At 42.8% G+C, this 144,179-nt stretch overlaps 6 protein-coding genes, 1 long non-coding RNA gene and 2 pseudogenes across 13 annotated transcripts; 2 read left to right on the top strand and 7 right to left on the bottom strand.

Moving 5' to 3' along the window:
- Nucleotides 1–1,442: 1,442 nt before the first annotated feature.
- LOC135518597 (uncharacterized) lies at nt 1,443–2,811 on the top strand. The gene is made up of 4 exons (XR_010452182.1): nt 1,443–1,619; nt 2,024–2,112; nt 2,203–2,435; nt 2,554–2,811. It is a non-coding gene; the product is annotated as an uncharacterized LOC135518597 (long non-coding RNA).
- Nucleotides 2,812–32,173: 29,362 nt separating this feature from the next.
- On the bottom strand, nt 32,174–40,138 carry LOC135517719 (uncharacterized). 3 transcript variants are annotated; one of them, XM_064942271.1, is made up of 7 exons: nt 37,280–40,138; nt 36,939–37,155; nt 36,472–36,713; nt 35,980–36,249; nt 35,620–35,690; nt 34,325–34,360; nt 32,174–33,171 (listed from the first exon to the last, which is right to left on the bottom strand). In XM_064942271.1, exons 1-7 carry the CDS (start codon nt 38,296–38,298, stop codon nt 32,954–32,956), a joined length of 2,073 nt encoding a protein of 690 aa, XP_064798343.1. In that variant the 5' UTR covers nt 38,299–40,138; the 3' UTR covers nt 32,174–32,953. The 3 variants fall into 3 exon arrangements, with proteins under 3 accessions (XP_064798343.1, XP_064798344.1, XP_064798342.1); XM_064942272.1 differs by lacking the exons at nt 34,325–34,360; nt 35,620–35,690 and having other exon boundaries at nt 33,084–33,171; XM_064942270.1 differs by lacking the exons at nt 32,174–33,171; nt 34,325–34,360 and having other exon boundaries at nt 34,726–35,690; nt 37,280–38,298.
- A 201-nt stretch (nt 40,139–40,339) lies between these two features.
- LOC135517720 (uncharacterized) lies at nt 40,340–48,291 on the bottom strand. Of its 3 annotated transcripts, XM_064942273.1 has the most exons (6): nt 48,218–48,291; nt 44,219–44,361; nt 43,924–43,999; nt 43,074–43,323; nt 42,599–42,954; nt 40,340–42,325 (listed from the first exon to the last, which is right to left on the bottom strand). In XM_064942273.1, exons 5-6 carry the CDS (start codon nt 42,899–42,901, stop codon nt 40,340–40,342), a joined length of 2,289 nt encoding a protein of 762 aa, XP_064798345.1. In that variant the 5' UTR covers nt 42,902–42,954; nt 43,074–43,323; nt 43,924–43,999; nt 44,219–44,361; nt 48,218–48,291. The 3 variants fall into 3 exon arrangements, with proteins under 3 accessions (XP_064798345.1, XP_064798346.1, XP_064798347.1); XM_064942274.1 differs by having other exon boundaries at nt 42,599–43,323; XM_064942275.1 differs by lacking the exon at nt 44,219–44,361 and having other exon boundaries at nt 48,218–48,290.
- Nucleotides 48,292–53,055: 4,764 nt separating this feature from the next.
- LOC135517718 (B-cell CLL/lymphoma 7 protein family member A-like) lies at nt 53,056–60,782 on the top strand. The gene is made up of 6 exons (XM_064942269.1): nt 53,056–53,245; nt 56,373–56,457; nt 56,624–56,723; nt 57,292–57,441; nt 58,176–58,306; nt 58,735–60,782. The coding sequence occupies exons 1-6, from the start codon at nt 53,154–53,156 to the stop codon at nt 58,807–58,809; spliced, it is 633 nt and encodes a 210-aa protein (XP_064798341.1). The 5' UTR covers nt 53,056–53,153; the 3' UTR covers nt 58,810–60,782.
- Nucleotides 60,783–63,233: 2,451 nt separating this feature from the next.
- On the bottom strand, nt 63,234–93,215 carry clip1b (CAP-GLY domain containing linker protein 1b). Of its 3 annotated transcripts, none has more exons than XM_064942264.1 (20): nt 93,110–93,215; nt 90,669–90,888; nt 90,099–90,586; nt 89,875–89,999; nt 89,415–89,616; nt 89,065–89,262; nt 88,818–88,921; nt 88,521–88,581; nt 81,495–81,599; nt 80,863–81,024; nt 80,517–80,612; nt 80,251–80,308; nt 80,023–80,120; nt 79,396–79,470; nt 71,435–71,541; nt 69,136–69,192; nt 64,643–64,730; nt 64,273–64,491; nt 63,985–64,097; nt 63,234–63,852 (listed from the first exon to the last, which is right to left on the bottom strand). In XM_064942264.1, the coding sequence occupies exons 2-20, from the start codon at nt 90,754–90,756 to the stop codon at nt 63,618–63,620; spliced, it is 2,679 nt and encodes an 892-aa protein (XP_064798336.1). In that variant the 5' UTR covers nt 90,757–90,888; nt 93,110–93,215; the 3' UTR covers nt 63,234–63,617. The 3 variants fall into 3 exon arrangements, with proteins under 3 accessions (XP_064798336.1, XP_064798339.1, XP_064798340.1); XM_064942267.1 differs by having other exon boundaries at nt 89,077–89,262; XM_064942268.1 differs by lacking the exon at nt 81,495–81,599.
- A 9,835-nt stretch (nt 93,216–103,050) lies between these two features.
- On the bottom strand, nt 103,051–104,314 carry LOC135517001 (hydroxycarboxylic acid receptor 2-like). Its single transcript, XM_064941044.1, has one exon. It carries the CDS (start codon nt 104,131–104,133, stop codon nt 103,051–103,053), a length of 1,083 nt encoding a protein of 360 aa, XP_064797116.1. The 5' UTR covers nt 104,134–104,314.
- A 7,994-nt stretch (nt 104,315–112,308) lies between these two features.
- LOC135518596 (hydroxycarboxylic acid receptor 2-like) lies at nt 112,309–113,559 on the bottom strand (annotated as a pseudogene).
- Nucleotides 113,560–127,767: 14,208 nt separating this feature from the next.
- Nucleotides 127,768–128,849, bottom strand: LOC135517000 (hydroxycarboxylic acid receptor 2-like; annotated as a pseudogene).
- A 12,704-nt stretch (nt 128,850–141,553) lies between these two features.
- Nucleotides 141,554–142,636, bottom strand: LOC135516999 (hydroxycarboxylic acid receptor 2-like). Its single transcript, XM_064941042.1, has one exon. It carries the CDS (start codon nt 142,634–142,636, stop codon nt 141,554–141,556), a length of 1,083 nt encoding a protein of 360 aa, XP_064797114.1.
- Between the last annotated feature and the right edge of the window lie 1,543 nt (nt 142,637–144,179).

Here is a 144,179-nt window from a genome sequence, read left to right as displayed (position 1 = left end):
AAAGGATGGTGGAGCGATGGAACTCGCATTTCTCTGCTTATACAAACTGCTGGTTCTCCAGGAGGTGTTGGAGAACCTGTCATACGTGGAGCACATGTTCTTGAGCGGGAGAAGATCAGGATGTCATCGATGTAGACAAAGACGAACCGGTTCAACATATCGCAGAGAACATCATTGTCCGGAGCCTGGAACACAGCAGGGGTCGTTGGTGAGGACAAATGGTATGAATAGATAATCGTAGTGACCGCTGGCCGTGTTGAAGGCGGTCTTCCACTTGTCCATTTCCCATCTCCTCACCAGGTGGAAGGCATTCCGTAGATCCAGCTTGAAAAACACGGTGGCCCCCTGGAGCGGCTCTATCCCGAGGAGATGAGGGGTAGGAGGTAGCTGGTCTTCATCATTATGTCGTTGAGACCCCGGTAGTCGATGCACAGGCAGGTTCTTGTCCTCCTCCACAAAGAATAACCCTGCGCCAGCGGGTGAAGAAGAAGGAAAGATGAATCCTGCAGCTAGGTAGACCCCAATGTAGGTCTCCATCGTCTTGGTCTCTGGTCCCGACAGAGAGTACCGTCGTCCTCGGGAGAGTCGTACTTGGGAGAAGGTCAATTCCGCAGTCTTAAGGTCAGTGTGGCGAAAGCCCGGGCCTTGTTGAACACCTCCCAGAGGTCCTGGTGCTCCGTGGGGATGGCGGAGTGGTCCGGGGGCGACTTCCGAGCCCCCAGGAAGACGTCCCAGGGCAGGTTATGCTGACTTCAGGCAATGGGCGTGGCAGAACGGGCTCCAGCCCATGATGGCACCAGTAGACCAGTTAATGAGAGGATTGTGCCGCTGGAGCCAGGAGAATCCCAATACCACGGAAATCTGAGGAGAACTGGATAGCTTCGCTGTGATTCCCTGACACACGTAGGTTGATGGGAGTGGTGTTGTGGGTGACCCAGCCTATAGATCGCCCGTCCAGCGCTCCACAATAGGTTCCTCTCAATGGTATTGTCATGACCCTCAAGGGTGTGGAAGTGTGTGTGTGTGTGTATGGGTTAGGACTGCAGCCAGGTGGTTTTCGGGTTGGGCCTCTATGTCCCCCCGCCCAGCAGTGTCTTCTCTCTTCAACTGCTGACCTTATATGGAGTTGAGTTCCACATTCCTCATTGTCCTAGTTCCTCAGCAACTTGCCTGCCTTATCAGGAACTGAAACCAAACCGCTACCCTTTGCCTCTTTCCTTATAAATATTGAGCAATAACATGTTTGACCAGAATATCCAATTTTGGCACTTCCCCTTGTCTCACTCAGTACTTTTCCATACCCAAAGTTCCTATTCACCCTTTATTGATCCTTAACATATACATTTCTTATACATGTAAAGTTATCAATACGTTCTAATATGATGACAGGAATATGTATATTTCAAGCCAGATTCCAACAGGTGGAAAAGTGAATGTTTCTCTGTCTCCCAACTTCATAATTGCATTGATGTCAGTGGAGTCATGTTTGTAACTTTCCCTATGTTTGACAGCCACACTTCAGGATAGTCAGACAGGGCAGACGGAGAATCTTCAGAAGAAGATTGAGGGTCTTTACCTCAGTGTGAAACAGAGGAAACACTACCTCTACCGTTTGATAGGTAAGCCCCAACAACAATATGACCTCAAACACAGTATTAATCAAGCAGTAAAACTGATATGTGAAAGAAAATGCATTTGTCATACATATCAGACCATGTTTATGATCAAATGTAGGCATGACGTATGTTATTCATTCATCTAATGTAAAATATTTAATTAAACTGAGAAATTACGTGACCATAAACAACAGATTATCTTGTGAGCCACAACTCTGCATGCCTTGTACAGTATATCATAATTCTATGACATATCTGTCAGAGTGGATTCTCATCTCGTCACACAATAGACACAGTTATACTAAGTCATTCTTAAGTTCCCCACAATTGTTAATGCATCAGTATTTACACTCCAATATATTAAACAATTTATTTGTGATTCTTTGGCGTCACATTTTGGTTTCTAGTTACTTTTGTCCATAGCTGTGCCACAGCTGTGTGGTTGCGCCCCGACAGTGACAAGTGGCAAGCAGAACATCCTGATTGGAATAAAAAAGTAAATATGTGTTTTTTAAGGACTTTACTTCTATTTGCATGTTTTTAAAGAATATAATTTATTACTTCCTAATAATTACTCCTGACTCAGGCTGCCACAACCTGTCCGTTCCTGCTCTGAACTGCTCCGGGTGTCTGAGACATTGGACAATGGGGCTGTGCGAACCTGTAAAGAGTGGCTACTGGCCAGCCACCGTGACTCACCACACCATCTTCACAGTGGACCTCTTCAAGTCCTTTGAAGACATGAAGGTGTTGGCCCCAGGATTCTCCCGTCAAGCCTTTGTGGGAATTATTCATCGAAGAACAAAGCACTTTGGCAGGGTAAGTGTGTATATACTGTTCTAATAATATGATAATTTGAATGAATTAGCTGTTAATATTTGTCCCTAATATATAAATTGCCCCTACTTATACCTCTGTATGTTTAACATGTTATTAGAGTGGAAAGATATGTGGTGACACATTCCAGAAGGCATTCTTTGAGTGGACTTACGGCACAGCTTGAAACAGACAAGTTTTGTGTAAGCGATCTCCTCCATTGTCCTGCCTGGATAGGATGGGAATCACAAGCAATAATGCCTCCATAAAGCCTCAAGGTTTGTACTACCTTCTTATGTGTTGGATGTTGTGTTCAGGGAATAATTATACCTTCTTAAAGTGCATGCTGTTCTTCTTTTTGTAATAAAGTATATGTTTGTGGTGATTGTGGTGGTTAATTTCTGTATTACCAAATGAGGAGAGAGACAAACTTCACACACCAGTCAGAGTTATACTTTAATAATAAGAGCTTTGCAATAGCACTGACTTTCAACTATTACCCATTTCTAATGAACCGTTGAGTGTCAACACAATGGCTACTGAGATTTTTTATAGCAACGATCCACCCCCCTCGTCGACATGACAAACCACAGATATTAGGAACAGTTCACAAAGGAAGACTTTTACTTGAGAGAGGAGAATCCCATAGCCAGATAGCATTCGCTATAAATTATCATTCAGTTTGGTCCCTAAGACGAGGTCCTAATCTCATTCCTGGTACTTCATAGCACAAAAACACCAACTCATCTAATGGCATAAATCAATTGTCAACTCTAGATACTCCCATCTCAAGTAAACCCCTCTTAACCCACTCCTGGACAAGCTCACTGAGGGGTAAGTGCAACATCAGAGAGGACTTACAAGGGTTCCAGACACTTCCATACACACCTGCCCCCAATAGAAAAGGAGGGAATGACTTGCGCACAGACATTGTGGAGACAAGTAATTGGATCCCCATTAATCATGCCATCCCTTCACATGGGTTAAGAATAGGCAAAGACACATTCACATATGAAAACAATGTTCTATCCTGTCCTCTTCCCTTTCTGATATTCTGCGTAGCGAAAAGAACATGTGAAAGACAAGCCTGACCTCTACCATCTCTGGGCCCCAAGTAACTGAGCCCCAGCTGAGGGAAGAAGTGCAACTGCCAACACCATAGGCCAAATGGATATATTCTAAAAACAAGTATATCACATAAGCATATTATGCAGATAAGACATCTTAATTATCTATGTTACCCAAGTAATTCTGATTCATCCGCCTCATGATATATTCCAGTTGGTGTACATTTCAGAATATTAATTGTCAACTAAAAATTCATTTTCCATTAAGAAAATTTGTGGGACAGTGATTTGTCATTTTGCTTTTTCCAAATCCCTTCGAGACACACACAGACACATACACAGAGAGGTTGGAGCAACACGATCAGATGACTGGGATTTGAGCCAACAACCCACCACTCTAGGCTACTTAACACATCTTGGCGGTTTGGTGTATTCATTTGTGATGTAATCTTGCAGTCTGACTCTCTATTTAGTGTTGAGAAGGGCTTCTATGATGGTGTCTTCCGAGGAAAAGTTGATGATGTGATCCATCGTCAAACATGTCCATACAAAGACCAATCATTTATCCATTCTCACAGTTTCTATAACAGCTTAATGTCACCCAGTTTAGAACTTGTTTCTTTTAAGTTAATCTCTGAACATCACTGTGATGTTCATGTTGTAGACACCAGGCAAAGGAGTGTGTGTCACTTCAGAGTGGACAGCGGCCAAAGAGACGTCAGGAAATGAATCTGCCAAAGTAGAGGAGGGCCTTGTGATAGCATTTTGCCGACACGACGTGCTCCTCAAGGCCCTCAACATGGACAGAGGCGAGATATACTGTATGCATCTGCAATGTACTTGCAGACAGAGCTGTCTTCTGCTGGAACTGTGGGCTTTTTATGCTGCTGTGTTGCATGCAAATACTAGCCATATTTGCAGAAAGTTGTGCAGGTGTGTCCAGAGTTGGAGGAGCTTCTAAAAATACACCCTCTCCTTTCCGTTATGCGCTTGCCTATTTAAATAAAGGTTAAATAAAATACAAAATAAACACAACCAGAGAGGAAGTCGAACAGGTGAAAAGTTTTATGTCCATAGTTGCTGTCATGACAAAGTGTTATGGCAAATGAGTGAGGAGGTGTGGAGTCAGGCGCAGAGAGCAAAAGATGTGGGAAAAAACACGCTTTAATGTCCAGGAAAAATGACAAGAACAAAAGTAGGAAAACAAATTATCAGAAATAATAACGGACAGCGCGAAACCCAAAATACAAACAAAATAACACTCAAACACAGAACAGACGAACAAGCCCACACGAAACAGAAGCGGGCTGAACAAACTATATATAACCCCACCCTAACAACCAAACAAGAAACAGGTGATACCAATCAGACAAAACCAAAGGAACACAGAACAACGGATCGGTGATAGCTAGTAGACCGGCGACGACGACCGCCGAGCGCCACCCAAACAAGAAGGGGAGTCACTTTCGGTAATATTCGTGACAGTACCCCCCCTGACGCGCAGCTCCCGCAGCGCGCCGACGCTGGCCTCGGGGACGACCCGGGGGCCGAGGCGCTGGGCGATCCGGACGGAGGCGATGGAACTCTCTCAACATAGATGGATCTAGAATATCCCTCACCGGAACCCAGCACCTCTCCTCCGGACCGTACCCCTCCCAGTCAACGAGGTACTGCAAGCCCCTCACCCGGCGTCTGGAGTCCAGAATAGCTCGTATCTTGTACGCCGGGGACCCCTCGATGTCCAGAGGAGGCGGAGGAACCTCCGGAACCTCACCTTCCTGCATGGGACCAGCTACCACCGGCCTGAGAAGAGACACATGAAACGAGGGGTTAATACGATAATACAAAGGAAGTAATAATCGATAACAAACCTAGTTTATTCTCCTCAGGACTTTAAATGGCCCTATACACTGCGGACCCAGCGTCCGGCAGGGCAAGCGGAGGGGCAGGTTTCGGGTCGAGAGCCAGACCCTGTCCCCAGGTGCAAACACGGGGGCCTCACTGCGGTGACGGTCAGCGCTCTTCTTCTGCCTTACACTCGCTTGGCGTAATGACTCTTGGACAGCCCTCCAGGTCTCCTTAGAGCGCTGCACCCACTCCTCCACCGCAGGAGCCTCAGTCTGGCTCTGATGCCACGGTGCCAGGACTGGCTGGTACCCCAACACGCACTCAAATGGTGACATGTTGGTAGAGGAGTGGCTTAGTGAGTTCTGGGCTATTTCTGCCCAGGGAATATATCTCGCCCACTCCCCTGGCCGGTCCTGGCAATACGACCGCAGAAACCTACCCACCTCCTGGTTCACTCTCTCCACCTGCCCATTACTCTCCGGGTGATACCCTGAGGTAAGGCTGACCGAGACCCCCAGACGTTCCAAACCGCATTAGCCCACTCCAGGGCTCTACCCGTAAGGCATGTGATGAGGACCCACACTCTCTCCTCGTCCGAGGGAGCCGGCCGAACGGTGGCCAGGTAGAGGTCTAGTTGAAGCAGGAATCCCTGGCACCCCATCGCTGCTCCATCGTACTCCCTCGGAGGCGTAATGCGCAGAGCGCTGGAACCGGATCCAGATGGGGGAGATGGTAGAGTTGCTGGTGGGAGGGTCGGTGGGGTAGTAGGGAGACCATTCCTCTCCCAACGATCCATCCTCTCCATCATTTGATCCATCGCTGATCCTAAGCGATGGAGGATGGACGTGTGATGAAGGACTCTTTCCTCCATTGTGGGAAGAGGAGTGGTCGCTGCTCCTGCTGACTCCATATCGTGGTGCGGGCTTCTGTTATGGCAAATGAGTGAGGAGGTGTGGAGTCAGGCGCAGAGAGCAAAAGATGTGGGAAAAAACACGCTTTAATGTCCAGGGAAAATGACAAGAACAAAAGTAGGAAAACAAATGATCAGAAATAATAACGGACAGCGCGAAACCCAAAATACAAACAAAATAACACTCAAACACAGAACAGACGAACAAGCCCGCACGAAACAGAAGCGGGCTGAACAAACTATATATAACCCCACCCTAACAACCAAACAAGAAACAGGTGATACCAATCAGACAAAACCAAAGGAACACAGAACAACGGATCGGTGATAGCTAGTAGACCGACGACGACGACCGCCGAGCGCCACCCGAACAAGAAGGGGAGTCACCTTCGGTAATATTCGTGACACAAAGTACATGTCCAAGGCTGTAAGTGTATTATAATAACATAACAAATGCTGAAGAAGGTTTAGGATTAAAACATAATTCCCTTAAAATGTTGACCTACTAAATGGTCCTTTATATTTCAGCTCTAACACACTTCAATTAATATGATAAACCTAATTGCCCCTCTCCTGGACTGTCACCTTGCCATGTTGGAGAGGCTTACGTACTCCAATGACCCTGTGCGTTAAGCCAGAGGCGGTTAATAGTCCCGGCAGGTGCAACCAAGCCGGCCAGGTCGAAGGGTAGGAGGCAGACAAAGCAGTCCATGGTCCTCCATGTTGGGCGTGGGGCTAACTACCCCACCCGGAAAGAAACAGAAACATTGATGAATGGAAAATAAATTGCCCCATAGCAGGAACATTTTTCGTTTCTGCTAAAGGGAGAAGCTGACAGATTTTCTTTTTTTGGGATTAACTGATGATGATACAATGATGTTACGTAATGTTCCTGTAATTGCAATCTTTAAGTTGAATGGTTAGGCACACATTAGTAAATTATTATAATAGCAGACTGAGGACAGACATTATCACAATACTGGCAATAGACTGGAATAAGAGGAAGTTGATGAGGTCCAGCAGTGGCCTGAAGGTATTTTAGGGTCTGAACAAATAGAGCAAAAACTGAAACGTACAACCAGAAAAAGTTCAAACCAAGTTTATTCTACCCACAAGCATATATGTATACCTTCTGACGAGGCGGAGATGGCACCTTGCATGTCTAGGAGATGGCACCTTGCATGTCTAGGAGATGGCACCTTGCATGTCTAGGAGATGGCATCTTGCATGTCTAGGAGATGGCACCTTGATTGTCTAGGAGATGGCACCTTGCATGTCTAGGAGATGGCACCTTGCATGTCTAGGAGATGGCACCTTGCATGTCTAGGAGATGGCACCTTGCATGTCTAGGAGATGGCACCTTGCATGTCTGGGAGATGGCACCTTGATTGTCTAGGAGATGGCACCTTGCATGTCTAGGAGATGGCACCTTGCATGTCTAGGAGATGGCACCTTGCATGTCTAGGAGATGGCACCTTGCATGTCTAGGAGATGGCACCTTGCATGTCTAGGAGATGACACCTTGCATGTCTAGGAGATGGCACCTTGCATGTCTAAGATAAACACTCCTTCTCTGTTAGGCAGAAACACAATAGGTTCCTCTCACTGGTACTGTCACGACCCTCGTGTGTGTGTGTGTGTGTGTGTGTGTGTGTGTGTGTGTGTGTGTGTGTGTGTGTGTGTGTGTGTGTGTGTGTGTGTGTGTGTGTGTGTGTGTGTGTGTGTGTGTGTGTGTGTGTGTGTGTGTGTGTGTGTGTGTGTGTGTGTGTATGGGATAGGACTGTAGTCAGGTGGTTTTCGGGGTGGGCCTCTATGGCCCCCCTCCCAGCAGTGTCTTCTGTCTTCAACTGCTGACCGTATATTGATTTCAGTTCCACATTCCTCATTGTCTTAGTTCCTCAGCATCTGGCCTGCCTTACCATGACCTGAAACCAAACCGCTACCCTTTGCCTCCTTCCTTATAAATATTGAGCAATAAAATTTTTGATCAGAATATCAACTTTTGGCACTTACCCTTGTCTCACTCAGTACTTTTCCATACCCAAAGTTCCAATCGCCCTTCATTGACCCTTAACATATAATGTTCTTATACATGTAAAGTAATCAATACGTTCTAATATGATGACAGGAATATGTATATTTCAAGCCAGATTCCAACAGGTGGAAAAGTGAATGTTTCTCTGTCTCCCAACTTCATAATTGCATTGATGTCAGTGGAGTCATGTTTGTAACTTTCCCTATGTTTGACAGCCACACTTCAGGATAGTCAGACAGGGCAGACGGGGAATCTCCAGCAGAAGATTGAGGGTTTTTATCTCAGTGTGAAACAGAGGAAACACTACCTCTACCGTTTGATAGGTAAGCCCCAACGACAATATGACCTCAAACACAGTATTAATCAAGCAGTAAAACTGATATGTGAAAGAAAATGCATTTGTCATACATATCAGACCATGTTTATGATCAAATGTAGGCATGGCGTATGTTATTCATTGATCTAATGTAAAACATTTCATTAAACTGAGAAATTACGTGACCATAAACAACAGATTATCTTGTGAGCCACAACTCTGCATGCCTTGTACAGTATATCATAATTCTATGACATATCTGTCAGAGTGGATTCTCATCTCTTCACCCAATAGACACAGTTATACTAAGTCATACTTAAGTTCCCCACAATTTTTAATGCATCAGTATTTACAGTCCAATATATTAAACAATTTATTTGTGATTCTTTGGAGTCACATTTTGATTTCTAGTTTCTTTTGTCCATGGCTGTGCCACAGCTGTGTGGTTGCGCCCCGACAGTGACAGGTTGCAAACAGGACATCCTGATTGGAATAAAAAGTAAATATGTTTAACATTATTCGTCGTCGGATGAAGAGGAAGTGGAATCATCGGACCAAAGCGCAGCGTGGTAAGTGTTCATACTTTTATTTTAAACTGAACACAATAAGAAAAATAACAAAGAGAATATCCGAAACAGTCCTGTAAGGTGCAGAACACTAAACAGAAATTAACTACCCACAAAAACCCTGTGGGAAAAAGCTACCTAAGTATGGTTCCCAATCAGAGACAACGAAAGACAGCTGCTGATTGAGAACCATACCCGGCCGAAACAAAGAAATACAAAAACATAGAAAAAGGAACATAGAATTCCCACCCAAATCACACCCTGACAAAACCAAAATAGAGACATAAAAGCTCTAAGGTCAGGGAGTGACAGTACCCCCCCCCCCCCCTCCCAAAGGTGCGGACTCTGGCCGCAACACCTGAACATACAGGGGAGGGTCTGGGTGGGCATTTCTCCACGGTGGCGGCTCTGGTGAGGGACGTAGATCGCCGACTCCGGACTGGGCACCCTCGTAGAGAGCCCCGGACTGAAGGGCGCCTCTGGAAGCTCCGGACTGAAGGGCGCCTCTGGAAGCTCCGAACTGAAGGGCGCCTCTGGAAGCTCCGGACTGAAGGGCGCCTCTGGAAGCTCCGGACTGAAGGGCGCCTCTGGAAGCTCCGGACTGAAGGGTGCCCCTGGAAGCTCCGGACTGAAGGGCGCCCCTGGAAGCTCTGGACTGTAGGGCGTTGCTGGAGGACCCGGACTGGAGGGCGACTCTAGAGGGAGGAGACGCAGAGACAGCCTGGTGCGTGGGGCTGCCACAGGGCCCACCAGGCTGGGGAGACCTACAGGAGGCCTGGTGCGTAGAGGAGGTACCAGATGAACCGGGCAGTGGAGCATAGGGTTCAGTGGAAAGATATGTGGTGACACATTCCAGAAGGCATTCCTTGAGTGGACTTAAAACACGGCTTGAAATAGACAAGTTTTATGGAAGCGATCTCATCCATTGTCCTGCTTGGATGCGATGGGAACAGTAAGCAATAACGTTTCCATAAATCCTCAAGGTTTGTACTACCTTCTTATGTGTTGGATATTTTATTCAGGGTATAATTATACCTTCTTAAAGTGCATGCTGTTCTTCTTTTTGTAATGAAGTATATGTTTGTGGTGATATATTCCAGTTGGTGTTCTTTTCAGAAGAAGATTAATTGTCAATTAAAATTCATTTTCCATGAAGAAAATTTGTGGGACATTGATTTGTCATTTTTCTTTTTCCAAATCCCCCCGAGACACACACAGACACATACACAGAGAGGTTGGAGCAACACGATCAGATGACTGGGATTTGAGACAGCATCCCACTTCTTTAGGCTACTTAACCTCTTGAAGCAAGTGGGCACTATTTTTATGTTTGGAAAAATAACATTCCCAAAGTAAACGGCTTATTTCTCAGGACCAGATGCTAGAGTATGCATATAATTGACAGATTATGATAGAAAAGACTAAAGTTTCCAAAACTGTCCAAATATTGTCTGTGAGTATAACAGAACTGATACTGCAGGCGAAACCCTGAGGAAAATCAAACCAGGCTTCTATTTTGAAAAATCCATTTTCCATAGCCTGCCTTTGCTCCATTTAAAGGGATATTAAAGGGATATCAGGATCGGATCCAAGATGGCGTAGCAGTAAGACGTATCGTGTCCCTTGTCCCGTGTATATTTCGTCTTTTTTCGTTTTTACATTTTTTCTTCGCATATCTTTTATTGACTTGTTAATTGTTTACTCCATGTGTAACTCTGTGTTGTCTGTTCACACTGCTATGCTTTATCTTGGCCAGGTCGCAGTTGTAAATGAGAACTTGTTCTCAACTAGCCTACCTGGTTAAATAAAGGTAAAATAAAAAAAGGGATATCAACCAGATTCCTTTTCCTATCGCTTCCTCAAGGTGTCAACAGTCTTCAGACATAGTTTCAGGCGTTTATTTTGAAAATAAGCGAGAAAGATAACATCGCATCAGGTGTTCGCTTGAGTTTTGCTCACGCAACAGTTTGGGCAGCCATTGCCTCTCCCTCTCCTACTGATAAAGACAGTTGCGGTTGATATATTATCGATTATATATTTTAAAAACAACCTGAGGATAGATTATCAATCATGTTTGACATGTTTCTGTGGACATTACGGATATTATTTGGAATTTTCGTCTGTGTTTTCGTGACCGCCCTTTCCTGTGGATTTCTGAACATAACTCGCCAAACAAACGGAGGTATTTTGGATATAAAAATAATCTTTATGGAACAAGAGGAACATTTATTGTGTAACTGGGAGTCTCGTGAGTGAAAACATCCGAAGAGCATCAAAGGTAAACGATTAATTTGATTGCTTTTCTGATTTTCGTGACCAAGCTACTTGATGCTAAGTGTACATAATGTTTTGTCAAGCGATCGATAAACTAACAAACGCTTGGATTGCTTTCGCTGTAAAGCATATTTTCAAAATCTGAGACGAGAGGTGGATTAACAAAAGGCTAAACTGTGTTTTGCAATATTGCACTTGTGATTTCATGAATTTAAATATTTTTAGTAATATTATTTGAATGTGGCGCTATGCAATTCAGCGTTTTTTGATGACAATTATCCCGCTAAAGGGATGGGTAGCATCAGAAGTTAACACATCTTGGCGGTTTGGTTTGATGTATTCATTTGTGATGTAATCTTGCAGTCTGACTCTCTATTTAGTGTTGAGAAGGGCTTCTATGATGGTGTCTTACGAGGAAAAGTTGATGATGTCATCCTTCGTCAAACATGTCCATACAAAGACCAATCATTTATCCATTCTCACAGTTTCTATAACAGCTTAATGTCACCCAGTTTAGAACTTGTTTCTTTTAAGTTAATCTCTGAACATCACTGTGATGTTCATGTTGTAGACACCAGGCAAAGGAGTGTGTGTCACTTCAGAGTGGACAGCGGCCAAAGAGACGTCAGGAAATTAATCTGCCAAAGTAGAGGAGGGCCTTGAGATAGCAGTTTGCCAACACGACGTGCTCCTCAAGGCCCTTAACATGGACAGAGGTGAGATATACTGTATGCATCTGCAATGTACTTGCAGAAAGAGCTGTCTTCTGCTGGAACTGTGGGCTTTTTATGCTGCTGTGTTGCATGCAAATACTAGCCATATTTGCAGAAAGTTGTGCAGGCGTGTCCAGAGTTGAAGGAGCTTCTAAAAATACACCCTCTCCTTTCCGTTATGCGCTTGCCTATTTAAATAAAGGTTAAATAAAATACAAAATAAACACAACCAGAGAGGAAGTCGAACAGGTGAAGAGTTTTAAGTCCATAGCTGCTGTCATGACAAAGTACATGTCCAAGGCTGTAAGTGTATTATAATAACGTAAGTAATGCTGAAGAAGGTTTAGGATTGAAACATAATTCCCTTAAAAATGTTGAACTCCTAAATGGTCCTTTATATTTCAGCTATTAACATGATAAACCTAATTGCCCCTCTCCTGGACTGTCACCTTGCCACTTTGGAGAGGCTTGCGTACTCCGATGACCCTGAGCGCTAATCCGGAGGCGGATAATAGTCGCTGCAAACCTTCTTCAGCATTAGTTAGATATGCAAGGTGTCAACTCTGCCAAGTCAGAAGGAATAAATATAAGCCCATGGGTAGAATAAACTTGGTTTGAGCTTTTTCTGGTTGTACGTTTTAGGTTCAGAACCTAAAATACCTTCAGGCCACTGCAGGACAGCATCAACTTCCTCTTTTTCCAGTTCATTGCCAGTAGTGTGATAATGTCTGTCTGTACTGTTTGGAAAACATCTTCAGTCAGCTATTCTAATCATTTACTACTGTGTGCCTAACCAATCAACGTAAAGATTGCCATTACAGGAACATTACGTAACATCAAATACAACTGTATTTTCTTGGACTATTATCAATGTCCATGATTGGGATTTTTGTGTAATTGTGAGTTACAAAAGAGTCCTTGGTCTCAGTGGGACTGCTAAAATAAATAAATGTTTTAATAAATACACTACCGTTCAAAAGTTTGGCGTCACTTCTAAATTAATTTTGTACTCGTTTCATGTATGTTTTCATGGAAAACATACATGAAATTAGTTCAAAAGTAATAGGAAACATATTCAAGACTTTGAAAAGGTTATAATTAAGGATTGTTAATTAAAAAAGTAATTGTGCTCTTCAAAGTTTGCTTTGTCAAAGAATCCTCCATTTGCAGCAATTACAGCCTTGCAGACCTTTGGCATTCTAGTTGCCAATTTGTTGAGGTAATCTGAAGAGATTTCACCCCATGCTTCCTGAAGCACCTCCAACAAATTGGATTGGCTTGATGGGCACTTCTTTAGTACCATATGGTTAAGCTGCACCCACAACAGCTCAATAGGGTTGAGATCCGGTGACTGTGCTTGCCACTTCATTATAGACAGAATACCACCTAACTGCTTCTTCCCTAAATAGTTATTGCATAGTTTGGAGCTATGCTTTGGGTCATTGTCTTGTTGTAGGAGGAAATTGGCTCCTATTATTCACTCTGCTTTTCCTTTGCTTGATTTTCCATCATTCTTCTTCAGTGTTTCTCTTTCTGTTTTCATGCTCTTCAACAATCAAACTCCTCCTTCTTTAACCTGTTGAGTGTAGGGGGCAGTATTTTGACGTTTGGATGAAAAACATACCCAAATGAAACTGATTTCTCAGGCCCAGAAGCTAGAATATGCATATATTTATCAAATTATCAGATTAGGATAGAAAATACTCTAAAGTTTCCAAAACTGTCAAAATATTGTCTGTGAGTATAACAGAACTGATATTGCAGGCTAAAACCTGAGGAAAATCCAACCAGGACACTCCAGGTGGATTAACAACAAGCTAAGCTGTGTTTTGCTATATTGCACTTGTGATTTCATGAAAATGAAATATTTTTAGTAATTTAATTTGAATTAGGCGCTCTGCAATTCAGCGGGTGTTAATAAAAATTATCCCGCTAACCGGATGGGTGCGCCAAGAAGTTAACCTCTCTGGGATATGTGGGACCTGGCCAAAAGCCAGGGAAAATGCAGAGCTCCAAATTCAAATAAATTACTATAAAAATCTAACTTTCATTAAATTACACATGTAAGATGCCAAATTAAAGCTACACGTGTTGTGAATCCAGCCAACATGTCAAATTTCAAAAGGGCTTTTCGGCGAAAGAAAACGATGCTATTATCTGAGGATAGCACCTCCGTAAACAAAAGAGATAAAGCAAATTTCAACCCTGCAGTTTGACACAAAACGCAGAAATAAAAATATAATTTATGCCTTACCTTTGACGAGCTTCTTTTGTTGGCACTCCAATATGTCCCATAAACATCACAAATTATTCTTTTATTCGATTAATTCTGTCGATATATATCCAAAACGTCAATTTATTTGGCGTGTTTGATCCAGAAAAACACTGGTTCCAACTTGAGCAACGTGACTACAAAATATCTCAAATGTTACCGGTAAAACTTTGCCAAAACATTTCAAACTACTTTTGAAATACAACTTTAGGTATTGTTTTACGTAAATAATTGGAAAAAATGAAGACGGGATGATCTGTGTTCAATACAGGAAGAAAACAAACTGAAGCATGCTTTCTGGTCACGCGCCTCTATCGAACAGTACACTTCAAGTGACCCTCGTTCAAGATGGCCGTACTTCTTCATTACACAAAGGAATAACCTCAACCAATGTCTCAAGACTGTTGACATTCAGTGGAAGCGATAGGAACTGCAAGAAGGTCCCTTAGAAATCTGGATTCCCAATGAAACCCATTGAAAAGAGAGCGTCCTCTGGGTTTTGCCTGCTAAATAAGTTCTGTTATACTCACAGACATGATTCAAACAGTTTTAGAAACTTCAGAATATTTACGGAAAAATATTTCAATTTTGGAGAATCACTGATAAAATGGGTTAAAGTTATGTATTGTAGCCCTAGGTGTAAAATAGTAAATAATGGCTACATCTCAAAGTTTTTGTCATAACTTCTGCCGAAGTCGATGCCTCTCCTTGTTCAGGCGGTGTTCGGCGGTCGACGTCGCCGGTCTTCTAGCCATCGCCAATCCATTTTTCATTTTCCATTTGTTTTGTCTCTTTTTCCCACACACCTGGTTCTCATTTCCCTCATTATGTGTTGTGTATTTAACCCTCTGTTCCCCCCATGTCTTTGTGTGGTATTGTTTATTGTAAGTTCTTGTGCACATTTTGTCTGACTGGTGCGCGTTGGGTTATTGTGCCCATATTTTGTATTTCTTATGCTGTTGGTTTTATCATTAAACTGCTCCGGCTATTACGAAGTTCTGCTTCCCTGCGTCTGACTTCCCTGCTACCAGTTATGCACGCCTTACAGTTTTAAACTGTCAAGAGAAGTATTACAAGGTTGTCAACTATCGGCACATCTATTTATTATTGCCATCGAAATGTTAGCTGTTAAAATTAGACCCAACAATAATATTAAGGGATTACAAATCCGTGGCTTAAAAACAAAGGTGTCATTCTACGCTGATGATTCATGTTTTCTTTTAAATCCACAATTAGAATCCCTCCACAGCCGCAGAGGATCTAGATACTTTTGCTAACATATATGGATTAAAACCAAATTACGTACTGGATCACAAAAAAATTCAACTTTTACAATACCGTGTAGTTTACCAATAAAATGGTTTGGCGGGGATGTGGACATACTCGGTATACAAATCCCAAAAGAAAGAAATTCTCACTCCAATACATTATTACAGAAAGTTGGCAAAAATTAATAAGGTCTTGCTACCATGGAAAGGAAAATACCTGTCTATTTATGGAAAAATCACCCTGATTAACTCTTTAGTCATATCACAGTTTACCTATTTGCTTATGTTTTTTTTGCCTACACCTCAAATATACTCATTGATTTAAAATGTTTATTTTTCGATGAAATGTTATTAAAATATCATAAATAGGACTGGTGGAGTTGTCACACATGCAGCTAACACAGACATATGGAAATGTCTGCTCTACCCAAAATTACAACCAACTAATTGCGGCATTACCACAAAAATGGAAGAGGCTAGAAGAAAGGGGAAAAAGTAAGGAACTTGTGGTTAAATAAATGGTTAAAGAAAAGTGTGATAAATAAAAACATACCAATTTCATTTAAGGACCAAACAATTGACAGTTGTGCCATATAAATGGCAAAATAGTTGGGAAGAGATTTGCGATATACGTATTCCATGGTTTATGAATTGAGACACAAAACACCAGATTCAAAACTTTAATTAAAATGTTTATATTTAAATTATTATAGTAAATTCTTAAAACCAATACTGTTATATTAACTCAGCAAAAAATAAATGTTCTCTCATTATCAACTGCGTTTATTTTCAGCAAAAGTAACAGTCAATGCAGCTGGTGGCAACACCAGATACTAAGTACTGCAGTGCATCACCTCCTCATGGACTGGACCAGATTTGCCAGTTCGTTTCTTTTCTTCTTAAGGGGTGGATCAGCTTAATATTGCGGAAAGAATGTTGCTTCCATCAATGTAATTGTCTGCATCATTTCCAATCCCCCATATCTTATTTTGGTAAATACATATATCCACATACATACACACTTTTTTTTAGAATATACCTTTACTATTCCCCGCAAACCCTACCACCCTTCTCCCAATTGCAGTAAACTAATAAACACTTAGGCTTCTACCTTCAGTTTATACATCTTATACACATTTTACAGACACAATCTATTTTACGTTTAGTTATATTTTGTTTGTTTTTAGTCCTTCCTCTATTTCTGATGTCCATCCAGTTTGATTTCTGTTTGTAACTGTGCTATTTCACAAAAGTTCTGAACCTATATACATTTTACTGACCCTGTATGTTTTACATTGGTTCTTGTTATTAGTCCCACCCTTCAGCTCCATTCAACCCCTTCCATCAATCTCTGAACATCATCCATTTTGGATTTCTATTTGCCATATATTTTTCAACTGTGCAGTGATGCTTCACAAAAGTAATGAACCTTTCTATTCTCATAGCTTCTACAGATGGTAAATTAAAAATAATCATTTTTGCTAAAATAACAATTTTATTATTGATTGACCATGGCTTTTCAAATCACCCAGTATTGCTATCTGCAGCGTTAGTTCTAGGCAAATGTTGCAAATCGTCAGCCATTCCTGGACCTGTGGCCAAAAACGAGCTACATATGGACAATACCAAAATAAATGACTCTGCCTCCTCACAGCAGAATCTGCAGAGCTGGAAAGATTGTATCCCTCATATATATATAACATTATATTGGTTTTCAAGAATTTTGTATAGTAATTTAAATTGAAAAATTCAAAGTTTTGAATCCGACGTTGTTTTGCGTATCAATTCATACACCATGGAATGAGTACATCAAATCTCTTCCCAACTATTTTGCAATGTATTTTTTTTAACCTTTATTTAACTAGGCAAGTCAGTTAAGAACAAATTCTTATTTCCAATGACGGCCGAGGAACAGTGGGTTAATTGCCTGTTCAGGGGCAGAACGACAGATTTGTACCTCCTACTCGCCTCTTCCATTTTTGTGATAATGCTGCAATTAATTGGTTGTAATTTTGGGTAGAGCAGACATTTCCATATGTCTGTGTTAGCTGTATGCGGACATAACTCCACCAGTCCCATTGATGATATCATTCACTAAAATTATACCTTTTTTAAAAATTGCATCAAAATATCGTTTTTTATCAATTAGTAATTTTGAGTTTAACCACGATATTTGTTGTATTATTTGTTCTGTCTTTTCAGGTGGATTAAACTTTCTAAGGCTTGTTAAAAAGAAATGATATTTTGGAGATTATTTACTTTTCAAACAACCGAAAGTGAGCAGGTGTAATCTGAATAAAGGGAAACGGCCCTTCTTGAACACAGGATGAGACATTCTTACCAATTTACTAGAGAACCAGTTTGGATTTAAGTATAACTTTTGTATAACTCATTCCTTTAGTGACAGGTTTTATGCTTTAATATTCAATCATTTCTGCCCTCTGAATTCATATTCGTTATATAAATAGGCCCTTTTAATTTTGTCTGGCTTGCCGTTCCAAATAAAATTGAATATATTTTTGTTCATATAATTTAAAAAGCAGGTCACTAGGTGTAAATTATATATAGTTTATTTTTTTAAATGTAGTTCCACATGATAGGACAATTAATAAATTAAATGTATAATTTATTTGAAAACTGTTCCACCGTGATAGGACAATAAATAAATAAACGTATAATTCATTATAAAAAGTATATCCATCATCTGAACAACATTGAAAGCTCTCTCACACCCCCGCTCATAGCAATACATTGGTTCTGGGATATGCAACCATTTAATTTCTCACTCAACGCCACACTTTCCCAAACATAACAAATAAAATAAAAATTAAACACACCACACCATCCACACATACTGTGCCTTCTACTTACTGAGTTTTTATCTTCACCATGTGGAATTAGTGCTTGTGTGTTCCAATTAGTTATATTTGAAGATATATAGAAAGCTATATTTTTTATTGTATTGTTTACAATCCATAACCAACATAAAATTGTGTTTCATTATTTTCCTCGTCTACGAGAACGTTGTAATTTTTAAAGTAGTAATGGAGTAGTCTTTTTGTCTCTGAACAACTGGTTGTCAATATATAGTTTATCGCTGCGACGACGAGAGCTACTCGTTTCCCTTTTAATCTATTTTCTTTGATTCCAAACAAAGCTATTTCGTCGATAGCTTCGCTTGGAATCTGAAGCGCTGTAAGGAGGAACTCTCTAACTACAGATTCAGGAACTTCTCATTTCTCTTGGATACCTGTAAGTACCAGATTCTCTCTCATGGGTCTAGTCTGTATGTCAAGTAAGGTTTCTCTCAGAACGGTGTTCTCCTTTTTAAATTCATTAACTTCGGTTTCAATCTTATTGACTGTCCCTTTTAGCTTGTGTGTTTCATTCTCCAATGTAGCCTTCAACTCTTTTACATCCTTACTGACTAATTCAAGTATACCCAGTTTGTCATTTATTGATTTTAACAGATCGGGTTCGACCTTAACCATTCCCGGTGGTGAAAATATGTCATCGTCTGTCTGTAGAAGAGTCATGTTTTCGTTTAGAAATCGGTTCCACTGTCTTGCTCTCCGTCATGTTTGGGTGTGGCTTGTTTTTGTAATATTTGGCGATACATGTCTCTAGTCTTAAGATCTGTTTTGCGTTATTATCCAGATTGAAGGTTATCACCCACCAGTTTGTGTAGTGCTAATATTTAGTCTAACTTGCCGATATTGAATATTATGTTATTATCTTGAGGTGCTCTACATAACTTTGTTCAGTCCTCCATTACCCGTCTCAGTCCCGCCTGTTGTTTTCCCCAATTTGTGGCTAGATTTGCCAGTTCTTGCTGTGAGATTTTACCCCACTCTTCCACCAAGGCACCTGCAAGTTCCAGGACATTTCTGGGGGGAATGGCCATAGCCCTCACCCTCCAATCCAACAGGTCCCAGATGTGCTCAATGGGATTGAGATCCGGGCTCTTCGCTGGCCATGGCAGAACACTGACATTCCTGTCTTGCAGGAAATCACGCACAGAACGAGCAGTATGGCTGGTGGCATTGTCATGCTGGAGGGTCATGTCAGGATGAGCCTGCAGGAAGGGTATCACATGAGGGACGCACAGCTTTGAGATTGCCTGCAAAGACAAGATCAGTCAGATGATGCTGTGACACACCACCCCAGACCATGATGGACCCTCCCGCTCCAGAGTACAGGCCTCTGTGTAATGCTCATTCCAGCGACGATAACCGCAAATCCGACCATCACCCCTGGTGAGACAAAACCACAACTCGTCAGTGAAGAGCAAAGTCCTGTCTGGTCCAGCGACGGTGGGATTGTGCCCATAGGCGACATTGTTGCTAGTGATGAGAACCTGCCTTACAACAGGCCTACAAGCCCTCAGTCCAGCCTCTCTCAGCCTATTGTGGACAGTCTGAGCACTGATGGAGGGATTGTGCATTCCTGGTATAACTCAAGCAGTTGTTGCCATCCTGTACCTGTCCCGCAGGTGTGATGTTCGGATGTAACGATCCTGTGTAGGTGTTGTTACACATGGTCTGCCACTGTGTGGATGATCAGCTGTCCGTCCTGTCTCCCTGTAGTGCTTGTTTAGGCGGCTCTCAGATCAGACATTGCAATTTATTGCCATGGCCACATCTGCAGTCCTCATGCCTCCTTGCAGCATACCCAAGGCATGCTCACACAGATGAGCAGGGACCATGGGCATCTTTCTTGGTGTTTTTCAGAGTCTATAGAAAGGCCTCTTTAGTGTCCTAAGTTTTCATAACTGTGACCTTAATTGCCTAACATCTGTAAGCTGTTAGTGTCTTAACGACTGTTCCACAGGTGCATGTTCATTATTTGTTTATGGTTCATTGAACAAGAATGGGAACAGTGTTTAAACCATTTACAATGAAGATCTGTGAAGTTATTTGGATTTTTACGAATTGTCTTTGAAAGACATGGTCCTGAAAAAGGGGCATTTCTTCAGTTTGCTGAGTTTGTATCCCCCATATATAATCTTCCCAGCTCTGCAGATTTTGCTGTGAGGAGGCAGAGTCATTAGATCATTTATTTTGGTACTGTCCATATATAGCTTGTTTTTGGTCACAGGTCCAGGAATGGCTGAAGAATGGCAAATAGAAATCCAAAATGGATGATGTTCAGAGATTGATGGAAGGGGTTGAATGGAGCTGAAGTGTGGGACTAATAACAAGAACCAATGTAAAACATACAGGGTCAGTAAAATGTATATAGGTTCAGAACTTTTGTGAAATAGCACAGTTACAAATAGAAATCAAACTGGATGGACATCAGAAATAGAGGAAGGACTAAAACAAATAATATAACTATTGTAAAATGTGTATAAACTGAAGCCTAAGTGTTATTGTTTATTAGTTTACTCTAATTGGGGGAGGGGTGTTAGGATTTGCAGGGAGTAATATACAGTATATATTTTTTAAACACACACTTACCCCAAAAATATATGGGGATAGGAAATGATGCAGACAATTACATTGATGGAAGCAACAACCTTTCCACAATATTAAAACTGATCCACCCCTTAAAGAAATAAAAATAAAAAAGAACTGCCAAGACAAGATGAACTGGCAACAGAAACAGAACACAGGTATAAATGCACAGGAGATAAAGGGAAGATGGGTGACACCTGGTGGGGGGGTGGAGACAAGCACAAAGACCGGTGAAACAGATGGATGTGACAGTACAGTCATCTTCCTGTCGCAATCAGATGACATAAATTACAGTGGCTTCAGAAAGTTTTCATACCCCTCCACTTATTCTACATTTTGCTGTGTTACAGCCCGAATTCAAAATGGATTGGGGAAAAAAGATGATCGCACCCATCTACACACAATACCGAAAGTTACTCATGTAACCATGGTGCAATTAGCTAGGCACTATGCTAATCACCCAATGGTATATCCTCCCACCTGGCGGCAGGATGAGTCGAGATTAATTCGGTGCTACGGGTGTGATTCACTTGCCCCCCACCCTCCCTATAAATACCTGGGCACGTAGCATCACTTCCCCAAGACTCTTCCTGAAGCTTCAAAGGGAACCCGCCAACTGGACTAGCATAGTCACTAGCTCATAGAACCGTTACCTGACTAACCTTTTTCTCTTTCGCTTGAGGGACTGTGCCAGTCACTGTGCCAGTCACTAAAGGGGATGACCATGCCAAAGTAAGTCAGTTCCCGTAGGACACAGCCCCGCCACGCACAGTCCCCATTTCTGTGGGCACAAGCACTGTTCATGACAAACTGTTCACACCCCTCGAGGTGGAGAGAATATTGCAATTTTAAAGCTTATTTCCTGCAATACTACACATTTTGCCATGGGGTGCAAAGAACATTTAGTAGTTTTAGAGGAAATCTTATTGCAATTCTATACATTTTGCCATGTCTAATATGTATTCATGTGATATTTGAGTGACAAAAACTTACAACAATATCTATGGGCTAAAAAAATAAATATATACTGAACAAAAATATAAATGCAGCATGCAACAATTTACAAGATTTTACTGAGTTAAAGTTCGTATGAGAAAATCAGTCAATTGAAATACATTCGTTAGGTCCTAATCTATGGATTTCGCATGACTGGGAATACAGATACAGTATGTATCTGTTGATTACAGATACCTTAAAAGAAATGGGCCTCAGGTACTCGTCACAGTATTTCTGTGCAGCCAAATTGCCATCAATAAAATGCAATTGTGTTCATTGTCCGTATCTTATGCCTGCCCATACCATAACCCCACTGCCACTATGGGGCACTGTTCACAATGTTGACATCAGCAAACTGCTTGCCCACACGCAGTTGTGAGGCCAGTTGGATGTACTGCCAAATTCTCTAAAACGACGTTGGATGCGGCTTATGGTAGAGAAATGAACATTAAATTCTCTGGGAACTGCTCTGGTGGACATTCCTGAGTAAGTACGCCAATTGCACGCTCCCTCAACTTGAGACATCTGTGGCATTGTATTATGTGAGAAAACTGCACATTTTACATTGGCCTTTCATTGTCCCCAGAACAAAGTGCACCTGTGTAATGATCATGACGTTTAAATCAGCTTATTGATATGCCACACCTGTCAAGTGGATGGATTATCTTGGTAAAGGAGAAATGCTCACTAACAGGGATGTAAACAAGTTTGTGCACACAATTTGAGGGCAAAAAGCTTTTTGTGCATATGGAACATTTCTGGTATATTTTATTTCAGCTCATGAAACATGGTATCAATACTTAACATGTTGCGTTGATATTTTTGTTCAGTATATAAAAACGGTTGCTGACATGGGCTAGTTGATCTGGACATTTCTGAGAAGTTATAAATAGCACCTTGTGCATTCTACTATTACACCTTTCAAGTGTAAAAGCCGGACTGAGTTCCACAGGACACAGACTGTGTACATCAACATCATGAGCCCCAGGGGGCATGGAGGTGGATAAGGCTGTTAGCACCATTTCCCTGTTCATGTGACCTGGGGGCAGGACCTTAGGTAGGAAAGCAGGATTAGGCCGTAGAGAAACGCTTGCCTTACCTGGGCCTAGACGATAACACTCATCACTAACAAACAAAGTTTGGAGTTCGCCAAAACTCTTGGTAGAGTATAGCCTCTTCCTCGACCACTCATGGGCCACGGCATCTAGGGGGGGGGTGTTATATATATTGAGAACCAAAGGGGGCACTGTGTGTTCTCTCTGAGGCAAACAGATCCACCTCCGCTTCCCCAAAGAATCTCCACATGCAACTCTTTATTCGGGGATGTAGTCGCCACTCCTCGTCCGGAGGGCCTTCCCCGGACATCATGTCTGCCACAGTGTTCAAGAGCCCTCGGAGCTGTGCAGCTCTTAGTGAGGCCAGATTCGTCTGTGACCACAGCAGAAGGATATTTTCCATCTTGTGGAGGGGGAAAGAACCCAAACCGCCTTGGTGGTTATGTACGCTACCACTATGGTGCTGTCGGTCTGTTCCCAGCACATGTTTGTCCTGCAGTTGTGGGAGAAATTTGAGCAGTCTGCTCTCAACTCCGGCATGTTGATGTGGAGCTTGGACTAGCTGGAACTCCATGCCCACTGGCTGCCCTCCCCCTGAATACCTCTCCCCAGCCTGTGAAGAAGGCGTCTGTTTGAACCAGTTCCCTCCAATAGACTCTGCCCAGGCGTATCCCACCTGAAAGGAATTTCAGGGATTGTGTGCATTCCTTGGACACAGTCATGCGACAATACTTGTGTTCCTTGGTATGTAAACCTTGAGTATTGAACCGCCTCTGCAGGGGTCTCAAGTGAAGAAGGCCCAATGGGGTCAAAAGAGAGGCTGTGGAGAGGAGTCCCATCGGTCTCTAACACTGAAGAACAACAGGATTGAGATCTACAATTTTCTGGACTCACTCTGCTGTGAGGCGAGTTGATACGCAAGTTGATACGCAAACCCACATTTTGTGAGGTGGCCAGTTGGACTTTTTCCATGTTCATCCTGAGCATCTGGGAGTCCAAGCTCCCAGATGCTCATGACTGAGCGTGACAATCGTGTAGGTAAATTAGAACCATCATCCCTTGTGATATTAGGGGTGCTAAAGTGTCATCAATGCATTTTGTGAATGTTCTTGGTGTCAGAGAGAAGCCGAAATGTAATACTTGGTAGTTGTATGCAATGCCATTGAATGCAAAGTGTAGGAACGTCCTGTGAGCCGGGTGTATCGGTATGTGGAAGTAGGCTTCTTTTAGGTCAACAGTGGTGAACTGCTGGCCTGGGCTGATAGCATCTTGAAGGGGAGGGTTTTCAAGCACTGATTGAGAGGCCTCAAGTCCAGGATGGGAGCCAACGCTGTCTGCGTGATGAGATGACTGTAGACATGGCTTTGCCATTAGTACTTGTGACATCTCTGTGTCTAAGAGGGAGAGGAATGTGGACACCGGAGTCATTTCAGCTGTCAGCTCAGGGTCACAATCCGTGGACAGACGAGCTATCAGACCGTGCAAGTATGCCTGCAGCAGAGTGATCGCTTTCATGAGGCGAGCCACTGTGGCTAAAGTGAGGAAGGTGTCCTTTAAGTGGTCGTCAGCAGCCCAATGAGGTCCCGGAGGATAGCAGATAGACCTACCATTGATCTCCTTGTCTGGGAGGACCATAGCTGCAACAATGGGGTCCATGACTGGGTACTGGTCCTGTCCCAACTCTTTGGAAGAATCCATGAAGGTCCAAGGCTTGTACTGGCTTGAGACATGGAACTGTGAATTCACCTTAGCCAAAGTTTGACGCAGTTTATTGGAGAACCTGGGGCACTGAGGAATGTACACTCTTCTCCGGCTGCTTTTAGGGTCTGGATTAATAATCAGAGTATTCAGAACCCTAGAGAGGAGCTCCTGCATATCAACTGATGAAGAGTGAGCTTCACTCTCAGCCCTCTCTGAGCCATGATTTGATGATCGAGAACCAGCCTGAGAGGTCTCTTCGTCAAATAAAATAGAATACAATTTTATTGGTCACATACACATGGTTAGCAGATATGAATGCGAGTGTAGCGAAATGCTTGTGCTTCTAGTTTCGACAGTACAGTAATATCTAACAATTATCCAACAACTACTTAATACACACCAATCTAAAAAGGTGAATAAGAATATGTACATAAAAATATATGGATGAGCGGCATGAGCAAGGTGCAATAGATGTTATAAGGTACAGTATATACACATATATGAGATGAGTAGTGTAAGATATGTTAACATTATTAACTTCTCTAGGCTAGTGGGCGGTATTTTCATATCCGGATGAAAAGTGTGCCCAAAGTAAACTGCCTGCTACTCAGGCCCAGAAAACACTCTGAAGTTTCTAAAGCTGTTTGAATGATGTCTGAGTATAACAGAACTTACACTGAACTTACACAAAGGGAACACTTAAACAACACAATGTAACTCCAAGTCAATCACACTTCTGTGAAATCAAACTGTCCACTTAGGAAGCAACACTGATTGACAATAAAGTTCACATGCTGTTGTGCAAATGGAATATAGACAACAGGTGGAAATTATAGGCAATTAGCAAGACACCCTCAATAAAGGAGTGGTTCTGCAGGTGGTGACCACAGACCACTTCTAAGTTCCTATGCTGCCTGGCTGATCTTTTGGTCACTTTTGAATGCTGGCAGTGCTTTCACTCTAGTGGTAGCATGAGACGGAGACTACAACCCACACAAGTGGCTCAGATAGTGCAGCTCATCCAGGATGGCACATCAATGTGAGCTGTGGCAAGAAGGTTTGCTGTGTCTGTCAGCGTAGTGTCCAGAGCATGGAGGCGCTACCAGGAGACAGGCCAGTACATCAGGAGACATGGAGGAGGCCGTAGGAGGGCAACAACCCAGCAGCAGGACCGCTACCTCCGCGTTTGTGCAAGGAGGAGCAGGAGGAGCACTGCCAGAGCCCTGCAAAATGGCCTCCAGCAGGCCACAAATGTGCATGTGTCTGCTTAACCTCTTACACCTATGGTGGCGCTATTTCATTTTTGGAAGAAAAACGTTCCCGTTTTAAACAAGATATTTTGTCACAAAAAGATGCTCGACTATGCATATAATTGCTACTGTTCGAAAGAAAACACTCTGACGTGTCCAGAAATACAAATATCTTCTCTGTGCGTGCCCTTTAACGTGAGCTTCAGGCAAAACCAAGATGACTTGGCATCCAGGAAATGACAAGGATTTTTGAGGCTCTGTCTTTCATGATCTCCTTATATGGCTGTGAACGCAAGAGGAATGAGTCTGCCCTTTCTGTCGTTTCCCCAAGGTGTCTGCAGCATTGTGACGTATTTGTAGGCAGATCATTGGAAGATTGACCATAAGAGACCACATTTACCACGTGTCCGCCCGGTGTCCTGCGCCGAAATTGGTGCGCAAAAGTCACCTGCCAGTATTTTTCCATGGGGCACAGAGAGAGAAGCAAGCTTCCACGAACTGCATGTCAATGAAGAGATATGTGAAAAAACACCTTGAGGATTGATTCCAAACAACGTTTGCCATGTTTCGGTCGATATTATGTAGTTAATCCGGAAAAAGTTTCACGTTGTAGGTGACTGCATTTTCGGTTCGTTTCGGTAGCCAGGCGCAATGTAGAAAACGGAACGATTTCTCCTACACACAGACGCTTTCAGGAAACACTGCGCATCTGGTATGTGGCTGGGAGTCTCCTCATTGAAAACATCAGAAGCTCTTCAAAGGTAAATGATTTTATTTATTTGGTTATCTGGCTTTTGTGAAAATGTTGCGTGCTACATGCTACACAAAATGCTATGCTAGCTTAGCATACTCTTACACAAATTAGTCAATTTCTATGGTTCAAAAGCATATTTTGAAAATCTGAGATGACAGTGTTGTTAAGAAAAGGCTAAGCTTGAGAGCAAACGCATTATTTTAATTTTATTTGCGATTTTCAGAAATCGTTAACGTTGCGTTATGCTAATGAGCCTGAGGCTTAGTCACAATCCCGGATCCGGGATGGGGAGTTTCAAGAGGTTAAACAGTCAGAAACAGACTCCATGAGGGTGGTATGAGGGCCCGACGTCCACAGGTGGGGGTTGTGCTTACAGCCCAACACCGTGCAGGACATTTGGCATTTGCCAGAGAACACCAAGATTGGCAAATTCGCCACTGGCACCCTATGCTCTTCACAGATGGAAGCAGGTTCACACTGAGCACATGTGACAAACGAGACATAGTCTGGAGACGCCGTGGAGAACGTTCTGCTGCCTGCAACATCCTCCAGCATGACTGGTTTTGCGGTGGGTCAGTCATGGTGTGGGGTGGCCTTTCGTTGGGGGGCCGCACAGCCCTCCATGTGCTCGCCAGAGGTAGCGTGACTGCCATTAGGTACCGAGATGAGATCCTCAGACCCCTTGTGAGACCATATTCTGGTGCGGTTGGCCCTGGGTTCCTCCTAATGCAAAAACAATGCTAGACCTCATGTGGCTGGAGTGTGTCAGCAGTTCCTGCAAGAGGAAGGCATTGATGCTATGGACTGGCCCGCCCGTTCCCCAGACCTGAATCCAATTGAGCACATCTGGGACATCATGTCTCCAGGAGTTGGCGGATGCTTTAGTCCAGGTCTGGGAGGAGATTCCTCAGGAGACCATCCGCCACCTCATCAGGAGCATGCCCAGGTGTTGTAAGGAGGTCATACAGACATGTGGTGGCCACACACACTACTGAGCCTCATTTTGACTTGTTTTAAGGACATTACATCAAAGTTGGATCAGCCTGTAGTGTGGTTTTCCACTTCTTATTTCCACGTAAATAATCGATCTCTGGGCGCTGACGATGTTGATGTCGATTATTGCAGCCCCCCACACCTCTCTGATTCAGAGGGGTTGGGTTAAATGCAGAATACACATTTCAGTTAAAGTAAAGATGCATCAGGATTTGGTCTTAAGTCTTCAACGGAGCCTGTCGGGCTGAGAGAGAGGAGCTGTTTAGACCAAGAGGCTGCCTGGGCCTCCAATTCATCCAGAGTAGGTCCCCTGTCCTTCTTGGACTACTTGATGGGAGAGCCCGCCAAGGGTTGTCTACACTAAAGTCTGCTCCCGGAGCCTCTAGCATTGTCTCCATCATAGCTAATTGTGCTTCACATAGGTAGGGCCCAAGAATAGCACAATACATGCAGCTGAAGGGGGAATTCATAGGCTTAGAGCATGCCATTCAGGCTAGGCACATCATACATGTGGAATGGGCATCAGCCGAAGCAAAGCCAGCATTGCATTTATTGCATGTGTCACGCCCTGGCCTTAGTATTTTCTTTATAATTGTGGTTAGGCCAGGGTGTGACATGGGTGATTATGTGTTTGTCCTGTCTAGGGGTTTTGTAGATTAATGGGGTTGTGTTTAGTATAGTATTCTAGGTAAGTCTATGGTTGCCTAGAGTGGTTCTCAATCAAAGGCAGGTGTTTATCATTGTCTCTGATTGGGAACCATAACTAGGCAGCCATATTCTTTGAGTATTTTGTGGGTGATTGTTCCTGTCTCTGTGTTTGTTGCACCAGATAGGGCTGGTTCGGTTTTTCACGGTTCTTGTTTTTGTATATTTTTCATCTTTCATTAAAGATGTATAAAGATAACCACGCTGCATTTTGATCCTCCTCTCTTTCACCAGAAGAAAACCGTAACAGCATGGATAATTTTCTCGCTTTCTGGACAGATGTAGAAATACAAATGTCTTATAGAACCGATAATCTGTATAACACCCCTTTAATACTATACCAGGTGCAAGTAGAAAGTAGTTCTGTTCTCAGGGCAATATGTGAATTAAGTAATAATATATTATTTAGATACCAGAAAATATTAGGGAAATTCCACTTACAATCCCCAAAAGGTATGGATGTGCAGAGCCAAACTCAGCTGACACAGTAACCGACTGTGTGAGGAGAGGTCCTGAGAACAGACTGACCATCTCTCGAGAGATTAGTGAGGCAAGCGCCTTGAATCTCACTCTGGCAACTGCTGCAGCTCGTGCCAGTAAGGGAGTATGCTAGCTAGGATAACTACTTAATTGCATCCACCGTGGAGCCCAGTTTCATAATTGCACCATATGTCCCAGCTTCTTGCCGTAGTTTAGAAGTTTTGAAAACAGGACTTATTTTAGGGCAATTTTTACTCTGCCAGCTCCTGTTAGTTCTATTGAGTACCGTGGCACCAACTAGCCTTCCAAACGTTCTATTCCCAGCTTATTGTTCTACGTAACAATGCCTGTTTTGCTATTGTTGGCAATGAGGCCTGCCCACGTTGCTGGTAGATAAGATGTAAACAACAGAAAAAAATACTTGAGGAATTCTGAGGTTGTCCCGTGGTTTACTATAGGGAAATATAGGTATGTCTGTCTATTTTGCCAAATATTTTGCAATGTGTATATTTAGATTTTTTCAAATTGCACATTTTAAACATCAGAATCTCCTCTTTCTAATTATGTAAGGCTGGGCAGCGTACTCCGTTGTCATCAAATGCTAGCCCCGAAATACATTTCCCCCTTGGAACGCTCCCCCATTGTTTTCCTATGGATAGGAATGCTGGTATATTTCGCAAAATATCTCGCAATGTGTGTATTTAGATTTTTTTCAAGTCGGACACCATTTTAATCAGGATAATCTCCTCTTTCTAATTACATAAGGTTAGGCAGCATACTCTGCTGTCATTGATCGTAGACCAGAAATAGTCAAAAGTTGCAATTTCTTCCCTGCTTCCTCATTATGCAGACATAAGGGTAGGCGCAGTACCAGGCCTCAGTCTCCAGAGAAAAGAGACTAGCGTCCAGCCGAAGCTAACAAGCAACAGGTAACGCAATTAGCTGGGAGGCTAACAGGAGGACAGACACAGACGAAACAACTAAGCCTTGCGTTGTGAACAGGTTGGCCCAACCTGTTCACACTACTTCATAGCACGGTGTCGACCTGTAAGGAAAAATCTTAACAGACGTCAAAACACTGCAGCGCACTCCTGGGAGGAGCAAGTTTCGCCCAGAATGGAGTATACTATACCAACGACAAACTCACCTACGGAGTCTTCTTCTACTTCTCACTCACCTGCGTAGCCGAGGGAAGAAAAGAGGACTTGATGCGACGCGCCCAGGTATTTATTGGAGGGGGTGGGCATGCGCATCACACACGTGGCATGGAATTATGCTGATATTAATATCTCGATTCATCCTACCCCCAGGCGAAAGGATATCCCACGTTCATATCTTTGACACATGTTTTTGCATTTTTACTTTAATGCCTTATTGCAAACAGGATGCATGTTTTGGTAATGTTTTTGTTCTCTACAGCGTTTCTTCTTTTCACTCTGTCATTTAGGTTAGTATTGTGGAGTAACTACATTGTTGTCAATCCATCCTCAGTTTTCTCCTAACACAGCCATTAAACTCTGTAACTGTTTTAGAATCACCATTAGCCTCATGGTGAAATCCCTGTGCGGTTTCCTTCCTCTCTGGCAACTGAGTTAGGAAGGACATCGTATATTTGTACTGCAAAATGTTTACTCCTGAACGTATTTAGGCTTGCCATAACAAAATGGTTGTTGGCGTGGGCAGTGTTCATGTTATCTGGAATTCCTTGGGAAGTCCCTACCCTTTCCTTAACCATAGACTGCAGTGGGGCATTTGAAGATCAGGAAGTGTCTTTTCAGCATGTCCCTATCTTGCTACATAGAGTTTTTGGAAACATCGTACGTGAAGTTTGAGCTTTTCTAGAATGTGACGTTGAGGGCTAGCTCAGTGCTGCCCCCCTTAATTGAGTATCTCAAGTTGAAGGCCGATGAGGTACTGCAGGCTGCCATTAGCACCTACATTATCCTTTTAACTTCGGCTGCATTTAATTTTAAAGTAATCAGTTCAAGGACATTGTTTTGTGTGCTGTTCATTCTACAGTACAAGAGCAAGGTAATGTTGATTAGAAAGTCTTTACTTAATACTTGTTACTTTTATTTATTTTCATTGTTGGTTAGGGGCTCGTAAGTAAGCATTTTACTGTTGTATTCGGCGCATGTGACTAATAAAATTTGATTTTATTTAAACTGGTCATCTCTGTATAGACCCACTGGTTGATGCTTATTTATAAAACCCTCTTAGGTCTCACTCCCACCTATCTGAGATATATCCTGCAGCCGTTATCCTTCACATACAACACCCATTCTGCCAGTCACATTCTGTTATAGGACCCCAAAGCACACAGTTTGTTGCAGCTAACGACTGGAACGAGCTACAACAAACACTCAAACTGGACAGTTTTATCTCAATCTCTTCATTCAAAGACTCAATCATGGACACTCTGACTGACAGTTGTGACTCCTTTGCGTGATATATTGTTGTCTCTACCTTCTTGCCCTTTGTGCTGTTGTCTGTGCCCAATAATGACTGTACCCTGTTTTGTGCTGCTACCATGTTGTGTTGATGCCATGTTGTGTTGCTACCATGTTGTTGTCATGTTGTGCTACCTTGCTGTGTTGTCATGTGTTGGTGCCATGCTATGTTGTGGTCTTAGGTCTCTCTTTATGTAGTGTTGTGTTGTCTCTCTTGTGATATGTGTTTTGTCCTATATATTTTTTACATTTATTTTAATTTTAATCCCAGCCCCCACCCCCGCAAGAGGCATTTTGCCTTTTGATAGGCCGTCATTGTAAATAAGAATTTGTTATTAACTGATTTGCCAAGTTAAATAAATGTTAAATTTAAAAAATCTAAATACCAAACTTAAATCACACACTCATAAACTGAAAACATAACATGTGCACAATTAATTGGTTAGAGAGATGGCGCTGTCAGATAGGGCAGCTCTGCTTCTAACTCTTAAGATTACAAGCATTTAGCTACACCTGCAATAACATCTGCTCAACGTGATTGTGACAAATACAATTTGATTTGAAAGACAAAATTGATCCACTCGAAGGTACCCATTGCTAGTAGTCTTGCAAATTAAATCAATTTATCAATAGTTTCAAACACAGATAATATTTTTGAGAATGCAAACATTTATTCAAATGGATTACAACACCACCTTGGATTGAGTAAATACAAAATCATCCATAATCCAATAGTAAAGAAATCCAGTACATGATAAACACTTCCAATGAGATAGTGATTTGACTGTGAAACCCCTGATGATGAGCATAAAATACATAGCCTCGCTACTGTTATTTTATTGTTGCTCCTTAATTATTTGTTATATTTCTTTATTTTTATTTTTTTCTTAAAACGGCATTGTTTGTTAAGGGCTTGTGGGTAAGCATTTCACTGTATTCTGCACAAGCGACAAATACATTCTGATTTGATTTTAAAAGGTTATCATGATCATTACACTAAAATGAAAAGTAGGCTATATAATTCAACACTAAGAAACTACAAACATTAAATATTATGACATTGAGAAATTAACTTTGGCACCCAGTATAGTATACAGTATTGAATGAAACAAAATCAAAAGTCAATTTACAGTTTACTGTAAAGAACCTATAGTTGTTTTAGCAAGCTTATATCTCATGCATCTTGCACATAAGTTACTGTATCTATTTTGAAAAGCCATAGGCTACCTTGTGGAAGCACAAACAAAAAGAGTATAGTAATTATGCAGCAGTAGAAAGGTCAAATTGTCATTCACCTAAGGTTCAACAAGAAATGATTCACCTTATGATTATACTGAATTCATGATATTCATTTGCTGAATATAAAAGTATGACTTTATCCCTTTCCTAACATGTCTCCAGTGGAGGTTGTGTTACTGGATGGCTGCAAGGATGTCGTTGTACTCTGGGGTGTCTGGGTCCATGTACTTCTTATCGGACACCCAGGACTTCAGCCTCGCCTGCTGATTCTGGTCGATGATCCCCTCTTTACTATGGTGATTCAGCATCTGATTGAAGCCAGCTTTATAGTAGAACACCGTTCCTTCAGGAGATAAATCAATGGATCCCAGGGTAAGTTTATTGGGCTTTCCTAGAATAAAAACACAAACAAATTAATATTAAAACATTCTGTGAAAATTTGAAAAATCTAGTGAAGAATTTCCCATATAAGAAGGACAGACTTAAGGGATAATGCCCGGGAAGCCGGTGATTGGAGGGAGGATACATTGGCACGGGTGTTGTTTAGACCGGCAAACCGTTCAAAATGTTCCATTGCAATACTGGCTGGCAACATTCTTATCATTGCTTGCTAGCTAAACAACTAATGCTAAGTTACAGTCACTTCAAAAAGTGCAGCCAGAATAACAGCAAAGTAGCCGCATTTGCATTTGTTTAAGCTGTTTTCTAGTGATATTAATTCGGATACATCCATAACAATGAGATAATGAGGCACGATTTCGCCTGGCATAGAATATGTGCTCACTCGTCAGGACACTGTTGTTCAGAGGAGCTAGCCAACAACACAGCTAACACAATCACTTCAAACGGAAGCTGGAATGACTGCAAACTAGCTGCACTTCATTTCGTTTGACTTTTTTAAATTGACATTTCATTGTATACATCCATAAAAAAAGATGCTGATTCATTATTTTGACTGGCTGAGAAACACTGCCTGCCTGTCTGTCTCGTCCCAACTCCCGACACGTTCATTACCATGGGACAGCTGGAGATTTGAATATTGAAACAACGTTGCAAATGTGGGAGAGACAGACAGCAAGGCCTATACAAATCTTCGCTGTTCAAAACTAAATGTTAGTCTAAAAGAAATGTGAGATAATGTCTAGATGCTTTTATAGTGGAGATCAAGTTTAGAAATGGCCTGGATTGGCCAGTGGATTGCGCAGTCAGATGGAACAGAGTAAATAGGCATTTTAACATCATAGATTTCACCGGTGGTAACTTGTGGAATAGACACCAGCTGGAATGTGGTTTTAATCAATTAGCATTTTACCTTTATTTTACTAGGCAAGTCAGTTAAGAACAAATTCTTATTTTCAATGACGGCCGAGGAACAGTGGGTTAACTGCCTGTTCAGGGGCAGAACGACAGATTTGTACCTCAGGGATTCGGGGATTTGAACTTGCAACCTTTCGGTTACTAGTCCAACGCTCTAACCGCTAGGCTACCCTGCCACCCCAGCATTCAGGATTAGACCCACCAATTGTGTAAAGGACAATAATCACCTGCTTTGTCTCTGAGCTGGTCGGAAGCAATAGGATTTATTTTTTTATTTTTTTTATTTTTTTATTTCACCTTTATTTAACCAGGTAGGCTAGTTGAGAACAAGTTCTCATTTACAACTGCGACCTGGCCAAGATAAAGCATAGCAGTGTGAACAGACAACACAAAGTTACACATGGAGTAAACAATTAACAAGTCAATAACACAGTAGAAAAAAAGGGGAGTCTATATACAATGTGTGCAAAAGGCATGAGGAGGTAGGCGAATAATTACAATATTGCAGATTAACACTGGATTGATAAATGGTCATGTACAGGTAGAGATATTGGTGTGCAAAAGAGCAGAAAAGTAAATAAATAAAAACTGTGGGGATGAGGTAGGTGAAAATGGGTGGGCTATTTACCAATAGATTATGTACAGCTGCAGCGATCGGTTAGCTGCTCAGATAGCTGATGTTTGAAGTTGGTGAGGGAGATAAAGGTCTCCAACTTCAGCGATTTTTGCAATTCGTTCCAGTCACAGGCAGCAGAGTACTGGAACGAAAGGCGGCCGAATGAGGTGTTGGCTTTAGGGATGATCAGTGAGATACACCTGCTGGAGCGCGTGCTACGGATGGGTGTTGCCATCGTAACCAGTGAACTGAGATAAGGCGGAGCTTTACCTAGCATGGCCTTGTAGACGACCTGGAGCCAGTGGGTCTTGCGACGAATATGTAGCGAGGGCCAGCCGACTAGAGCATACAAGTCGCAGTGGTGGGTAGTATAAGGTGCTTTAGTGACAAAACGGATGGCACTGTGATAAACTGCATCCAGTTTGCTGAGAAGAGTGTTGGAAGCAATTTTGTAGATGACATCGCCGAAGTCGAGGATCGGTAGGATAGTCAGTTTTACTAGGGTAAGCTTGGCAGCGTGAGTGAAGGAGGCTTTGTTACGGAATAGAAAGCCGACTCTTGATTTGATTTTCGATTGGAGATGTTTGGTATGGGTCTGGAAGGAGAGTTTGCAGTCTAGCCAGACACCTAGGTACTTATAGGTGTCCACATATTCAAGGTCGGAACCATCCAGTGTGGTGATGCTAGTCGGGCAAGCGGGTGCAGGCAGCGATCGGTTGAAAAGCATGCATTTGGTTTTACTAGCGTTTAAGAGCAGTTGGAGGCCACGGAAGGAGTGTTGTATGGCATTGAAGCTCGTTTGGAGGTTAGATAGCACAGTGTCCAATGACGGGCCGAAAGTATATAGAATGGTGTCGTCTGCGTAGAGGTGGATCAGGGGGTTAACTGCCTGTTCAGGGGCAGAATGAGCCATGATGAAAGATAACTTCAGTGATTTCTCCACATCTCCGCTTGCAAGTGTATCCGCCAGCAGCTTCCTATGAGTTGGAAGGCCATGCACAGTGTTGTTAGGAGATTGAGAACATTACGAATAGGGAAGCAGCATAGATAGTAAGTATTCAATTCCTTAAACACCACAAGAATGGAACTTTTTACATTGTAGCTAAATTAAAGGGCTGAAAGGTCTAAGAAGAAGAGGACCAGGCAGAAACCTTGCTTCAATTATATCAAATTAAGTTTGTTTCTGTGTTTTTATTTCACCCTCTGTTGTGTATCACAGGGAGAAAGGGAAGGGATGGATTGTATCTATATTAATAGATAATTCACCTGCAGATGACAGATGTCTTACTCCTTCCAGTGGTTAGAGCATTCCTGTGATGCTGTTTGAGAACCCGCATTGTGAGCAGGTTCCCTCCATTCTGATCTGATTCAATGCTGTTTATCATATCATAAAACTTCAGATTATTCTGTTGAAGATTTTTCATCTGAGATTTTTGGTCTCTCGCCAGCTTCACGGAATTCTTTGGTGGGATATGGTCTGCCTCCACAATGCCTCTTTCCCCCATGTTGTCAGAGAAAAGTTTGGTGGTTCTGACGCTGATGAGGGAATAGAAGAGAAAGGGTTGTACTATGGAAGTACAATTCAAGTAAACACATCTATTTACACAATTTGTATGTCAATGCTTTGTGAATTATTATATACATTTCTGGTCTTAATAATATATTCAAGTATAAAAACAATGCAGGGTCATTATTATAACATTGGTAGATTTGAATAATGCCCATATAAAAATGTAAAAAATTATTATGCTAAAATACCTTTTGTAAGGACCAACTAATCCAAGGTGGTACGTAAAGGCTATGTCATACTCATTTATCCCTGAGGAACTATAAGGACAATTCTTCATGGGCCTGATATCCTGTTCATATTCCCCATCATTCGTCCGTTTTCTATTCCTGGCCCCTCCAACTATAGCATATTTTCCATGATTTTTCTCGAGTGCATCATAGGCCTTCTGGGTTTTAACCATTTCACTATAAGCCTGAAGGCTCCCTTTAATCTATGGGAAGACATAACAGGTATCAATAACTCTAATTACTCCACAACCAAGGTTAAAGATGCAATATGTTATATTCATTTATTTTATTCATACAGTTGGTATCTACCAATCATCTTAATTTCCTAGTGTTCTTTCGTCGGATTTGATGAAAATGACATATTTCAGAAAGTTACTTAGTTTAAGAACTATTTAAACTATACGTAGACATGAGTAGGCGTACAGTACCTGGTCTTTAACATTGTTTCGTAGATTCACAGCTTGACTCGTGATCTCATCCTCAGACCTGTTAGATGTTGCCTGTGCTAGGGCATGGTACAGGCAGTTCTTGTTCTCTGAGCGCACAGGGATTACTTTGCCATCTTGGATGATGTCAAAGTGACCACTGTATGGACTTTCCACTCCTTGGATTCTGTCTTTTGCTTTAGAGAGGATTCCTTTCTCACTGAAAGAGGAGAAATAAAGAGCACCATTGGTTCTCATTAATGTAGTTCTAATGGAGAGATCCTAATTTTGGGAGATTTGCAGTATTGTTGATGAAGGTCTACCAAACAGTTTAGGACAAATACCTGTGTATTTTCTCAGGCTCTTTGGTCAGCCGTAGAGTGATTTGGCCGGCTGAGCTGTTTGTTCCCGGGTAGGACTCCTCTGAGAGCGTTTTCCCATCTTGATCCACCACTTTGAACTGGATGCCTTTACCATGGAGCAGGTCACTGTTTGTGAGGACATAAATGTCCAGGGCCCAGGCTGGTCGATTAACATCACCAATCTTCTCTGCATAGTCCAGAAGGTCTTTTGTTTCAGTCTCTGACAGAGCTTTCCCAGTCTTCTGACTGGCTGACTTCATATCATGTTTATGCTGCCGGTCCTGGAAAAAGGCCTCAGTTTTGTGTCTGCCAAGTACATTGTCAACAACTTTTCCAGTAACTCCATTGAGCTTCTTCTTGAATGTTCCCGTCACAAAAGAGGACATATGACCAGCACAAGCATCTATGAACGCTTCGGAGACACTTTCCGAAATGGAGCTTAGCAACTCATCCTTCAGGCGAATCACATCTGGTAAATCATGTCTGCCATCTTGGTCATACTGCTCCACATTTCTTTGCTGCTCTTCAATTTCTTTTTTTAAGTCGAGGACAAATATGTCATTGATAACATGTTCTGTAGGAATAGACTGAATCATTTTGACCAAGGTTGTGGTGTGTTTAGCTATTTCTACACTCATTTTAACTCCTTTTGCAATAAAATGTGTTCCACTTTTTGCCACAAGGTCAGTTGCATTATTGCACACCTCAGAGAGTCTGCTGATAACATCACTGACTTGGGATGTGGTGGCATCAGTCATGAGGCCAGGAATAAGTTCTTTTGTCATAACTTGAACTAAATCTTTTGTTTGTTGTTCAAGCTTTGAGTCAATCTTATAGTTGCTGCGGTTCTGAAAAGCTCCTTTAGGTACTGCAGAGCTAATGTATTCAGTGAGACTGAGATCTAGTTCGGCATTCTTTTTGACTGTTGAATTGACCATGTTTTTTGAAAGCTTTTTATAAAATTGTTTTAAAGATGGCCCCAATTCCAGCATCAATGGCATAGTTAATTGCTGTGTTTACACCCTGCATCCCTACCTCCTGAAATGCATACTTGGTTATGTGTTTTAGAGCCATCTGCATGTTTGTAGGGGATGCCAGTTTCTTCATTGCAGTCTTAATTGTATACTTTGCTGCTTTCTGTGCGGACTTGAAAACATATTTTCCTGTGCCAATGATATCCTTTGCAACAGATGAGAGTTTCTTAGTACCATTGAGGACTTTACATGCTGTGATGGCAATTTTTTTAATGGCGCTGAACCCTGCGGAGAGCAGAGACATCCCAATGCTGATGCTTTTGGAGATGGCCCATTGCGTCCAATCGAATGTGCCCGATATCATGCCAGATATCCCTTCAATCATGTCAGAGACTCCTTCACAGATGAGAAATAAGCCAATCTGGGTTGCAGAGCCAAACGACAGGGAACAAACCAGAATTCCAAGGATGACCTGACACATACCGATGAAGAAACAGATCAAAGCGTCAAAGCAGAACTCTGGCTTCTTTTTCACCTCAAACACAATGCTCAGGCCATTGTCATACAAGGCCGTGAGTTCATTTCCTGTGATGTAGTCTTGATTTTCTGAGAGGCTGTACATTGAGGATACCTCTGTTATGGCTGTGCCTTCACCCTCAAGCTCTTTAAGTTTATTTACTGCAAGGTCAATGTTACGTATCCAAGCTTGGTGAATGCTCATCCTGGAATCTATTTGCTTTAGAAAGTTGCGTTCTCCTTCATGATGTGGTTCAAAGTTCCCTCTTCAAAGTTCCCTCTTGTGGCAATCTGAAAAGTGTGGTTTCTGACAAGTAAACATCCACAGATGTCTTTGCCCTTTCCAGTAATTCCCGTGCCTCTGTTTTGTAGCCATCTTTGCCCATGTTGATTGTGATGAAAGCTTGGTTGTACATTGCCACGGCACTGTAAAAAGGGTCACATTCTTCAACATCTTTCCAGTAGGACTTTGCTTCATAGTCAAACTTACTTTTGTTGCGGAGGTGCAAGTCTGTTCTGCCGGTAGCCTGCTTAATGTGGTCATAGAAGTTTTTACTTTTTCCATTCAGCAGCATGTTGCCCCTATTTGTGATATGCTCAAGAAGGTCTGCTTTAAGAACACTGATATCTTCGTGCTGACGGATGTGCTCCTCGTAAAGGGTAAGCCACAACGCCCATGTTTCTTTCAAAGCATTGAGTGCAGGCTGGTAATCAAACTTAGGGCCTTTTTCTTTAAAACACTCAGGGACATCATTCGGCCCCATTCCTGACAGGTCATCTCTCTCCTGTTTTGTGAAGTTGCCATGAAACTTGTCAAGAAATTCACAAAACGTGCCAAACAGGTCCTCTTTAATTTTTATTTCGAGAAGCTCATCTGTCTCCATATCTTTGATGCGTTGGACTTCGTACTCCTCTCTCAATTGTCTCATGATCTCCACAGGCTGGCCCTGGTATGCTGGGGCAAGGTTAACCCCACAGAGGATCATCTGTGCCATGCCCGGGTTTCCCTTCCGACCAGTTCTTCCAAACACCTGTTTCTCCACTCTGCGACTCCCAGGGTAATGTGTCAGGAGGACGAAGAGGCCACCATGTATGTTGACATCCTGATCAACCTTGATATCAGTTCCACGACCTCCTAGATTTGTGGCTATGATTACATGTCCCCCTCTGAATTTGGTTCTCTCAATGTTGTGTTTCTCACTGATTGTGTATAATGTGATGGGGGGATGTGGATTCTCGCTCTCTATTTTCTTCAGAAGCTCGTTTGCGGTCTTGACATCTTCATATACGACCAAGACAACCTGACCACTTTCTGCCACCCTCCTTGCTGTCTTACAGAGGATCTCCATCCACTGGGCTTGCCCACTGACCTGAATTGCTGGAAGCTCAACAACCTTCTTATGGCGACGAGCTGGTATTATGTAGCTGTCTGTTTCGTAATGCCTTGCAAGGAAATCTTTGTCGGCATCATCCCCTAATGTCCCAGACACACCAAATATCCCATTCCCTTTGAGGTACTTTTGAAAGTAATGGAAGTTTGAAAGGTAATTAGTCACATTGGACAAAGGAGTGGTTGCCAGCTGGCTCGTCCATTCTCGAGGAGAAGCATTTTGATTTCCAGGATATCAGGGTTGTTGTGCAACTTTTTCTCCTCAACCAGCACGGCTTTATTGTTTGTCACAGAGTGACAGTCAATGGCCACATCATTCTCCAGTGCTTTCTCCATGATGGTGAGCAGATCACACTGTTGAGTAATTCCAACTTTGGCCATGAATGTATCAACAGTTCTCCTGTTCTCCGTTGTATCGTCTTTCTCTGTGTTCTCTAGAGCATGCATGAACATATCAAAATCTTCATCTGAATAGATACCCAACTCCACTCCGGCTTCCAAAATGTGAAATTCAGAGAATTCTTTAGATGTCGCTGGACCGATAACAGCTAACTTAGCAGCCTTGTGAAAATGCTGGATTCCAGTTGCCCACTCAATCTCTCCAGTATCTTCCATCTCAATTGGCTGACACATAGATACCATGGCCCATATGCTAGCAAGGACTTGTCCGAGGTGCCTCAGGCCACTTGCCTCGTGGGATAGAAACGTCACCTGAACTCCATTGTCCAAGGTCATGTAGTCCACTTCATCCACAATCACCATGTCGAACCTCCTCTCCCCACGTGTGGTGTCCTTCTCGAATTCCTGCCTCAAAGCGTCTGCTGCAAAGCTGCCAACGGTTCCGTAAACTAATTGTTTCCTGTAAGCCTCCTGTAGCATACTATCCCTGCTTTCAGGGGAGCTTCCCTGTATCTGTGGTGGTGGCACAACAGAAGAAGTGACACCAAACATGTCATACAGTTTCTTCCACTCCTCTTGGTCTCGGCGAGCAAGGACTGGAGAACTGGTCACAACGTCAACCTTAGTGCCACGGATGGCCTGGATGGTGGCAAACATAGCCAAGATGCAAGATTTTCCTTCACCTGTGCCGATTTCCAGAAGGATACCTTTTTTCCCTGTTAACTTTGGTAGAAGGAGCATGAGCAGTGATGCCAACTGAGTGAGTCGGGGAAAGTAGCCTTCTATTTTCTCAGCAGTGAGCAGTGATTCCAGCGGAGTGATGCTAGGAAAGTAGCCTTCTATGTTCTTACCGTTTTGAGTGTAAATGGTTGAGCAGTCTTGCACAGCAATAGACATCCTTATTAGGACCTCCTTGAGAACAGCAAGGTCATGGTTAGTAAAATCCAGTAACTTGATCATCTGCTTTGCTTCCTCTATCTTTACCTGATCCAAGTCCTCCTTTGCATGTTTTGGAAGTTCCTCTGTCATATATCCTAGAATTTCCTTCATTATGGACAATATTTTCTCTGGGTACATTTCATTTTGCATTTCATTCACAATGGTGTCGGCATCCTTGTCCCCTTCTGCCTCAGCATACCATTGTAGAGAGTTGACAGGGTCTTTATCTTTCAGGGCAGAGAGAGTAGAGAGAAGATCCAGCTTGTTTGTCCTCACAGTATGAAGGATTGTGGTTGCTAACTCTTGGTTTATGCCTGAAACACCTCGCAAAAAGAGCAGAATTTCTGATGGTGTCCAGATCATGTTGAAGAGAATTTGACTAAGGAGACCCTTATTTATCTCTGACACCTCTGAGAACACATCAAGAATGCTCAGAACAAGTTGTTGGGCCACTGTGGGATTTGTGCTGTACAGCTGTTCAAGAAGACGGATGAGAAAGTCATACTTCTGGTCCCAGTCAAGTAGTTGGTCCTCTTTACTGTCTGTGTCCGAGCCGTTGGTCAACGTTAGCTCTGTCACAGCCGTGAGGATGCTAAACTGCTCAGTGAGCGATTGCTCTCCTTGGCTGATAGCACGATCTATGGTCAACTGACACCAGATCGACAGTTGAGGCTCTCCAAAGTATTTAAGGGTTAGTTCATTCTGAAGATTTTTCATTCGGTTTTCAAGTTTGTCCTCCTGCCTGCCTTTGTCTTCAGTGATCTCGTATTTCTTCAGAAGATCTTCAAAGTTATTTTTCAAGTCCCCTGGCTAGAATGAAATGGTCCCAACACAAAAAAAAGTGCAAAGAAAAGGAATATTTTAGTACAGATGCACTAAAAGATGTATGTGTCATACTAGAAACACTTTTTCTATTAGTGGTGGTTCCATGTAAATTGGCAACTGTATGTAAATATGAAGAAACTGTATTTTCAGAAATATATAATATGTTTATCATTAAGTTAACACAACATTTATGTGAAACACAAAATCATTCATGCGAAATAAAACCTATTCTACAACCATTTTTGAAATATCTCTTACCTCATCCCTTCTGATTGCTGCAGCGTCATCTTCTATCATCTGGTGTAGTACCTGTGTACGCTGGTGATGGCGCTGTTGTCCTTTTAGTCTCAGCTTCTGTCTCAGCTTTTTTCGTCCCTTTGACACCTTCTTACCCGAAAGTTCGCTCTCCCTTTCGATTTCTTGCTGGATCGTCCTCTCCCTCTCCAGTTGCTCCTGGTGCCTCCTCTCCTCCTGCTGTTGTCTTCGTTGCTCCTCCTGTCTTCGCCGCTCCATCTCCTCCTGCTGTCGCCTTCGTTGCTCCTCCTGTCTTCGCCGCTCCATCTCCTCCTGCTGTCGCCTTCGTTGCTCCTCCTGTCTTCATCCATCTCCTCCTGCTGTCAGTTGCAAATACTAGTTGCTGATATACGATTTATTGAGGGTATATGGTTTATTTCCAAAAGGAACATTTTGAACATGATAATGTAGCTCAGCAGATTTGTAAGAATTTACTTACCATAGTTTGGACAAGTTGGACTATTAGACTCTGTGTCGCACAACAGCTGAATGAGTGAACGGCCACTGGTTTCTATAATAGTGAATGTTTGACTCCCGTTCTGCTTGTGACTGTTGAACTCATATGAGAAGGAGTTCTAACTGTGATTGTCATATCTTAACTTTAGGTAGCAATGAATCCTCCTAGAGTTGAGGTTTTCTTTTACACTACTACCCCTGCCATGCAACATTCCACTGCCACTGACACCTCCCTGGAAAACAGAAAATCATTACCAGATATATTTTTTAAATTCATAAATGTGTAAAGATTCATCTTCAGCGATCCAACTTAATGCTCAACCATTTTTTAGATTTGATCTCAAAATAAAATGTCCAGGTCTGATATTACACCGGTTTTCATTTTGAAACAGGGACAATATTGATAAGCGCTCTGGCTTTTACTGCCAACAGCCACTTTCAGGTAGTCCACAATACTTAAAGGTAGTCTATACTCATCAAAATGGCATTATCATACACAATGGGCGGACTTTATTCATTTTAACAACATCAACAGAATTCAACTCTAACAACACTGCCATTATTAGTTCAGCTCTTCATAATGTTTACCTTCCTTTGTGGCATGCTAGCATTGGGAAGAGACAATTATATTGGTTTATAAATATCATGATCAGGTATTTCACAGAGCACCTTACACTCAGAAAATTTACATTACTGCCGTTATCAATTACCTTGCCATATTTAAATTCTATTGATTTTGTTCTCTGTAAGAGAGTTTCCTCGTTAGCAGCAGAAGTGTCACAACATTACACTGTTTATAACTATCATGATTTTACATTGACTCAGATACTTACGTCTCCGACAAGTTCGTAGTGCCAAGTGTAAGGGGTTTGGTTCCTTATAGGCACTGAAGCCCCCATTATTCAGAATCTGTTGGGAAAAAACAGCCTTTATACACCAGTCTTACACCGAATAATTTAAAATGTAATGTGTTCATTTATCTACTGGACCTTTTCTCAAGTTATCATACTAGCAGAGAATATGAAGTAACACTTTAAAATACACAATGCAGACCTATTACTATTCCTACTTATTCATTGTTTATTCATTCTTATTAATAAAAGTTCTATTCATTTATTCATAACTTACCGTGGTTATCGACGGGATTATTTTGAATTTGCAGAGAACAAAACAAAAACAAAAATTCTCTTATAGGAAACATGAACTATCTAAATTTGTGTAGCTCCCCGCAGTCTCCGCACGCATCATTTTTGGGACATAAACATGTCAAACTGTAACACAAACATAAAGTAGCAATAAATGTTGTTGTTTTTATTCTGTTTTTAGATAACTATGATGTGTAATAATGATATACAGTATATCTAATAGCATGAAATTTAATATTGCTAATAGTTGTTAACATTTGAACAAACATGACAAGTATGTGTATGTATTGGCCTATTTGATAACTTGTGGTGAAGTTGGCATTAGTGGGACATCAGATGTAGTGGGACATTTGTGTTTGAGGGTGCTGTTCTATAGTAACTTTGCATGCCAATCACAACAAATATTATTGGGTTGGTTCTGCTTGTGTCCTGTGCATAAAACATTTTTGGTGTCAGCGTTACCTCACTTTAGCTTGTGTGGTCAGGTTTCTTAGATCAGGTGACCCGTTGAAAACAAAAAAAACTGCCATACTATGATACCTTGCGCTAGAATTATAAGTTTGTCATTCTGTCAATTGTTATCATTGAACAATCTAGCTTTTGGTGTTAAAATGAATAATGATTTGAAACATAACAACCAGTCATGTAAACAGCTTTTATATTTTATGAAAATGAGATTTATATTACTGTCCCACTTCCCGTGAATGGAGTTTGAGTAGTGGAACAGGTACCTTTTTTAACTATGCACAAAATAAACCTTTAATCATTTAAAATGTAAATTCCTTCATTAGATATTCTAAAGTACATTGGAATATGTTGTAGTTGTTCATAATATCTCAAAATCTAGTCTAACTGCTAAATAGACCAAGCACATAAATCGCATAGGATGAGTGGAAGGAATTAAAGGGAAATAAAAAGGGGAGGGAAAGGAAGGACAATGGGGAAATGTATTTGCACCGTAATAATTCGATATTAGGCTAAACTGGTTATTGCAGACGGCAGATTATGCAGTAGTCATGTAGGCCTAAACACCTTACTCTGTTTATCTTAATCAGGGTTAGGGTGAAGGGTTAGTTAAAAGTGTTAGGATTAGGTGTAGGGTTAGCTAACATGCTAGTAGTTGCAAAGTAGCTAAAAAGTAGTAAGTAGGCTAGTTGAAAAGTTGCATATTAGCTAAATGTTGTCGGGATGAAATTCGAACTTGCAACCTTTGGATTGCAATAACTTTTGTTTTGACCTTAAGTTAAACCATCTGTCTTATGTAACCAGACTAAACATAACATATCATACTAATATCAGTGTCCCGGATTTTACATTGACTATGTTAGGAAAGTCTATGAGACCAGGCTGCCTGTAGAGGTGCTATCTTTATCAGCATCATACAAGCTGATAGTATTTCAACCACATTAAATTAGCCTCCAAGTCGAACTGAAATATTATCAGAACCATGTTGAGTCGTATCTATTTCCATAAGACCGGTCCAACTGATAAAAGTTGCATATTAGCTAAAATGCTCAAGTTGTTCAGGATGAAATTCAAACAACTTTTGTTTTTACCTTAAGTAAAACCATCTGTCTTATGTAACCAGACTATTTCCATAAGACTGGTCCAACAGATAACTTTTTTAGATGTATTGCATTTTTTCCCGATCCCTAAACGTCTTTGATCCGCGAAAGTAGCAGCAATGACAGAGAACTTTACCGATAGAATAGATTGAAGCAAGTATTCTATCGATTTGTGACATTATTCTGGTGAGCAAGGGTTTATATAGTCTTCTAGGTTAATACATATTGACAAAAGAGAAGCTGCATGTATCTAATTATAGACAAGTTAACTAACAAATAGTCTACCAAGATGTAGGAAATTATAGAGAGAAACATATAAATTAGGCATAGAATCGTTCTGCCATCTGACTTTAGCCTACGGGCATTTTCTATATTAGTGGGTTAGGGTCGGGCCTCAGATTGTCACTTTATCACATAGAGTCAGGCGGTTGCGGATGTGTACAGTTTGCTCACCTGCGCTCCACCAATGTAAGCACCTTATGCGGCGTGCTAGTGGTGTTTAATCTGCGCATGCGCTAGCACCAGCAGAAATGCCTCCCTCCTTCGTGCAAGTGACGAGTTCGTCACAACTGAATTAGTTTCCACATGCAAACTTTATATGTCCGAACTCAGAATCAAATATGCTTCCCAAAAATAACATGTTTTCGGTGGTAGAACGTTTATTTTGATTGGTAATTTTCGGCTATTATCTGAGCGCCATCAGTTTGCCTGATTTCAGATGTGTCCATGTAAATCGTTCTTCTAGCAATGCATCTAAACGTTTTAACCGAACTACTATATTAATCTGACTATCCCACAATAATCGCATTATTGTGTGCATGTAACTGTAGCCTACTCACTGACATGTACACTGAACAAAAATATAAATGCAACATGCCACAATTTTAATAATTACAGTTCAGCAAATCAGGAAATTTTAAATCAATTCATTAGGCCCTAATCTATGGATTTCACATGACTGGGAATACAGAGTAAGCAGGCCGTGGAAGAACTGGGACATTTTCAGCTTCCAGGAATTGTGTACAGATTCTTGCGACATGGGGCCATGCATTATCATACTGAAACATGAGGTGATGTCAACTGATGAATGGCATGACAATGGGCCTCAGGATCTTGTCACGGTATCTTGCTGCATTCAAATTACCATTGAGTGTACTTGTTGTCCATAGTTTAATTGCAACCATTGGGCACTCTGTTCACAATGTTGACATCAGCAAACCGCTTGCCCACACGGCTCCATACATGTGGTCTGCGGTTGTGAGGCTGGTTGGAGGCGGCTTATGGTAGAGAAATTAACATTAAAGTTTCTGGCAACAGCTCTGGTGGATGTTCCTGCAGTCAGCATGCCAGTTACACACTCCCTCAACTTGAGACCTCTGTGGCATTGTGTTGTGTGACAAAACAGCACACTTTAGAGTGACCTTTTAATGTCCCCAGCAAAAGGTGCACCTGTGTAATGATCATGCTGTTTAATCAGGTTCTTGATACGCCACACTTATCTGGTGGATGGATTATCTCGGCAAAGTAGAAATGCTCACTAACAGGGATGTAAACAAACTTGTGGACCAAATCTCTTAGAGAAATAAGCTTTTTGTGCATGTGGAACATTTCTGGAATATTGCATTTCACACTTTACATGTTGTGTTCATATTTTTGTTCAGTGTAAGAAACTGAGGAAAGAAAGGAGGCTGAATATATGAAAGGGGCATTTGGGAAATAATAGGGGTGTTTCAGGGTCAAGTAAAAGCTGTGCAGACTCCTTTCGATAGGTTTTCACCCAGACCTTGGAATGTCCCCAAATACATTTCCCAATAGCATGGAGATGGTCTAGTAGAAGGTCATTGACACAAAATGGTAAAAACAGTGTGTTATCTACAAGCGTCGACAAGGTTACAAGTGCCAGGTGAAGTGGGACACTAATGTATTTCTAATGAGAAAATAGTGCCCCACTTCATCTACTTAAGTGTCCCACTACAACTTAAAGCCATGCTTTAGCAAAAATATGGGTCTGATGTTGTTTTAGTGGTTGTACATAATACATGATCAACTTGTTTCATCATAAAAATGCCCAAATGCCCCTTTTTTAAAACTGCATTGTTGGTTAGTTTCTCTGAAGTAAGCATTTCCCTGTAAGGTCTACACCAGTTGTATTCGGCGCATGTGACTATTAACATTTGATTTGAGATAAGACCTTCATTAATGAAATAAACATCACTTCAGTAGGGGTAGACTGATTTTGATTGTGTACATAATCATCTACCAAAAAGTGTCCCACTCATGCATATATCACCCTACACATAAATAGCCCATTGAAAACAATCCCGTTTCATCCAGTTAGTTTTCAACATAAATCAAAGCCTAAAAAATGAGTTGAACTATGTAGAATAGCCTACACAGTGAACAAGATTTGAACTAACCTTTTCCTCTGCCTTCCCTCTTCTCTGTGTTCAGTCAGCGCTCTGAGAAGGTGACAATAAGGACTAAAAACACCTCTAACACGGTGAACTTTGAGACACTGCACAGCTTTTTATGTACTTTTCTCTGAAGCTTATCTTTACCTGACACAGCCAATAGCCACAGTGGTTTCACTTTCACATTTCAAAGACCAGCCTCCTTGTTTTACATTACCCATATACTTGAAGAGGAGAGATTACTGTATTTTTTACAGCTGTTTATGCCCTCTTGCTCTCACCATATATAAGTTTAAAGGATAACGTTTTATTAGAGGTTGTAAAAGGTATTGTAAATCATACACTTTGCTCAACTGAGACATTCCAACATGGCGTGTGTTGGTGATGAAAGAAAGAGTTAGGAAAAAGTGTGATGAGAGTCTGGTGTAATCAATATGATTTTTAAACAATTGGAGAACCTGTATATCTCACTTTTTTTATTCCTAAAGATACTACATTCAAGTCTGCATTTCACTTCTGTGAAAGGGCCTCTTAAACACACGACGTGCTGAAAGTAAACAGAAGTAAACGGTCCAGAAAGACACTTTAGCACTGTGGTGTACCTTTGTGGTGTAAAACACAGGTGACATGTGACCGTGAACATGTGATGTGATGAGGCCTCAAATAAAAAGCTGTTTAAAATAACCCACTCTGTTCAAATAAATGAGTTGTCAGCAGTTGAACTAATAAGAAAGCTCTCTCCCTGCCACTGTTCAATTAAAAAGTTAAGGGATAGGGCTTGATAAATGTAGTCACTCAAACTCAAAGACAAAACTATGGATGCAAAAGGCCATATCTAGCTTTTTGGGGGCCCTAAGCAAGATTTGGTTGCCCACATCTCGTAGGCAAAACGTTTTAGTGGCCCCCCTCTTAGCGGCAGAGAGTAAATTGTGCAGTAATAAAGTTTATGCCCGCCAATTCTACACATTTTGCCATGGGGTGTAGAGAAAATGTTGCAGTTTTAAAGCACATCTTTTGCAATTCTACATATTTTTTCATGGGGCAGAGAGAACACGTCACAGTTTTAAAACTAATTTCATACGATTCTTCTCATTTTGCCATGACTTATGCCATGTTCATATGATATCTGAGTGACTAACAAGATCAATGTGGGCCCTGTAGAGGTCAGGACCCATGCCTTGTGTGCCCGGTCAGTAATTTGGCTGTGATTACTACAAGGTTTAGATAACCGGCTAGACTAACTTACCTATGTTGAAGGAATTTAATTCCTCTGTTTTAATTCCCAATTAAAATTAAACACTCTGTCAATTCATAAGAATTTGTAAGACCCTTATTTTATAGGAATGGACAGAGCCCGGTCTTAAAGTCAAGTAACAGCCTTTATTCAAGAGAGTACTCCCACAATACAGGTTTACCACAGGTTATAAACTGAAAATGACGTCCTTAGTTCCAGCCCCAATCCGTGCCATCTCCGTTCCAGTACAAAGGCAGTCTCTTCAGCCTTCCCACATCCGCCGCCCTACCAATTTAATATAATTTATGACTCAAGGCCTTCTCAAGTAGATAAGCATTCAAATAGCAGTCTGAAGATTTGTACCAAGGAACAGACAGTCTTTGTTCTAACTTTTGACCACATTCACACACACATTATTTTCAGTACTGGGATCAAGAAAGAAAACTCATACAGAATAGTATTCTGATCAGTACATATACAGTAACATAATAGTATTTGTATTAGTACATATTCAGTAACACACTAGTATTCTGATTAGTCAGTCCTAATTGAAATGTATACATAATTAGTCATCATTGATAAAAAAAATTCCCTTAACAACCTTGCAAATAGCAATCTGTAAAATGTTACCTGACAAGGGCTAATTGAGTTACTGTCAGTGACTGACTTAATAGGAAAACTGCTGATGCACTACCAAATGTTGAAATTACAAGTTGTGTATTCTACTATTCCCCCCAAACAGTAAGCTGAGACCCTGACTGACTTCCCGGAGAGAAGAAATATATATGTTTAGGTTGGCACTGGATGCAAGGACTGACCATCCATGATGTCAGTTATAGTTATCCCTTTAAAGCCTAATGTTACATAATGTGTATGCAAATTTTGTTTAAACACCTAGTAAAGTGTCTGTACATGATCAATACATAAAAGGAAACCACTCTTCAAGAAGAGATTGGCACTGAAAATATTTTTTAAAGAATCTTCTCCTCCGAATGCATTTGTATGCTGTCAAAAAGGTGAGTTTCTGAACTTCAATGCATACAAAATGCTCATAAGTGATGCAAACCACACATTTGCATTGATTTTTTTTGTCCCAACATGTTGAGCTTTTTATATATATATATATATATATACAGTGCATTCAGAAAGTATTCAAACACCTTGACTTTTTCCGCATTTTATTCTAAAATTGATTAAGTTGTTTTTGTTCCACTCATCAACCATTTTATCAAATGTATAAATCACTGAAATATCAAATTTACACAAGTATTCAGACCCTTTACTCAGTGATTTGTTGAAACACCTTTGGCAGTGATTACAGCCTCGAGTCTTCTTGGGTATGACACTACAAGCTTGGCACACCTGTACTTGGGGAGTTTTTCCCATTCTTCTCTGCAGATCCTCTCAAGCTCTGTCAGGTTGGACGGGGTGCGTCGCTGCACAGTTATTTTGAGGTCTCTCCAGAGATGTTTGATTGGGTTTAAGTCCGGGCTCTGGCTGTTCAAGAGTTCAATCTTGGTTTCATCAGACAAGATAATCATGTTTCCCATGTTCTGAGAGTCCTTTAGGTGCCTTTTGGCAAACTCCAAGCGGGCTGTCATGTGCCTTTTACTGGGGAGTGGCTTCCGCATGGCCACTCTACCTTAAAGGTCTGATTGGTGGAGTGCTGCAGAGATGGTTGTCCTTCTGGAAGGTTCCCCCATCTCCACAGAGGGACTCTGGAGCTCTGCCAGAGTGACCATTGGGTTCTTGGTCACCTCCCTGACCAAGGCCCTTCTCCCCCGATTGCTCAGTTTGGCTTGGCAGCCAGCTCTAGGAAGAGTATTGGTGGTTCCAAAGTTCTACCATTTAGGAATGATGGCGGCCACTGTGTTGTTGGGAATCTTCAATGCTGCAGAATTGTTTTTGTACACTTCCCCAGATCTGTGCCTCGAAACAATCTTGTCTCCACACTCTACAGACAATTCCTTTGGTTTTTGCTCTGACATGCATTGTCAACAGGTGTGTGCCTTTCCAAATCATGTCCAATCAATTGAATTGACCACCGGTGGACTCCAATCAAGTTGTAGAAACATCTCAAGGATGATCAATGGAAACAGGATGCACCTGAGCTTCATTTCTAGTCTCATAACAAAGGGTCTGAATACTTATGTAAATAAGGTATTTCTGTTTTTGCTTTGTCATTATGGGGTATTGTGTGTAGATTAATGAGAAGATTTTTGAACAAGGCTGTAACGTTTAAAACAATGTCGAAAAAGGGAAGGGGTCTGAATACTTTCCGAATGCACTTTTATGCGTTTTATTTTCCATAAATAAAATAAACAGTAAAGTATTTTTTTGTAGATTGTTGACAAAAAACATGGCAATTAAATCAATTTTAATCCCACGTTGTCACACAAAAAAAAATATGGAATAAGTGTGAATACTTTCTGAAGGCACTGTATACGTTGTATTCTTCAAGATGCAATGGGTACATATCATTAGTTTATAGGTCCAAACATTTTTGTAGCAACTGCAGATTGCCCCTTTAAACAGTGAGAACCTGCTGAAGTTGACAGCTGTGGTTGTTTGTGTGCTAATGATGCTGAGGGGAAGTGAGAGGTGAAAAAGAAACACTTCAGCTTTGGGGTGTATGTTGTCATGGAGGTTATGAAAATGAAGAAGCGTAGGACCTTCACATTTGTATGTGCTGTAGACCTGTAGTTGACAGGAGGGTCATTTGTGTTATTATGACCTTATAAGGGAAGTAACAGGAACTTCAGCTGTGTGGTCTTAATGATACTTTGAAGTAAACATGATTGTTTTTCACTTCATGATCTTGATCTCATCTCTGACTTTATTCATTCCTCCATAAAATTATGGAAATTCTAGCCATAAAGAGACATATGACATAGAAAACAAAATCAACATGAAATAAACTTACTGAATAATGGTCCCTATAACTGTGTACTAAGAAATATGTAAAGTCACAAGGCTAAAATCACATTTTGTCTTTAAAGTCCAAGACATAAAACTTTACTAAACCCCCAATCTTGATCACCAACCCAACCTCTAACCATTGTTTCATAACCTTCAATTGCCTTCATTGTTCTCACTTTTGTACTATTAACTTTATTTACTACTGTGAGAAAACAGTAAATAGGGAGCGTTGCTTTGATTCTGTGAAAAACATAGGCAATTTGTTTCAAAAGGGTGCTCATTGGGTCCAAAAGACTGAGAAGAAAATATTGTGCTGCTTATGTATCAAAAACGGTCTAATGGAAAGTCTGCATATAAACCAAGGCACTCATTTGTGATCAATGCAATTTTGTAAAGGATGCCTCAAGTAATTGTGGTATTTTTAAGTCTGGAAGACTATTGTGTGTGGTTCAAGTTTAACCTCGTTTAGTATCTAGCCTATGCATAGAAGCACGTACATTTCGGCATATACCTATATTGCCACAACATGAGATTTACTTTGTTGTTATACCAAGAGTATTTTTTTCCGGCAAATAAGTTTTAGGCATAGTTTTCCGCAGTTGAGTTTGTGTCGCTTTGTTCTCCTGTGTGGATCACAGCGCGGAAACAGAGCGACTCTCTGCAGCTGCGGCCTCTACTCGCGCCTCTCCTCTCCACTCGGCGCAGGCGCGCTGACTCTGTACTGAGCGTTTGCATTGTGTCTGAACTGCCGGTGAGCTTTAAAAACATTCTTGCCTTCCAACCGCGGCAATGTCGGGCAGGTCGGTCCGAGCGGAGACCCGGAGCAGGGCGAAAGATGACATCAAGCGGGTTATGGCCGCGATTGAGAAAGTACGGAAATGGTAAGAAAGAGGGGAAAAACACTCGTTCCCTAACATGAGGAAAAGCCTTGCTTGTTGGGGGTGGGGGTAAGGGGAGAGAACGAGCGAGAATGCAATTGAAAGACGGCAGATATTTTAAGGGAATTTAGGACAGATTCTCTACTCAGGTGCGCGCGACTACGTATCTCTAATCGTCTACAAACCAGATCCCAATGATTTTAGAGAATTTTCCACCAAGGTTTAATGTGGGTTGAACCCAGAAGCCATTTCGTTGCAGTCACATGAAGCCATTCCCTTTTCCTGGCCGTTGTAGTAGCAGAGAGGGAAGAGAGTCGACTGTTTCAGAACGCCGACTCGACGCAAATCATTCAAAAATATACTTCAGGACTATAGGCTACGACTAGTGCGCTCTAGAGTCGGAGTACTTTTTAGACCGTCTGGAGTTTTAAATTAAGCGCTTCGAGTCGCCCTTTAGGTCAAATAGAGATTGCGCGTGAGGGCTTGGAGAGGGACTACTCATGTTTGACTGAACACGCAATGAGTCAGTCTCAGGGTTTTACAAATATAACATTTTCAAAGTTTAGCAATGCCACTGGATTACCTTTATTTTTAAATAAATAAAATGTTAATTAATTGCTTTCTATCAAAGCGCCATTTACTTTCAACAGTGGATTAGATTGAATCGTTTACTTTCTGAATAAAAATTGAGATTCTGCGCTAGTGTCTCCATTATTAAGTAAATCTGCTAAACAATTGAAAGCTCACTGTTAAAAGGCGATAGGGACATATTGAAGGTTATTTGCAAATTACAATCATGAAACCTTCAAGATGGAAATAATTAAAACATTCTAATAGCCTACTAAAATTTGTTTTCATATTTGTTTCAATTGTGTCTGTACCTGTTGAATCAAAATTATTTCGACTTTCAATTGTAATAGGCCCACATTCGTGTCGAACCACATACTAGTGCACAAATTCAATTACTGTTTTATTATTATTATTATGCAAAAAGGCCTCATTTGTTTTAACTAGGAGGGATGGGAACCATCAGTTGCGACCTGTCATTCAAGACCGGTGGGGTTTTGAGAAAAGTCATATTTTTTGGCATTAATACTTGTCACATATAATTTTGCAAGCAATGTAATATATATATATATATGAGTTAATAAAGCCGCATACAAACATGGTCTCTCTTCTTTTTTTCTTGTGTAATGCAGCTCCAAAATTCAAATGTTTCAGCCTAGCTCAGTGCTTTCTGTGATGGTGGGGCAAGCCAGCAGAAAATATGGAGCATTACGCCGTGATTGGCTCAGTGTTCTGTCACTAATGGGGACACTACGTCACCGCCAAGTCTAAGGGTAGAGCTCTAAAATTCTAGCCCCTTGGGTGCAGCCATAGAGTTACATTAGAAGTGCCCAGCCAAGAAGGTTCAATGTCATTGGCCACAGATAAAATGTCAAATCACGTTATATCTACAGTAACTTTGATTGGACTGATCATGTCAACATCATACTTTCAAAATCTTAGCTAGCAGTCATCATTATGAATCAAGTCGACAATCTACTGGCAAATCCTATTTAATCCTTGTCATATGAACAGAAATAATGAAGAGAAATTATTGATGAAATGTATCGGTGCTCATTGGCCATTGGACATAAACATTACACAACAAGTTGGAATTCGCAAATTCAACAATGAGTGGTTTGGAAGGAATCAGTGGCTAACTGCAAGCATTGCAAATCGATCATTAGCCTGCTATTCAGTGGATTGGCTCTGTGGTCCCAAGTCTAAGATTAAGGGTCTCTTTTTTTTCCTAGTTTAAATTTATAAACATTCAACATTGATGTCAATGAAGCATGATTTGTGCTGCGCTCAAAACAACTTAACTCAGAACTGCAAAATCTGACTTTAGTGAGTTCAAGACAACTGGGAACTCGGAAAAAACTAGCTAAAACGAGTCAAATACATTTTAAACTTTCATCCAACTCGGAATTGTAAATCGGGAACTCGGGCCTCTTTCTAGAGCTACGACCTGAAGATCACTGATGTCATCATGATTCAACCTTTTTTTTTCTTCGAGTTCCCAGTTCTCTTGAAAGCACCATAAATCCAGAGAATGCCAGACTTTGATGACAAAGTTTGATGACAAATTTGCCCATGAAGGACCGCCGTGCCACCTTCCTGTTCAAGTGAGCACAGCACAACAAGGTGAGTCTAAACATGTCTTGTATGCTGCTGCATATATGATGTAATGTGCCAGGGAGATATGTACACTGTAGCTAAGAAAGTAATACTAAGTAATACTTTTGTCTCGGGCCTAACAACACCCATGCCAATATATCCAGCAAACACTGGCTTCTCGGGCATTATCACTTAAGTTAGCCTTTAGTAGCCCATGTGCCTCACCCTAATAATTTGTTCTATTTTCACCTCTTAATTTTGCCCACTGTTCTGACTTGGTGGTCCACATGTAGCCTATAACCTGTTTTTGAGAAATGTAATCATCGAATATTGTAAGAGCTTTCATTCTCTGCTTATACGCCCCCTTTTATTTATCCTATAGTTCTTACTTGGTGTACAGGGAGAACACTGAGAAAAAAAAGAAAGGCTCATGTTCTGAATTCTGTCGCTGTACATTTCAAAAGTGCTGAACAAATAGTTATGTTGACTACGTTCGTCCTAACTCGCTCATTAATGTCTTAATCGAAATTACGGATTGCCTCTTATCCACTTGTTTGTACATCTCAATTGACAGTAGAAGTCACATTTGTTTAAGCAAGTCAGCCATATCAGCTATGTTTTTTTAAAAGGCAGTAAATGAAGCTAAATCAACTGTTTCGCTGCCAGACAATGCTCCGTTGATAGCCAGGTGTAGCAGTGGTATAGTGCAATTAATGTGTTGTTTACCCACCAAGATTTGCATGCTAAAATCACCACTGGGAACCGTTATTCTATTAATCAATCAATCAAATTGTATTTACTTTTATTACTATCGTCTGTGACTGTCTCCGTGTTCTTGTTTCTGTCTGACTTTTTTCTTTATGGTGTTTTGCGTGTACCACTGGTCCAGTTGATATCACTAAAGAAACATTGAATGTGAATTGAAGTGAACCATTCAATTAATTCTAAACCTGTGTGTGTCTATCAGGGAGAAGAAATGGGTGACCGTAGGAGACACATCCCTGAGGATCTTCAAGTGGGTTCCAGTGACTGAGCCCAAATCAGCAGATGATGTATGTAACCCCTCCCTCCCACACACACACGTCAGCCGCATTGAAGTTAAGTAGATATGTCTTTTAGAGGAATTCTCTAAGCACCTCTTCAAACTTCACAAACTCACATCACGTCACTGTGTTGTATGTAACCAGTATTTCTGCCCCCCCGTCTGTTGTCTTGCAGAAGAGTAAGAATAAGAAGAAGAAGGGGAAGGATGAGAAGTATGGGTCAGAATTGACCACACCTGAGAACAGCTCTTCTCCTGGGATGATGGATATGCATGGTGAGTAATGCTCAATTCAGAGTCCATAGCCGCCATTTAGAACGTCCATAGATACAGAACAACAAAAAGACTTAACGACTGGGTCGCGTCTCTGGCAACCGAACCAATAGAACAAACAACCTGCCGGCTTGGGTAGGAACCTTTTAGATTTGTGTCGGGACTATATCTCATGGAAGGATGAAATAGAGTGAATATATTCAGCAAATTAATGTTTTTATGAAAATATGTTTAAAAAAATTACTATGTTAGTAACCCATCGTATTAAAGTGATAATGCCTTCAAAGCCGGTGTTTGGATGATATATTGGCATGGGTAGACAGCTGTTTCGGGCCTAACTACCCCCATGCCAATATATCCTCCAAGCACAGGCTTCTTGGGCATTATCACTTAATTATAAACCTCATTTCATTGGCTGATATTTAGTCACGGCTGTATCTCACAATAAACCATGTGGCTCTGCAGCTTTGAACTCTGTGGGACACTTAACACCCAGTGTGTGGGTTGGTGTATATGTCTGTGGACCCAGAATGGAATTGAAAGTTAAATTAAAAGCCCTTCTCTCTCTCAGACGACAACAGTAACCAGAGTTCCATCGCCGACTCCTCCCCCGTCAAACAGGAAACCAGCTGCAGCACTAGCCCCGCCCCTGAACCCTCTGCCGTATCCCATGGCGATAGCAGTGAGGCCAAGAGCGACCAGAACCATGGCAGCAAGAGGAGTGAGACTTGCGCACACACACCCACCACTACCAACAGGGGGTATCACGGACAATTGCAAACCCTGAAATCCCCCCCTATTGTGGCCGTTTCCTTAGACACTTCTAATACAACTGGATGGGTGAAGCTGATGGCAGGGTTTAGAAGAACAGTGTATATTCAATTCCTGTTTGGTTAGCTGGTTAGGCCTGAAGTCACAGGGCAGTACTCAGGGACTCATCACGCTGAGAGGGGGAGAGAGAAGGATGTAGAGAGAGAGAGAGTTCAGCTGTGACCAGACCCTCGGGGCTTCAACTGCCAACTCTCCATCTTCACCCCCTACTAACAAGAGACCTCTCTCAGCCTGGTGCAAAATAGAACTCTCGCTCTACCCCTCCCTCTTTCTCTCTACCCCCTCCCTCTTTCTCTCTACCCCCTCCCTCTTTCTCTCTACCCCCTCCCTCTTTCTCTCTTTCTCTCTACCCCCTCCCTCTTTCTCTCTACCCCTCTCTCTAGTATCCCTACATGTAATGCTCCTCCCCAGTTATACCTTGGTTGCTGAATATTTGTAACTACTGCATATTACCAATAAGTGGCATCAATGGGTTTAGAATTCCTTTCCAGTATCCCATTAGACATTAGAATGTCTTGTAGCAGAATGTCTTGTAACTGATGGTCAAACTCAGTCATTCAACAGTACAGATCTGACAGGTTTACCAGGTGATTCATGTCGTGTGTTAATGTGTTTGTGGTGCAGCGAAGAGCAACCTGTCCACTGAGGGCTCGGAGAGAGGACAGGGGGACAAGAGAGACAGCAGACCGACATCCTCAGGAGAAAAGGACACCTCAGGAGACAAGGACACCTCAGACAGCCGCAAAGCCACTCAGGTACTCTGTTCTACTATACTGTATATTCTACTCTTCCTCCATGAAGAAGACGAGTGGCCTGAGGACCTCCAGATTATTCATTTGATTTTTATCCCGTCCTCATTTCTAAATAAATAGATGAACCGATAACTTCACCAGCTGAAGTTGTTTGTATGTTTGTGGGCGGCAGGTAGCCTGTCTGTTAAGTGTTGGGCCAGCAACCGAAAGCTCGCTGGTTCGAGTCCCTGAGCCGACTAGGTGAAAATACTGTCGGTGTGCCCTTAAGCAAGGCACTTAACCCTAATTGATCTTGTAAGTCGCTCTGGAAAAGAGCGTCTGCTAAATGACTAAAATGTAAAAAATATATGTTAGCAGAGACAAGCTGGTACAGCCTTGTTTTAGCTAAAACACCCTTATCTGACTGTGTGTTTGTGTTTCTGGGCTGGCAGGAACAGGAGGAAGAGGCTCCTCCCAGTAAGAAGAGCATGCAGGAGTCTCCATCTCAGGACTACAGGGAGAAATAGATGTGCTGCATCCTTTCTATCTTCTTCCTCACCTCCCTTTCTTCCTCCCCCCGTAGCCCCTAACACTCCTCCGAGCAGAGGGAGAAAGGACTTTGTCTCCCTCCACTAAGCCTTCTTCCTTCCCTCCTCCTTCTTCCACACTCACTCCCTCACTAATGCCACGAGTAGTTCTATGAACCAGCCTGTTATCCCCTCCATGGCCAGGGGTGGCGCTGTGAGCCCAGCTCTTCCCAGAAGAGAAACACTGACCTTCACCTGTGACACAAACCCACTGACAATATTGGACTTCACATTCTACGCTGGCACCACACGCTAACAGAGTAGGATGGAGTTTCCCCTAGACAGTGATCTATGTTCCCCACCCCTGATGGTTAAAATTAGGATACAAGGGAAGGTAAACTGATCCCAGATCTGTAGCTCTCATCTTCTAACCCAGGAGCCACGTCAAACCTCCCCCTAACTCACCTTCGGTTGTTCCGGTGTTTGTTTAGGACAGTTTCCAGGTTGTTTCGTTTAGGGGTTGTTGTTTAGCCCAGGAGGGTCAATGCGCTGTTAAGGTATAATGTCACAAAAAAACGGCACGCTATGGTTTTACTGCTGCTGTGCTGGGTGTGGATTTGTCCGTTTGTTATTTTAGCTTTATTTAACTTTCTTTTTTCTAGAGGAAGAACAAGAGTGGTTCTGGTCACGTTTATTTTTGCGAGGACATGCTTGTAGCATACGTAGGTTTTATCGAAGGGTGTGCTTTGATTATTGTGGTATAACGTACTTGGTAGGTCAAACTGTTTTTAACTACTTTTTTATTGTACCATGTTTTTATTTGCCTGACGGCTTTAACATTGAGCTAACGCTAATGATTTTATTCCACATTTACATTCAACTATAAACAGTTTCCGTTTCGCATTCGTTACTGTTAGAAAGACAACGTGTACTGTACAAAACCGCATTCTACAAATATCTCGAAAGAAGAATTGACTTTGAGGGAGTCAGCAGCTTCCCACGAGCCTGGGTGTCAGTCGGTTTCTCTTCCCAGCTTCTTTCCTGTCAAAAGGCATGACGACTACAAAAGAGTTGAGGAGTTAGAGACACAAACATGTGGGTGTCCGGGTTAAATTCCCACTTGGTCAACAGCAATGACCGTTTTTCTATGAGTCTTCATTGCCATCGCGGTGGTTTAAATGTACTACTACATGGATCACCTTTCATAACCTCCCCTCAGTGTCCAGTCTGTCTTGTAGTTCAAACAGTGGCTCAGATTCTCATTCAAGGTGCTCAGATCCTCATTCAAGGTGCTCTCTGTGGGTCGCAACCTAACTTCAGGATAGAGGAAGGAACGCATATTCGCACAAATCTGTGAAGTCCACACACACACACAAAAAGAAAAATCAGCCTCAAACCTATTTATGTATGTTTTTTTGTTCAGGTGACTTGATCAATCAATAACCATTGATTCCCCCCCCCCGGAAATCAATGAGTCCAGATGGCAGATGATGTAGACATGGGTATCTCAAGAGCGTGAGCCTGTCTGACCGACTGTTTGTCAGCGGATACTCCCATCCAAACATCAGTTCAATAGAGAGAAATGAAATGACATTTCAGTGGAGACAGAGGACAGCTTTAGCATATACCTCATTTACAGTCCAGCAGAGCTGGTACTAGTGATGCTATGTAATTGACATGAGAAGTATGTACAACATTCTGTTTTTTTTTTTAGATATCTTTTATGTTTTACCTTTCACTTGATTCTGATTGAACCGGTTAATGCTTCTAGTTTAACTCGTATGAACTGTGTATATAAGGAGCTGAGAACATGTCAGATGCTTGTTTTCTTGGGACCATATTGTTTCAGTTTAGAATGATCTTATACAGGTTGATGGTTTGGTTTGACTTATTTATTCCATCGCTAGTGCTCAGATTTGATCATGTCCAATGGTTTTGTTTTATGAATAAAAAGCCCCAAAATATTTATTTTACCCAGTCTTTCCTGTTGCCCATTGATTTCAGACGCATTACCTCAAGAACTAGGTTAAAGAACTCTTTGACATAGGTCATTTTCTTCTGTTTGAATTATATGTCAAAAGAACCAATTATTCCTACTCATTTATCTTTCTAATGCATATGTGCTTCTCATTGGAGTGCAACAAAGCATAAGACTTAGAGGGAAGGCAATCTGAGGTAGCAACTGGTTTTCAGTTGGCACTCAAACACTTCCCTACAGACTTCCCCTTCCCTTTATGGGCCTGTTTTTCAGTGAAACTATTTTCCTTCTGTTGTATTTGAGGGGAACTCATGAAAAATGGAGAGGGTTATTTCAGTTCCCCTCGTCTTGTCAGGGGTAATGTATCTGGGGATGAATTAATTATGAGCAGCTCTTGTACTTATTGGTCGGTGAGATGGAAACAGCCTGGTGTGGTTCGTAGGGAGGGAAGGGGGGGGCTGGTGGCATTTGTCTGTGGGGCTGAGCAGAGGAGTCTTGTCCAGAAACCATCTCTACTACTCACTGGACACACCGTGTCGATTTGAAAGGATGGATTGGATCGGCGTAAGCAATATGGTTGTTTGTTCCAGCCCACAACTCTGATTTTTTTGGACTATGACTTACATCATCAGGTGATAAAAGGAAATCCATATTCCCCAGGTAGAGTATTTGTTTTTATTGTATTTTTTTTGTACACAACATAGAAAACCAGTACCGCTTTACAGTAGGGTCCTCATCTGTAAAGGGTTTATAACAGTCTACCGATTGAACAAACCCTTTATAAAGCCTTTATAGACGATGCTTTAACGCTATTTGAAACATAGAAAACAGTGCACTAAACAGTCACGTCACTTAGTAAAGAGTCCACAATGTGCTTATAGAGTTAATAACATCATTACAAGTGCGTTACGTTTGTTCCCTGGAGTCGGTACATCGTTATCGTCCAAAGTTCAGAGCAGAAAAATAAAATACACGTAAAAGATCTTTTTTGTTTCCATGGCACATTGTGCACATTTAGCTTTTCAGAAAACTTCTGATGGTTATTTACAAAGGCCGGTGTCATTGGTTAGTCACATAGATCTATCATACGTAGCTTTGTTACACCGGGCGATTCAATATGATCCAAACTGTGTGCTTCAGTACATAGCTCTAGTACACGTATATCTATTACTGGACAGGTCGTTTTTAAAAAGACAATACATAAAATACACAGGCAGCACATTAAAAGGTGACAGTAACTAGGTAGTTTTCTGTCTCGACATTTCTTATCAAATCAACAAGTTTGTTTTTTCATTTAGCATGGCAGTTTCTAAGTGGGTCCTGGATTCTAAGAGGGAGTTTTAAAGTGAGTAGTGCAACAACAAGTTAAGTGGCTGGCGTTCGGTTGCCTTAGTTCGGATGAGCGCCCGCCACAAGCACCAGGTTGATGTTCAGTAGGCATTAAAACAACATGTGCGTTTTTTGTGTGGAGAATTTCCCAAAATACCTCCTCAGTTACAAAATGTCCTCTATCATTTTGTGCCTGCTGAACACAACCTGGTAGTACAGGTAGACTGTGTGTCCTGTGGTATTACCCTGTTCCCTTTGTGGAGGGGACATCCATAGGGTCACCCCCCCTCCCCCCTGTAACTATATTCCCCAGGTTGTTGCTGTAAATGAGAACGTGTTCTCAGTCAACTCACCTGGTAAAATAAGTGTTAAATAAATAAATACACAGGTCAGGGTCTGGACACAGCACACTGACTCAGGAACGTGACATGTGAAAGACAGGACTGTGTTGGAGAAACATTCATCATTAATTGTGCTATTAGCAGTGAACCACTCTGGTGCATCCAGGCCCTTCACCTTCACGTACGTCTGCATCGTCAAATGCCTTCCCTCTTGCCCGTTTACATATAGGAAGTTTATTTCCTGTGAGAACTGAAGTCAAAACCCAACCCATGCTGTATGCAAAAAACTAAAGAATTAACTAATAACAGAAGATGATTCCGTATGAACTAATAACAGAAGATTAATTCCTTTAATTCCTAACATAGATATTACATGTCGGAGAGGGAGTTAGAGAGGGAGGGGGAAGGTTGGAGAGAGAGAGGAGAGGGAGGGGGAGAGTTAGAGGGAGGGGGGGAGTTGGAGAGAGGGAGGGGGAGAGTTGGGAGAGAGGGAGGGGGAGAGTTGGAGAGAGGGAGGGGGAGAGTTAGAGAGGGAGGGGGGAGAGTTGGAGAGAGGGAGGGGGAGAGTTGGAGAGAGGGAGGGGGAGAGTTAGAGAGGGAGGGGGAGAGTTAGAGAGGGGGAGTGGGGAGAGTTAGCGAGGGGGAGAGTTAGAGAGGGAGGGGGAGTTAGAGAGAGGGAGGGGGAGAGTTGGAGAGAGAGGAGAGGGAGGGGGAGAGTTAGAGAGAGGGAGGGGGAGTTGGAGGGGGAGAGTTGGAGGGGGAGAGAGGGAGGGGGAGAGTTGGAGAGTTAGAGAGGGGGAGAGTTGGAGAGTTAGAGAGGGAGGGGGAGAGTTAGAGAGGGAGTGGGGGAGAGTTAGAGAGAGGGAGGGGGGAGAGTTAGAGAGGGGGAGAGTTAGAGAGAGGGGGGGAGTTAGAGGAGAGGGGGGGTTAGATGGAGGAGAGCGAGGAAAGGAGAGTTGGTGAGGGAGGAGAGAAACGTTTGTGAGAGGAAGTAGTATAAGTAATAGGAGATTCTTAGGTAGCGGGGGATTTTGAGTTACCTAAGGGGACTATGACAGTGAGTGACATGCATAAATACGATATAAAAACCCAGAGGGAGTCTGGTCGGTGTTTGGCGGTCTGTGCAGGGCAGGGGTGGGATACTGTGGATGAGAGCGAGTCTAGAAGGTCTGATCATCTTGGCAGGACTCTGTGGAATGACCAAAGGCCTCACAGATGTCGCAGTACGGCCGCTGGTCAGCTGGCTTGCCCTTGAAGGAAGAGTGGGGCACTGAGTCAGGGCTCTGGGCCTGGGTCGGACAGTCTTCGGTGTCATGGAGGTCGAAACAGTCACAGATATCACAGAACAGACGAGGAGGAGCCTTCTTGTCCTTCTTAGATCCACACTCTTCCAAACTAGAGAGGGAGAGAGGAAGAGAGAGTGATTAGGGAAATGCAAAATATTGCATGTTGACGGGTCTGTCAACAACTGTAAGTGAGGGCTAAGTTTGGGGTTTGGGTTCAGAGGTTATATGTTATAAGACTGACCCGTCAGTGCCGTCATTGCCGTTGAACTCAGCCAGAACCATCTTCTTCAGCTTCACCTTCAACTCCTCGTTCTTCCTCTGCAGGTCCACAATCACACTGTTCAGGAAGTTAATCTGAAGGAGGAAAATATATGGAGGGACAGAAGAGAGACCACAGTCAAGTTTATATGAGAAAGAGTGAGGTGGACTGTGAGACAATGGTGGAAGTGCAGATATCTATCTATGCAAATTGCATACTGTACAAGTGACAAGCAAATAATGCAATTTGAATGCTAATTGCAAATCATACCTGTCCCTCTGCAAACTCCTTCTCTTCTCTCAGCTGGTCCAGAACTGCATCCCCTGAGGAAGGCATTCCACTGTCCCCTCCCTCGGAGGCCTGCTGTCCCATGAGCCTCTGCTCCAGGCTGGTGACACATCCCTGTAGTTGGGCCTTGTCTTTCTCCAGCGCCTCAACGGCAGACTGCAGCGTCTTGGCCATGACGTTCTCACCTCGCAGCACCACAATCTATAGGGAGACAGAGAGACAGGTTTCAACGAATATAGAGATAGAGCCGTTGTATGGCAGCCCAGAGAAAAAGCGTAGGACCCAATGCAAGTTTTCTTGAATTTTTCATCAAAAGGCCCACAGTCTGCTAGAGTTGTGTGTGAATGTTTACCTCATTCCTCAGAGTCTCCAGCTCCTTGTCCTTATCTGTCTTCTGGAAGTTTCTCTCCTCCCCTGTCTCCTGGTTGGATAGAGTTTCCCTGGGGGGGGGGGGGGCAGAGGAAGAGAACCGCTAAATACAGAACTCACAGACCCACACTGGGACTGGCAGGAGCAGTGCAGTACTGTGTGTGCACGCATACATTTCTCTTTGGGTACAGTGAGAAACTTCTGCCTGATGAAGGTCTCTGACTGCATTTTTTTAAACTTTTGATTTACAATAAATAATCAAATACTTCACACAATAGTTGTGATACTCAAGGCGTTGGAACAAGGATCACTAAAGACTAGTGAAGCTAGCTCTTTCTCAGTAACAACATTGGGAAGTTTAGGGCCAAAGTTTGAAAGAACATCACAAATCCAGATGTTGAAATCCAACTTGACAAGAAAAGGCATTAGCAGGATTCAGAACACAGTGAATAACCTGTCTGTGGAACCCCAAGGTTGATGGCATTACCGTGCCTGGGTCTCATGATCCAATACATCCACATGGAACAACAACCTTTAATCAGATGCTGACCACACAGCTTGCGTCGCATGCGTTGCAAAATAAATGGATACATACATACATACATGTTATTCAAGAATTTTGCGCACATCAACGAGCATCTGCGTAACCAGGCGCTAAAATAGAACTTGGTTATATTTGTGACGCTTCACTCGCTGGTTGGCCTCATTGGTTTTTAGGAGCATATACCCACTTGGGAGATTGAACGATGAATTGAGGTCCACACTCCAGTCCAGTTGGTGGTGGTAATGCACCTTAAAGTTGGTTGCCAACCGCCATATAAAGTCCGAAGAAGAAGACCACTGAAGGTGGAGAGATTACTAGAAACTAACTTTGACCCTTTTATCTGTGGATTAATTAACAGAGTAGAGGACCTTGTGCATTTCAGATAAAATACCATCCCAATGTTTATATCCCAGATCAAATTAGCTAGCAACAGCATGCTAGCTAGCTAAATTGACATAAATGTTAAATGCTTTTTGACCTGTCCCCAAATTAATATAGTTGGTTCAGAGTTCATTGTCCTGATGGTGTCTGGTGTGGGTGGACAAAATCAACATGCGCGCGAGCTCTCTGGTCAGCATGTTAATCACAAAAGATGTAGCATGGATGTCTCCCCCTAAACAAAGTCTTTACTACAGATGCTAGTCTAGATATATAGCCTACTTTTCTAGGGATTAGTGCTGCTGAATAACGTCTCTTTTCTGACTGTCTGACTGTGAAACATTCACCTGAAAAGGTAGTTATCCCCTGATCTCTCCTGACTGATTAGTCCTGCTCTACATAACCCTTCCTCAGGCTTTCATAATCTTTCTCTTAGTTTAAATAACCTTTCTGATGCCAACCTCCCACCTCTTCTGCTCCTCTCGTCTCCTCCCATTTCCTCTCCTCTCTTCTCCACCCCAACTTCTTCTCCTCTATCTCCTTTCCCCTTCAACATTCCTTTCCTCCATCGCTCTCCTCTCATTACTAGTGTTAGTAAAGGGATGTACAGTGCCGTGAAAAAGTATTTGCCCCCTTTCTGATTTTCCCTATTTTTTGCACATTTTTGATACTGAATGTTAGCAGATCTTCAACCAAAACCTAATATTAGATAAAGGGAACTTGAGTTTACAAATAACAAAACAAATGGACACTTATTTTAGTTATTTAATTAAGAAAGTTATGCAACACACAATTCCCCTGTGTGAAAAAGTAATTGCCCACTTACAATCCATAACTGGATGTGCCACCTTTAGCTGCAATGACTGCAACCAAACACTTCCTGTAGTTGATGATCAGTCTCTCACATCGCTGTGGAGGAATTTCTGCTTTAACTCAGCAACATTTGTTGGTTTCCAAGCATGATTGGCTCGTTTCAAGTTATGCCACAACATCTAAATTTGGATTAGATCTCTATTTTGACTAGGCCTGTCACGCCTGCGCTCGAGGGCGCTGGGCTCCCCAGCATTGCGCACTCCTGCCACCATCATTACACACACCTGCCCCGTCACACACATCAGCGATTATTGGACTCAATCACCTGTTTATTACCTATAATATTATTATATTTGTCAGTTCCCCAGCTCTGTTCCCTGCTGCTGTGATTGTCGTTTGTCATTGTGTATCCGTGTGCTGACGCTGTTTCTGACTTGCTCTCCCTGTACCTGCTTCTCGTCTCCGGTGTCGGTCCTTACAAGGCCATTACAAAACTTCTAATTTGTTGCTTTTTAGCCATTTTCATGTAGACTTGATTGTGTGTTTTGGATCATTGTCTTCCTGCATGACCCAGCTGCGCTTCAGCTTCAGCAGGACAATGGTTCTGTTCTAAAATAGATTAAATCGTTTTTGTCTTAATCAATCTACACACAATACCCCATAATGACAAAGCGAAAACAGATTTTTTTTTAAATGTTTTGAAATAACAGAAATACCTTATTTACATAAGTATTCAGACCCTTTTCTATGAGACTCGAAATTGAGCTCAGGTGCATCCTGTTTCCATTGATCATCCTTGAGATGTTTCTACAACTTGATTGGAGTCTACCTGTGGTAAATTCAATTGATTGGACATGATTTGGAAAGGCACACACTGGTCTATATAAGGTCCCATAGTTGACGGTGCATATCAGAGCAAAAACCAACCCATGAGGTCGAACAAATTGTTAGTAGAGCTCGAAGACAGGATTGTGTCAAGGCACAGATCTGGGGAAAGGTACCAGAAAATGTCTGCAGCATTGAAGGTCCCCAAGAACACAGTGGCCGCCATCATTCTTAATTGGAAGAAGTTTGGAAACACCAATACTCTTCCTAGAAGTGTCCGCCAGGCCAAACTGAGCAATCGGGGGAGAAGGGCCTTAATCAGGGAGGTGAACAAGAACCCAATGGTCACTCTGACAGAGCTCAAGAGTTCCTCTGTGGAGATGGGAGAACCTTCCAGAAGGACAACCATCTCTGCAGCACTCCACCAATCAGGCCTTTATGGTAGAGTGGTCAGACGGAAGACACTCCTCAGTAAAAGGCACATGAGAGCCCACTTGGAGTTTGCCAAAAGGTACCTAAAGGACTCTTAGACCATGAGAAACAATATTATCTGGTCTGATGAAACCACGATTGAACTCTTTGGCCTGAATGTCAAGCGTCACATCTGGAGGAAACCTTGCACCATCCCTACAGCGAAGCATGGTGGTGGCAGCATCATGTTGTGGTGACCAGTCAGGATTGAGGGAAAGATGAACGGAGCAAAGTACACAGAGATCCTTGATGAAAACCTGCTCCAAAGCTCTTAAGACCTCAGACTGAGGCAAAGGGTCACCTACCAACAGGACAACAACCCTAAGCACACAGCCAAGACAACACAGCAGTGGCTTCGGGACAAGTCTCTGAATGTACTTGAGTGGCCCAGCCAGAGCCCGGACTTGAACCCAATCGAACATCTCTGGAGAGACCTGAAAATAGCTGTGCAGCGACACTCCCCATCCAACCTGACAGAGCTTAAGAGGATCTGCAGAGAAGAATGGGAGAAACTCCCTAAATACAGATGTGCCAAGTTTGTAGAGTCATACCCAAGAAGACTCAAGGCTGTAATCACAGACAAAGGTGCTTTAACAAAGTACTGAGTAAAGGGTCTGAATACTTATGTAAATGTGATATTTCAGTTTTACATTTTGTTATATAGATTTGCAAACATTTCTAAAAACCTGTTTTTGCTTTATCATTTTGGGGTATTTTTTAATAAGGCTGTAACGTAACAAAACGTGGAAAAAGTCAAGGGGTCTGATTACTTTCCGAATGCACTATATATGCTATCCATACACTTCTTCCACTATCAGACACACTGAAGTCAATCATTAATGGATATAGAAAAGAAACTGTACCAAGGCAGCAGATGCATGGTGCAATATGTTTACACTCAGTTATATTCCCAAGGCAGCAGATGCATGGTGCAATATGTTTACACTCAGTTATCTTCCCAAGGCAGCAGATGCATGGTGCAATATGTTTACACTCAGTTATCTTCCCAAGGCAGCAGATGCATGGTGCAATATGTTTACACTCAGTTATCTTCCCAAGGCAGCAGATGCATGGTGCAATATGTTTACACTCAGTTATCTTCCCAAGGCAGCAGATGCATGGTACAATATGTTTACACTCAGTTATCTTCCCAAGGCAGCAGATGCATGGTGCAATATGTTTACACTCAGCTATCTTCCCAAGGCAGCAGATGCATGGTGCAATATGTTTACACTCACTTATCTTCCCAAGGCAGCAGCGAATAAATTGTGTTATAAATACTATAATGAATGTGTAGTAAATGTGTTATAAATACTATAATGAATGCGTAATAAATTGTGTTATAAATACTAATGAATGTGTAATAAATTGTGTTATAAATACTATAATGAATGTGTAATAAATGTATTATAAATACTATAATGAATGTGTAATAAATGTTTTACCTGTCTTTCATGTCTTGCTGGTACTGAGACTTATGACTGTTCAGCTTCAGTTCCTCACTGAGAGAGATGGAAGGAGAGCAAGAGAGAGAGGGGAGAGAGAAAGAGAAGGGAGAGAGAGAAATGGAGGGAGAGCGAGAGAAGAAGAAGGGCGAGAGAGTGAGGGAGAAAGAGTGAAGGGCGAGGGTGAGTTGCTTTTCAGTGTCAGTCAACATTTGTGAGACTCAATAACAATCAACATGATTCATGTCTCGAGGCACTTTCTAATAAAGGACAATCAGAATGTGTTCAACATCAATGATAACAAATGTATACATAAATAAAAAATACATTTATAGCACACAGTATCTCTGCTTGGCTGTGATGTTGGTATGGGTATAAAGTAAAGGTTGTCATGGCTAAGTAGTGATGAGTGTAAAGGTCATGTCCAACTCTCAGTATGTGTGGCAAATGGGCCAGTCTAAATCACTTTCTGTGTGTCCAACTGAGGCATAATCACATTGACCACACTCTAAAGCATCAGTCACAGACACACACACATTTAAAAATACTTGATTTGAATCCAGAAATAACATCACATCATAAAGGATTCAAGTATTTCAAAGGTTGTTGATGCAAGGACACTTAAGGAAACTAAAAGCACCTTCTCCTCCACACAGCTAGGCTGCCCATATCAGCTGAAACAGAGCAGTACCTTCTCCTCCACACAGCTAGGCTGCCCATATCAGCTGAAACAGAGCAGTACCTTCTCTACCACACAGCTAGGCTGCCCATATCAGCTGAAACAGAGCAGTACCTTCTCTACCACACAGCTAGGCTGCCCATATCAGCTGAAACAGAGCAGTACCTAGCCAGTTGTTTTGCTATACTCTTGCAGGCCTGCAATCTGAAGGCCACGTACCGTAAGCCTATGTACGTGGCCCAGACTGCCAAAAATCAAGCGTGATATGAGAGGCTGATTAACACGCTCACACACACTCTCCCAAAGGTTGTAACCTGGGAGAAGTGAAAAGTCACTCTACTCCTTAGAGAGTATACAATAAAATTAACCATAGACTCTATAATACAGACCAATCTCGCCAAAACACACACAAAGAGATCAGAGAACTGACTGGGTCGGATGCAGCTGTTCTCCCAGACGAGATGTCTCCGGCAGCACAAAGCTGCTCTCGCTCACACACACACACACACACACACACACACACACACACACACACACACACACACACACACACACACACACACACACACACACACACACACACACACACACAAATGCACACGTCATGGAGGTTATGAGAGCCATGGAGTGGCCATGTTGGAGGCAAGCGGTTCGAGGAGAAGAGGCTGTGATTATGTAACACTCCCTAGTCTCTGATGGACGGAAGGAAAGAGGAACGCTTGTGTCTAAAAGGATGGAGGAAGATGAGTGAAGAAGAGGAGAGAATAGTGAAATCAGGACAAAGTGAATAATAAAGTAGTTGCTGTCATTCAGCCTGTCACGTCAATCCGATGTCAGAGACCAATGCTTTGATGACTCACACGGGGGTCACAGCACACACAAGTTAAACATGAAGGCATGCACACGCACATGTACACGTCCACTCATGCACACACACATAGACCTATAAATAGAACCCTAGGTCATGCATGACGCTCACCATAACACAGAGAGGAGCCCAGTCTTTCTCCCGACATACTGCAGCTGTACTTAGCATACTGCTGTCTAATAAGAGGGACGCATTTCATCATCACTGGCTACTGGGTTTTAGGGATACATCAACAACCATTATAATACCAGAAGACTACACTTTGCATATCATGATCCCACACAGGTGTCCAGGTGTCACAAACTGGCTTTAAGAGTGAACTGTACCCCTCTCTCTCTCTCTCTGTTTGACTAAGCGGCATGAGCGAGTTAAATATATAAGTCTATGTCTTATTTGAGTAAGACTTTGATATGAGCCTCTCTCTCTTCTGATGTGCTGGTCTTTACCGCACGCTGAAACACCACAGAGCCACAGAGCATACAATCCTCCTGTGTCTTCTGGATCCAAAGAAGCTGACATGTTGGTCGACTGTCTATTTCGAGGGCCAGCTTGTAGTCAATGCATAATTTGAACGCTGAATACCACGGTATCAACTGAGGAACCAACCATCAGCCATACTCACGTCCATGCATGGAATTCCCCCTTTTCCCTTGAACATTCCCTTGAACATTCCAATATGCTGGTTTCAGCCATTCACACACAGATTAGATCACCCCCGAAGAGCAAGCATAATAACCTTCGGTCGCACTCACATTTCCTTGCACAGATTTCCGATGCGCTGGTTTTGCGTGCTGCTCCGCTCCTGCGAGAGACTGAGTTCTTCCTGGAATTTGGAATTCTGCTGTTTCAGCGCCTCGAGCTGGGAAATGATACACGGGTGGAAAAGAAGGATGAAAGGAGGGAGAGAGAGAGAAAAGAGAGAGACTTAGACACACAGTAAACAGTAAACAGATAAAGCCGTCTCTTCTTCACGCCTCTCTAACAGTCTTAGTCGCGAACATTAACAGGAAGACACAATGCCGTGTTACACTGCTCCATTGAAACAGCCGTTTCCTCGGTACACAAAGACCAACACCATTACTCATCGTATAAACTGTCTGCCAAACCTACGCACAGAGACATAAATGTGTGAGGGATTAAATCACTTCGCCTGGGCAGCAGGTAGCCTAGAAGTTAAGAGGGTTGGGTCAGTAACCGAATGTTCACTGGTTTGAATCCCCAAGCTGGAAGAATTGTCCGTTCTGCCCTTGAGCAAGGCAGTTAACCCCCAAAACAACTGCTCCCAGATGTTGATTCAGGCAGTCCCCTGTACCTCTCTCTGATTCAGAGGAGTTGGGTTAAATGTGGAAGACACATTTCGGTTGAATGCATGCAGCTAACTAGATATCTCCGTTTCCCTACTTCTAGCGCCAATGTCCATGACTAAGTATTATTTTGTTTCTTTATTCCCAGCTCATCAGAAACAAATCCTGTGTAGATAAACTGTATGTGAGACTTGGCATCGCCACTTAAATCACCATTTGGGAGGAGATGGATCCTCTGAGGCATTAGAGACCATGCAGAGATGCTGATTACGACTGAAAAGATCATGTTCATTTCTAAAGGGACAGCAGGGGGGGTGGGGGGTCAAACGATGAGCGTCCAAATCATGAGTCAAACTTTAAATCCTTTCAAGCATTCTGTTTGTTCTTACTCCCACTCCTATTTCTAAACAATATGGCATAAAAATAGCTAATGGGATGCGAAATCTTTGTTTCTAGGATTTTTATTCAAATGAACTCTTGTACTTGTCAAAGCCAACATATCACAGAAAACAATCTGGGCATCGTGACATCCGAAGGGGATGTTAGGTAAACAAGTGGAAACTTCCACCAAGAGAAGGGAGGACATGTTGACTAGCAATGAACAACCCCTCTTCTGTTGCTATGCTTCCCCTGGACTAGAGTCCCATTGTGGCAGTGTACAGTATGTGTGTGCGTGTGACCATGTCAATAATTAATTTACTGGACAGAAACACGGCTTCGGGATCAATGTTTTTCTTTGCTACAGTACTGCTGCCGGCACGGAATAAAAAAAGTTCCCTGATGGATTGCCATGGTAACTCATGTGCTCACGTGCTGTCTGTTCGGTTGCGTTCTAACAAAGTAGATATATTTCTAGTGTACTTTTTGTTTTTAATCTCCAATCATCTGGCTTTACATGTGAGTAACTGATCCATGGCAGATGCAGCGCAATCCTGAATGCAATCTCTTACTGTAAGTCATGTGCTGTGTCGTGTTGCATGTTAACATTTTGCCAAAGTTATTATCATCTCTACAGTATCTGTAGAGTAACTGATCCAGGATGCTTTAAGAGTACAGATCTTCTCGGGTCCAAAAAGTTGACCCGGACCCGAAAGGACCCGACAACAACCAGACCTAGACCCAACCCGATTGGACCCAAGTGCCAAAAAAAATCATGTTTATCAGCCAAATTGCTCTTCTGGTTAAGAAATAGGTTTTTATATGTTGACTAGGCCTTCTGTAAGTCAATAAATTCACCTTATTAGCATAAAATAAATATGCTAAAGTCTACGCAGACCCGTGGTCGGGAGCTGTACTCCATGTGAATCTAACAGGACCCGACCCGGACCGGAGAGAAAAGCTATTTGGACCTGTGAAGACCTCTACCTTAAAGTGAGTCGGTTTACATGACAGAACCCTGAACTAGTCCACGGAGATGTCACATACTAACAAACGCACACAACACGCAGAGAAGTAGACCTCCGTACTCTGTAGCCTGATTTGAAGCAGTCAGATTGAGGATGCTGCTCTGACACTGGGACATTTCACAGTTTGTTTGTGTTTGTGACAGATGTTCGACTAGTATCCTCAGAGGATAAGAGCACAGCAATGTTGGACCGGATAATCTAATAACATCCGTCTGAAGACAGACTCCATATCCATAGCATACTAGCATACACGCACACACGCAGACACACACACAGCCGACAGCATATAAACAACCAGACAGCAAACTTAAGAGCGCATCCTCAGTCCCAAAGGCCGCAAACGACCATCTCTCTTCCTAAAAATACAACCATCTAAATCAGTAACCTCCTGCACTTTCAGATTCAAATCGTCCTCACTCATCCTCCCTCAATTACCACTCAAGAACAAATCCTCCCCGAACAGCTGGAATACAGCTTGAAATACAGGCTCAAAAAGAAAATCAGCTAAAACATCCCCAGTCCATTTGAAAGATGAAAGACACAAACATGTAAGAAACCTGCTGTGCGAGGAACAAAACAGCTGTGTTTACCTGGTAGTGAGAGTCGATTGTGCCTGGATAGCCCCGGTGCAGAGCAGCCACATCCACTGCTCTACCCTACAGCATGGTCCCTCTGTCAGAGTTCTCGCTCTCTCCCAGTACTGGTCTCTAGCCTGTCTGTCCCAGTGGCAGAGCAGTCCCTATCTCTCCTAGTGTCAATACTGTACCCTATCTTTCCCCACTGGTCTCTCCCAGTAGCACACACACTAACGCAGACTCCCCATCAATAAACCATCAGCTCCCACCCCCTACAGTGCACGTCAGAGAGAGAGAGAGAGCGAGGGGGAGAGGGAGGAGAGAGCGAGGGAGTGTGGTCGCGTGTACTAAAGCGAGGAGCAGCGCCTTCATTATGTAAATCCCAACAGGTCCTCCCCCTCGCCCACCCTCTGCTGCTCTCTTGCTCTCTCTCTGACACACACACACACACACACACAGTCACACACACACTAGGGTTGGGCGGTATCCAGATTTTCATACCGTCATACTGTTTCTGTAACATACCGGGGTATACGGTATTACCGGAAGTGCACAACAGGGCAATATTTATTTAAACTATACAGTACCAGTCAAAAGTTTGGACACACCTACTCATTCCAGGGTTTTTCATCATTTTTGACTATTTTCTACAATTGTAGAATAATAATGAAGACAACATAACTATGAAATAACACATATGGAATCATGTAGTAACCAAAAAAGTGATCAACAAAACAAAATATATTTCAGACTTCAGATTCTTCAAAGTAGCCACCCTTTGCCTTGATGACAGCTTTGCACACTCTTGGCATTCTCTCAACCAGGTTCATGAGGTAGTCACCTGGAATGCATTTCAATCAACAGGTGTGCCTTGTTAAAAGTTCATTTGTGGAACTTCTTTCCTTGTTAATGCATTTGAGCCAATAAGTTGTGTTGTGACAAGGTAGGGTTGATAGCTCTATTTGGTAAAAGACCAAGTCCATAATATGTCAAGAACAGCTAAAATAAGCAAAGAGAAATGACAGTCCATCATTACTTTAAGGCATGAAGGTCAGTCAATCCGGAACATTTCTTCAAGTGAAGTCGCAAAAACCATCAAGCGCTATGATGAAACTGGCTCTCATGAGGACCGCCACAGGAAAGGTAGACCCAGAGTTACCTCTGCTGCAGAGGATAAGTTCATTAGAGTTACCAGCCTCAGAAATTGCAGCCCAAATAAATGCTTCACAGAGTTCAAGTAACAGACACATTTCAACATCAACTGTTCAGAGGAGACTGTGTGAATCAGGCATTCATGGTTGAATTATTGCAAAGAAACCACTTCTAAAGGACACCAATAAGAAGAGGAGACTTGCTTGGGCCAAGAAACACGAGCAATGGACATTAGACCGGTGGAAATCTGTCTTTTGGTGTGTGTGACGGAGAAGTCCGTCACTGGCCGTGGGCAGCGTTTGGTACACTAACACACACACACTCATTGCGCCTCCCTGCTCCATTATCAGCTATGTTAACTTGTGTGTCGACCCACATTGTTAACGTAGCTGATAACGGAGCAGGGAGGCACATTACCTTCTTCCTCTCCTGAAGCAACCAGGTTCGGGATAGGTAGTCCGCCGCAAAATTTTCTTTTCCTGCCTCGTGACGGAAACAGAACCTGAAGGGCCGGAGCTCAAGATACCACATGGTCATGCGAGAATTCCAGTCCTTCATGGTCTGGATCCAGGTCAGGGCTCTGTGGTCCGTGTGCAGGTTAAATTCCCTCCCAAGAGAAGCTTAATTAATTAGTGCTTGGTATGTTCTGATGGGAGGAGTTAACTCACTGTTCCCCGGGAGCCAAAGAAGTGGATGTCGATTATGGCAGCCCCCCGCACCTCTCTGATTCAGAGGGGTAGGGTTAAATGCGGAAGACACATTTCAATTGAAGGCATTCGGTGTTGCAACTGCCTAGGTATCCCCCGTCATAAAGTTTCCCTCTCAGATATCAGCCAATCACAAAGGTTTCTTTTCAAAGTGATAAAATAGCCACCACTGGGTCTGTATGTTCAGACCAATACTTTTGTTTCATATAACTGACAAGCACATGCAGTATCCTACTAGGGCTGTGACAGTAATTGAATAACCGTGTAACTGACAGTTATGGTTGAAGCCCATCATGAAAATAAAATAACCATCAAAACCGTTTAAATAAGCCTACATCCATTTTAGGATTTTTTTTTAAAGTGTTTTATTTTCTTTATTTTAATGTAGATAAACTTGACTAATGTTTATAGGCAATTGTTTTGCTAACTTAGTCTGTGTATTAAATGTTATACATCTCCTCTTTTTTCCTACTGTCCTTTAATGCTCGAGCAGCTAAACTGCTACATGTGGGGGTGTGTGGAGCGCTATAGGCTTTGGCACTTAGAGAGTTAACTTAAGAGCTATAGAACGCACCCCGTAACTGCAATGATGAGATCCATGTTCTTCTTTGTTTTTTGTTTCATTATCTCGCTGTCATACTGTGTTCAACCATGTACGATCTTTACCTAGCCACCTTGTTTCAAGAGGACCACAATGGAAACAAGACCCAGACTTTATGATGTGTTATCCTCTATGATTTGACCAATTTACACATATGGTTTTTTTGACGCTTGTGGTCGAATTTATAAACTAAACACTTCAGTAAAAAATGTTGTTTTACTTTATATAGACTCCAATGCACTTTTGTGAATGCCCATGTGGTAGCCTACCATTTGTAAAACAGGCAATTTATAGTGTATCTCTGTCATTTGGTCACATTGATTTCTGTTGAGGCATGTATTAATTACAGTAATTTACCGTTCTCATTCTTAGAGTGGAAATGTTGTCTGCAGAGTTCACAACCTGCTACACTTGTGAGAAACACCTTCTGGTTTATTTCATACCATCATTTACGTGTTCCACGTGAGCAATGAGCATGTGTCTGATTTCTCTGTCCTTGTTGTTGACGTAGCGCGCGCGCAAGCGTTGAAGTACCTGGCCTGCTTCTCGCAAATGTCAAATGTAGGAAAGTACCCAGCTGTGCTTTTCAGTCATTTTTTCTTCACCTCACACAGTAAATCAGCGATTTTTTTTCTTCTTCTTTATCCATTCAAATTATAATAGTTCCTCACGGTATTTAAAAAATCTTCCCAACACTGCCCTCGATAATCAGTGTCGCTGATAACTAGGTTATGGACATGATGCGTATATTGTTTTCTATTTGAATGATTGTACATTTAATCTTCATACTATAACATAGCTGTCCCTGTCATACTTTCCTTGTCAATTCATTATATTATAGCCTACATTCAGTAATGCCTAAAGTAGGTCTAGTTTTTTAATACGTTTTAAGGAAATTTGAATATTTGCTAATGTCTGACATACGCTAGTGGCTTTGATTGCCGAGTGCTTTTACGTGAGTTTCCAGAAAGTTTCCTAAAGTAGCATGTCTGGACTCCATCTATTTAGTAAGTATCAAATGCTGTCATGATTTAATATTGTAAAAGGCCTGTCTTCAGTAGGCTACATTATTTCTCTCATTGCGGCGTCCTCTCTTTGAAGAATATATTCCAATGCTATCGAATGACCGCAGCAGCAGGGTTTGTGACGTTTTAGCAAAAATGTCGGGTAAAGTGGTATGAAACCCATAGGACTTCGTTTGAATGGTTTTGTGCATCGAAATAGGATCTGTATTAACTGTTTTTATATGCAGAAAATCCAACAGACAAGAACAAGGTAGGCTTATACTTTATTTTGACTCTGTTCATGTGTCAATACGAAAATGTGACAGATCCTCTCCAACCTGGCATTTCTTAATTGAATGGTTAATATTTACCTTGAATAATTATACTGTAATACCATGACCATAAGGAAGTGTAATGACTTGTTTCAAATAGGTTTTTATTAATAAGCATAACCATGTAAACAAGTGTACAAACAGAATTGATGACCTCCCCTTTTCTGAATAGTTATATCAGTGACGTGCACATTGGCCTGGCCAATTACCATAACCTTAAATTCCAACACGTCACAGCCCCAAATCCTACATATGAGTGTGTACAAGTAATGTAATGTTCTGGTCAGCCATGCATGGTCAACACACACCCAAACTGACTCTGTGACTCACACTAACATGTGCATGATTACATCACAGCCTGTGGATGCAGAGGAGAGGGAGGGGAGGAGAGGCAGTAAGAGCATCGCAGCACTTAGAATAGCGTGTGTTGGAATAACATTGACTGTGAGTTTGAGAGAGTGTGTGTGCGTGCGCGCTTGTGTGTGTGTGTGCGTGGCTAAGCACCCTCCACAAAACTAAAACCACTCCACCAGCATCTCTATTCAAAGTGATTTTTAGAACATTTTTATAATCTCAATACATTGTAGCAGATGCTCTTATCCAGAGTTACTTATATGCATATATTTTCATACTGGTACACCATGGGAATCGAACCCACAACCCTGGCATTGCAAGTCCCAAACTCTACCAACTCAGCTATGGAAGCACCTCATCTGAGCCCTCTTCAAGAAGGACCTGTTTAACTTCTCCTTTTAGCCTCTGCCCGCCTTGCTAGACATCCCACCCTGCCTGGGTAGTTTTATTGGTAGGGCAAACACTAAGTGTGAGCGATAGGAATTAGGGAGGGTTACTAAGTGTTCATTACTAGATTAGGACAGTAGAACAGTAGGAATGGCTCAGTTCAGATCTAACTGGAAATTATACCCACAGTCACTCACACTCACAAAGCAATTCACTCCACAGATTAAGTGTGTGTGTGCCCCTCTAATCTGTTTCCCTACAGTCATCAGACTGACCATCTGGAGCATACAGACACAGCTTGCCTGGCTGGGTCACTATGTCCAGAGAGAAGGGGGGGTTAGCCAAAGGATGACAACAAAAAAAGAAAGCTACATCGACAGAGAGAGAAAGAGGGGATGGATGAAGAGAGCGATGAGGAAGAGAGTGGTAAATACCAGAGATGTCCTGAAAGAGAGCAGTAGAGAGCGATTGATCGATTGGAAGAAAGAGAGTGAAACAGAGAGAGATGAATGAAGAGTAAACAGAGAAAGAGAGAGAGCAACAGAGGGACAGAGGTAGATGGATGGAGAGAGGGAAGAGTCCAACAAAGTGACCAAGGTACTGAGAAAAATATGTAAGAGAGAGAGAGAGAACAAGAGATGACCAGGAGTATTTTATGCATGACTGGGTCTATGTGGTGACCAGTACTCATACATCCATGCTGTAATACTCAAGTGAATATGAAGTACAAGACCCTTGGGCTATGCATGCATGCGCACACACACACACACACACACACACACACACACACACACACACACACACACACACACACACACACATTAAAGCCTGCTTTGCATCGGCGAAATGACAGGCTGACTTTTCACCTGAGCCCTGCCCCCTTTTCCTCACCTGAGCCTCCAGCGCTGTCTTCTCACTGGTCAGCTGCTCCACGGAGTGGGTGGTCCTCTCTGACGACTCAGCAGTCTGGGGGAGGGGACATGTTTAGTAAACATATCAAAATTCTAGAATGTATTTTGATCGATAACTAACTTTTGATTAAAATCATTTCACATCTAAAATATTACTAAATCCACAAGAACGACTTTTCAAAAATGTTACGAAAATGGAATTAAATAATGTGTTAATTAATTAAGCATTTTGGTATGTTAACGTATTTAATTACGTAAACATTACATGAAAGAGACGCCCTGCTGCATTTTAAAGCCACACGGGTAAAGGTTAGTGACGTTCGTGTGCGTGTGTGTGTGTGTTAGTCATATATTCATGTTGACATCGTTAAGCTACAGCTTCAGCCTCAGAGATGTAGCTCGGGTTCAGCGGGCCTGGATGAAAGAACATATTGTGGCCTTTGCGTGTCGCAGCTGCTGTTTTCATGCATACGTCACGCTACAAACATTGCATACACACGTTTCTTTACCTGTTCGCATACAGGCACACACACATGGGACAGAAACACCATCATCATTATACACTCGAAAAACACACACACACACACACACACACACACACACACACCTGCATCAGTCTATCCTGAAGCTCTTTCTCTTTGCGTTGGTTCTCTTCTCTCTGTGCCTCCCTCTCTTTTCCCGCCTGCTCCAGTCTCTTCTCCAGCCCTGCAACAAAAGCCGTAGAAATAGTTTCACTTTTCGTAATGAATCTTTACCAGCAGCTCTCATAGGATTAAGCCTACTCCTTCATTCAACATAACTTTCAGTGGAAAGTTTCTATTTTATGTCTGTTTACCATGCATGGTTTGTGCCATCGTCTTGTTGTCTTTCTCTGCAGCGTCCAGTTTCTGTCTCTGAAATGGTCAAACAAACAAACAACTTCACAACAAACTTCACTAGAGAGCAATAACATTCTTTCTCCATGAGCTACACAGGGAAGGATAATGACTCTCATCATCATGACTGTGTGAGTGCGTCTGTCTCTCTCTGTGTGTGTGTGTGTGTGTGTGTGCGTGCGTGCGTACATGTGTGTGTCCGTGTGTGCGTGTAAACGTGTCTCACCAGGCTGGTTAGCTGCTGTTCCAGGGAGATTTTGTCCTCCTCCACAGAGCGAAGCTGTTCCTGCCTGTTGTCCAACTCCACACTAATTTCACAGATCTGGAAAGGGGAAGACAGATGGGAGACATTCTAATGTCAAAAGGGATGCAAAACCAGAAAAACCAGAGAACTGTAAATGCAAAGACTATGAGTATGACCGGGCTGGAACAAATGCCTGCACAGACAGGCTGGAACCAAAGCCGGGCTGCAATCTAAAGCCTGGACAAACAGCAGGCCAAGACTGAAGTCGCCCATCCCTGGGAGAGGGTTTAAGGGGATGTTTTTTAACTAGTACTATAAGACGCCCTACCTTCTTCTCCTGGGACTGGGACCGGGCCTTGAGGTCGCTAAGCTCTTCTGGTGACAGCGACACAGCGCCCTCTGTCTGCTGGGAGGACTGTAGTCTCAACTGCAGCTCCACTACCTCTCTCTCCAGCTCCATGATCCTAGACCGCTCAGACACTGTGGCCACCTGGGGAGGGAGGGAAGAGAGGAGGGAGAATGAAATTGGGGAATGAAGGGGGGAGAGAGTGGAGAGAGGGCCAGCCCTAGTCCCTCCAGCTTCTTTGACGTAGGACTGGGCAATACAGACAAAAATACATATCAAAATGAATCCAAATCTAATTTATTTACAATATGAAAAACAGTATCAAGGCAATGTAAGAGTGTGCAGTTTAGACTCAGGCATTAGTGCAGCAGCATGAGAACAGCTTTTTGTTCCAGAGGGTTTGGGGCTTGCAGGAGAAACGTTGTGGAATGCTATGGCCAGACGATTGTGGACATCGTTATCGCAAAATAACTAGACAATATATCGCGCACAGCCATATCGCGATTAATGACTAACCCACACTACATATCGCCCAACCCTACAGTGTCCAGAACGTAAAATACCGTTAGATCCAGAAGTATTACCCGATGATGTCGGATATATGATGGTATTACCCTAGTGTCCTCTAAGTCCCTCTGCAGTTTGTCAGCTTTGGTCTTTTCAAACAGAAGGCTCTGCTCAAGCTCCTTAATGTGGGCATGCTCCAGTTTGGTCTGCGTCTGTTAGTCAGAGAGAGGAAGAGGAGAACACACCAACACCAGCATCACATGCCAGCTCCATGCCACACACAAGGATAGCAAACGATGATGTCATAGCAGAGACCAGAAAGTAGGAAGTGCATATGAGAGCCAAATGTTTTATTCCAGTGGGTTCTATTCTATTCCAATGATTCTATTAAGCCAAATCCTCAGACCAGACCCATGTAAAACGAGACATACAGGGAATACGGTGCCATTTGAGACCGCCTGAATCTTGTAAAAGGACTCTAACCCTCTAAAGTTCACCTCTATGAGACTGAGCCCCACCTTAACTACCTCTGTTCGGGTCTTTGGTTGTTTGAGTCACAGAAGTACAGAGTTTTGCTAACTAGTCTCCATGGTGGCTCCACGAGTTACATGAAGATAATGTTCTAATCATTCTAAGCATTTGTCTGGCAACTATTGATCCATTGAGTTTGCCAAACTCTGTCCAGTGTATTTATGGATCTGCCTGGATCTATTTTAAGGACCGCTCCATCTGGTGGATTCGGTTCTCTTCCCTTTGGTTCCCAGTACTCAAACACTTTCTTGACAAGGTCTTGCAATCAGTGACATCATCGCTTTATCCTTCTTTCTCTTCTGTAAGCGCCAGAGGGAGGTGTAGAGAGAGAGAGAGAGAGAGAGAGACAGATGAAGGCTTTGTGACATCACCCTCTTCATGAGCAAGGGGAAGAGAGGGTGCGGAGGCGAGAGAAGATGAAAGAATGTGAAAAGTGAAAAGGCGTGCCAAGAAGAGATGAGCGAGCTCTTAATAAGAAGGCGATGGATGGTGGGAAAAAATGAAGTAAAAACAAGAAAGTGAAAATCGAATCAAATTTGATTGGTTGCGTAGACATATTTTTTGCAGATGTTATCGCGGGTGCTGCGAAACGCTTTTGTTCCCAGCTCCAACAGTGCAGTGATACCAAACAATAAACCAAAATCAAAACAATTTAAAGAAAGGAATTAAATATTACAATGAGCAATATCAGCATAGCCGCAGGAAGTAAGGGTTATATATATATATATATATATATATATATATATATATATATATATACACAGTGCCTTGCGAAAGTATTCGGCCCCCTTGAACTTTGCGACATTTTGCCACATTTCAGGCTTCAAGCATAAAGAAATAAAACTGTATTTTTTGTGAAGAATCAACAACAAGTGGGACACAATCATGAAGTGGAACAACATTTATTGGATATGTTCAAACTTTTTTAACAAATCAAAAACTGAAAAATTGGGCGTGCAAAATTATTCAGCCCCTTTACTTTCAGTGCAGCAAACTCTCTCCAGAAGTTCAGTGAGGATCTCTGAATGATCCAATGTTGACCTAAATGACTAATGATGATAAATACAATCCACCTGTGTGTAATCAAGTCTCCGTATAAATGCACCTGCACTGTGATAGTCTCAGACGTCCGTTAAAAGCGCAGAGAGCATCATGAAGAACAAGGAACAAACCAGGCAGGTCCGAGATACTGTTGTGAAGAAGTTTAAAGCCGGATTTGGATACAAAAAGATTTCCCAAGCTTTAAACATCCCAAGGAGCACTGTGCAAGCGATAATATTGAAATGGAAGGAGTATCAGACCACTGCAAATCTACCAAGACCTGGCCGTCCCTCTAAACTTTCAGCTCATACAAGGAGAAGACTGATCAGAGATGCAGCCAAGAGGCCCATGATCACTCTGGATGAACTGCAGAGATCTACAGCTGAGGTGGGAGACTCTGTCCATAGGACAACAATCAGTCGTATATTGCACAAATCTGACCTTTATGGAAGAGTGGAAAGAAGAAAGCCATTTCTTAAAGATATCCATAAAAAGTGTTGTTTAAAGTTTGCCACAAGCCACCTGGGAGACACACCAAACATGTGGAAGAAGGGGCTCAGGTCAGATGAAACCAAAATTGAACTTTTTGGCAACAATGCAAAACGTTATGTTTGGCGTAAAAGCAACACAGCTCATCACCCTGAACACACCATACCCACTGTCAAACATGGTGGTGGCAGCATCATGGTTTGGGCCTGCTTTTCTTCAGCAGGGATAGGGAAGATGGTTAAAATTGATGGGAAGATGGATGGAGCCAAATACAGGACCATTCTGGAAGAAAACCTGATGGAGTCTGCAAAAGACCTGAGACTGGGACGGAGATTTGTCTTCCAACAAGACAATGATCCAAAACATAAAGCAAAATCTACAATGGAATGGTTAAAAAATAAACATATCCAGGTGTTAGAATGGCCAAGTCAAAGTCCAGACCTGAATCCAATCGAGAATCTGTGGAAAGAACTGAAAACTGCTGTTCACAAATGCTCTCCATCCAACCTCACTGAGCTCGAGCTGTTTTGCAAGGAGGAATGGGAAACAATTTCAGTCTCTCGATGTGCAAAACTGATAGAGACATACCCCAAGCGACTTACAGCTGTAATCGCAGCAAGAGGTGGCGCTACAATGTATTAACTTAAGGGGGTAGATTAATTTTGCACGCCCAATTTTTCAGTTTTTGATTTGTTAAAAAAGTTTGAAATATCCAATAAATGTCGTTCCACTTCATGATTATGTCCCACTTGTTGTTGATTCTTCACAAAAAAATAGTTTTATATCTTTATGTTTGAAGCCTGAAATGTGGTAAAAGGTCGCAAAGTTCAAGGGGGCCGAATACTTTCGCAAGGCACTGTATATATATATATATATATATATTCACACACACTACATGACCAAAAGTATGTGGATGCCTGCTCGTGGAACATTCCAATTCGGCATTCCAATTCCTCTCAAAGGTGTTCGATGGGGTTGAAGTCAGGGCTCTGTGCAGGCCTGTGAAGTTCTTCCACACTGATCTCGACAAACTATTTCTGTATGAACCTCGCTTTATGCACGGGGGCATTTCCATGCTGAAACAGGAAAGGGCCTTCCCCAAACTGCTGCCACGAAGTTGGAAGCACAGAATCATCTAGAATGTCGTTGTATGCTGTAGCTTTAAGATTTCCCTTCACTGGAACTAAGGAGCCCGAACCATGAGAAACAGCCCCAGACCATTATTCCTCTTCCACCAAGCTTTACAGTTGGCACTACGCATTGGGGCAGGTAGCGTTCTCCTGGCATCCGCCAAACCCAGATTTGTCCGTTGGATTGCCAGATGGTGTAGCGTGATTCATCACTCCAGAGAACGCGTTTCCTCTGCTCCAGAGTCCAAATGCTGACATTGCTTCCAGAGGCAGTTTGAAACTTGGTAGTAAGTGTTGCAACCGAGGACAGGCAATTTTTAAGCGCTTACGGTCCCATTCTGTGAGCTTGTGTGGCCTACCACTTTGCGTCTGAGACGTTGTTGCTCCTAGATGTTTCCACTTCACAATAACAGCACTTACAGTGGACCCCTGCAGCTCTAGCAGGGCAGAAACTGATTTGTTGGAAAAGTGGCATCCAGGTTGAAAGTCACTGAGCTCTTCAGTAAGGCCATTCTACTGCCAATGTTTGTCTATGGAGATTACATGGCTGTGTGCTCGATTTTCTACACCTGTCAGCAACGGGTGTAGCTGAAATAGCCGAATCCACTCATTTGAAGGGGTGTCCACATACTTTTCTAAATAGCGTATATATATATATATATATATATCACTAATTTGGTAAAATAATAAAAGATGTGTATATATATATATATACACACACACACACACATCTTTTATTTTACAAAATTAGTGAACTGGGGCTTTATTACTCCTGTATGAGCGGACAGAAATAGTCGTCAGCAGCACGGGGAGAAAAGATTCTCTCAGCGGCCATGAATGTCAGAGTCCAGAATATAAATATAGATGTATATGATGGTGTGTATAGACATTATGGACAGTATATGAATAGAAAAGGTGTGTACAGCAGTAGTTATATAGGATGAGCCTTGACTAGAATACAGAATATACAGTGCTTTCAGAAAGTATCTGAATTTAAAAGTGATTGAATTGAGATATTGTTTCACTGGCCTACACACAATACCCCATAATGTCAAAGTGGAATGATGTTTTTTCAATTTTCTTTAACAAATTAATACAAATTAAAAGCTGAAATATCTCGAGTCAATAAGTATTCAACACCTTTGTTATGGCAAGCCTAAATCATTTCAGGAATACACATTTGCTTAACAAGTCACATAATAAGTTGCATAGACTCATTCTGTGTGCAATGTTTTTTGAATGACTACCTCATCTCTGTACCCCACACATACAGATAATTGTAAGGTCTCTCAGTCGAGCAGTGAATTTCAAATACAGATTCAACCACAAAGACCTGGGAGGTTTTCCAATGCTTCGCATAGAAGGGCACCTATTGGAAGATGAGTAAAAAAAAATAATCTGAGATTGAATATCCCTTTGAGCATGGTGAAGTTATTAATTACACTTTGGATGGTGTATCAATACAACCAGTCACTACAAAGATAAAGACGTCCTTCCTAACTCAGTAGCCGGACATGGATCAACAACATTGTAGTTACTCCACAATACTAACCTAATTGACAGAGTGAAAAGAAGCAAGCATATATGCATCCTTTTTGCAACAAGGCACTAAAATAATAAATACTGCACCAAATGTGGCAAAGCAATTCACTTTTTGTCTTGAATACAACATATTATGTTTGGGGAAAATCTAATACAACACATTACTGAGCACCACTCTCCAAATTGTCAAGCATAGTGGTGGCTGCCTCATGATATCCGCATGCTTGGGGAGTTTTTCCGGATAAAAAGGAAGTGGAATAGAGCAAGCACAGGCAAAACCCGAGAGGAAAACCTGGTTCGGTCTGCTTTCCACCAGACACTGGGAGATTAATTCACCTTTCAGTAGGACAATAACCTAAGACACAAGGCCAAATCTACACTGGAGTTGCTTACTGAGAAGACAGTGAATGTTCCTGAGTGGCAAAGTTACAGCTTTGAATTAAATCTGCTTGATAATCTATGGCAAGACCTGAAAATGGTTGTCTAGCAATGATCAACATCTGATTTGACAGAGCTTGAAGAATTTTGAAAAGAATAATGGGCAAATGTTGCACAATCCAGGTGTGGAAATCTCTTAAGAGACTTACCCAGAAAGACTCACAGCTGTAATCGCTGCCAAAGGTCATTTTAACGTATTGACCCAGGGGGTTGAATAATTATCTAGTTAAGATATATTAGTGTTTTGTTTTTCATGATTTCTGTTCCAAATTCTAGAATGTGTCTTCCACTTCGACAGTACAGAGTATTTTGTGTAGATCGTTGACAGAAAAATTACAATTAAATCCCTTTTAATCCCACTTTGCAACAACAACATTGGCATAATATGTGGGTAGGCATACGAAGTGACATACAAAGTGGGTAAAACAGTATGTAAACATTATTCAAGTGACGAGTGTTGAATAACTATGTACACAGGGCAGCCGTCTCTAAGGTGCAGGGTTGAGAACCAGGTGTCTAGTAACAGTGGCTAAAGTTCAGGGTAGGGTACTGGGCGGAGGAAAGTGGCTGAAGAAATGATAATTGAGCAAATGAAAAACCAAAAGAAAAAAAATGAATGAACTCATGAATGAGTGAATTAATGAGAGCTGAGAAATGAAAGACATTAAAGAAATATATGATCCGATGAATGATTGAATTTAATGAATGAATGATACGAAAGAAAGAAATATAGAATGTGTGGATAACTAAAAGAATATTATCAGGCCCACATTAATACTTTTATTAATGCAGCAGCAAAAGCCAATCAAAAGCAGAGTTTTGTGAGGACATAGAACTCACCACCATGCCAACATATACACTGTAGTGGGTAGAGAATAAGGGTAAAAAAAGCACATCCCCAAACTACTGGAGCTACTGAACCAGAACTTTGACAGAGTAGAGGAAATTTACCAAGTAGCTATATTGAGGAGAGACTATGAAAAAGATTTTCAGCTAACCAATCGGATGAGAACTTGAGCTAACCAATGAGAGATGACGAGAGAGCCCTGGTCAACTGGTGAAACTATATTTTATACTTATGGATTCTGGGTTCTGACTCCTAATCTTGGAATAGTGTTAATTATCAGGTATCCTATTGAAATATTGAGTGCTTATGGTCTTGAGAGGGTCTACACCAGAAGTGAATGTTGATCTGTAGGAGGAATGTATGTGGTGGCAGCAACTAAGCTTGGAATGTACTGAGTGAAGGAAAGACGTTGGCAGGCACAGATAAGGGTGGAGAGCTGTGGATTTGTAAGGAAGGGGGTTGAGGTCAGGTCACATCAAGGGAGAAGGAACCGTTTATTGCCCGTATCACTTAACTTCCTGCCTAGCAATAAAGATGTAATGTTTAGAGAGAAGGAGGAGACTCCACCCAAATTGGGCTATATATACTATCACTGGTGGAAATATGTCTTTGTCTTTTGCAGCTGTATTGACCCAATGGGTGAATAAACTTGGTTTAAGCTTTACTAATCACCCGTGAGTTTTAATAGGTTCATTTAGAACCTAACAATACACACCCAGCCTTGTACTCTGAGTGTATAAAGGGTGTGGCATAGAACAAAACGTTGAGTCATGACAGTACAGATGAGGGAATGATGTATATGACGGACCAAATGAAGTAGCTGATATGAAGGAATTCTGCATCAGTGTTTCATTCGGGGTTGAAACATGAAAGGTGGAACAACGGTGTAACACCATCACATCAGCTCTACGTAGTATTTCACCATCTCAAATAACGCTGTCTGGATTCTGTTAGCAGGTGTGTGTGTGTGTGTGTGTGTGTGTGTGTGTGTGTGTGTGTGTGTGTGTGTGTGTGTGTGTGTGTGTGTGTGTGTGTGTGTGTGTGTGTGTGTGTGTGTGTGTGTGTGTGTGTGTGTGAGAGAGAGAGAGAATCAGAGTACTGGGTCATTTGTTTACCTCTAGGTCACCTTTAGTGATGCAAGCTTCCTCCACAGTGAACTGCAGGTCTTCCACTTTCCTGTCAGACAGATAGAAAGAGTCATCCTCTTCTCCTCCCCTCCAACATCCCAGGCTCTATCCCATACCAGGCATCGAAAAACAGCAATGCTTTCCAAACGATGCACTTAAAAATACTAACATAGAGAACAATATTGACATAACCAGCCCATAAAACCCCTCCATCTACTACAATTCTCATTTACCCTCCCTCCCTCACGCACGCACGCATACACACACACCCCACCACCCACCCACCTCTTCTCTTCCTCCAGTTGGTTCAGCAGCTCCACCTTGTCTCTGTCTGCTGTCTCCACCAGTTCACGCAGTTGATCTAGCTTAGCCTCCATCTCCATAGCATACTAACACACACACACGTGCCATATCAATGCATTGACATGGTTTGCTATAGGTCAACAACATAAAGCATGTGTGGGAGACGGATATTCCACGCGTATTGCATTTTTCTGTCTGTGTGTGTGTTGTCTGTGCTTTCTCCCCTCACCTGCCCCTGTACCTTCGTGAGCAGTGACAGTTCCTGCTGCACCTCCCCAGCATGGCTGGTTGCCTTGGCAACCTCCCCGCGTTCCATGTCCCTCTCGGCCAATAGCTGCTCGATGTGCTGCTGCTTCTCCTTCAGGGCTTCCTGTAGCGCTGTAGTGCCAGAGATCTTACGAGCATACCGCGACGAGGTCTCGGTCAGCTAGGTGGGAAGAGATAGAGAGGACACATTCAGATAAGACAGACACAAGTGGAGAGAAGAGAGAGCAGGGAGAAGATAAAGAACGCTGTGTGTGCGTGTGTGTGTGTGTGTGTGTGTGTGTATTTTCAGTAGCGTGTTTGTGTGTGTCTTACCAGGCCAGTGCGGCTGGGTTTCCCACTGACAGAGGAGGTGACAGAGCTCAGGGAGCTCAAGGAGGAGGCGCTGGGACTCCTCTTCATGGTGGAGCGTCTCCGCGAGGAGTCCTTGGCTTTAGCCAGGGTGCTGGGGAAGCCGATACGACTCACCTTGTGGACTGGCGCAAACAGGCCGTACCGCGGCAGACACTGGAAATACCTGGAGACATTTGAAAGGGATATCAGAGGATGTCAAAAATCCAGAACATACCTGAAACATATGAGAAGGAGATATTCTTAATATGTATCATTTTTAATACTTTCTCTATACGGGTCAAACTTTAAAACCACTGAATTTCATGACACTTGACTATTTAGAGAAGGACATGTTTTTAATCGTTATCGTTGTTTTTAAAATACTTTTTCTACAGGTACAGCTTTAACCACTGATAATAAACCTGTGTGTCGCATATCTAACCTGGATCCAGCCACGGCTCCATCATTCTTCCCAAGTGGTTCATCCAGCTCCACTCCACACCACTCCCCCTTGGCAAACTCTGTCTCCCCCATGAACCTCACCGCCCCCGACTTATTACCCCCCACCTGGAGAGAGAGAGAGGATGACAGAGAGACAGATAGAGAAGGAGGTAGTAGAGAAGGAACAAGAGCTGTGAGCTGACACACACACACACACAAACTCACCAGCACGCGGTCTCCCAGTCTCAATTCTCTTCTGGTCTTCTTGGCTGAGTCTGTCTCAGAGAGGTTGGACACTGACCCACTGCCCGTCATGGTTCTGCTCAGCGGTGTCTTGGTGCTGTTACCAGTGGTATTAGCAGCCCCAGCAGCAGCAGCGGTAGGGGAGTTTGCCCCTGTCTCGCCAGGGTTAGACTGCCCACAGTTGGCCTCCATCTCTGGCATAGCCGTCTTGGTCAGCTTGGAGGGCCGTGTGAATATTCCTCTGCCATCCTCGCACTGGAAGTACTGGACCCCCGCCACCGACCCGTCATTCTTTCCGATGGCCTCATCCAGGACGATGCCAGCCCACTGGCCTGGGGCAAACTGCGTTCCCCCCAGGAAGTGGACATATCCTGGCTTGTTGCCGTTGACCCACACCTTCTCCCCCACCTGGTAGTCCATTTCTCCATCCTGGGTGGGAGACTTCTCAGGAGGAACAGGCTTTGGAGCAGCTGGAAAAACAATCATCATCAGCAGTAGCAGCAACAACAACACACACACACACACACAATGAGCCCTGCGGCTGATTCTTACTAGAGGAAGGGGAGGTGCGTGTCGGTAATCCAGTTGGCCTGCTTATCTTGCTGGGAGGCTTGATTCCACTGGGTTTGCCTGTGCTCATGGTCCCTGCTTGCTCCTCAAGAGGCTATGGGCTACTGGAGCAGAAGCTGGGGCTGGCCTCTTGTCAGGATGGGGGGGCTAGGCCTTCCTGCCCCACCACCTACTTTGTTCTGCCCCACCTTGAGGCCGAGGCCTGAGAGACACAAGACACGGAATAGTTCTTAATAGATTTCATTTGTATTTCATGAAGTTCACAAAAAAATGACATGTAATTCATTATGAAGTAGTATAGGGTTAGGGAGAGAAGAGAAAGAAAGAAAGACGGACAGACAGACAGACAGACAGACAGACAGACAGACAGACAGACAGACAGAGGGTGAGAGAGAAAGAGAGAGAGAGAGAGAACCAGAGACAGAAAGAAAGAGGGGGAGAGGGGGTGAGAGAGAGAGAGAAAGAGAGAGAGAGAGAGAGAGAGAGAGAGAGAGAGAGAGAGAGAGAGAGAGAGGAATAGAGGAAGAACATGAGAGACCCCTGGCCTCTAGCCAGGAAGCAGCAAGTCAGTTTAGGGCCAAATACACAGTTGACAGGAAGTCAAGACATTCCAAACCCACCCAGCAGCACTTCACACGTACAGTGTACACACACACAGGACACAGCATCATTATAACTCCATTATAATTCAAGACTGGTGCTTGTTTCTGGACAGGCCTGACTAGTGACTAAGAGCTCCAGAATGACATGACTAAATGGTCATAAAAAGAGCAGAGAAGAACAGCCATCCTCTATGTAGAGATACTCCCGCCCCATCCCTCATCCAGTCAGGGTGTAGCTGGGAAACATTGGCTACTTGTTCGTTGTCTTCCCTATGGGCGGGGACACACGATAGGAATGGTGTGAATTTTTGGACGCAGCTCAACATGAGTTCGACCATCGTCACATCCAGTGATGTAGAGGTTTTAGAAAAATGGAGGGTAAACTGATCGTCGTTCGCGATGAACAAAGTAACCTTGCACTTTCTAGGCCTTTTTCCGCAAAATGTGGGTAGACCCTTGCCAAAGTAAAAAAGGTGCATCAACTTTTATTATCAAGTTATCCATCTTCTAATGAACAGCACTCATTTGGTGCCAGAACACTCATCACACATCAGCTATGACTGTGGCGGGTGTGTGACTGTGTGTGAAGAAGGTGTGAAAGGAGTGACGGTGCACTTAATGGGGCCACATTATTCATTAATTATTACCCAGCCAGTATTACATGGCCATGGATGGTAGAATAAGGGAACAGCGGGAGACTCTAGGGACAGAATTGCCATGGGTACTTTCTGAATATTATCACAAAGTCTAGGTCTACCGGGTCTTTTGAACTGGCCCAATCAATGCAATTAATTTCTAAATTCAAGTCCTAATATCAAAATGCAGGTCGAACAAGGCCAGTCTGGTCTGCAGCCAGCCAGCCAGGTAAAAAAGAAGGCCTTGCCAGATGCGTGGTGACGTACCCAGGGACGCTCCTCCCCCTCGGGGTGTCAGTCCACAACAATGCGAGCATGATGCTGTCTCTGGCTGCTATTAAACTCTCTGTAAAAACGACTCTTTCCAGATCGTAATAAACGTATTATAACACATTAATATAGAAACGATGCCAAGTTAACTGTTGCTTTTAAGCGAATCTTGCTGATGACCATAAATAGTACATGTGTCTAAATCAAATAGATAGACCGGTTCAAGTAATGACTGAGGATTAAGGAATGGTTGCTATTATTGCTCGTCAAATATCTAGCTAGCTGACTAAAGCATCCGTTACAGGACAGCTTTACTGAGGATAAATGCAGCTTGCCTTTGCTGAGCCCACCTTTACACGAGTCAGTCTCTCCAAGTAGGTGAATTTCTCTCCATATCCCTGGCTTCCATAATACGATTAGTAAACCAGTCTTCATGGCTGGAAGCTATCAAGCTATATGGCTCTTGACTGATATAGCAGAAAGGATACTTCTAATAGTTTTCTATTAGCTGGTTAGTTGCTGCTGGCTAACCAGCTGGTTAGAGCAGGGGAGTAATGACATATCCTGGTCTGAATGTGAAGCTTGCTTGTCAAGCTGAGCTCTGGCAAAATCAATTAAACTGACTCGCAGCAACTTGAACAGTTTAGCTTTATTGAAAGGACGTGATATGTTCTCATCCACTTATGTATTGTATTAGAGAATAAGAACGTAATTAGAGATAATAACCAGCTAGCTTCCTAACCCGCTACGCATTTCTGCTTTGGACCAGTGGGTGTAATTCCCGATGCCTTCCTTCCCTGCTGTCCCTCCCTGTCGGAATTTCAGATAGTGACTAGCTATCTAGGTAGCTTTCCCTTGCATAAAAAGAAAAACAAATGGGGATATGAGTGGTATATATAAAACAAATATTGCTTACCTGAAGTGTAGTCGATAAATCACTGTTTTGATCGAAGCGATTAAAATAACTGCAACAGTACGCCCGTTAATTCCCAAACCCTGCCCAGCACACACTGATGTATAATAAAAACGGCCTAGCATTGTGAACATAGCGGCATTAAGGCCAGGTGATCATAGTGCTAATTTCCAAAATAAAAGTTCCCCTGAAAATGGTTTTACTTATTAAGTGCATTTAAAATCACAAACAATATTGTTGGAACGCCCACTCCAGTGGAAAGACGATGGCCAGGTTTACTCATGTTGCCCAATGATTTAAGTAAATAAGTCATTGTTTTAGTCAAAGTAAACGAATGATATATTTGGGCTTTTAGTGATATTTCCAAACTGCCTACTTCCTGCAAATCTGTGTGAATGCAGTGTCTTTTCCTATGATATGAAATACACATTCTTTTCAGTTTACCTTTTGTTTTAGGGCTGGGTTTTATTTTAATGTTACCACCCACCAGCATGGAATTATTTATTAATCAGAAATAGCTGCAAAGTTATTCATATTTCTGAGCCAAACAGCCTTCTTGTTATGTCCGTTGTTGGAATGAGACCAAGGCGCAGCTTGGTACATCTTTCTTTCTTTCTTTAGATGAACACCAAAAAAAAAATACACACACACAACACAAAAAAGACAAAACAGGCTGGAAAACAGGCTCCCTAAGGATGATCCCCAATCAGAGACAATGATAGACAGCTGCCTCTGATTGGGAACCATACCCGGCCAACAAAGAAATAGGACACATAGATTTGCCCACCCAAATCACACCCTGACCTAACCAAATAGAGAACAAAAAAGGCTCTCTAAGGTCAGGGCGTGACACTTGTCAAAGTGTTTTACACCTCCACTTTTCTTTACCAGAAAATTATCATAATACATAGGATAATTTGTCCATTTTCACTTATTTTTGAGCTAGTCTGTATTAAAATGTATATATACAGTGCATTCACATTTTTCACAATGTTACAGCCTTATTCTAAAATTGATTAAATGGTTTATTTCATGGTTTATTTCATCAATCTAGATACAATATCAAATAATGACAGAATTTGTTTTACAGAAATTACAGCTTCGAGTCTTCTTGGGTATGATGCTACAAGCTTGGTACACCTGTATTTGGGGAGATTCTCCCATTCTTCTCTGCAGATCCGCTCAAGCTCTGTCGGGTTGGATGGGGAGCATTGCTGCACAGCTATTTTCAGGTCTCTCCAGATATTTTTGATCGGGTTCAAGGCTGGAACACTCAAGGACATTCAGAAACTTGTCCCGAATCCACTCCTGCTTTGTCTTGGCTGTGTGCTTAGGGTCGTTGTCCTGTTGGAAGGTGAACCTTCACCCAAATCTGAGGTCCTGAGCACTCTGGAGCAGGTTTTCATCGAGGATCTCTCTGTACTTTTCTCCGTTAATCTTTTCCTCGATCCTGACTAGTCTCCTAGTCCCTGCTGCTGAAAAACATCCCCACAGCATGATGTTGCCACCACCATGCTTCACCGTAGAGATGGTGCCAGGTTTCCTCCAGACATTTCCTCCAGACATAAAATGAGCCGTTTTTGTCACACAACGCAAAACCACAGATGTCTCAAATTTTGAGGGAGCGTGCAATTGACATGCTGATTGCAGGAACATCCACCAGAGCTGTTGCCAGAGAATTTAATGTTAATTTCTCTACCATAAGCCGAGTATGTCCAACCGGCCTCACGACTGCAGACCGTGACCATGGGTAACCACGCCAGCCCAGAACCTCCACCTCCGGCTTCTTCACCTGCGGGATTATCTGAGGAGGTTAATTTCTGTCTGTAATTAAGCCCTTTTGTGGGGAAAAAAGCCATTCTGATTTGCTGGGCCTGGCTCCCAGTGGGTGTGTCACGCCCTGGTCTATATTTATTATGTTTATCTTCATTTATTGGGTCAGGCCAGGGTGTGACATGGGTTTATTTGTGGTGTGTTTCGTTTTGGGGTTGTGTGGGGTGTATAGCATAGTCTATGGCTGCCTGAGGTGGTTCTCAATCAGAGTCAGGTGATTATCGTTGTCTCTGATTGGGAACCATATTTAGGTAGCCATATTGTTTGAGTGTTTTCGTGGGTGATTGTTCCTGTCTCTGTGTCTTCACCAGATAGGACTGTTTAGGATTTCACGTTTCAGTTTTGTTGTTTTTGTATTGTTCGTGTTTTTTCGTCATTCATTAAACGTCTAAAAAGTACCACGCTGCATTTTGGTCCGCTCCTCCTTCAAAAGAAGAAAGCCTTTACAGGGTGGCTGCGCCATTGCCCAGTCATGTCCATAGATTAGGGCCTAAGGAATTTATATGAACTGATTGATTCCCTTATATGAACTTTCACTCAGTAAAATCCTTGAAATTATTGCATATTGCGTTTATATTCTTGTTCAGTATATACATTACCAATCAAAAGTTTGGGCACACCTACTCATTCAAGGGATTTTCTTTATTTTTACTACTTTCTACATTGTAGAATAATAGTGAAGACATCACAACTTTGAAATAACACGTATGGAATCATGTAGTAATCATAAAAGTGGTAAACAAATCAAAATATATTTTAGATTCTTCAAAGTAGCCACCCTTTGCCTTGATGACAGCTTTGCGCACTCTTGGCATTCTCTCAACCAGCTTCATGAGGAATGCTTTTCCAAACGTCTTGAAGTTCCCACATATGCTGAGAACATGTTGGCTGGTTAGTTTGCTTTGGGTCATTGTCCTGTTGAAAAACAAATGATAGTCCCACTAAGCACAACCAGATTGTCACGCTCGCTATCCTCAAACTCCCTGTCATAAATCAACCAAGGCGTAGCTGGCATGTAGTTCCACATCTTTTAATGAAAATGAAACCGAAATAACCAAAAAAACAAACAGGTAAACAGACCGTGACGCAACCGAGATGCACACAAACACAAAAGGTAAAAATAATTACCCACAAAACACAGGTGGGAAAAGGCTACCTAAGTATCGTTCTCAATCAGATACAACAATTGACAGCTGCCTCTGATTGGGAACCATGCCAGGCCAAACACCTAGAAATAGAAAACATAGAAAAAACACAGAATGTCCACCCCAACTCACGCCCTGACCAAACCAAAATAGAGACATAAAAAAGGAACTACGGTCAGGACGTGACACAGATGGGATGGCGTATCGCTGAAGAAATCTGTGGTAGCCATGCAGGTTAAGTGTGCCTTGAATTCTAAATAAATCATAGACAGTGTCACCAGCAAAGCACCCTCACGCCATCACACCTCCTCCTCCATGCTTTACTGTGGGAACCACACATGCGGAGATCATCCGTTCACCTACTCTGCGTCTCACAAAGACACACCGGTTGGAACCAAAAGTCTCAAATTTGGATTCATCAAACCAAACGACAGATTTCCACAGGTCTAATGTCCATTGCTCATATTTCTTGGCCAAGCAAGTCTCTTCTTCTCATTGGTGTCCTTTAGAGGTGGTTTATAACTAGCAATTCGAAGGCCTGATTCACGCAGTCTCCTCTCAACAATTGATGTTGAGATGTGTCTGTTACTTGAACTCCGTGAAGCATTTATTTGGGCTGCAGTCTGAGGTGCAGTTAATTGTCGATTTCTGAGGCTGGTAACACTAGTGAACTTATTGTCTGCATAAGAAGTAACTCTGGGTTTTCCTTTCCTGTGGCTGTCCTCATGAGAGCCAGTTTCATCATGGCGCTAGATGGTTTTTGCGATTTCACTTGAAGAAACGTTCAAAGTTTTTTAGATTTTCCGTATTGACTGACCTTCATGTCTTAAAGTAATGTTGGACTGTCGTTTCTCTTAGCTTATTTGAGCTGTTCTTGCCGTAATATGGACTTGGTTTTTTACCAGATAGGGCTATCTTCTGTGTACCCCTCCGACCTTGTCACAAGTGATTGGCTCAAATGCATTAAGAAGGAAAGAAATTCCACAAATACATTTTTAACAAGGAACACCTGTTATTTGAAATGGATTCTAGGTGACTACCTCCTGAAGCTGGTTGAGAGAATGCCAAGAGTCTGCGAAGCTGTCATCAAGGGAAAGGGTGGCTACTGTGAAGAATGTAAAATATGACGTTTATTTTGATTAGTTTACCACTTTTTTGATTACTACATGATTCCCTGTGTTATTTCAAAGTGTTGATGTATTCACTATTATACCTACAATGTAGAAATTAGCAAAAATAAAGAAAATCGCTTGGATGAGTAGGTGTGTCCAAACTTTTGACTGGCACTGTATATATATGACCACTTTAGAAATGGTATAATTGCATGATATGAGAGCCTTTTGCAAACTTGCTCCCTCTGTTGCCCCAATATGAATGTTTTTTTACCACAGGTTTTTCTTCACTATAAGCTCCATTGCTTTGATTGGTATATTGTTAGCTAGAAACCACAAGTGTCTATCCAGATAAAGAAAAGGCACATGTGACAGAAAATAATAGAAAAGAAACTTATAAAGTTGAAGTCGGAAGTTACCATGCACTTAGGTTGGAGTCATTAAAACTCGTTTTTCAACCACTCCACAAATGAATTGTTAACAAATTATAGTTTTGTCTAGTCGGTTAGGACATCTACTTTGTGAATGACACAAGTAATTCTTCCAACAATTCTTTACAGACAAATTATTTCACTTATGAGTCACGTATCACAATTCTAGTGGGTCAGAAGTTTACATACACTAAATTGACTGTGCCTTTAAACAGCTTGGAAAATTCCAGAAAATTATGTCATGGCTTTAGAAGCTTCTGATCGGCTAATTAACATAATTTGAGTCAATTGGAGGTGTACCTGTGGATGTATTTCAAGGCATACCTTCAAACTCAGTGCCTCTTTGATTGACATCATTGGAAAAACAAAATAAATCAGCCAATACCTCAGAACACAAATTGTTCACAAGTCTGGTTCATCCATGGGAGCAATTTCCAAATGCCTGAAGGTACCACGTTCATCTGTACAAACAACAGTACGCAAGTATAAACACCATGGGACCACTCAGCCGTCATACTGCTAGGAAGGAGACACGTTCTGTCTCCTAGAAATGAACGTACTTTGTTGCAAAAAGTGCAAATCAATCCCAGGACAACAGGACCTTGTGAAGATTCTGGAGGAAACAGGTACAAAAGTATCTATATCCACAGTAAAATTAGTCCTATATAGACTTAACCTGAAAGGCCGCTCAGCAAGGAAGAAGCCACTGCTCCAAAACCGCCATAAAAAGCCAAACTACGGTTTGCAACTGCACATGGGAACAAAGATCGTACGTTTTGGAGATATGTCCTGTGGTCTGATGAAACAAAAATAGAACTGTTTGGCCATAATGTCCATCGTTATGTTTGGAAGAAAAAGGGGGAGGCTTGCAAGCTGAAGAACACCATCCCAACCGTGAAGCACGTGGGTGGCAGCATCATGTTGAGGGGGTGCTTTCCTGCAGGAGGGACTGGTGCACTTCACAAAATAGATGGCATCATGTGGGAGGAAACTTATGTGGATATATTGAAGCAACATCTCCAGACATCCGACAGGAAGTTAAAGCTTGGTCACAAATGGGTCTTCCAAATGGACAATGACCCCAATTATACTTCCAAAGTTGTGGCAAAATGGCCTAAGGACAACAAAGTCAAGGTATGTGCAAGCAAGGAGGCCTACAAACCTGACTCAGTGACACCAGCTCCGTCAGGAGGAATGGGCCAAAATTCACCCAGCATATTGTGGGATGCTTGTGGAAGGCTAAGTTGACCCAAGTTAAACAATTTAAAGGCAATGTTACCAAATACTAATTGAGTGTATGTAAACTTCTGACCCACTGGGAATGTGATGAAATAAATAAAAGCTGAAATAAATCATTCTCTCTGCTATTATTCTGACATTTCACATTCTTAAAATAAAGTGGTGATCCTAACTGGCTAAAGACAAGGACTTTTAACTAGGATTAAATGTCAGTAATTGTGAAAAACTGAGTTTAAATGTATTTGGCTAAGGTGTATGTAAACTTCTGACTTTAACTGTGGATTAAACAGTAGAGTAGGAAACCGCTGTATAGGGCTGTAATGTAGGCCTATATTGAATATATCAATTTTCATCAGCGGTGACAGTAGATTTCTGCCGAAAAAAGTATCTCATGCGGCCACTCTCTATGGTATGACACTGGAACTTATTAGTAAAGGGTCAGAGGTTTCTGAAATGCCCCCTTTTATGGTGACAACTTTTTTGGTTTCAATAATACAGTAGAAATTATATGTGTAGAGTTATAATAATAAATCGATTTCGAGGGTGCAACAGTTCAAAACCTCGGGAGTCAATAGCCATGCATTCAGAGGTTGAAACAGGAGGTCTGGGAAAAAAAGAGACACGCAGAGAGAGAGACACACAGAGAGAGAGAGCGGGGGTCAAAACAGCATGTCCGGGACAAGTTGGCACATCTGTGAGTCAGGTCAGGGGTTCACAGCTGCAGGTAGAACACGATCATTCCTACTTTGCAGTGCCTTTTGGACCTCATAACTTCAGAAAAAGGACATTTGACTTTCAGAAAAACATATTGGTCAAAGTCAGGCACTAAATTCCATTTTAGGTGCATAATCCCATACAGTTATTAGATAATACTAACAGGTTGGAACCTAACAGGGTGAAATGTGGAGCCTAAATTAGCCATAGCTCTGTGGGTGATTGAGATTCGACTAGATTAATTGTACACACCTAAGAGGATTTTAACTTAAATATGAAATGTATTTTATACATATATATTTTTCATTATTCTATTTTTACAGGGGGTGCTGCAGCACCCTTACTTACCGAGACTAGGACCTCAATACTAGGCGGTGTCAGAGAAAGGCCCCAAGCCAGCTTCTACCCAAATCAAATCAAATCAAATTTATTTATATAGCCCTTCGTACATCAGCTGATATCTCAAAGTGCTGTACAGAAACCCAGCCTAAAACCCCAAACAGCAAGCAATGCAGGTGTAGAAGCACGGTGGTTAGGAAAAACTCCCTAGAAAGGCCAGAACCTAGGAAGAAACCTAGAGAGGAACCAGGCTATGTGGGGTGGCCAGTCCTCTTCTGGCGGTGCCGGGTAGAGATTATAACAGAACATGGCCAAGATGTTCAAATGTTCATAAATGACAAGCATGGTCGAATAATAATAAGGCAGAACAGTTGAAACTGGAGCAGCAGCATGGCCAGGTGGACTGGGGACAGCAAGGAGTCATCATGTCAGGTAGTCCTGGGGCATGGTCCTCGGGCTCAGGTCAGTTGAAACTGGAGCAGCAGCAGGTCCAGGTGGACTGGGGACAGCAAGGAGTCATCATGTCAGGTAGTACTGGGGCATGGTCCTAGGGCTCAGGTCCTCTGAGAGAGAGAAGGAGAAAATTAGAGAACGCACACTTAGATTCACACAGGACACCGAATTAGACAGGAGAAGTACTCCAGATATAACAAACTGACCCCAGCCCCCCGACACATAAACTACTGCAGCATAAATACTGGAGGCTGAGACAGGAGGGGTCAGGAGACACTGTGGCCCCATCCGAGGACACCCCCGGACAGGGCCAAACAGGAAGGATATAACCCCACCCACTTTGCCAAAGCACAGCCCCCACACCACAAGAGGGATATCTTCAACCACCAACTTACCATCCTGAGACAAAGCTGAGTATAGCCCGCAAAGATCTCCGCCATGGCACAACCCAAGGGGGGGCGCCAACCCAGACAGGATGACCACATCAGTGAATCAACCCACTTAGGTGACGCACCCCTTCCAGGGACGGCATGGGAGAGCCCCAATAAGCCAGTGACTCAGCCCCTGTAATAGGGTTAGAGGCAGAGAATCCCAGTGGAAAGAGGGGAACCGGCCAGGCAGAGACAGCAAGGGTGGTTCGTTGCTCCGGAGCCTTTCCGTTCACCTTCCCACACCCAAGCCATAAATAGTTAGTTTAATAGTTAACCAAATAGGTGACCCTTTTTGCACAAACTTGTTTTACTCATCACACACGCTGCTGCTTCTGTCTACTATCTGTCACTTTATTCCTAGCTATATGTACATATCTACAATTACCTCATACCCCCGCACATCCACTCGGTACTGGTACCCGTTTTGTATAGCCAAGTTATCATTCATTACTCATTGTGTTTTTATTATTACGTGTTTTACTTTTCTTATATTGCTCTATTTTCTTTCTCTCTGCATTGTTGGGAAGGGCCCATTAGTAAGCATTTCACTGTTAGTCCACACCTGTTGTTTACAAAGAATGTAACAAATACAATTTCATTTGCTAACTGCTCAACCAAAATATACTGTGTGGTATTGTGTTCAAGTAAACGGAATACTTTTATTTTGAAACGTTTTCAGAGCAGTTATTGCCGCTTAATGCCGCTAAAAGACGCTGATTTCACAGAGCTACCCTGCCCAGCTCGTTTTTCTCGAGCAGCCTGCCCTTCCCAGCGCCAGACTGTGACGTCACCTGCGAAGCATCCTCTCTTTCTCTCGTCTGTCTGAACGTTCTCCATCCACCCACCAACTGCGGTATTGGCATAACTAAACATTGTTGTTTCCACTTCTGTTGAGAAGTCTATTTTTACTGTCAGTTGCTGGTTTCAAAGAGTACAAAAAATGTCAAAAACCATGAAGCTTTTAGCAATTTAACCTCCACAGAAACCATCTTAATATGCATTACAATTTCTACCGATAGTGGAAGAACTGCTCTCTAAAACTTTTATCAAATATACTGTATTTTAATTTGCATAAATTTGCATGAATTGCAATGTTTTCAAAGTCAAACAACAACACAGTGGTAGACATTTTAAATGCTACTGCTCTTTCACCATTTCAGCTACAAACATTGAAACAACTAACATTTTTTACTTTATACATTATAACTATTGAAATAATTTTTCATTATCATAAAATAAACCACCAACAGAAATATTTACTCTTGAACTGTTAAAGCTAGAGACACTAAATTAACTTTCTCATGTTCAGGCTATCCTATCAATCAAATCAATCTTTCCACCTATCTATACTTTTTGAACTATAACAATAAAAAATATACAAAAATTAACATGGTTTTGAATGAGCAACAGTAATACAGTGGTAGCTATTCAAAACGGTCCTGCTCCTAAACCAATGAAGCTACAACAGCTTTAAAACATTCAGGCTATCCTAATGTCAAATTTCCTATAACCCTTTATGAACTATTTTGATTTGCATAAATTAGCATAACACTTCATGGATTCAATGCCAACCATAAGAACACAGTGGTACACAATTTAAAAGCTACTGCTTTTTTAACAATTTCAGCTACAAACATTAAAACAACTAACATTAGTAAAAAATAACCACCAACACTATACACCAACACCAACACAATAGTAACTCTTGAATTGTTCAAGGTAGAGACACCGAACCAAATTCACATGTTCAGGCTATCCTATTTAATCAAATAATCAAATCAAATCTACCTATTTTTTCAACTATAACCAGTCACTATCATTGCTACTGCAGTCACTATAACTACTATAACTCATTTCCCAACCATAAATACTTTAAGACTAGCTAGCAAGCACACATATTTTCATTAGGAAATGTACTTTTCTAGTTCACAATGAATTTACTTGAATCACCAGCAAATACATAAAACCCAAAGACAAAGGAAAATCTTAATTGAGCGAACCAATTAATTAATTTCTACTTTTAGCTATGGAACATCAACATAACATAAAAATGTTAAAATTCGTATCTAACAGACAACTATCTCCACCTTCCTTGACTTCCTTCACATCTGGTTAATATTCTTTAGAACACACCATATTCCACTAGAGTAGAAGAAGAAAAATCATACAAAGTCAGATATTTTGTTCTTTTGTACCTTTTTAAAAGCGTCTCAGAGTGAAGTGCTGATCTAGGATCAGTTTTGTATTTTAAATCACAATGAATAAGTCTGAGACGCTTTGCGAGTACAGGCCCTCACCCTGGACCAGTGATTGGAAGTTACTACTCCTCCCTGACACTGTATTTGCGCTGCTGATCTCGGTCCCAGTCTCAGGCGAGGCTGGCGGTACCTCCTCCTCTTTCCTCCCCAGCAGTCTGTTGAACAGCTTCTGGAAGTTCCCACTGAAGGCAGAGCTGGAGAAGTAGTACACGATGGGGTTCAGCACGCTGTTGAAGTAGGTGAAACACACAGAGGTGTAGAACGCCAAACTGGCCTCTTTGAAATAATGGCACTCGTTGTACCAGGCCTTGAGGATCCACACAGCGATCCGAGACACTGTACTGGGGAAGAAGCAAATTATGAAGATGAGTGCCACGGCCATGACAAACTGCACCGCACGTTTGATCTTCCCCCCGGTGTCGATCGTCTTGTTCTTCAGCTGCCAGGTGATGCAGACCGTGCAGAAGGTGACAATGGCAGTGGGCAAGAAGAACTGGGTCACGTATAAGGTGTTGTGCCACGTAGACAGCGGGCTGAAGCCCATGCAGATGTTGAAGCTCTCACACTGTGTCTGGTTGTTGTGGTAGAATAAGTGATTGTTGGTCAGCAGGTACCCGGTTGCAGCGATGATCATCCCCCACAGGCCCAGAGACACCCACAGAGCATAATTCAGGCCCATCCGGTTGATCTTGTTCATGGGGTGAACGATCTTGAGGTAACGGTCGACAGCCACTGCAGTGAGGAAGAGGATGCCAGCGCCGCGGTTGGCCGTCAACATGAACAGCATATTCCGGCACATGGCATCACCATGGATCCAGTGCTTGCCGCGTCGGTAGTAGTCGGCTCTGAATGGAAGACAGAACAGGACGATGGAGTCGGCAACGGCCAGCTGTGTGAGGTAGACAGAGTTGGGCTTCCAGGTGTCCATGTGGAAAATAAACATCCACAGAGCCACAACATTCCCCATCAGCCCAAACATGAACTCCAGCACCAGGATGGGAGGCAGGACATGGTCCAGGATGGGAGACTCAAAGGCGCAGCAGTCATCTTCTGTAGTTGTGAAGTTTGCCATGGGTCAAACGATACGCTTTTAACAGGAGAGACCATCTGTTTGCTGCTTTGCTCCTCTCTGAAAATAGTCAATATTGATAGTGTTGTCTAGGCACCTCCTGCATTTAACCAGGGATTTTATTGTTTGTGGTCATGCAAACGATCTTCCGGTGCCAACAATGTGGAGAGAGTGTGTGGGTGTGCAGTGTGTTATCTCTTATGGAGATCTGTAGGCAGATGGCACTGACTGAGTACACCAACAGCCCAGGGATTATGGGGTGTAGGGTCCCAAAGACCCTCCCCCTTAAGATTCATATGCTTGTCTCACTACTGTGCTGTTGCTATGTGTCTTATCTCTGACAATATACTTTGCACAAGCTATCTACTTTCATCTTTGCGGTTAAAGCCTAGCAAGTGTGCCTGCAGAATGGGTGTGAGTCAGACCGAAACTAGAAAAAGAGAAGTAACAAGTGTCTGGTTTTCACATTTTGATCTTGTGAAAAGTGGTCAATGCTAATGAATTCAGAGAAGTTACTGTCCGAGGTTACCTCAGCTTATTGCAGCACATATACACTGAAGTAGATGATTACACCATCAGGGAAGTGATCAAAGTATATAATCAGCTGCGCCCTTTGGTTGGCTGCAGAGCATACTGTGAAACATGCATGCTGTGCTTCCATTGTTAACTTCTCTCTGCAATATCATTAATAAAGGTTTGGTTTATTTAAAGAAGATAGTCTGACTGCTGATTTCACCAATAAGCCAATGATTGACAAGGAACCTACCCCGACAGGGGTCATTATAAAACTATTATGCTGGTGGAAAGATCATACTCGTGGGTACATAAGGGAACGCAAGGGTTCCCAGAATACAGTTAACTTAAAGGTCACGACTCCTGGTCTGGTTCAGTAGGCACAAATTGGAAGAAAATGTGCCTAATGAAGCAATTTTAAAGGGAGGTCATCTCGGACTCTTATCTATTCTTTATCATTGTGAAAGGAGATTTGCTGGTTTGAGGGAAACACCATCCATCTTTTGCATCCTGAGATGCCAGTGAGCCTTATCCAATAGTTAGACAAATAGATCCTGGTAAATGTGATATCTAATTCTTTCAGAAAATGTTAACTACCTGATTATGTGCAGCCCAATTTCTATTTCATTAAATGAAATAATACAATGGCAGTATGAACATACATTGCAGACAGTACAGTGAGATGTACTTACAGAGTGGGATGATGAAGAGAGAGGTCTGAAAGAAGGACTAAAGAATGAGCAAGTGAATGAGCAACATTTATTACCCTAAGATTTTGCTGAGTGAAAAGCGTTTGGGAAGGAATCACATCAGACCAGACCTTTGGCGACTGAGAGAGACAGAGACAGACCGCAGCTATCAAGAACTGAAAAATGCCAAAAGGGAGTGGCCAAGTCCACAGTTTCTATACAGTAAATAAAATAGATATAAAACAACTCCTTTTTAATGTTAATGTCTCCATTTGGCCAGGTTGTTGTTACATGTTGCATATATTTTCAGTAAAAGTGCACATCGGGTCTTCACTTCTTGACTTCTCCAAGATCATCAATGCTGTCGTCATCCACCTACAATGGAAAGACAGATGGTTAGTGTGTGTAAAATACATCTCATTCAGGTACACACAGACTACTCGTCTATTTCCTGTAACTAACCTAGACTTGGCGCTCCGGGACCGCATGCCGTGCGGTAGCAGAGAGAACAGTCTATGACCTGGGTAACTGAGTCTTCCTCTGACTGCCTAGTATATAGGCCCTGGATGGCAGGAAGCTTGACCCCAGTGATGTATTGGACCGTACACACTACCCTCTGTTGCACCATACAATAAGATGCCGAGCAGTTGCCATACCAGGCAGTGATGCTGGCAGTGATGCAGGATGCTTTCAATGGTGCAGCTGTAGAACTTTGAGGATCTGGGGACTCATGCCAAATCTTTTCAGTCTCCTGAGGGGGAAAAGGTGTTGGCGTGCCCTCTTCATGATTGTATTGGTGTGTTTGGACCATGAGTTTGTTGGTGATGTGGACACCAAAGAACTTGAAGCTCTCAACCTGCTCCTCTACAGCCCCGTTGATATGAATGTGGTGTGTTCAGCCCTCCTTTTCTTGTAATCCATGATCAGCTCCTTTGTCTTGCTCATGTTGAGGGAGAGGTTGTTGTCAGGTCTCTGACCTCCTCCCTATAGGCTGTATCATCGTTGGCGGTTATCAGACCTACCACTGTTGTGTCATCAGCAAACTTAATGATGGTGTTGGAGTCATGCTTGAACTGGGAGTACAGGATGGGACTAAGCACGCACCCCTGATGGGCCCCCGTGTTGAGTATCAGCGTGACATGTGTTGTTGCCTACCCTTACCACCTGGGGGTGGTCCGTCAGGAAGTCCAGGATCCAGTTGCAGAGGGAGGATTTTAGTCCCATGGTCCTTTCTTAGTCATGAGCTTTGTGGGCACTGTGGTGTTGAACATTGAGCTGTAGTCAATGAAGAGCATTATCACATAGTTGTTCATTTTGTCCAGGTGGGAAAGGGCAGTGTGGAGTGCGATTGCGTCATCTGTGGATCTGTTAGTGCGGTATTCAAATTGGGTCTAGGGTTTGGTGTTAATGTGAGCCATGACCAGCATTTCAAAGCACTACCGACATGAGTGGTATGGCGTAGTCATTTAGTTAGGTGACCTTCGCATTCTTGGGCACAAGGACTATGGTGGTCTGCTAGAAACATGTAGGTATTACAGATTCGGTCAGGGAGAGCTTGAAAATGTCAGTGAAGACACTTGCCAGTTGGTCCGCACATGCTCTGAGTACATGTCCTGGTAATCTGTCTGGATTACCCTGCGGCCTTGTGAATGCTGACCTGTTTAAAAGGACTTGCTCACATCGGCTATGGAAAGCGTAATCACACAGTCGTCCGGAACAGCTGGTACTTTCATGCATGATTCAGTGTTACTTGCCGGAAAACGAGCATAAACAGGCATTTAGCTCATCTGGTAAACTCACGTTGCTGGGCAGCTCATAGCTGGGTTTCCCTTTGTAGTCCGTAATAGTTTACAAACCCTGCCACATCTGACAAACATCAGAGCCAGTGTAGTAAGATTCAATCTTAGTCCTGAATTTACACTTTACCTGTTTGATGTTTTGCCTGAGGGCATAGTGGGATTTCTTATACGCATCCGGATTAGTGTCCCACTCCTTGAAAGTGGCAGCTCTAGCCTTTAGCTTGGTGCGGATGTTGCCTGTAATCCATGGCTTCTGGTTGGGATACTAACGTATGGTCACTGTGTAGACAACATCGTCACTGCACTTATTGATAAAGCCGGTGACTGAGGTGGTATACCCCTCAATGCCACTGGATGAATCCCGGGAACATATTCCAGTCTGTGTTAGCAAAACAGTTCTGTCGCGTAGCATCTGCGTCATCTGACCACTTCCATATTGTGAGTGTCACTGATACTTCCTGATTTAGTTTTTGCTTGTAAGCAGGAATCAGGAGAATATAATTTTGATCAGATTTGCCAAATGGAGGGAGAGATTTGTATGCGTCTCTGTGTCTGCAGTAAAGGTACCTAGTTTTTTCACCCCTCTGGTTCCACATGTAACATGCTGGTAGAAATGAGGTAAAACGGATTTAAGTTTCCCTGCATTAAAGTTCCTGGCCACTAGGAGCACTGCTTCTGGATGAGCATTTTCCTGTTTGCTTATGCCCTTATAGAGCTCGTTGAGTGCGGTCTTAGTGCCAGCATCAGTTTGTGGTGGTAAATAGATGGCTATGAAAAATATGAAAACTCTCGGTAGATAGAGTGGTCTACAGCTTATCATGAGGTATTCTACCTCAAGCGAGCAATAGAAGTCGTGCACCAGCTGGATTTGACAAATAGACACACCCCCATCCCTTGTCTTACCAGATGTTGCTGTTCTGTCCTGCCGATGCACAGAAAACCCAGCCAATAGTATATGTTATCCATGTTGTCGTTCTACCACGACTCAGTGAAACATAAGATATTACAGTTTAATGTCCCGTTGCTCGGATAGTCTCGAACAAAGATCATCCTGTTTATTCTCCAGTAATTTCACGTTGAATAATAGAACAAATGGTAGAGGTGGGTTACCCACTCGCCGACAAAGGCAACCCAACCTCAGCTCCCTGTATTTCCGTATTTTCTTCACGCGAATGACGGGGATTTGTGCCTGGTCTCAAAGTAGTAGTAGTCGGACTCATTAAAGAAAAAATCTTTGTCTAGTTTGAATTGAGTAATCGGGATTCTGATATCCAGAAGCTCGTTTTGGTCACAAGACACAGTAGCAGCAACATCATGTACAAAATACGTTAAACAATGCGAAAAACAAAACAAATTAACACAGTTGGTTAGGAGCCTGTAAACGGCAGCCATCCCCTCCGGTGCCATTGAAGCAAATGTGTAAAGGCTGGGGGGTCCCTGAAGGTTGTGCTGGGAAACACTGGTTTAGGATTTGAGGAAGGTTGCTTTCAAGAAATCAAAATGAAGAGGAACTCAGACCTCTCTTCTGCTTCTTCTTTTCATCCTCCTCTCCAACAAGGGGCACCTCTACACCGCCAGTGTCCTGCTTGGAAGCATTTCCTAACGGACCAGTAAGGCATAAGAAAAACAGTGTTTTTAATAAGACATCATTCATTATTGCCCACCTCCAGAGTATTATTGCCCATCTTCCTGATAGGAAACAGAGAGAAAGAAAGAACTAGAGACTGTCTGATGAAACTCACCTACACTCATCCTGGCAAACACATCTGGGAAGTTCTTCTCCAGCCACTGCCTGCATTTGGATGGCTCAGGCATGTACTCACAGTACTCTGTTGGCAAGGAGCACACTGGAAAAACAACAACAGAGGTGTTAGACCTTGACAGACCTTGGATTGGTCTGAGGACAGCAAACTTACATTGTCAAAGCACTAAAAACAGATGCTTGTCATGGCCTGCCATGTCACAGTGAACATGGACTGCCACTTTAATCAATGCATAACACCTAACTCACCATGAAAACTGCTGCAATATGTTTGACTGATGATGCTACTCCTATTGTAGTTACTTTGCACTCAATACATTTTTATTTATTTTACCTTTATTTAACTATGCAAGTCAGTTAAGAACAAATTCTTATTTTCAATGACAGCCTAGGAACAGTGGGTTAACAGCCTTGTTCAGGGGCAGAACGACAGTAAGTTATTATAATGTTCAGAGTAAATACTTGTATTTAGGGGGGGAAATACCCAACCGATGTGCAGTACGAAAAACTAGACAGCCATTTCCTAAGTTGCGTCACCGGAAGCACTTTCCAACAGTCTTGAAGAAGTTCCCACATATGCTGAGCACATGTTGGCTGGTTAATTTGCTTTGGGTCATTGTCGTGTTGAAAAACAAATGATAGTTTCTTGGCCAAACAAGTCTCTTCTTCTCATTGGTGTCCTTTAGAGGTAGGTTCTAAGTAGCAATTCGATCATGAAGGCCTGATTCAAGCAGTCTCCTTTCAACAGTTGGTGTTGAGATGTGTCTGTTACTTGAACTCTGTGAAGCATTTATTTGGGCTGCAATCTGAGGTGCAGTCAATTGTCGATTTCTGAGGCTGGTAACACTAATGAACTTATTGTCTGCAAGGTTCTTCCTTTCCTGTAGCGGTCCTCATGAGAGCCAGTTTCATCATGGCGCTTGATGGTTTTTGCGACTTCACTTGAATAAACGTTCAAAGTTCTTTAGATCTTCCGTATTGAATGACCTTCATGTCTTAAAGTAATGGTGGACTGTCATTATTCTTAGCTTATTTGAGCTGTTCTTGGCGTAATATGGACTTGGTCTTTTACCAGATAGGGCTATCATCTGTGTACCCCTCCTACCATGTCACAACTGATTGGTTCAAATGCATTAAGAAGGAAAGAAATTCCACAAATACATTTTTAACAAGGAACATCTGTTATTTGAAATGCATTCCAGGTGACTACCTCCTGAAGCTGGTTGAGAGAATGCCAAGAGTCTGCGAAGCTGTATCCTCATATCCCCGCACACCTCATACCCCCGCACATCCACTCGGAACTGGTACCCCTTTTGTATAGCCAAGTTATCATTCATTACTCATTGTGTTTTTATTATTAAGTGTTTTACTTTTCTAATATTGCTCTATTTTCTTTTTCTCTGCATTGTTGGGAAGGGCCCATTAGTAAGCATTTCACTGTTAGTCCACACCTGTTGTTTACAAAGCATGTAACAAATACAATTTCATTTGCTAGCTGCTCAACCAAAATATACTGTGTGGTATTGTGTTCAAGTAAACGGAATACTTTTATTTTGAAACGTTTTCAGAGCAGTTATTGCCGCTTAATGCCGCTAAAAGACGCTGATTTCACAGAGCTACCCTGCCCAGCTCGTTTTCTCGAGCAGCCTGCACTTCCCAGCGCCAGACTGTGACGTCACCTGCGAAGCATCCTCTCTTTCTCTCGTCTGTCTGGACGTTCTCCATCCACCCACCAACTGCGGTATTGACATAACTAAACACTGGCCAAATATAATCAAACGTTTATATATATATGTACAGTGATAATTAAAATCATATTGTACATGTTATAGAACAACATGTATTCAGATTTTCTTTTATGCAAACACATTGCCAGTGTACTTACTAAACCATAGACAAACTCACAAAACACATTTGTCTCACTTGGAATGTCAGTGTATTTGACATCTTTCAATGAAAATAATCTCTCTGGAAATAATCTACTTGAATCATTGGTTTGTGGAAATCACAATGAATTAGTGTGCTTGCTGAAGGAAAGACCTAGATTTATTATGCACAGTTCAGACACAGAACTGATGACAAGTCAAACTGAATAAAAATTAAGAGCGGGCTGAAAAGGTTGAGTTATTCTTGACATGGGATTGGTTTCATCCAACCGCTCCTCAACAATGCAGGCTTCCTAGTTGGATTTGAGCCGAATTCAGGCATAACAGTGAAATAACGAAAAAAGCCAATAAAGACGATTCACACACCTGTTCAGTGATGAAGTTAATGTTTTAAACAGTGAATAAGATTGCTTTAATGTGTCTTGGCTAATGTAACGTGTCTTCAGATTTCATGACTCCTTTATACTAAGGAAACATAGTCTCCTCATCCCTAAAATAAACCGTGAGATATGTGAGAGAGCAATATCACTGTGCAACGTAGACATTCTATTTTCTCCCGCAAAAACTATTTGTATATTGATGTAGAGCCAATTGGCTATGAATGTTTCCACTTCTTTTGAGAAGTCTGGTTTTACTGTCAGTTGCTGGTTTCAAAGAGCACAAAAAATTTCAAAAACCATGAGCCTTTTAGCAATTCAACCTCCACAGAAACCATCTTAATATGCACCACCATTTCTACCGACAGTGGAAGAACTGCTCTCTAAAACTTTATTTTAATTTGCATGCATTTGCATAAACTGTAATGTTTTTAAACAACACAGTGGTAGACATTTTAAATGCTACTGCTCTTTCACCATTTCAGCTACAAACATTGAAACAACTAACATTTTTTTACTTTATACATTATAACTATTTAAATCATTTTTCATTATCATAAAATAACCCACCAACAGTAATATTTACTCTTGAACTGTTAAAGCTAGACACTAAATTAACCTTCTGTTAAAGCTTGAGACACTAAATTAACTTTCTCATATTATCAATCAAAACAATCTTTCCACCTATCTATACTATTTGAACTATAACAATAAACAAATATGCATAAATTAACATGGTTTTGAATGAGAAACAGTAATACAGTGGTAGCTATTCAAAACGGTCCTGCTCCTTAACAAATGAAGTTACAACAGCTTTAAAACATTCAGGCTATCCTAACGTCAAATTTCCTTTAAACCTTTATGAACTATTTTGATTTGCATAAATTAACATAACACTTCATGAATTCAATGCCAACCATAAGAACACAGTGGTAGACAATTTAAAAGCTACAGCTTTTTAACAATTTCAGCTACAAACATTTAAACAACTAACATTAGTATAAAATAACCACCAACACTAATAGTAACTCTTGAACTGTTCAAGCTAGAGACACCGAACCAACTTCCTTGACTTCCTTCACATCTGGCTAATATTCTTTATTCCATATTCCACTAGAGTAGAAGAAGAAAAATCACACAAAGTCAGATATTTTGTTCTCCTGGGTACCTTTTCATAAAAGCGTCTCAGAGTAAGCCTAGGACTGCTGATCTAGGATCAGTTTTGTATTTTACATCACAATGAATAAGTCTGAGACGCTTTGCGAGTATAGGCCCTCACCCTGGACCAGTGATTGGAAGTTACTACTCCTCCCTGATACTGTATTTGCGCTGCTGATCTCGGTCCCAGTCTCAGGCGAGGCTGGCGGTACCTCCTCCTCTTTCCTCCCCAGCAGTCTGTTGAACAGCTTCTGGAAGTTCCCACTGAAGGCAGAGCTGGAGAAGTAGTACACGATGGGGTTCAGCACGCTGTTGAAGTAGGTGAAACACACAGAGGTATAGAACGCCAAACTGGCCTCTTTGAAATAATGGCACTCGTTGTACCAGGCCTTGAGGATCCACACAGCGATCCGAGACACTGTACTGGGGAAGAAGCAAATTATGAAGATGAGTGCCACGGCCATGACAAACTGCACCGCACGTTTGATCTTCCCCCGGTTCGATCGTCTTGTTCTTCAGCTGCCAGGTGATGCAGACCGTGCAGAAGGTGACAATGGCAGTGGGCAAGAAGAACTGGGTCACGTATAAGGTGTTGTGCCACGTAGACAGCGGGCTGAAGCCCATGCAGATGTTGAAGCTCTCGCACTGTGTCTGGTTGTTGCGGTAGAATAAGTGATTGTTGGTCAGCAGGTACCCGGTTGCAGCGATGATCATCCCCCACAGGCCCAGAGACACCCACAGAGCATAATTCAGGCCCATCCGGTTGATCTTGTTCATGGGGTGAACGATCTTGAGGTAACGGTTGACAGCCACTGCAGTGAGGAAGAAGATGCCAGCGCCGCGGTTGGCCGTCAACATGAACAGCATAATCCGGCACATGGCATCACCATGGATCCAGTGCTCCCCGCGTCGGTAGTAGTCGGCTCTGAATGGAAGCCAGAACAGGACGATGGAGTCGGCAACGGCCAGCTGTGTGAGGTAGACAGAGTTGGGCTTCCAGGTGTCCATGTGGAAAATAAACATCCACAGAGCCACAACATTCCCCATCAGCCCAAACATGAACTCCAGCACCAGGATGGGAGGCAGGACATGGTCCAGGATGGGAGACTCAAAGGCGCAGCAGTCATCTTCTGTAGTAGTGAAGTTTGCCATGGGTCAAACGATACGCTTTTAACAGGAGAGACCGTCTGTGTGCTGCTTTGCTCCTCTCTGAAAATAGTCAATATTGATAGTGTTGTCTTGGCATCTCCTACATTTGACCGGGGATTTTATTGTTTGCAGTCATGCAAACAATCTTCCGGTGCCAACAATGTGGAGAGAGTGTGTGGGTGTGCAGTGTGTTATCTCTTATGGAGATCTGTAGGCAGATGGCTCTGAGTGAGGACACCAACAGCCCAGGGATTTTGGGGTGTAGGGTCCCAAAGACCCTCCCCATTATTGATTAAGGGGACCTTAAGATTCATATGCTTGTCTCACTATTGTACAGTTGCTATGTGTCTGAACTCCGACACAATACCTTGCACAAGCTATCTATTTTCATCTTTGCGGCTAAGCCCTTAACATGCTGGCTGGATGTGAGTCAGACCGAAACTAGATAGAAGTAACAAGTGTCTCATTTTGACGTTGTGATCTTGTGTAAAGTGGTCAACACTAATGAATTAAGAAAATTGACTGTACTAGGTTACCTCAGCTTATTGCAGCACATATACCCTGAAGTAGATGATCAAACCATCAGGGAAGTGATCAAAGTATATAATCAGCTGCGACCTTTGGTTGGCTGCAGAACTTACTGTGAAACATGCATGCTGTGCTTCCATTGTTAAAGTCTCTCTGCAATTGCATTAATGAAGGTTTGTTTTATTTTTTTCTGACTGCTGATTTCACCAATAAGCCAATGATTGACAAGGAACAAGGAACCTACCCCGACAGGGGTCATTATAAAACTATTATGCTGGTGGAAAGATCATACTCGTGGGTACATAAGGGAGCGCAAGGGTTCCCAGAATACAGTTTAACTTAAAGGTCACGACACTTGGTCTGGTTCAGTAGGCACAAATTGGAAGAAAATGTGCCTAACGAAGCAGTTTTAAAGTGAGGTCATCTCGGACTCTTATTTATTCTTTATCATCGTGCTAGGAGAGTCGCTGGTTTGAGGGAAACACCATCCATCTTTTGCATCCTGAGATGCCAGTGAGCCTTATCCAAAAGTTAGACAAATAGATCCTGTTAGATGTGATTTCAAATCCTTTCAGAAAATATTAACTACCTGATTATGTGCAGCCCAATTTCCTATAATAATATCACCATAATGCATATTTCCAAGCATGTCAATGTCTTCCACTGGCCCCGTCCCTTTACCACAGAATATAAATAACTTAAATGGGTCTCATTAAATGAAATAATACAATGGCAGTATGAACATACATTGCAGACAGTACAGTGAGATGTACTTACAGAGTGGGATGATGAAGAGAGAGGTCTGAAAGAAGGACTAAAGAATGAGCAAGTGAATGAGCAACATTTATTACCCTAAGATTTTGCTGAGTGAAAAGCGTTTGGGAAGGAATCACATCAGACCAGACATTTGGCGACTGAGAGAGACAGGCAGCAGCTATCAAGAACTGAAAAATGCCAAAAGGGAGTGGCCAAGTCCACAGTTTCTATACAGTAAATAAAATAGATATAAAACGACTCATTTTTAATGTTAATGTGTACATTTGGCCAGGTTGATGTTACATGTTGCATCCATTTTCAGTGAAAGTGCACATCGGGTCTTCACTTCTTGACTTCTCCAAGATCTTCAAAGCTGTCATCATCCACCTACAATGGAAAGACAGATGGTTAGTGTGTGTAATATATATCTCATTCAGGTACACACAGACTACTCGTCTATTTCCTGTAACTAACTTCTTTCAGCCATCTATGTGGCGTTGGAGAGTAAACACAGCCGTCTTACCTCAGGCCACTTTTCCTGAATGACATCGATGACCTTAACGTGAAATACTAACCAACAATGCAGTTCAAGAAATGGAGTTATGAAAATATTTAGTAAATAAACTGAAGTAAAAAACACAAAGAGTAACAATAAAATAACAAGGCTATATAAAGGAGGTACCGGTATCAAATCAATGTGCGGGGGTACAGGTTCGTTGAGGTCATTTGTATATGTAGGTAGGGGTAGTGACTGCATAGATAATAAATGCGAGTAGCAGCGTAAAAACACTGGGGTCTTACGGCCTGGGGGTAGAAGCTGTTGAGAAGCCTTTTGGATCTAGACTTGGCGCTCCGGTACCACATCCGTGCAGTAGCAGAGAGAACAGTCTACGACCTGGGTGACTGGGTCTTCCTCTGACAGCCTAGTATATAGGTCCTGGATGGCAGGAGGCTTGGCCCCAGTGATGTATTGGACCGTACACACTACCCTCTGTAGCATCTTACAGTCAGATGCCGAGCAGTTGCCATACCAGGCAGTGATGCAACCATGCTTTCAATGGTGCAGCTGTAGAGCTGTGAGGATCTGGGGACTCATGCCAAATCTTTTCAGGCTCCTGAGGGGGAAAAGGTGTTGTCGTGCCCTCTTCATGATTGTCATTGTGTGTTTGGACCATGAGTTTGTTGGTGATGTGGACACCAAAGAATTTGAAGCTCTCAACCTGCTTCTCTACAGCCCCATTGATGTGAATGTGGCATGTTCTGCCCTCCTTTTCCTGTAGTCCATGATCAGCTCCTTTGTCTTGCTCATGTTGAGGGAGAGGTTGTTGTCCTGGCACGCCACTGCCAGGTCTCTGACCTCCTCCCTATAGGCTGTATCATCGTTGGCGGTTATCAGACCTACCACTGTTGTGTCATCAGCAAACTTAATGATGGTGTTGGAGTCATGCTTGAACTGGGAGTACAGGATGGGACTAAGCACGCACCCCTGATGGCTCCCCGTGTTGAGTATCAGCGTGACATGTGTTGTTGTCTACCCTTACGACCTGGGGGCGGCCCGTCAGGAAGTCCAGGATCCAGTTGCAGATGGAGGATTTTAGTCCCATGGTCCTTTCTTAGTGATGAGCTTTGTGGGCACTGTGGTGTTGAACATTGAGCTGTAGTCAATGAACAGCATTATCACATAGGTGTTCATTTTGTCCAGGTGGGAAAGGGCAGTGTGGAGTGCGATTGAGTCATCTGTGGATCTGTTAGGGCGGTATACGAATTGGGTCTAGGGTTTCCGGGATGATGTTGATGTGAGCCATGACCAGCATTTCAAAGCACTACTGACATGAGTGGTACAGCGTAAGTCATTTAGTTAGGTGACCTTTGCGTTCTTGAGCACAAGGACTATGGTGGTCTGCTAGAAACATGTAGATATTACAGATTCGGTCAGGGAGAGCTTGAAAATGTCAGTGAAGACACTTGCCAGTTGGGCGCTGGATGTCAGAAGGTGAATTCACCAATTTGTAAGTCGCTCTGGATAAGAGCGTCTGCTAAATGACTTAAATGTAAATGTAATGTCCGCACATGCTCTGAGTTCATGTCCTGGTAATCTGTCTGGATTACCCCGCGGCCTTGTGAATATTGACCTGTTTAAAAGGTCTTGCTCACATCGGCTATGGAGAGCGTAATCACACAGTCGTCCGGAACAGCTGGTACTTTCATGCATGATTCAGTGTTACTTGCCGGAAAACGAGCAAAAAAAGAGATTTAGCTCATCTGGTAAACTCACGTTGCTGGGCAGCTCATAGCTGGGTTTCCCTTTGTAGTCCGTAATAGTTTACAAACCCTGCCACATCTGACAAGCATCAGAGCCAGTGTAGTAAGATTCAATCTTAGTCCTGAATTGACACTTTGCCTGTTTGATGTTTCACCATAGTGGGATTTCTGATAAGCATCCGGATTAGTGTCCCACTCCTTGAAAGTGGCAGCTCTAGCATTTAGCTCGGTGCGGATGTTGCCTGTAATCCATGGCTTCTGGTTGGGATACGTACGTATGGTCACTGTGTAGACAACATCGTCACTGCACTTATTGATAAAGCCGGTGACTGAGGTGGTATACCCCTGACTGCCACTGGATGATTCCCGGGAACATATTCCAGTCTGTGTTAGCAAAACAGTTCTGTCGCGTAGCATCCGCGTCATCTGACCACTTCCATATTGTGAGTGTCACTGATACTTCCTGATTTAGTTGTTGCTTGTAAGCAGCAATCAGGAGAATATAATTATGATCAGATTTGTCAAATGGAGGGAGAGCTTTGTACGCATCTCTGTGTCTGCAGTAAAGGTACCTGGTTTTTCCCCCCTCTGGTTCCACATGTAACATGCTGGTAGAAATGAGGTAAAACGGATTTAAGTTTCCCTGCATTAACGTTCCTGGCCACTAGGATCATTTTCTTGTTTGCTTATGTCCTTATACAGCTCGTTGAGTGTGGTCAGGCATCAGTTTGTGGTGGTAAATAGATGGCTACGAAAAATGTAAACTCTCGGTAGATAGTAGAGTGGTCGGTAAAGTGGTCTACAGCTTATCATGAGGTATTCTACCTCAAGCGAGCAATAGACATCGCGCACCAGCTGCTATTGACAAATAGACACACCCCAACAACCTCTATAAACTCAATCTGGCCAGTTTGTTTCAAAAGGTGGAGGTTGACCTTTGCAAATGGATGGACCTACCTCTCACTCTACTGGGTAGAATCAATGTAATTAAAATGAATGTCCTGCCCAGATTTCTATATCTGTTTCAATCTCTCCCTATCCCTGTTCCCGCAGCATTTTTTTCCTATCTCGACAAGCTGACCAGACGGTTTATCTGACACGGCAAAACCCCTAGGGTTGGCCTGGATAAACTGACTCTTGACTACAGTCAAGGGGGCTTGAACCTCCCCAATTTTAGAATATACTACTGGGCTGCACAGTCTAGGTTTCTGGCTCAGAGGTTTGACAATGGTCCCTCTCCCTCATGGTTGAACATTGAAGAGCTTGAGATAAATGATGACACTGGGGCAGAATTGTTTTACAAATGGGACAGAAAATCTATAAAAACCATCCCAGACAACCCTTTAATCATACATTCTGTCCTGGCATGGTGCAAACTGCATGAGCTGTTCAGACGAGAGGGATTCCTTTCCCCTAAAACCTCTCTATGGAACAATATATTGATTACATTTACATTTAAGTCATTTGGCAGACGCTCTTATCCAGAGCGACTTACAAATTGGTGAATTCACCTTATGACATCCAGTGGAACAGCCACTTTACAATAGTGCATCTAAATCATTTAAGGGGGGTGAGAAGGATTACTTTATCCTATCCTAGGTATTCCTTAAAGAGGTGGGGTTTCAGGTGTCTCCGGAAGGTGGTGATTGACTCCGCTGTCCTGGCGTCGTGAGGGAGTTTGTTCCACCATTGGGGGGCCAGAGCAGCGAACAGTTTTGACTGGGCTGAGCGGGAACTGTACTTCCTCAGTGGTAGGGAGGCGAGCAGGCCAGAGGTGGATGAACGCAGTGCCCTTGTTTGGGTGTAGGGCCTGATCAGAGCCTGGAGGTACTGCGGTGCCGTTCCCCTCACAGCTCCGTAGGCAAGCACCATGGTCTTGTAGCGGATGCGAGCTTCAACTGGAAGCCAGCGGAGAGAGCGGAGGAGCGGGGTGACGTGAGAGAACTTGGGAAGGTTGAACACCAGACGGGCTGCGGCGTTCTGGATGAGTTGTAGGGGTTTAATGGCACAGGCAGGGAGCCCAGCCAACAGCGAGTTGCAGTAATCCAGACGGGAGATGACAAGTGCCTGGATTAGGACCTGCGCCGCTTCCTGTGTGAGGCAGGGTCGTACTCTGCGGATGTTGTAGAGCATGAACCTACAGGAACGGGTCACTGCCTTGATGTTAGTTGAGAACGACAGGGTGTTGTCCAGGATCACGCCAAGGTTCTTAGCGCTCTGGGAGGAGGACACAATGGAGTTGTCAACCGTGATGGCAAGATCATGGAACGGGCAGTCCTTCCCCGGGAGGAAGAGCAGCTCCGTCTTGCCGAGGTTCAGCTTGAGGTGGTGATCCGTCATCCACACTGATATGTCTGCCAGACATGCAGAGATGCGATTCGCCACCTGGTCATCAGAAGGGGGGAAGGAGAAGATTAATTGTGTGTCGTCTGCATAGCAATGATAGGAGAGACCATGTGAGGTTATGACAGAGCCAAGTGACTTGGTGTATAGCGAGAATAGGAGAGGGCCTAGAACAGAGCCCTGGGGGACACCAGTGGTGAGAGCGCGTGGTGAGGAGACAGATTCTCGCCACTCCACCTGGTAGGAGCGACCTGTCAGGTAGGACGCAATCCAAGCGCAATCCAAGCGTGAGATGCCCAACTCGGAGAGGGTGGAGAGGAGGATCTGATGGTTCACAGTATCGAAGGCAGCCGATAGGTCTAGAAGGATGAGAGCAGAGGAGAGAGAGTTAGCTTTAGCAGTGCGGAGCGCCTCCGTGATACAGAGAAGAGCAGTCTCAGTTGAATGACTAGTCTTGAAACCTGACTGATTTGGATCAAGAAGGTCATTCTGAGAGAGATAGCGGGAGAGCTGGCCAAGGACGGCACGTTCAAGAGTTTTGGAGAGAAAAGAAAGAAGGGATACTGGTCTGTAGTTGTTGACATCGGAGGGATCGAGTGTAGGTTTTTTCAGAAGGGGTGCAACTCTCGCTCTCTTGAAGACGGAAGGGACATAGCCAGCGGTCAGGGATGAGTTGATGAGCGAGGTGAGGTAAGGGAGAAGGTCTCCGGAAATGGTCTGGAGAAGAGAGGAGGGGATAGGGTCAAGCGGGCAGGTTGTTGGGCGGCCGGCCGTCACAAGAAGCGAGATTTCATCTGGAGAGAGAGGGGAGAAAGAGGTCAGAGCACAGGGTAGGGCAGTGTGAGCAGAACCAGCGTTGTCGTTTGACTTAGCAAACGAGGATCGGATGTCGTCGACCTTCTTTTCAAAATGGTTGACGAAGTCATCTGCGGAGAGGGAGGGGGGGAGGATTCAGGAGGGAGGAGAAGGTGGCAAAGAGCTTCCTAGGGTTAGAGGCAGATGCTTGGAATTTAGAGTGGTAGAAAGTGGCTTTAGCAGCAGAGACAGAGGAGGAAAATGTAGAGAGGAGGGAGTGAAAGGATGCCAGGTCCGCAGGGAGGTGAGTTTTCCTCCATTTCCGCTCAGCTGCCCGGAGCCCTGTTCTGTGAGCTCGCAATGAGTCGTCGAGCCACGGAGCGGGAGGGGAGGACCGAGCCGGCCTGGAGGATAGGGGACATAGAGAGTCAAAGGATGCAGAAAGGGAAGAGAGGAGGGTTGAGGAGGCAGAATCAGGAGATAGGTTGGAGAAGGTTTGAGCAGAGGGAAGAGATGATAGGATGGAAGAGGAGAGAGTAGCGGGGGAGAGAGAGCGAAGGTTGGGACGGCGCGATACCATCCGAGTAGGGGCAGTGTGGGAAGTGTTGGATGAGAGCGAGAGGGAAAAGGATACAAGGTAGTGGTCGGAGACTTGGAGGGGAGTTGCAATGAGGTTAGTGGAAGAACAGCATCTAGTAAAGATGAGGTCGAGCGTATTGCCTGCCTTGTGAGTAGGGGGGGAAGGTGAGAGGGTGAGGTCAAAAGAGGAGAGGAGTATCAAATCAATGTGGAGAAGGAGGCAGAGAGGAATGAGTCAAAGGTAGACGTGGGGAGGTTAAAGTCGCCCAGGACTGTGAGAGGTGAGCCGTCCTCAGGAAAGGAGCTTATCAAGGCATCAAGCTCATTGATGAACTCTCCGAGGGAACCTGGAGGGCGATAAATGATAATGATGTTAAGCTTGAAAGGGCTGGTAACTGTGACAGCATGGAATTCAAAGGAGGCGATAGACAGATGGGTAAGGGGAGAAAGAGAGAATGACCACTTGGGAGAGATGAGGATCCCGGTGCCACCACCCCGCTGACCAGAAGCTCTCGGGTGTGCGAGAACACATGGGCGGACGAAGAGAGAGCAGTAGGAGTAGCAGTGTTATCTGTGGTGATCCATGTTTCCGTCAGTGCCAAGAAGTCGAGGGACTGGAGGGAGGCATAGGCTGAGATGAACTCTGCCTTGTTGGCCGCAGATCGGCAGTTCCAGAGGCTACCGGAGACCTGGAACTCCACGTGGGTCGTGCGTGCTGGGACCACCAGATTAGGGTGGCCGCGGCCACGCGGTGTGGAGCGTTTGTATGGTCTGTGCAGAGAGGAGAGAACAGGGATAGATAGACACATAGTTGACAGGCTACAGAAGAGGCTACGCTAATGCAAAGGAGATTGGAATGACAAGTGGACTACACGTCTCGAATGTTCAGAAAGTTAAGCTTACGAAGCAAGAATCTTATTGACTAAAATGATTGAAATGATACAGTACTGCTGGAGTAGGCTAGCTGGCAGTGGCTGCGTTGTTGACTTTGTAGGCTAGCTGGCAGTGGCTGCGTTGTTGACACTACACTAATCAAGTCGTTCCGTTGAGTGTAATAGTTTCTACAGTGCTGCTATTCGGGGCTAGCTGGCTAGCTAGCAGTGTTGATTACGTTACGTTACGTTAAAAGAACGACAATAGCTGGCTAGCTAACCTAGAAAATCGCTCTAGACTACACAATTGTCTTTGATGCAAAGACGGCTATGTAGCTAGCTAGCTACGATCAAACAAATCAAACCGTTGTACTGTAATGAAGTGAAATGAAAATGTGATACTACCTGTGGAGCGAAGCGGAATGTTGACCGGGTTGTTGAAGTTCTATTCGGTAGACGTTGGCTAGCTGTTGGCTAGCTAGCTAGCAGTATCTCCTACGTTAAGGACGACAAATAGCTGGCTAGCTAACCTCGGTAAATTAAGATAATCACTCTAAGTCTACACACTCTAAACTACACAATTATCTTGGATACGAAGACAGCAAAGACAACTATGTAGCTAACTAACACTACACTAATCAAGTCGTTCAGTTGAGTGTAATAGTTTCTACAGTGCTGGTATTCGGTAGACGGTGGACGTTAGCTAGCTGCTGGGCAGATAGCAGTGTAGACTACGTTAGGACGACGAAATACGATAATTACGCAATTATCTTTGATACAAAGACGGCTATGTAGCTAGCTAAGAAGAAATTGCTAAGATTAGACAAATCAAACCGTTGTACTATGATGAAATGTAATGAAAAGTTATACTACCTGCGGACCGAAGTGTAGATGCGACCGCTCGCTCCAACCCGGAGGTAGTCCCTATGTTTTTCCAGAATACTAACTTTAGACCATGGTCTGATAAGGGGGATCACTCTTCTGGAACATTGTTACGAGGAGGGAGTTCTTATGTCTTTTGATCAGCTGAAACAGAAATACCACTTGCCTAACAGGGACTTCTTTAGCTACCTACAACTACGAAACTTTATTAGGGTGACTCGCAAGGGACAATGGAATCTACCTAAGATGTCACCTATAGAACAACCCTGCCACGCAGACCAACCACTGTTCAAGATCATTTCCCGTGTATACGATGCTCTTATGTCAGGACTAACACTGCCTGGGCTAGATAAACCCCGACTTAGATGGGGAAAAGATCTGGGTATTGATCTTGATGAGGATCTATGGAGTGACCTATGCAGGGATGGTGTTACATCCACATTGAACTCCAGATACAGACCGATCCTGTTTAATTTCCTCCATAAGCTCTCTATCGCCCCATCTAGACTGCACAAGTTCAACCCAGATATCTCCTCCCTATGTTTTAGATGTGGCTCAGATGAAGGAACATTCCTCCATTCCACTTGGCAGTGTTCAAAACGGCACGGTTTCTGGCAGGGGGTATGCGATACCATATCCTCAATTCACGGGGTTGCATTCCCTTCAGACCCGGAGGTCTGTCTACTGAGTAACTTTACTAACACCAATCTTAGGCAAAGCCATAATATAAAACTACCAGGAATATTGCTAGCGATTGCCGAGAAATGTATTGCCTTGAAATGGAAATTGGTTTCCTCCCTGCCAGTTGCAATGTGGCTATCGGAAGTTAATAGTTGTATCCCTTTGGAGAAAATCACTTACTGCTTGAGGAATAAGTTAAAGACATTTTACAGAATTTGGCAACCTTTTATTGACTATATGGAGAATCTCCCCCCACATCTCATTGATTGAATCCAGATATAATCCTCACATGATGTTTCACACGTAATGTATAATTTGTAGCCTATGGCAGGTGATCCATGGTCTCGTTATTATTTTTTTCTTATTGCATGTTTATATATAATTATTATATTTTTTTTGTTTTTTTGTTACGCTCGTCTGTTACTGTCACTTTGTCCTATCGTTGTCTAATATCTTTTCACTTTTGTTTTGAATGTTCTTAATTGGAAAATGCAAAAATAAAATATTTTTAAAATGTTTTTAAAAAATAGACACACCCCCACCCCTTGTCTTACCAGATGTAGCTGTTCTGTCCTACCGATGCACAGAAAACCCAGCCAATTGTATATTATCCGTGTTGTCGTTCAACCACGATTCGGTGAAACATAAGATATTACAGTTTAATGTCCCGTTGCTCGGAGAGTCTCGAACGAAGATCATCCTGTTAATTCTTCAGTAATTTCACGTTGAATAATAGAACGAATGGTAGAGGTGGGTTACCCACTCGCCAACAAATTCTCTCCCCAATCTCAGCTCCCTGTATTTTCTTCACGCGAATGATGGGGATTTGTGCCTGGTCTCAAAGTAGTAGTAGTAGTCGGACTCATTAAAGAAAAAATCTTTGTCCAGTTTGAATTGAGTAATCGGGATTCTGATATCCAGAAGCTATTTTTGGTCACAAGACACAGTAGCAGCAACATCATGTACAAAATAAGTTCAACAATGCAACAAACACCAAAATTAGCACAGTTGGTTAGGAGCCCGTAAAACAGCAGCCATCCCCTCCAGTGCCATTGAAGCAAATGTGTAAAGGCTGGGGGGTCCCTGAAGGTTGTGCTGGGAAACACTGGTTTAGGATTTGAGGAAGGTTGCATTCAATAAATCAAAATGAAGAGGAACTCAGACCTCTCTTCTGCTTCTTCTTTTCATCCTCCTCTCCAACAAGGGGCACCTCTACACCGCCAGTGTCCTGCTTGGAAGCATTTCCTACCGGACCAGTAAGGCATAAGAAAAACAGTGTTTTTAATAAGACATCATTCATTATTGCCCACCTCCAGAGGATTATTGCCCATCTTCCTGATAGGAAACAGAGAGAGAACAAAATAACAAGAGACTGTCTGATGAAACTCACCTACACTCATCCTGGCAAACACATCTGGGAAGTTCTTCTCCAGACACTGCCTGCATTTGGATGGCTCAGGCATGTACTCACAGTACTCTGTTGGCAAGGAGCACACTGGAAAACCAACAACAGAGGTGTTAGACCTTGACAGACCTTGGATTGGTCTGAGGACAGCAAACTTACATTGTCAAAGCACTAAAAACAGATGCTTGTCATGGCCTGCCATGTCACAGTGAACATGGACTGCCACTTTAATCAATGCATAACACCTAACTCACCATGAAAACTGCTGCAATATGTTTGACTGATGATGCTACTCCTATTGTAGTTACTTTGCACTCATTACATTTTTATTTATTTTACCTTTATTTAACTATGCAAGTCAGTTAAGAACAAATTCTTATTTTCAATGACAGCCTAGGAACAGTGGGTTAACAGCCTTGTTCAGGGGCAGAACGACAGTAAGTTATTATAATGTTCAGAGTAAATACTTGTATTTAGGGGGGGGAAATACTCAACCGATGTGCAGTACGAAAAACTAGGCAGCCATTTCCTAAGTTGCGTCACCGGAAGCCCTTTCCAACAGTCTTGAAGAAGTTCCCACATATGCTGAGCACATGTTGGCTGGTTAGTTTGCTTTGGGTCATTGTCCTGTTGAAAAACAAATGATAGTCCCACTAAGCACAACCAGATGGGATGGCATATTGCTGTAGAATGCTGTTGTAGCCTTGCTGGTTAAGTGTGCCTTGAATTCTAAATAAATCATAGACAGTGTCACCAGCAAAGCACCCCCACACCATCACAACTCCTCCTCCATGCTTTACTGTGGGAACCACACATGCGGAGATCATCCGTTCACCTACTCTGCGTCTCACAAAGACACGCCGGTTGAAACCAAAAGTCTCAAATTTGGATTCATCAAATCAAACGACAGATTTCCACAGGTCTAATGTCCATTGCTCATATTTCTTGGCCAAACAAGTCTCTTCTTCTCATTGGTGTCCTTTAGAGGTAGGTTCTAAGTAGCAATTTGACCATGAAGGCCTGATTCAAGCAGTCTCCTTTCAACAGTTGATGTTGAGATGTGTCTGTTACTTGAACTCTGTGAAGCATTTATTTGGGCTGCAATCTGAGGTGCAGTCAATTGTCGATTTCTGAGGCTGGTAACACTAATGAACTTGTTGTCTGCAAGGTTCTTCCTTTCCTGTAGCGGTCCTCATGAGAGCCAGTTTCATCATGGCGCTTGATGGTTTTTGCGACTTCACTTGAAAAAACGTTCAAAGTTCTTTAGATTTTCCTTATTGACTGACCTTCATGTCTTAAAGTAATGGTGGACTGTCATTATTCTTATCTTATTTGAGCTGTTCTTGCCGTAATATGGACTTGGTCTTTTACCAGATAGGGCTATCATCTGTGTACCCCACCTACCATGTCACAACTGATGCACAAATGCATTAAGAAGGAAAGAAATTCCACAAATACATTTTTAACAAGGAACATCTGTTATTTGAAATGCATTCCAGGTGACTACCTCTGGTTGAGAGAATGCCAAGAGTCTTCGAAGCTGTATCCTCATACCCCCGCTCACCTCATACCCCCACACATCCACTCGGAACTGGTACCCCTTTTGTATAGCCAAGTTATCATTCATTACTCATTGTGTTTTTATTATTACGTGTTTTACTTTTCTAATATTGCTCTATTTTCTTTCTCTCTGCATTGTTGGGAAGGGCCCATTAGTAAGCATTTCACTGTTAGTCCACACCTGTTGTTTACAAAGCATATATATATATATATATATATATATATACAATGATAATTAAAATCATATTGCACATGTTATAGAACAACATGTATTCACATTTGCTTTTATGCAAACACATTGCCAGTGTACTTACTAAACCATAGACAACCTCACAAAACACATTTGTCTCACTTGGAAAGTCAGTGTATTTGACATCTTTCAATGACAATAACCTCTCTGGAAATAATCTACTTGAATCATTGGTTTGTGGAAATCACAATGAATTAGTGTGCTTGCTGAAGGAAAGACCACTCTAGATGTATTATGCACAGTTCAGACACAGAACTGATGACAAGTCAAACTGAATAAAAATTAAGAGCGGGCTGAAAAGGTTGAGTTATTCTTGACATGGGATTGGTTTCATCCAACCGCTCCTCAACACTGCAGGCTTCCTAGTTGGATTTGAGTCAAATTCAGGCATAACAGTGAAATAACGAAAAAGCCAATAAAGACGATTCACACACCTGTTCAGTGATGAAGTTAATGTTTTAAACAGTGAATAAGATTGCTTTAATGTGTCTTGGCTAATGTAACGTGTCTTCAGATTTAATGACTCCCTTATACTAAGGAAACATAGTCTCCTCATCCCTAAAATAAACCATGAGATATGTGAGAGAGCAATATCACTGTGCAACGTAGACATTCTATTTTCTCCCGCAAAACTATTTGTATATTGATGTAGAGCCAATTGGCTATGAATGTTTCCACTTCTTTTGAGAAGTCTGTTTTTACCGTCAGTTGCTGGTTTCAAAGAGCACAAAAAATGTCAAAAACCATGAGCCTTTTAGCAATTCAACCTCCACAGAAACCATCTTAATATGCACTACCATTTCTACCGACAGTGGAAGAACTGCTCTCTAAAACTTTTATCAAATATAATTTATTTTAATTTGCATGCATTTGCATAAACTGTAATGATTTTCAACAACACAGTGGTAGACATTTTAAATGCTACTGCTCTTTCACCATTTCAGCTAAACATTGAAACAACTAATTTTTTTACTTAATACATTATAACTATTTAAATCATTTTTCATTATCATAAAATAACCCACCAACAGTAATATTTACTCTTGAACTGTTAAAGCTAGACACTAAATTAACCATAAGAACACAGTGGTAGACAATTTAAAAGCTACTGCTTTTTAACAATTTCAGCTACAAACATTTAAACAACTAACATTAGTATAAAATAACCACCAACACTAATAGTAACTCTTGAACTGTTCAAGCTAGAGACACCGAACCAACTTCCTTGACTTCCTTCACATCTGGTTAATATTCTTTAGAACACACCATATTCCACTAGAGTAGAAGAAGAAAAATCACACAAAGTCAGATATTTTGTTCTCCTGGGTACCTTTTCATAAAAGCGTCTCAGAGTAAGCCTAGGACTGCTGATCTAGGATCAGTTTTGTATTTTACATCACAATGAATAAGTCTGAGACGCTTTGCGAGTATAGGCCCTCACCCTGGACCAGTGATTGGAAGTTACTACTCCTCCCTAATACTGTATTTGCGCTGCTGATCTCGGTCCCAGTCTCAGGCGAGGCTGGCGGTACCTCCTCCTCTTTCCTCCCCAGCAGTCTGTTGAACAGCTTCTGGAAGTTCCCACTGAAGGCAGAGCTGGAGAAGTAGTACACGATGGGGTTCAGCACGCTGTTGAAGTAGGTGAAACACACAGAGGTGTAGAACGCTAAACTGGCCTCTTTGAAATAATGGCACTCGTTGTACCAGGCCTTGAGGATCCACACAGCGATCCGAGACACTGTACTGGGGAAGAAGCAAATTATGAAGATGAGTGCCACGGCCATGACAAACTGCACCGCACGTTTGATCTTCCCCCGGTGTCGATCGTCTTGTTCTTCAGCTGCCAGGTGATGCAGACCGTGCAGAAGGTGACAATGGCAGTGGGCAAGAAGAACTGGGTCACGTATAAGGTGTTGTGCCACGTAGACAGCGGGCTGAAGCCCATGCAGATGTTGAAGCTCTCGCACTGTGTCTGGTTGTTGTGGTAGAATAAGTGATTGTTGGTCAGCAGGTACCCGGTTGCAGCGATGATCATCCCCCACAGGCCCAGAGACACCCACAGAGCATAATTCAGGCCCATCCGGATGATCTTGTTCATGGGGTGAACGATCTTGAGGTAACGGTCGACAGCCACTGCAGTGAGGAAGAAGATGCCAGCGCCGCGGTTGGCCGTCAACATGAACAGCATAATCCGGCACATGGCATCACCATGGATCCAGTGCTCCCCTCGTCGGTAGTAGTCGGCTCTGAATGGAAGCCAGAACAGGACGATGGAGTCGGCAACGGCCAGCTGTGTGAGGTAGACAGAGTTGGGCTTCCAGGTGTCCATGTGGAAAATAAACATCCACAGAGCCACAACATTCCCCATCAGCCCAAACATGAACTCCAGCACCAGGATGGGAGGCAGGACATGGTCCAGGATGGGAGACTCAAAGGCGCAGCAGTCATCTTCTGTCGTAGTGAAGTTTGCCATGGGTCAAACGATACGCTTTTAACAGGAGAGACCGTCTGTGTGCTGCTTTGCTCCTCTCTGAAAATAGTCAATATTGATAGTGTTGTCTTGGCATCTCCTACATTTGACCGGGATTTTATTGTTTGCAGTCATGCAAACAATCTTCCGGTGCCAACAATGTGGAGAGAGTGTGTGGGTATGCAGTGTGTTATCTCTTATGGAGATCTGTAGGCAGATGGCTCTGAGTGAGGACACCAACAGCCCAGAGATTTTGGGGTGTAGGGTCCCAAAGACCCTCCCCATTATTGATTAAGGGGACCTTAAGATTCATATGCTTGTCTCACTATTGTACTGTTGCTATGTGTCTGAACTCTGACACTATACCTTGCACAAGCTATCTATTTTCATCTTTGCGGCTAAGCCCTTAACCTGCAGGCTGGGTGTGAGTCAGACCGAAACTAGATAGAAGTAACAAGTGTCTCATTTTGACATTTTGATCTTGTGTAAAGTGGTCAATACTAATGAATTAAGAAAATTGACTGTACTAGGTTACCTCAGCTTATTGCAGCACATATACCCTGAAGTAGATGATCACACCATCAGGGAAGTGATCAAAGTATATAATCAGCTGCGACCTTTGGTTGGCTCCAGAACTTACTGTGAAACATGCATACTGTGCTTCCATTGTTAAAGTCTCTCTGCAATTGCATTAATGAAGGTTTGTTTCATTTTTTCTGACTGCTGATTTCACCAATAAGCCAATGATTGACAAGGAACAAGGAACCTACCCCGACAGGGGTCATTATAAAACTATTATGCTGGTGGAAAGATCATACTCGTGGGTACATAAGGGAGCGCAAGGGTTCCCAGAATACAGTTAACTTAAAGGTCACGACACTTGGTCTGGTTCAGTAGGCACAAATTGGAAGAAAATGTGCCTAACGAAGCAGTTTTAAAGTGAGGTCATCTCGGACTCTTATTTATTCTTTATCAGAGTCGCTGGTTTGAGGGAAACACCATCCATCTTTTGCATCCGGAGATGCCAGTGAGCCTTATCCAAAAGTTAGACAAATAGATCCTGTTAGATGTGATTTCAAATCCTTTCAGAAAATATTAACTACCCGATTATGTGCAGCCCAATTTCCTATAATAATATCACCATAATGCATATTTCCAAGCATGTCAATGTGTTCCACTGGCCCCGTCCCTTTACCACAGAATATAAATAACTTAAATGGGTCTCATTAAATGAAATAATACAATGGCAGTATGAACATACATTGCAGACAGTACAGTGAGATGTACTTACAGAGTGGGATGATGAAGAGAGAGGTCTGAAAGAAGGACTAAAGAATGAGCAAGTGAATGAGCGACATTTATTACCCTAAATTTTTGCTGAGTGAAAAGCGTTTGGGAATAAATCACATCAGACCAGACATTTGGCGACTGAGAGAGACAGGCAGCAGCTATCAAAAACTGAAAAATGCCAAAAGGGAGTGGCCAAGTCCACAGTTTCTATACAGTAAATAAAATAAATATAAAACGACTCCTTTTTAATGTTAATGTGTACATTTGGCCAGGTTGATGTTACATGTTGCATCCATTTTCAGTGAAAGTGCACATCGGGTCTTCACTTCTTGACTTCTCCAAGATCTTCAATGCTGTCGTCATCCACCTACAATGGAAAGACAGATGGTTAGTGTGTGTAAAATATATCTCTCATTCAGGTACACACAGACTACTCGTCTATTTCCTGTAACTAACTTCTTTCAGCCATCTATGTGGCGTTGGAGAGTAAACACAGCCGTCTTACCTCAGGCCACTTTTCCTGAATGACATCGATGACCTTAACGTGAAATACTAACCAACAATGCAGTTCAAGAAATGGAGTTATGAAAATATGTTGTAAATAAACTGAAGTAAAAAACACAAAGAGTAACAATAAAATAACAAGGCTATATAAAGGAGGTACCGGTATCAAATCAATGTGCGGGGTACAGGTTCGTTGAGGTCATTTGTATATGTAGGTAGGGGTAGTGACTATGCATAGATAATAAATGCGAGTAGCAGCGTAAAAACACTGGGGTCTTACGGCCTGGGGGTAGAAGCTGTTGAGAAGCCTTTTGGATCTAGACTTGGCGCTCCGGTACCGCATGCCGTGCGGTAGCAGAGAGAACAGTCTATGACCTGGGTGACTGGGTCTTCCTCTGACTGCCTAGTATATAGGTCCTGGATGACAGGAGGCTTGGCCCCAGTGATGTATTGGACCGTACACACTACCCTCTGTAGCATCTTACAGTCAGATGCCGAGCAGTTGCCATACCAGTGATGCAACCCTGCTTTCAATGGTGCAGCTGTAGAACTTTGAGGATTCTGGGACTCATGCCAAATCTTTTCAGGCTCCTGAGGGGGAAAAGGTGTTGTCGTGCCCTCTTCATGATTGTCTTTGTGTGTTTGGACCATGAGTTTGTTGGTGATGTGGACACCAAAGAATTTGAAGCTCTCAACCTGCTTCTCTACAGCCCCATTGATGTGAATGTGGCATGTTCTGCCCTCCTTTTCCTGTAGTCCATGATCAGCTCCTTTGTCTTGCTCATGTTGAGGGAGAGGTTGTTGTCCTGGCACGCCACTGCCAGGTCTCTGACCTCCTCCCTATAGGCTGTATCATCGTTGGCGGTTATCAGGCCTACCACTGTTGTGTCGTCAGAAAACTTAATGATGGTGTTGGAGTCGTGCTTGAACTGGGAGTACAGGATGGGACTAAGCACGCACCCCTGATGGCTCCCCATGTTGAGTATCAGCATGACATGTGTTGTTGTCTACCCTTACCACCTGGGGGCGGCCCGTCAGGAAGTCCAGGATCCAGTTGCAGAGGGAGGATTTTAGTCCCATGGTCCTTTCTTAGTGATGAGCTTTGTGGGCACTGTGGTGTTGAACATTGAGCTGTAGTCAATGAACAGCATTATCACATAGGTGTTCATTTTGTCCAGGTGGGAAAGGGCAGTGTGGAGTGCGATTGAGTCATCTGTGGATCTGTTAGGGCGGTATACGAATTGGGTCTAGGGTTTCCGGGATGGTGTTGATGTGAGCCATGACCAGCATTTCAAAGCACTACTGACATGAGTGGTACAGCGTAAGTCATTTAGTTAGGTGACCTTCGCATTCTTGGGCACAAGGACTATGGTGGTCTGCTAGAAACATGTAGGTATTACAGATTCGGTCAGGGAGAGCTTGAAAATGTCAGTGAAGACACTTGCCAGTTGGTCCGCACAGGCTCTGAGTTCATGTCCTGGTAATCTGTCTGGATTACCCCGCGGCCTTGTGAATATTGACCTGTTTAAAAGGTCTTGCTCACATCGGCTATGGAGAGCGTAATCACACAGTCGTTCGGAACAGCTGGTACTTTCATGCATGATTCAGTGTTACTTGCCGGAAAACGAGCATAAAAAGAGATTTAGCTCATCTGGTAAACTCACGTTGCTGGGCAGCTCATAGCTGGGTTTCCCTTTGTAGTCCGTAATAGTTTACAAACCCTGCCACATCTGACAAGCATCAGAGCCAGTGTAGTAAGATTCAATCTTAGTCCTGAATTAACACTTTGCCAGTTTGATGTTTCACCATAGTGGGATATCTGAGTGGTCTACAGCGTATCATGAGGTATTCTACCTCAAGCGAGCAATAGACATCGCGCACCAGCTGCTATTGACAAATAGATACACCCCAACAACCTCTATAAACTCAATCTTGCCAGTTTGTTTCAAAAGGTGGAGGTTGACCTTTGCAAATGGATGGACCTACCTCTCAGTCTACTGGGTAGAATCAATGTAATTAAAATGAATGTCCTGCCCAGATTTCTATATCTGTTTCAATCCCTGTTTCCGCAGCATTTTTTTCCTATCTCGACAAGCTGACCAGACGGTTTATCTGGCACGACAAAACCCCTAGGGTTGGCCTGGATAAACTGACCCTTGACTACAGTCAAGGGGGCTTAATCCTCCCCAATTTTAGAATATACTACTGGGCTGCACAGTCTAGGTTTCTGGCTCAGAGGTTTGACAATGGTCCCTCTCCCTCATGGTTGAACTTTGAAGAGCTTGAGATAAATGATGACACTGGGGCAGAATTGTTTTACAAATGGGACAGAAAATCTATAAAAACCATCCCAGACAACCCTTTAATCATACATTCTGTCCTGGCATGGTGAAAACTGCATAAGCTGTTCAGACGAGAGGGATTCCTTTCCCCTAAAACCTCTCTATGGAACAATATATTGATCCCTATGTTTTTCCAGAATACTAACTTTAGACCATGGTCTGATAAGGGGGGATCACTTTTCTGGAACATTGTTACGAGGAGGGAGTTCTTATGTCTTTTGATCAGCTGAAACAGAAATACCACTTGCCTAACAGGGACTTCTTTAGCTACCTACAACTACAAAACTTTATTTGGGTGACTCTCAAGGGACAATGGAACCTACCTAAGATGTCACCTATTGAACAACACTGCCACGCAGACCAAGCACTGTTCAAGACCATTTCCCGTGTATACGATGCTCTTATGTCAGGACTAACACTGCCTGGGCTAGATAAACCCCGACTTAGATGGGGAAAAGATCTGGGTATTGATCTTGATGAGGATCTATGGAGTGACCTATGCAGGGATGGTGTTACATCCACATTGAACTCCAGATACAGACTGATCCTGTTTAATTTCCTCCATCCGCTCTATATCACCCCATCTAGACTGCACAAGTTCAACCCAGATATTTCCTCCCTATGTTTTAGATGTGGCTCAGATGAAGGAACATTCCTCCATTCCAATTGGCAGTGTTCAAAACGGCACGGTTTCTGGCAGGGGGTATGCGATACCATATGCTCAATTCACGGGGTTTCATTCCCTTTAGACCCAGAGGTCTGTCTACTGGGTAACTTTACTAACACCAATCTTAGGCAAAGCCATAATATAAAGCTACCAGGAATATTCAAACTACTAATTTTGAAAATTACTCTCTCCAGAAATAAGTCTCTCACTGTTGCCGCCTGCTACCGACCCCCCTCAGCTCCCAGCTGTGCTCTGGACACCATTTGTGAATTGATCACCCCCCATCTAGCTTCAGAGTTTGTTCTGTTAGGTGACCTAAACTGGGATATGCTTAACACCCCGGCAGTCCTACAATCTAAGCTAGATGCCCTCAATCTCACACAAATCATCAAGGAACCCACCAGGTACAACCCTAACTCTGTAAACAAGGGCACCCTCATAGATGTCATCCTGACCAACTGGCCCTCCAAATACACCTCCGCTGTCTTCAACCAGAATCTCAGCGATCACTGCCTCATTGCCCGTATCCGCTACGGAGCCGCAGTCAAAGACCACCCCTCATCACTGTCAAACGCTCCCTAAAACACTTCTGTGAGCAGGCCTTTCTAATCGACCTGGCCCGGGTATCCTGGAAGGACATTGACCTCATCCCGTCAGTTGAGGATGCCTGGTCATTCTTTAAAAGTAACTTCCTCACCATTTTAGATAGGCATGCTCCGTTCAAAAAATGCAGAACTAAGAACAGATACAGCCCTTGGTTCACTCCAGACCTGACTGCCCTCGACCAGCACAAAAACATCCTGTGGCGGACTGCAATTGCATTGAATAGTCCCTGCGATATGCAACTGTTCAGGGAAGTCAGGAACCAATACACGCAGTCAGTCAGGAAAGCTAAGGCCAGCTTCTTCAGGCAGAAGTTTGCATCCTGTAGCTCCAACTCCAAAAAGTTCTGGGACACTGTGAAGTCCATGGAGAACAAGAGCACCTCCTCCCAGCTGCCCACTGCACTGAGGCTAGGTAACACGGTCACCACCGATAAATCCATGATTATTGTAAACTTCAACAAGCATTTCTCAACGGCTGGCCATGCCTTCCGCCTGGCTACTCCAACCTCGGCCTACAGCCCCGCCCCCCCCCCCCGCAGCTCCTCGCCCAAGCCTCTCCAGGTTCTCCTTTACCCAAATCCGGATAGCAGATGTTCTGAAAGAGCTGCAAAACCTGGACCCGTACAAATCAGCTGGGCTTGACAATCTGGACCCTCTATTTCTGAAACTATCCGCCGCCATTGTTGCAATCCCTATTACCAGCCTGTTCAACCTCTCTTTCATATCGTCTGAGATCCCCAAGGATTGGAAAGCTGCCGCAGTCATCCCCCTCTTCAAAGGGGGGAGACACCCTGGACCCAAACTGTTACAGACCTATATCCATCCTGCCCTGCCTATCTAGGTCTTCGAAAGCCAAGTCAACAAACAGGTCACTGACCATCTCGAATCCCACCGTACCTTCTCCGCTGTGCAATCTGGTTTCCGAGCCGGTCACGGGTGCACCTCAGCCACACTCAAGGTACTAAACGATATCATAACCGCCATCGATAAAAGACAGTACTGTGCAGCCGTCTTCATCGACCTTGCCAAGGCTTTCGACTCTGTCAATCACCACATTCTTATCGGCAGACTCAGTAGCCTCGGTTTTTCGGATGACTGCCTTGCCTGGTTCACCAATTACTTTGCAGACAGAGTTCAGTGTGTCAAATCGGAGGGCATGCTGTCCGGTCCTCTGGCAGTCTCTATGGGGGTGCCACAGGGTTCAATTCTCGGGCCGACTCTTTTCTCTGTATATATCAATGATGTTGCTCTTGCTGCGGGCGATTCCCTGATCCACTTCTACGCAGACGACACCATTCTATATACTTCCGGCCCGTCCTTGGACACTGTGCTATCTAACCTCCAATTGAGCTTCAATGCCATACAACACTCCTTCCGTGGCCTCCAACTGCTCTTAAACGCTAGTAAAACCAAATGCATGCTTTTCAACCGATCGCTGCCTGCACCCGCATGCCCGACTAGCATCACCACCCTGGATGGTTCCGACCTTGAATATGTGGACATCTATAAGTACCTAGGTGTCTGGCTAGACTGTAAACTCTCCTTCCAGACTCATATCAAACATCTCCAATCGAAAATCAAATCAAGAGTCGGCTTTCTATTCCGCAACAAAGCCTCCTTCACTCACGCCGCCAAACTTACCCTAGTAAAACTGACTATCCTACCGATCCTCGACTTCGGCGATGTCATCTACAAAATTGCCTCCAACACTCTACTCAGCAAACTGGATGCAGTTTATCACAGTGCCATCCATTTTGTCACTAAAGCACCTTATACCACCCACCACTGCGACTTGTATGCTCTAGTCGGCTGGCCCTCGCTACATATTCTCCGCCAGACCCACTGGCTCCAGGTCATCTACAAGTCCATGCTTGGTAAAGCTCCGCCTTATCTCAGTTCACTGGTCACGATGGCAACACCCATCCATAGCACGCGCTCCAGCAGGTGCATCTCACTGATCATCCCTAAAGCCAACACCTCATTTGGCCGCCTTTCGGTCCAATACTCTGCTGCCTGTGACTGGAACGAATTGCAAAAATCCCTGAAGTTGGAGACTTTTATCTCCCTCACCAACTTCAAACATCTGCTATCTGAGCAGCTAACCGATCGCTGCAGCTGTACATAGTCTATTGTTAAATAGCCCACCCATTTTCACCTACCTCATCCCCATACTGTTTTTATTTATTTACTTTTCTGCTCTTTTGCACACCAATATCTCTACCTGTACATGACCATCTGATCATTTATCACCCCAGTGTTAATCTGCAAAATTGTAATTATTCGCCTACCTCCTCATGCCTTTTGCACACAATGTATATAGACTCCCCTTTTTTTCTACTGTGTTATTGACTTGTTAATTGTATGCTCCATGTGTAACTCTGTGTTGTCTGTTCACACTGCTATGCTTTATCTTGGCCAGGTCGCAGTTGCAAATGAGAACTTGTTCTCAACTAGCCTACCTGGTTAAATAAAGGTGAAATAAATAAATAAATAAAATTGCTGCAATGTGGCTATCGGAAGTTAATAGTTGTATCCATTTGAAGAAAATCACTTACTGCTTGAGGAATAAGTTAAAGACATTTTACAGAATTTGGCAACCTTTTATTGACTATATGGAGAATCTCCCCACATCTCATTGATTGAATCTATATATAATCCTCACATGATGTTTCACACATAATGTATAATATGTAGCCTATGGCAGGTGATCCAAGGTCTCGTTATTATTTTTTTCTTATTGTATGTTTATATATAATTATTATAGATTTTTTTGTTTTTTTGTTACGCTCGTCTGTTACTGTCACTTTGTCCTATCGTTGCCTAATATCTTTTCACTTTTGTTTTGAATGTTCTTAATTGGAAAATGCAAAAATAAAATATTTTTAAAATATTTTTAAAAAATAGACACACCCCCACCCCTTGTCTTACCAGATGTAGCTGTTCTGTCCTACCGATGTACAGAAAACCCAGCCAATTGTATATTATCCGTGTTGTCGTTCAACCACGATTCGGTGAAACATAAGATATTACAGTTTAATGTCCCGTTGCTCGGAGAGTCTCGAACGAAGGTCATCCTGTTAATTCTCCAGTAATTTCACGTTGAATAATAGAACGACTGGTAGAGGTGGGTTACCCACTCGCCGACAAATTCTCACCCCAATCTCAGCTCCCTGTATTTCTGTATTTTCTTCACGCGAATGACGGGGATTTGTGCCTGGTCTCAAAGAAGTAGTAGTAGTCGGACTCATTAAAGAAAAAATCTTAGTCCAGTTCGAATTGAGTAATCGGGATTCTGATATCTAGAAGCTATTTTTGGTCACAAGACACAGTAGCAGCAACATCATGTACAAAATAAGTTCAACAATGCAACAAACACCAAAATTTCCACAGTTGGATAGGAGCCCGTAAAATGGCAGCCATCCCCTCCAGTGCCATTGAAGCAAATGTGTAAAGGCTGGGGGGTCCCTGAAGGTTGTGCTGGGAAACACTGGTTTAGGATTTGAGGAAGGATGCATTCAAGAATTCAAAATGAAGAGGAACTCAGACCTCTCTTCTGCTTCTTCTTTTCATCCTCCTCTCCAACAAGGGGCACCTCTACACCGCCAGTGTCCTGCTTGGAAGCATTTCCTACCGGACCAGTAAGGCATAAGAAAAACAGTGTTTTTAATAAGACATCATTCATTATTGCCCACCTCCAGAGGATTATTGCCCATCTTCCTGATAGGAAACAGAGAGAGAACAAAATAACAAGAGACTGTCTGATGAAACTCACCTACACTCATCCTGGCAAACACATCTGGGAAGTTCTTCTCCAGCCACTGCCTGCATTTGGATGGCTCAGGCATGTACTCACAGTACTCTGTTGGCAAGGAGCACACTGGAAAACCAACAACAGAGGTGTTAGACCTTGACAGACCTTGGGTTGGTCTGAGAACAGCAAACTTACATTGTCAAAGCACTAAAAACAGATGCTTGTCATGGCCTGCCATGTCACAGTGAACATGGACTGCCACTTTAATCAATGCATAACACCTAACTCACCATGAAAACTGCTGCAATATGTTTGACTGATGATGCTACTCCTATTGTAGTTACTTTGCACTCAATACATTTTTATTTATTTTACCTTTATTTAACTATGCAAGTCAGTTAAGAACAAATTCTTATTTTCAATGACAACCTAGGAACAGTGGGTTAACAGCCTTGTTCAGGGGCAGAACGACAGTAAGTTATTATAATGTTCAGAGTAAATACTTGTATTTAGGGGGGGAAATACCCAACCGATGTGCAGTACGAAAAACTAGGCAGTCATTTCCTAAGTTGCGTCACCGGAAGCCCTTTCCAACAGTCTTGAAGAAGTTCCCACATATGCTGAGCACATGTTGGCTGGTTAGTTTGCTTTGGGTCATTGTCCTGTTGAAAAACAAATGATAGTCCCACTAAGCACAACAAGATGGGATGGCATATCGCTGTAGAATGCTGTTGTAGCCATGCTGGTTAAGTGTGCCTTGAATTCTAAATAAATCATAGACAGTGTCACCAGCAAAGCACCCCCACACCATCACAACTCCTCCTCCATGCTTTACTGTGGGAACCACACATGCGGAGATCATCCGTTCACCTACTCTGCGTCTCACAAAGACACGCTGGTTGAAACCAAAAGTCTCAAATTTGGATTCATCAAACCAAATGACAGATTTCCACAGGTCTAATGTCCATTGCTCATATTTCTTGGCCAAACAAGTCTCTTCTTCTCATTGGTGTCCTTTAGAGGTAGGTTCTAAGTAGCAATTCGATCATGAAGGCCTGATTCACGCAGTCTCCTTTCAACAGTTGATGTTGAGATGTGTCTGTTACTTGAACTCTGTGAAGGATTTATTTGGGTTGCAATCTGAGGTGCAGTCAGTTGTCGATTTCTGAGGCTGGTAACACTAATGAACTTATTGTCTGCAAGGTTCTTCCTTTCCTGTAGCGGTCCTCATGAGAGCCAGTTTCATCATGGCGCTTGATGGTTTTTGCGACTTCACTTGAGAAACGTTCAAAGTTCTTTAGATTTTCCGTATTGACTGACCTTCATGTCTTAAAGTAATGGTGGACTGACATTATTCTTAGCTTATTTGAGCAGTTCTTGGCGTAATATGGACGTGGTCTTTTACCAGATAGGGCTATCATCTGTGTACCCCTCCTACCATGTCACAACTGATTGGTTCAAATGCATTAAGAAGGAAAGAAATTCCACAAATACATTTTTAACAAGGAACATCTGTTATTTGAAATGCATTCCAGGTGACTACCTCCTGAAGCTGGTTGAGAGAATGCCAAGAGTCTGCGAAACTGTATCCTCATATCCCTGCACACTTCATACCCCGGCACATCCACTCGGACTGGTACTCCTTTTGTATAGCCAAGTTATCATTCATTACTCATTGTGTTTTTATTATTACATGTTTTACTTTTCTAATATTGCTCTATTTTCTTTCTCTCTGCATTGTTGGGATGGGCCCATTAGTAAGCATTTCACTGTTAGTCCCCACCTGTTGTTTACAAAGCATGTAACAAATACAATTTCATTTGCTAGCTGCTCAACCAAAATATGCTGTGTGGTATTGTGTTCAAGAAAACGGAATACTTTTATTTTGAAACGTTTTTAGACCTGTTAATGCCGCTTAATGGCGCTGATTTCACAGAGCTACCCTGATCACCAAGTTTTTCTCGAGCTGCCTGCCCTTCCCATCGCCAGACTGTGACGTCACCTGCGAAGCATCCTCTCTTTCTCTCGTCTGTCTGAACGTTCTCCATCCACCCACCATCCACCCAACTGCGGTATTGACATAACTAAACACTGGCCAAATATAATTAAACGTTTCTATATATATATATGTACAGTGATAATTAAAATCATATTGTAGATGTTATAGAGCAACATGTATTCACATTTGCTTTAATGCAAACACATTGCCAGTGTACTTACTAAACCATAGACAACCTCACAAAACACATTTGTCTCACTTGGAAAGTCAGTGTATTTGACATCTTTCAATGACAATAACCTCTCTGGAAATAATCTACTTGAATCATTGGTTTGTGGAAATCACAATGAATTAGTGTGCTTGCTGAAGGAAAGACCACTCTAGATTTATTATGCACAGTTCAGACACAGAACTGATGACAAGTCAAACTGAATAAAAATTAAGAGCGGGCTGAAAAGGTTGAGTTATTCTTGACATGGGATTGGTTTCATCCAACCGCTCCTCAACACTGCAGGCTTCCTAGTTGGATTTGAGTCAAATTCAGGCATAACAGTGAAATAACGAAAAAGCCAATAAAGACGATTCACACACCTGTTCAGTGATGAAGTTAATGTTTTAAACAGTGAATAAGATTGCTTTAATGTGTCTTGGCTAATGTAACGTGTCTTCAGATTTAATGACTCCCTTATACTAAGGAAACATAGTCTCCTCATCCCTAAAATAAACCATGAGATATGTGAGAGAGCAATATCACTGTGCAACGTAGACATTCTATTTTCTCCCGCAAAACTATTTGTATATTGATGTAGAGCCAATTGGCTATGAATGTTTCCACTTCTTTTGAGAAGTCTGTTTTTACCGTCAGTTGCTGGTTTCAAAGAGCACAAAAAATGTCAAAAACCATGAGCCTTTTAGCAATTCAACCTCCACAGAAACCATCTTAATATGCACTACCATTTCTACCGACAGTGGAAGAACTGCTCTCTAAAACTTTTATCAAATATAATTTATTTTAATTTGCATGCATTTGCATAAACTGTAATGATTTTCAACAACACAGTGGTAGACATTTTAAATGCTACTGCTCTTTCACCATTTCAGCTAAACATTGAAACAACTAATTTTTTTTACTTAATACATTATAACTATTTAAATCATTTTTCATTATCATAAAATAACCCACCAACAGTAATATTTACTCTTGAACTGTTAAAGCTAGACACTAAATTAACCATAAGAACACAGTGGTAGACAATTTAAAAGCTACTGCTTTTTAACAATTTCAGCTACAAACATTTAAACAACTAACATTAGTATAAAATAACCACCAACACTAATAGTAACTCTTGAACTGTTCAAGCTAGAGACACCGAACCAACTTCCTTGACTTCCTTCACATCTGGTTAATATTCTTTAGAACACACCATATTCCACTAGAGTAGAAGAAGAAAAATCACACAAAGTCAGATATTTTGTTCTCCTGGGTACCTTTTCATAAAAGCGTCTCAGAGTAAGCCTAGGACTGCTGATCTAGGATCAGTTTTGTATTTTACATCACAATGAATAAGTCTGAGACGCTTTGCGAGTATAGGCCCTCACCCTGGACCAGTGATTGGAAGTTACTACTCCTCCCTAATACTGTATTTGCGCTGCTGATCTCGGTCCCAGTCTCAGGCGAGGCTGGCGGTACCTCCTCCTCTTTCCTCCCCAGCAGTCTGTTGAACAGCTTCTGGAAGTTCCCACTGAAGGCAGAGCTGGAGAAGTAGTACACGATGGGGTTCAGCACGCTGTTGAAGTAGGTGAAACACACAGAGGTGTAGAACGCTAAACTGGCCTCTTTGAAATAATGGCACTCGTTGTACCAGGCCTTGAGGATCCACACAGCGATCCGAGACACTGTACTGGGGAAGAAGCAAATTATGAAGATGAGTGCCACGGCCATGACAAACTGCACCGCACGTTTGATCTTCCCCCCGGTGTCGATCGTCTTGTTCTTCAGCTGCCAGGTGATGCAGACCGTGCAGAAGGTGACAATGGCAGTGGGCAAGAAGAACTGGGTCACGTATAAGGTGTTGTGCCACGTAGACAGCGGGCTGAAGCCCATGCAGATGTTGAAGCTCTCGCACTGTGTCTGGTTGTTGTGGTAGAATAAGTGATTGTTGGTCAGCAGGTATCCGGTTGCAGCGATGATCATCCCCCACAGGCCCAGAGACACCCACAGAGCATAATTCAGGCCCATCCGGTTGATCTTGTTCATGGGGTGAACGATCTTGAGGTAACGGTCGACAGCCACTGCAGTGAGGAAGAAGATGCCAGCGCCGCGGTTGGCCGTCAACATGAACAGCATAATCCGGCACATGGCATCACCATGGATCCAGTGCTCCCCTCGTCGGTAGTAGTCGGCTCTGAATGGAAGCCAGAACAGGACGATGGAGTCGGCAACGGCCAGCTGTGTGAGGTAGACAGAGTTGGGCTTCCAGGTGTCCATGTGGAAAATAAACATCCACAGAGCCACAACATTCCCCATCAGCCCAAACATGAACTCCAGCACCAGGATGGGAGGCAGGACATGGTCCAGGATGGGAGACTCAAAGGCGCAGCAGTCATCTTCTGTCGTAGTGAAGTTTGCCATGGGTCAAACGATACGCTTTTAACAGGAGAGACCGTCTGTGTGCTGCTTTGCTCCTCTCTGAAAATAGTCAATATTGATAGTGTTGTCTTGGCATCTCCTACATTTGACCGGGGATTTTATTGTTTGCAGTCATGCAAACAATCTTCCGGTGCCAACAATGTGGAGAGAGTGTGTGGGTATGCAGTGTGTTATCTCTTATGGAGATCTGTAGGCAGATGGCTCTGAGTGAGGACACCAACAGCCCAGAGATTTTGGGGTGTAGGGTCCCAAAGACCCTCCCCATTATTGATTAAGGGGACCTTAAGATTCATATGCTTGTCTCACTATTGTACTGTTGCTATGTGTCTGAACTCTGACACTATACCTTGCACAAGCTATCTATTTTCATCTTTGCGGCTAAGCCCTTAACCTGCAGGCTGGGTGTGAGTCAGACCGAAACTAGATAGAAGTAACAAGTGTCTCATTTTGACATTTTGATCTTGTGTAAAGTGGTCAATACTAATGAATTAAGAAAATTGACTGTACTAGGTTACCTCAGCTTATTGCAGCACATATACCCTGAAGTAGATGATCACACCATCAGGGAAGTGATCAAAGTATATAATCAGCTGCGACCTTTGGTTGGCTCCAGAACTTACTGTGAAACATGCATACTGTGCTTCCATTGTTAATGTCTCTCTGCAATTGCATTAATGAAGGTTTGTTTTATTTTTTTCTGACTGCTGATTTCACCAATAAGCCAATGATTGACAAGGAACAAGGAACCTACCCCGACAGGGGTCATTATAAAACTATTATGCTGGTGGAAAGATCATACTCGTGGGTACATAAGGGAGCGCAAGGGTTCCCAGAATACAGTTAACTTAAAGGTCACGACACTTGGTCTGGTTCAGTAGGCACAAATTGGAAGAAAATGTGCCTAACGAAGCAGTTTTAAAGTGAGGTCATCTCGGACTCTTATTTATTCTTTATCAGAGTCGCTGGTTTGAGGGAAACACCATCCATCTTTTGCATCCTGAGATGCCAGTGAGCCTTATCCAAAAGTTAGACAAATAGATTCTGTTAGATGTGATTTCAAATCCTTTCAGAAAATATTAACTACCCGATTATGTGCAGCCCAATTTCCTATAATAATATCACCATAATGCATATTTCCAAGCATGTCAATGTTCCACTGGCCCCGTCCCTTTACCACAGAATATAAATAACTTAAATGGGTCTCATTAAATGAAATAATACAATGGCAGTATGAACATACATTGCAGACAGTACAGTGAGATGTACTTACAGAGTGGGATGATGAAGAGAGAGGTCTGAAAGAAGGACTAAAGAATGAGCAAGTGAATGAGCGACATTTATTACCCTAAATTTTTGCTGAGTGAAAAGCGTTTGGGAATAAATCACATCAGACCAGACATTTGGCGACTGAGAGAGACAGGCAGCAGCTATCAAAAACTGAAAAATGCCAAAAGGGAGTGGCCAAGTCCACAGTTTCTATACAGTAAATAAAATAAATATAAAACGACTCCTTTTTAATGTTAAT

This window comes from Oncorhynchus masou, chromosome 28 (assembly GCF_036934945.1).
Source record: "Oncorhynchus masou masou isolate Uvic2021 chromosome 28, UVic_Omas_1.1, whole genome shotgun sequence".
Taxonomy (NCBI): domain Eukaryota; kingdom Metazoa; phylum Chordata; class Actinopteri; order Salmoniformes; family Salmonidae; genus Oncorhynchus; species Oncorhynchus masou.
This window is presented reverse-complemented; position numbering and strand designations above follow the sequence as displayed.

What these genes read in the sequence shown, in the direction of transcription:
- LOC135517719 (XM_064942270.1), bottom strand. Translation starts at nt 38,298, where the DNA reads ATGCCATTGATGCTGGAATTGGGGCCATCTTTAAAACAATTTTATAAA. An exon ending in GAGCCTGAGAAAATACACAG is followed by an intron (nt 37,156 to 37,279) that starts GTATTTGTCCTA and finishes CTCCTCTTTCAG; the next exon opens with TGAGAAAGGAATCCTCTCTA. An exon ending in TTAGTTGGTCCTTACAAAAG is followed by an intron (nt 36,250 to 36,471) that starts GTATTTTAGCAT and finishes TTCCCTCATCAG; the next exon opens with CGTCAGAACCACCAAACTTT.
- LOC135517720 (XM_064942274.1), bottom strand. Translation starts at nt 42,901, where the DNA reads ATGGAGCGGCGAAGACAGGAGGAGCAACGAAGGCGACAGCAGGAGGAG. An exon ending in CAGCAATCAGAAGGGATGAG is followed by an intron (nt 42,326 to 42,598) that starts GTAAGAGATATT and finishes ATTTCATTCTAG; the next exon opens with CCAGGGGACTTGAAAAATAA.
- LOC135517718 (XM_064942269.1), top strand. Translation starts at nt 53,154, where the DNA reads ATGTCGGGCAGGTCGGTCCGAGCGGAGACCCGGAGCAGGGCGAAAGAT. An exon ending in AGCCCAAATCAGCAGATGAT is followed by an intron (nt 56,458 to 56,623) that starts GTATGTAACCCC and finishes GTTGTCTTGCAG; the next exon opens with AAGAGTAAGAATAAGAAGAA. An exon ending in TGGGATGATGGATATGCATG is followed by an intron (nt 56,724 to 57,291) that starts GTGAGTAATGCT and finishes TCTCTCTCTCAG; the next exon opens with ACGACAACAGTAACCAGAGT.
- clip1b (XM_064942264.1), bottom strand. Translation starts at nt 90,756, where the DNA reads ATGAGCACAGGCAAACCCAGTGGAATCAAGCCTCCCAGCAAGATAAGC. An exon ending in GGGACTTAGAGGACACTAGG is followed by an intron (nt 81,025 to 81,494) that starts GTAATACCATCA and finishes CTCCCTCCCCAG; the next exon opens with GTGGCCACAGTGTCTGAGCG. An exon ending in TTCAGGATAGACTGATGCAG is followed by an intron (nt 79,471 to 80,022) that starts GTGTGTGTGTGT and finishes CCCCTCCCCCAG; the next exon opens with ACTGCTGAGTCGTCAGAGAG.
- LOC135517001 (XM_064941044.1), bottom strand. Translation starts at nt 104,133, where the DNA reads ATGGCAAACTTCACAACTACAGAAGATGACTGCTGCGCCTTTGAGTCT.
- LOC135516999 (XM_064941042.1), bottom strand. Translation starts at nt 142,636, where the DNA reads ATGGCAAACTTCACTACGACAGAAGATGACTGCTGCGCCTTTGAGTCT.